At 36.7% G+C, this 144,179-nt stretch overlaps 3 protein-coding genes and 1 non-coding gene across 6 annotated transcripts; 2 read left to right on the top strand and 2 right to left on the bottom strand.

The window, feature by feature from the left end:
• Positions 1–1,742: 1,742 nt before the first annotated feature.
• On the bottom strand, positions 1,743–64,229 carry RBM27 (RNA binding motif protein 27). Of its 2 annotated transcripts, none has more exons than XM_033096437.1 (21): positions 63,995–64,229; positions 52,925–53,043; positions 50,012–50,136; positions 43,753–43,844; positions 42,890–43,083; positions 41,871–42,134; positions 40,133–40,420; positions 38,087–38,221; positions 30,453–30,617; positions 28,692–28,841; positions 25,919–26,063; positions 24,771–24,924; positions 22,217–22,495; positions 20,758–20,898; positions 16,621–16,740; positions 15,650–15,724; positions 15,360–15,524; positions 13,553–13,657; positions 13,235–13,426; positions 6,306–6,416; positions 1,743–5,070 (listed from the first exon to the last, which is right to left on the bottom strand). In XM_033096437.1, exons 1-21 carry the CDS (start codon positions 64,051–64,053, stop codon positions 4,987–4,989), a joined length of 3,162 nt encoding a protein of 1,053 aa, XP_032952328.1. In that variant the 5' UTR covers positions 64,054–64,229; the 3' UTR covers positions 1,743–4,986. The 2 variants fall into 2 exon arrangements, with proteins under 2 accessions (XP_032952328.1, XP_032952329.1); XM_033096438.1 differs by having other exon boundaries at positions 41,871–42,131.
• Positions 64,230–74,970: 10,741 nt separating this feature from the next.
• On the top strand, positions 74,971–127,123 carry LARS1 (leucyl-tRNA synthetase 1). 2 transcript variants are annotated; one of them, XM_033096542.1, is made up of 32 exons: positions 74,971–75,134; positions 85,032–85,150; positions 87,022–87,109; positions 87,520–87,600; positions 89,806–89,940; positions 91,008–91,169; positions 91,751–91,863; positions 92,520–92,583; positions 94,023–94,090; positions 94,196–94,421; positions 95,701–95,788; positions 95,870–95,946; positions 99,096–99,149; positions 100,105–100,245; positions 102,017–102,094; positions 104,243–104,328; positions 104,424–104,489; positions 104,587–104,669; positions 105,109–105,247; positions 105,595–105,807; positions 106,326–106,383; positions 107,530–107,593; positions 109,994–110,177; positions 111,297–111,387; positions 112,256–112,396; positions 113,419–113,559; positions 113,809–113,919; positions 116,819–116,929; positions 119,222–119,326; positions 120,603–120,698; positions 122,156–122,288; positions 126,902–127,123. In XM_033096542.1, the coding sequence occupies exons 1-32, from the start codon at positions 75,129–75,131 to the stop codon at positions 127,105–127,107; spliced, it is 3,528 nt and encodes a 1,175-aa protein (XP_032952433.1). In that variant the 5' UTR covers positions 74,971–75,128; the 3' UTR covers positions 127,108–127,123. The 2 variants fall into 2 exon arrangements, with proteins under 2 accessions (XP_032952433.1, XP_032952434.1); XM_033096543.1 differs by lacking the exon at positions 126,902–127,123 and adding an exon at positions 122,765–122,888.
• Positions 100,764–100,837, bottom strand: TRNAS-GCU (transfer RNA serine (anticodon GCU)). The gene has a single exon. It is a non-coding gene; the product is annotated as a tRNA-Ser (tRNA).
• Positions 127,124–131,133: 4,010 nt separating the features above from the next.
• On the top strand, positions 131,134–143,838 carry PLAC8L1 (PLAC8 like 1). The gene is made up of 4 exons (XM_033096541.1): positions 131,134–131,309; positions 132,847–132,980; positions 142,372–142,508; positions 143,601–143,838. The coding sequence occupies exons 1-4, from the start codon at positions 131,185–131,187 to the stop codon at positions 143,739–143,741; spliced, it is 537 nt and encodes a 178-aa protein (XP_032952432.1). The 5' UTR covers positions 131,134–131,184; the 3' UTR covers positions 143,742–143,838.
• The last annotated feature ends 341 nt before the right edge of the window (positions 143,839–144,179 follow it).

Below are 144,179 nucleotides of genomic sequence, written 5' to 3'. Positions count from 1 at the left end.
AGAACAGAAACAAGGTTAGGCGACTAAAAGGCTTGTTTCCAAACCCCGACTCGCAAAGTATTGAGTGAAGAACAATTTTGATCAAGTACTAAACCAGTATGCTATTCTTTTAAAAACTAATGGACCACTGTATCAAAGTACAACTCTATGACATAGTTAGAAAACTGAAGCAATGTAGAAAATACAAGCTTCTTTTCATCAAAGACAAGCTAATAGGCTATTAGATTAGGGCTTTCTTCCCTTGTTCCTCACAAAAATATAACATGAATACCAAGAAAAAGTAACATTGATGTTTTTCATGCTTAATGACCACCACCACCACCACCAAAAAGAAAAAAAAAAAAAAGTTTGCAGAAACCTAAGGAAAGAGCAGACCAAACTACAAATATCTTGCAAACAATCATCAAACACCATTCTGACCTTAATTTCACCTGTATCAAGTCACCTATCTCAGAATGCTGAGATGGTTAACTTAAGGTCGACTGCAGAAAACGGGTAAGAGGCCAAATGGTAGACAATTCTGTAGAAAGGAGATCACCTGGCAGTAGAATCAATTTAGCATAAATGGTGGTTCATAACACATGCAAAAGCAGTTTTCTGGGTTTTTTTTTTTTTTTGAGTCAGTGTTGGTTGACCCCTCAATTAGCTGACATTAAAAATGATACAAAAATGGGCAGGTTTGCCCTGCAAGACGGTGTTGGTCTACTTGTTTAAAGGAACCCTGTCACCTAAAACAATCCCACATGTTGACATACATGCTTGTATTTTTACTATAACACAGATCCAGACAAGACAGTATACTGGGGCTCACGATTCATAATTTATATCAAACTCAGTAAAACCATAAAACCAGTAATTTCTGTTAATGAGGTGTATTTTAGTAAAATATTTGGACTTAATATTAAACAGATATAACTATGTTCAGAATTATGCTTGTCCCCCCCCCAAAGTCCCAGAACTGTTTATTATAAACATATATAGGATGAATTACCATCTATTCAAAACAAATGGTCACATAACTTATTTGCTATTTACCTAATTCATAAAATACAGATAAAATTTATTTGTAAAGAATGAAAATGAAATTTACTCCCATTCTTTAGTATTTTCCTGTATAAGCTGAGATTTAAAGAATGACTCTTCTTAGACAATACATAATCATGTGAGGGGCGATTTTATAAGAAAAGCAATTTTTAAAACGAGAAAGTAAGAGCCCAAGTGACACACTTGGCTTTCTTATCACCACCCCGTCCTTAGTGGAAGCTCACATCCTTCTCTTGTTATTCCTTACAAGTATCCATCACAATTAGAGGTCATCTCTTCAAGGAGAGATCTTTCCCTTCTCTCTATTCCACTTAAGAAAACCATTCTTTCTATTATTGGCAGGCATACTGAATAGCCTCAAGATAACATTAAAATAATTGCTTTTATAAAATTGTGCTTTACATCTGGGATACCAAGACCCACCCATGAACAAAGAAATGTGGCTAGCAAAGCTTACTTAGAAGTAATAGTTGAATCCACTTCTCTTTCATTTGCAAGACCACCCTGTTGAGGGAGTTATTCTACTGAATATTTAATAGCCAGTGACTTCAGTACCCAAATTCATAGAGTGGCATTCTCTCATGTACATGAACCCAACATAAAACACACATACATATCCACTACTCACTCACTCTCACACACAAGCAAGCATACACATACATTTTCTTTCTTTCCAGAACAAGTCAGAATTACAGCTCTTTTGGTGATTGTTATAATTTTTGGAATGGTTCATAAATTTTCCAAATTCTTTTAAATTCGTAATGCTTTTCTCTTTTTTCTTTTTTTTCCCAATTGTGAACCATTCCATATTGCATCTTTATTGCAAAAGTCAACATGCTTCTTAGAAATTCAGACTGTAATCGATAAAACAAACATTACATATATCAATTTAAATGTATAAACAGTTAGAAATTCAACAGTATCTCCTATTATACTATTACACAAGTTCACAATTTTGTAAAAACTATAATACAGGCATACTATACATCAAGAGGAACCACTATTCCTTTTCACATGATTTTTTTCTTCTTTTTGAAATAATGATCCATCACTATGGACCTTTTTCACTCTAACAAGACTGTTTTCCAATTTATCATATTAGCTAGTGACAATGTTTTCCCACTGTTACAACATGAAGAAATTGAGGGAAATTCTGCATTCCCTGGGGTTACCGTTCTAAGCTTGGGCAGCAGTCCACTAGTAAACCAGGCTGACCTAGCTGGATTGATGGTTACCTCGTAGCTAGTTAGAAAGATGTCATACACATTAAAAAGAACAGAATTTGCCTCAGTTGGTCTATTTTATTTCTGTAAATGAAGATGCCAAGAAAACAAATCATGGTAGTTACTCACTTTTAAGAGAAACTCTAAACGCTTAGGGATATGAGGGTGGGGATAAAAAAATCCTAAAGGAAAACAAACAAAATACATATAATATATATATATATGTATATATTCAACTATTTTATTCTAACATTAACTTAAATTTCCTAATATTTAACCCATATTTTGAATTCATTTTTGAGTCAAACGTGTTTTAAGAATTCTTAGAAAGAACATTTTTAAAGTATTTACTCCTATTTAAGATGTATTAAAAATGAAGTTTTACACAAAGGGCCTCAAATCTTACTGGAAAAAGTAGCTATCTATTCTTTACTTTAACACTCTTCTTTTACCCCCCCCCCAATAACTAAAAAAATCAAACAGATCCTCAACTCTCTCTGTACTGAGTATAATAAGATGTCAATTTTGAGGTTAAAAAATCATATGAAAAGGAATCTCATTCTGTTGAACTGTCAGTCTACTGAAAATTTTCTTACAGCTCCATTAATTTACTGTAATTTTCAGTTTCCAAATACAAAAATACAACAATTCTTATTGAAATCTATACGCTGGTAGTTTTAGTACACAAAAAAAACCAACAAATTATTTACAAAATTATACAGTTTAAGAAAAAACTTTGTACAAAAAATATATAAATCCTTTGTTCCCTCTATCACGTTTAAACTGTCAGGACTCAAAATATTCACCACAATGAATCTTTCAAAATATATACCGACTGAGCCACAGACATCAAGAAAATTTCATTAAGAGATGATGGAGGAAGGAGCAAGATTGCTTATTCTAGGTACCCCATTGTAATGTTTTCCATTCTGTTATAAGCTTATTTTAGTTTCAGTGTTATCAGAAGTATATTAACAACCTAGGAAGAGGAAGTCCTTATTATGATGAAGGGGAAATTACATGAACTTAAAAAAATGATCCTGGTTTGACACATCATTCCAGGAAAATACGTAGAAAAGATAATCAGAACGTGGGATTAAACTTCTTGTAGCTAAGTAAATCTAGAGTCCTGATGGTTTTAAGTTTCTTAGTGAATAGTTGCTATTTTGAGAAATAGTCTTTACCTAAGGAAACAAAATCCTTTATATAGTGATCACCAAGAACCTTTTGAAGCCAACAGGAAGTTTCAAATTTTCACACCACACACATACAAAAACATAGATGTGTATATCCTTGAAAAAGTGACATCCTATGTACATTAATCATTTTATTTCCCCAGGGGTCAATACAGTGTAGTGTTGCTCCTCTGCTTTTCCATCTAACATTCAGAACACAAGGACATAAATTTACATATATATTTTACTTAACAGATACTCTACTCTATACAGTGTACAGTAAAAATGCACACAGTGAAGGAAACTGTCTACTGGAGGATGCATATGTTCATGGATAGCAACAAGCTACAAAATTATCAAAAAATAAGGTCATCTGATCAGTCAAGTTATGACTCCCATTTATTACTAGCATACCCATGCCCCCTACCCTGTCCCACCCCCACCCTACCCCATCACTTCATCATCATGGTTTAAATTTTGGAAACAAATTTAAAAAAAAAAAAATTTTTTTGGACACTTTTTAACTCTTTTGTATAACTATTAACTAAACTGAAGATTTAAAAAAAAAAAAAAAAAGCTGGTGACTGACTCTCCGCCACAAATCCTTCCATTATTCTCTTCAAAACACTTATTTATCAAGGTGCTGGTTTAAACTTTTTATTGGGGGTTGACTTTTGGTGGCCCAAAAGAATCACTTATCTCAATAGTGGGTAAGTCAGGCCTATTAATAAAAAGGCAGGAAAAAGAAAATGGTAAAGAGAAAGGGGTCAAGAGGTAACAGCCTTTTACATTCTGATGTTTTGTTTTGTTTTTTTTAAAAAAGGACCAACTGAACCAATGCTTACTAATTTCAAAGCAAATTAAGGATCAGCAGCAGCAGTCCGAGAGAGTTAATATGATGACAGATGAAAACACCATGGCGCTGCCATTACCTTACAGCATTTAAGAACACAGTTTGTTATGATTTACATTAAAATAGTACTTACTACTGCACATAACCCCCCATCAAAAAATTTTAGATGAAATACAAATTGGGCTCCTCCTCAGTAAAAAAAATTAAAATAAATTTACTTTTCTTCCAAGACAACTCTTGAAAGCAAAAGGCTATTTTAATTACAAATATCTCCTACTGTCTGACAACCCATCCATAATAGCTAAGAGTTAAGAGATTCCAGGCGATTTTGACATTTAATGAAATTTTATCAGATTATAATCCAAAATAAAATTTCTGAAAACCCTGTCATTTACAACATAATCCAACACCAATACCAACAAAAACAGGTGGTGTGGAAAATAAGGCTCTAGAGAATATCCATGTCATTCCTGTGGATCTTCACAACTGTGTAAAAGTCACTAGGCCTTTGGTGCTTTAATATCATGAACAGTTATGAGATGTGTTTAAATAGCAAACTTGCTGTCCTTAAATCTACTGTGTTGAAAAGAAAAATAAAAAAAAATTTTTGGCTCATTGACTTCTTTAAATAATTTTAAAAAGTTGTTCTTCTAAACAATATTCCTAAAAATTATACAGCTCGTATCAGATTTCATCTTCGCCATGAACGAGACTCGTATTCATCTTCATCTTCGTCATCATCATCATGCAAAAACAAATCTGAGGTTTCTGTTTCCTGAAGAAAGAGAGGGTAAAATTTGCTCAGTGGTACAAGAAGGTTAAGTAAAATAACTTTTTAAGCCAAAGGACAAACAGTCAAGTATATAAAGCCCAGGCTGGATTTTTAAGTGATGCACTCAGAGTATCTTTCAGGGCAAAAAAACCCAAAACATTTTTTTAAATGTACATATATTCTCCCCTAATTTTGCTTCATTTTAATAGAAGATTTCTATTCTAATATCATTGAGAAAATAAATATATGAATGTTTAATAGAGAAAATAAAAGAAAAATTACCTATGTAGTGTTTTGATAAAATTAATTTTATTCCATTAACTTAAAAATGAAAAAAGTAAATGACCACTCAAACTCCTCAACCTTTCCTTTAATATAATCCGATTATTGTGAGGGGAGAACATACTAACTTCTCCATGACACTGATATTCCTAATCTTATATAAAAATCTAAAATGGTACACAAAGTAGAAATATCTACAAATATTCCCCAAATACCAAGATTTATCTTTTCTTTCTTGCTTGCTTAATACAGATTTTTCTTTCCTTTCTTTGTTTTTTAACACAGGAAATGTTTCTCCTTTTGTTGTATAAAATTAATCATAAGGTTAGAAAACTCTTGATCGACTGTAAATGCTAGACATCTTTTAAAACCAAAATCGTTATGAACCAGGAATAACTTGCAATGCTGGCTAAGTGTCTGTTTTAATAAACTAATTAGAAATATGGAGTAAAAAAAGCAAAATTAATTCTCAGATATTTTAAGAAGCTGATTATTTAGTACACACAGTACGTGTAAGTCCTTTATTTTCCTATTCTTCCATTTTGTATCCAACTTCCTTACACTCTGATTTTAACCAACTGTACAGAGAAGGAAAATAAGAAACTCAAATCCATTACCTATGGAATTTGAGTGAGCAAAACGCTAAAACAACCTGATAAAATTTAATTTATTCATGTAATCCATGTCCTTACTTACCAGAATAAATAACTAGAGCCCAAATAAAGTCAAAATAAATGCAAATAAAATAAAGTCTTTCCTATACTAGAAAATAATCTCCTAAAGAGCTTTTTATATTTCTGTACCTGTTGGTTAATAAACTTCTAGACTAGCCTTAACTAACTGTATGCATGAAAGAATTCAAGATTTCCTTTTTAATCCTATTTACTGTCAAGAAAAACATATATGTAACTGGGAAACGATCTAATTCAACTCTTATTTTCAGTCATTAAATTTACCTCCTCCTTGACTTCTTCTTCCTCAGTCTCCGTGGATACAGAAGGCACCTTGGATTTGTGCCATGATATTTGTAGCCGACGGTCTTTGAATTTTGACCCTTGGTTTGAAGCCTAAAATAGATTTTAGGAAAGCACAAAAGTTTGTACTCACATTCACTAATGATTTCTTCAAATTCTGTGTTATTTAAAAAGGGTAATGATGGGGAGAAAAGTCTGTCAAAGTGTATCTACAAGAAAATTCCAAAAAGAGCTAGAAAAGGTGAAGTCTTTTTAAATTAGTAAACCATACGTTCTGGTTTGCCCAGGATAGTCCATGATTTATATCTATGTCATGTCAATAGGTTGTGTCTTAGTTTGGATGATAATATCATCATTCTACTTAGAAAAGTCATAATAAGGACAACAAGTAAAATTACTGGCCTTTGGCTTTAATGATCTACATGTTTAGACTGAAACCTTTAAAATGTAAGTATTTTTTAAAAAAACTGTCTATTTATCTCATGTCATCTGGTATAGCCCCACCTATATTTGACAATGCTATTCCCACTTCCTGTTCTGAAATGCTATGTAATAATGACAAGTACTCCCCAGCTCACTTACACATTCAACAAATGTTAAATACCTACCATCCTAACTCAAGATAAAACTGCTCAGTTTCAAATTATTTTTTGGGATAATCGTCTAAACATTTTTTCCTCCCCAGCAAATTTCAGTAAGAGAAAGCAAGTTTAACTTTAAAGACAAAGCAACAGGGACAAAAGAACAGAGACCCAAAGCAGCATAAAAGTGAAAGCTTAGTCATTCCAAAAGCTTTCCTATCAACGGTGCTGGGTTGTAGACTATCCTCAATACTTGTTTGAGAAGCTAGTGAATGGGAGGGAGCTTTTGGGGTGCTGGGAATATTCCATTTCCTGACCTGTGGGACAGGTATATGGGAGTTTATCCTCTAATAAAACACTGAATTGTACACTTCTAATTGGTGTAGTTTGCTTTAATAAACATTTTAAATCGAATATTATCTTTATAATTTTAAGAAAATACCAAAGAGCTATGATATTTATGTTAAAAAAGCAAGGTTTGGAACGAACGTAGTTATAATATCATTCCATTTTAGTAATTTTTTTAAGTGAGAGACTTTATGCATGTATTCTTATATTCATAATTTTTTTCTATAAAGACATCCAAGAATAGTGACTACCTTTTAAGAGTAGGCAAGGATTAAGAGAAGTGGGGTTATATTTACTTTTTACTAACCATATGTTTAATCATTTTGATGTATTAACTTTTTATCAAAAAAAAAAAAGATTTAGGACTGGCTTATTAAAGTATCACATACTTATTAAAATATCTAATTTTTCTATACACACACATATTCTTTCTCACACACATATCTGTAATATGGCTTGAAAAAAACGAAATATTGGGAAAAAGTTAGATGTCCATCAATATGGGACTGTTTAAATCTAGTATGGTACATCTATGCAATGAAATACCATGCAGCTATTAAAAGGAATAAAGCAACACCATATGCTCTAATATAGAATCTCTAATAACATTTTATACATATTAAGTGAAAAGTGCATATGGACAAGAGTGCTGTATAACATGCCACCATTTGTGTAAAACAGATGAAATAATACATATATAAAGAATATCTCTGAGAAAATATGTGAGAAATGGGTAACGGTAATTGCCTATGGGGAGTGAAACTGAGTGACTGGAGGCAGAAGGAAATTTTATTTTTCAATGTATACACTTTGATTTCTTCTACACTTTGTGTATGTGTGTAGCTCCCCAAAATAAAATAATTCAAATGTTAATATATGAATGTATGCATAAATATGAGCAAAGCAATTATGTACCATCAATGAAAAGTTGTATGTAATAACTTAGAGGTACTTGGAACCTTAGATATAGAATTTACTCAGAGAGAAATTCATCTAGCCCAGCCATTTTCCTAGATCAAAAACTGATGCCAAATCTTGTGCCAATCATCATTCATCAATCACCTGACAAACATGAAAAAACAAAACTCAAGTGCTGCTGAGGGTATGGGCAAATACATACTCTCATCCAAGGTATAAATATAAATTAAGTATAAATTAGTACAACATTCTTAGAAGGTTATTGGCAAGCTGTACCAAATTTTAAATACGCATGCTTTTGAGCCAGTCATCTCACTCGTGCAAACTAACCTAAAGCAATGGTTCTCAACTGGGGACAATAACGTTACTCGAGGGGGCATTTGATTGTCACACTGACTGAAGAGCACTTAGTGGCATTTAGCTTGTGGAAGCCAGGGTGCTAAAGGTCTTGCAATGTGGAAGACTGTCCCACATAACAAATTATTAAAAAATGCCAAATCCAGTAAGATGTATGAAACATTGTTCCTAATACAGAGTTTCCCTGAAAATAAGACCTAGCCGGACCATCAGCTCTAATGTGTCTTCTGGAGCAAAAATTAATATAAGACCGGGTCTTAGCTGATGGTCCGGTGAGGTCGTAAGACTGGGTCTTATATTAATGTTTGCTCCAAAAGACGCATTAGACTTGATGGTCTGGCTAGGTCTTATTTTCGGGGAAATACGGTAGTGAGAAAATGGGAAACACCCTACAAGTAACTGGCCATCAAAAGGCAGTAAATATCAGTAGTTCACAAAAGAGGGATTTTTTGGGGAGGGGTCAGGGGAGGGGGATGGGAAGAGGAATACTTTCTGGGTAGGTTTATTTCACTATCTTTAAAAATGTCTTAAGAAAGGTACTCCTGCTTTAAACATTATTAGAGGCCATGATGTTTGTTGTTACAGCCACCCTGACACCATAAAGATAAAGGCCTAAAAACAAAAGCCAACATAATAGGAGAGCAGAGGAAAAATATGAAAACCTGTGTGGCTGAGTTTAAGAATTAATAAATCTGTAAAACATCCCTACCCCGAGACGACTTGAAAATAAAATAAATAAATGTCCCTGTTTTCCAAGTTACATAATTACCTGCAGCCAATGCATCCTGAGAAAGTGTGCATTACTTTCATAATCAGGAAGAAGAAAAATAAAATCAAGATCTACTCCATCACTGAGGATAACAGCTAAATTACATTACCACAGTTCAAGAACTGTGTAGTTAAACTGATGCATATTCCTTCAAAATACAGTCCAAGTATTCCAAACATTTAGCACAAATAACTTTCCCTGTTGAAACCATCCAAAGCTCTCTTTCACCAGGGGTAAAGAAATGAAGCTTAGCTTTCGTCCTCTCTGCCCTTAAGCAAGGTTCTGGGACTTCATATTTTTAGCGCCTGACCTAAACTTTAATATTAATATTAAAATATTCAAAGGAAATTCTTTAGGAAAGTCTTTAATATCCTCAGATCACTGTCAAAAGAAAGATATATAAATAAGGATTATTTTTTTAAAAGTTCTTTCTGGACTCACTGATTTTATCTTTTAAATATAAAAAACCCTATTTGTTATATATCATTCTATATTTTAAACTTTAATATTTAACATATGAAGTAATATAATAATATATACCAGGGGTCTGTAAACTATAGCCTTCAGGCCAAATGTGGCCTGGCACCTTGTTCTCAATAGCCTGTGAGCCAAGAATGGCTTTTACATTTTTAAAAGAAAAACAAAAAGAGAGAGAGAAAGAAAAGGAAGAGGGAAAGGGAGGGATAAGTATAAAGGAAGAGGAGAAGAAAATGTTATAGAGATTGGATAGTCCTCAAAAACCTAACATATTTATTATCTGGTCTTTTATAGAAAAAGTCTGCTGACCTCCGATATACTATTAAAATATTTACATATTACATGCTTTATGCTGTTACACATAGCTTGCACTGTATATTAAATATCTTATGCATTTTAAATTTATGTGCACTTTTACACATATTTTTATATAGGTATCTGGGACCTAAAAGCCCAAGATGAACACATATCCTCAAATTTGGTTTTAAAATATACTGTAAGTGAATATGAGGTTAAAAAGTCTGATTCTAAAAGTAATACATGTTCATTTGGAAACCTAGAAAAATAGAGAAGTGCTTAGACGGAAAAAAAAATGGGTAACTTGAATTCTGCTACCCAGAACTAATTTAATGCACTTTCATTCCTAGTTTTTGTTTAATCTTGCATCCCACTTTTTTTAACTTAAAAGTGAATTCTGAGAATTTTCTCATGTCACTATTCTTTAAAAACATGTTTTTAATAGCAGTAAACTACTAGTGAGCGTTTAGATTGTTTCCATTTTCACTAATATAAAGTGTGCTACACCAAGCATACTTACAGGTATCATTTGCATGCAACCATAACAATTCTCTTATGATAAATTGTTAGAAGCAGATTACTGGATACAAAAATAAACTGAAGGACTCCAAAATTGGGTTCTCACTCTTCAGAATGACTTCACTAAAACCCATCCATCTTTCATATAGATAATGTTCTTCCATGATCCTTTCACAATTAAGGACAGTAAAAGAATACTGAAAATATACATTTTACCTTAGCCTTTACAGGATATAAACAAAGAAACAAAACAAAATAAAACCTTGTGGGGCAGCCAGATGGCTCAGTCGGTTAGAGCGCGAGCTCTGAACAACAGGGTTGCTGGTTCGATTCCCACATGGGTCAGTGAGCTGCGTCCTCCACAACTAGATTGAAGACAACCAGAGCTGCCGGAGGGGCGGTAGGATGGCTCAGTTGGTTAGAACGTGAGCTCTCAACAATAAGGTTGCCGGTTCAATTCCTGCATGGGATGGTGGGCTGCAGCGCCCCCTGCAACTAAGATTGAAGGACAACAACTTGGAGCTGGCGGACCCTGGAAAAACACACTGCCCCCCAATATTCCCCAATAAAAAAATAAAAAAAAAAGAAAAAAACCTCAAAGAAGAGTTATCCTTTAAGCCTGCTAAATATACTTACAACAATATCTAGGCACATGTATTTCTGTATTTCTTTCAAAGGAAGCATACCACACTGCCTAAGTATCTGTTACTAGAGTAAGTCTGTTTCTAGTACTCAAGGCTGTCTGATAGCACTTTATCAAAACAAGTAACAAACACCATTAAAACCAACTTCTTCTTTTAAAAAAAAAAAAAAATTTTTTTTTTTTTTAATTGGGGAATATTGGGGAACAGTATGTTTTTCCAGGGCCCATCAACTCCAAGTAGTTGTTCTTCAATCTAGTTGTGGAGGGTGCAGCTCAGCTCCAAGTCCAATTGCCATTTTCAATGTTTAGTTGCAAGGGGCAGAACCCACAATCCCATGTGGGAATTGAACTAGCAATCATGTTGTTGAGAGCTCGCACTCTAACCAACTGAGCCATCCGGCTGCCCCTCCGGAAGCTCAGTGGCAGCTTGTTGTCTTCAATCTAGTTGTGGAAAGCGCAGCTCACTGGCCCATGGGGGAATCGAACTGGCAACCCTGTTGTTCAGAGATCACGCTCTAACCAACTGAGCCATCTGGCTGCTCCTAAAACCAACTTCTTGAAGTTACCTCACATAAGGTGGCTTTGTTTGCTCCTTCCCCAAATGCCTGGACATGCCCCTTTCCACAAACTGAATGCCATATTTCAGACTTATCAAATGTACGTACGTAAAACTTGGTTATCATTAGATGCTCTAGAATGATTCTACTTATGAGAAGGAAGCTGATCTATTTCAGCATGACTTCTGGGTTAAAACTTAAACATCTACACTACATATAGTCTCCAGTGACCCTCAAGCCAGAGCATGCAGCTTCCTACTTAATAAGATTATCTACTTTTTTGTACAATTGGAATTTTCTGCAAAGTGAAATTTATAAAAATTCTGCTTTACATAACTCAGTATCACCTCACTAGCGTCTAAATAGGCACCTTATTTGGAAAGGAGGTTTTCATTTTATATGCTCAACATTGAAAGATAAAAATCAACATTCATCCAGCCTCCACAAGAAAAGCCTACACGTGCGTAGTGCTCCTCCATGTATTACTACCTTCTTTACTCCTCAAAGAAGTCACTTAAAGCTAGTCTCCCACTTTACAAAAAAGAAAAGAAGGGTTATACTAGCCACAGAATCGGCTCAAGAGTGAATGGCCCAAAGGTTCTAAAATCTGGACACTTCATAACAACCCACCATTCTCCAACAGTCAGGGTGAAACAGGATTAGTGGGCATCAAACTAATAAGAAACTTTGGAATAAAGTCTTGCTCCTTCAGACTTCCCTCACCATCTCTAATACTGAATAAGGCTGAAAAGGTTTTCCTTCAAAGTTGTTTGAGGAATAGGGGTCCTGGATGTTAACAGCCAACTGTGTATTTCTATCTTGGTCCTACCACTTGTTTGACCTTGGTTAACTTACGTTCAAGTGTTAATGTCACCATTGGTGACACACAGGATTTCAGGTGCACTTTCTATAGTTATTTAAGATTAAATGAGATCTTAATGCAAATGCTCTAGCACAAATAACACTCAATAAATAGCGAATGAAGTAACGAGTGGTTGGAAAGAGAATATACTACTTATGTGCAAATACCCTTTACCTGTACAAATCTGTCTGTCTAAAAGTAAATGGTAGCCACTGTACACAGAATATAACTAAACACGTTTCTTATCCTAATGAACTCTTCCTTTGAATTTTGCCTCTGTCCCAGATTATTTTCACTTATTGACTATACACACCTCGTAAAGCATGTAATAACCCTAAAACAAAAATCAAATACAGCTCTGGAACAACTTGTCATTCCAAATGCATTTAAGAGGAGTATCATGGAATTACAGAGCATGAGCTGCTTCTTGACCTTCAAGTATATTAATAAGAATTTGCTAATACGCATGTTTTTTACAACTTATTTTCTAATCTATAAAACATTTGACATTTATACAGAATGCAGCCCGGAAATGCTGAATACAGCATTTTTAGAGTTAGCATTTGCTACTTTAAGAACTTACTGAGAAATGCTGAAGTAAATCATCTTTTTCCTCTTCGGTGAATCCCCCAACTGTCAGTGCTTTGGGGCGATGGTCCACCACCATATGATTCAGTGCGCCCCTTCCTCGACCTCCTCGACCTCGGCCTCTTCCTCGACCTTGGGAGGACATGGTCTTTCCTCGACCCACAGGCAAAATACCTAATCGGGCAGCCTGAATAATAACAACCAAAAGTAGAATACAATACACTGTTAGACTAAACCTTGGAAAATAGAGGAAAAGAAAAGTATTTATTGAGATGTTAAACGGAGAGAGTCAGTATCTCCTTTTAAGTCTCACCTCAACCTGTAACTGACTGAGTTTTTTCCGTAACTCAGTTGTATCTTCTCCTGAGGATAGCTTCTTGTGAAGATCCAGTTCAGTATCTAATAGCTCTTTCTGGGCCTTTGGGAAAATTAAGAGTAAAATGTATTTTTTAGATAACTTCCAAGATTTTACTCAGTATTTAAATAAATACTGTACTTACAGAATGACACACAGCTCTTTTGGGAAAATGGAAGTGAAAGGATGTAACAAATATGAGTATTTTAGAGAAAGTAACTTTACAGATATAATACTGACAATATGTAGAGAGTGTAACAATAAATATAATAAGCAGTATTACTATTTAAGATGGCCTAAAAATCTGTCTTGGAAACAATCATCTGAGATGAGGGAGCTGAGAATAATTTTCACATAATAAAACGTCATAAATGAAACACAACGGGGCAAAATAAATTATATTGTAAAAATTCATTAATGGTACAAACGTAACAGTTATATAACTGCTTTCAGATATGAACCCCATAACTATTGCCACTCTTTTTTGGGGGTAAGAGACAAATAAATTATCAGTCTTCAGGTACGTCACTTTGAGAGTTTCTTTTCCCCCAAAGTCTCTCTCTTTTTTTTTTAAGAATTGACAAGCAGTTATTGTGTGTTTTTTCTTTAATTTTATTGGGGAATATTGGGGAACAGTGTGCTTCTCCAGGGCCCATCAGCTCCAAGTCATTGTCCTTCAATCTAATTGTGAAGAGCGCAGCTCAGCTCCAAGTCCAGTCGCCGTTTTCAATCTTTAGTTGCAGGGGGTGCAGCCCACCATCCCATGTGGGAATTGAACCGGCAACCTTGTTGTTGAGAGCTGGGCTCTAACCAACTGAGACATCCAGCCGCCCCTCCAGAAGCTCAGCGGCAGCTCGTCGTCTTCAATCTAGTTGTGGAGGGTGCAGCTCACTGGCCCATGTGGGAATCGAACCAGCAACTCTGTTATTCAGAGCTCATGCTCTAACCAACTGAGCCATCTGCCCTCTCCCCCCATAGTCTCTTTAATTTTCAAAATGTGCACGACTTTCTATTAAGCTGGTGCAAAAGTAACTGCAGTTTAAAAGGTTAAAAATAATTGCAAAAACCACAATTACTTTTGCACCAATCTAATATAATTGGAGGAAATGTCAATAAAAACATTTTTATTATATTTTTAAAAAGCAATTTTAATAAAACACTTTACATTCCTATACTGAGAACCACAATTTCAAATGTAATATAATATTGTACATAAAAATTTATGTTCTATATATCTGACAAATTCATTTCCACTTCTCAAAGGGCTGGAAATTTATCTAAAATCCCACTACAGAGCTGTGGTATAATGGAACCGCTGTGGAAAGCAAGTATTCTCCTACGATAAGCAAGCAAATGGAAATTAACAAAATTAGACTTAAACAGTCTAGAAATTCTAATTCTTCTTTCCAATCGAATGTCACATTTCTGCCCGTATTGAAGCGAATCATACCTTTTGACTACTAAAAGGAATAGTTTTATTATAGCATTATTACAGAATTACAGAAAAACTGCTGAAACAGGAACTTCTCATCTTCAGTAGAGAACCAAAAATTCAATTAAAAAACACAACTTTGTTCAAACAGGGTATTATCACCTATTTCAAAGAGAGTACACAGCAACTATAGAAATATTTAGAAAACTTGTTACTGTAATTGTCTCCCCATCAGACTATCAGCTACCTAAGGGTTCCACTGTATTTTCAAAGTGCCAAGCACATAACAGATGTTCAATAACCCTATTCTGAATGAAAAAGACAAAAAGATACCTCTGTTTTGGTCTTTACTTTAGATGGTGTGGAGGCTGCAGAAGATGTTTTTAATTCATCTTTTAATTGTGAGATCTTTTCTCCAAGCTCTTTCAAAGTCTTCATTACGTTTGCTCTCTCTTCTGGTTTCATGTTTTTGTTTTTTTCTAGCTTGGATATTAGCATCTACAAAACAAACAAAAAAGTAAAACCATGCTTAGTAAAGTTTAATATAAGTAACCCTTAAAAACTTTACCCATAGTAAAATCTATTCTATACATCAATTCCAACAGGCACATAATGAGTCTTACCTTTTGGCATTCTATTTGTTTTTCTAACACTTCTTGTCTCTTTTTCCTCATATCTTGCTGTAGCTTCATTGCTTCCTACATGAACAGGTAAAGAAAAAATTTCGTAAGGGGTAGCAAAATTTGCCAATGATACATAAGGCTACTTGATTCTAAACTCATTTCTTCTCAGCCATCCCTATATAAGACAGCTTTTCCTCCTAATCAAAAAACAGCTGAAACCAGAGATAAATCTTTAAATGTATTTTCCCCAACACTTTCAAAAGTTTACATTTATAACTGTACTTTTAAATATATTTAAAATACTGAACATTAATTAGTTGCATCTATGAGGTTTATTCACTTGAATGATCTCATTTGCCAGTGTTATAAGCCAAATCCTTATTTTTAAAGTTTAAAAATGTGAGACGCAGTTACAGGTTAGAACCAATAGCAAAATCTATGGGTTTTTGCCAGGAAAATGTTGCCTCCCACCCCTGTGTAATTAAATCTCCACTTTTACTGAGATAATACATACAAATATCTATTTTATTTGAAAAACTCTCTGTGAGCTTAAATCTAAGATGATAGGAAACTCAGAATTGAGTTGTATGAAATAATAACTACATAAATGTTATACTTTATATGAAACCTTATCTAACTTACAAAGCCAGAAAGGAATTAAAAGAGAAAATAATGAAATAAAACGTTTGCTTCTATTCCTTGGAGAATGAAAAAACATGACAGCTCAGTATTATTTACTTTTATACACACACAAGTCTTTCCTTGTGCTTTAAGTAGCCACTGAATGGCAATTGCGAAACATTTTTTTATGTTTGTTCATCTTTTGTTCAAGAGTATACAGCATCAAGCAGCAGCTAAATAAACATTATGATGTAGTTCCATAACATGAACCCTTCAAAGGTGTTAACATAACCACTTAAGAATTCAATGGGTCCTTTCCTCTTTAAGGAAAGAAGAATCAAAGCTGTTACCTGCTTCTTTTTAAGAACTTCTTGAACGTCATGAGATTTAGACCCTGTACAAAGTTTTGAAGGAGTCTTTAAGTTTGAAGAGCTGTAAATCATTTTTGGATGGCCTGGAGATGAAAATATCTATGAAACACAAATATGATTAAATTAAATCTTAGAAATGCTTTATAGCCATTTTTTAAAAAGACTGCATATATTTCTTTTTTTTAGGAGTTAAATTTTTTTACATTTAAAAACTACATTTATAAAACTAGCTCTTTACATTCAATTGTCACTCAAATAAAAAAACATAAATTAATTTTTAGCAACAATGTTCTATTTCTGAATGGAATCACTTATTTTTCTTCTCTTTGTATTTTTTGATTGTGAGACAAAGAACAAGCCCTGACCTCTAGGAGCTCTCCTGCCACTCACAGCTAGGCTTTAGTGTCCTCTTGTTAAACCTAAACAATTTCACAGAATATCAACCCTAGACAAGGCCACTCTTGCAAACGCGATGGATCAAGGTAATAACAAGACCACTCCACAATCATAACTGAATACAGAATACTATCCAAACCATAAAAATGATTAAACATTTCTCTATCCTGGCGGACAGAAATGACTATAACTTCACCAATCACAGCTTTTGCCATTCACTCTAGTCTCCCCTCCCCCTGGGTAAGATTTATTGAGGTATCTGATCACAGAACTACTGTTTCCTTAAACACTCCCCCAAAATCACCAAACACAGTCTATTCCTAAAATAAGTTCTTTCTAACACCCTCTAACTGAAGTGTCCTACGGTTTCATTGTGCACATTCCCTCACTGAACAAACTCGACCTGTTCAACTCCAGGTGTGTTCCTGGTGGTCTCTGGATGGAGGGGACTGTCATAAGTTACTTTCCATATGCACAGTGCCAAATGAGAACACAAGTTTCTAACAACCTTCTGAGAATTAAGGTACTTTATAATCATAATCTTAATATTATATTTAATCAAATGCTCTCTGTCCTAACACACTCCACTATTTTATTTTTAAATTAACTTTCAATACATGATGTAAGGGACACAGGAGATAATATTAAGAAATTCATGGAAAATTCAATAGTGTAAAAAATATATCTAAATACAAAACTACTCTCAACCATACAACACTTAATTGTCTTCAAAATTAAGCTTCTTTACATAGGAAAGTCTCTCAAGAACTGTAGAAACTCTACATAGCTGACGTTCATGTTGTTATGATTATTAATTAAAACAAAAATGAGAACACCTAAATTTACTGAACACCTATTATGTGTTAAGCACTGTGTTATGTTTTATCAATGAAAAATTTAAATCTCCATAGCAACTCAGTTTATTGAAAAGGAAACCAATGCTCACAAGTTATCTAACACAGCTAGTAAGAGGCAGGTCAAGTCAGGGCTGTCTGACTTCAAGGTCTGTAATTATTTTTTTTTCCCTTTCTTTTTATAATAAAATTTTTGAAACAGACAAAAGTATAGTTAAATAAAACACTTGATATATCCATCACCAAGCAGCAACAATTACCAATACATAAAATAATCTTGTTTTATTTAAATCCCCAACTACATCTTTACACCACACACATCATTTTATCTGTAAATGTTTCAATTGTATCTGTAAAAGCTCAGGACTTCTTTCCTTTTTAAACATAACCATAGTATCATCATCACACTTAAAAATTAAGAATTCTTTAAAATCATTAAATATTCACATTTCCAGATTGCATTACCATTTTCTAAATATTTTTCCCATTTGAATTGGGATCTGTTATGGTCCATAAAGTGTAAGTAGTTACATCTCTTTAAAGTCATCTTTAATTCTGCTCCCTCTCTCCTTCTTTACCTTGAAAACTATTTGTTGAATAAACCAGGTCACTCATCCTATAGCATTCACCATAGTATAGTACCCTTGAACTTGTTCCTCTGTCCTCTAAATTTTTAAAAAATTGATGAGTAGATCTAGAGCCTTGACATTTTTTCATTCTTTGACAGGATTCTAGTAATCTTTGACAACATTCTCTTTTTCTGCTTTAACAAAATATTTTAGGCTCATCCAGAACACTGTCAGTCCCAGATCTGTGGACAGCCATTCCCCTGGTGCCTTGAGGTGCTGGGGGATTGCTGGAGGGGTCATTACCATTGGGCTGGTCATTGTTTCTGGACTTCTTCAGTGAGGAGGATCAGGAAATGTTTTGGCGATTTTTTGGTCACTTATTTGATTTTTAAGATAAAATACAATCTGACTTTATACTGACACTTCAATTCAAATGCAGGACCACAGTGTTTTCACTTAACCTTATCTATCTTGTAGCTCTCTTTTCAACCACACTGAATATCTCAGTTGTCAATGACGCCAATGTGATTCCTCATTTGACTTATTCGACAATGCCCACAAGCCAGTTTCAGAAGACCAGCAGAGTCAACAATATGACTGCTGAGCTTTCTTAAATTGCTTTTTGTCCTCAGTGTGTATCTCGTTAAGAATAGTCAAATAACTGTTTTAAAGCACTCTATGCAGACATGCTAGTTTATTTCTTTTTAATTTTTAGGGGTTACTTTTATTTCATTTCACAATTACATATAGCATTTACATGTTTCCAAGACAAATCTGCAAAATAAGACAAAGTCAAAGTTGTCCAGTTTCTTCTATCCTTACTATTACCACCAAGATTTAAATTAATGTGATTTTTTTTTTTAATTGTAAGCAACTGCTTATAGTTGCAGTGTTCATTGCCCCTATTTTCTTATACCAACAATGGTTGACTATTGTTTTTGTTCCATCTTGCCCTTTTCACTTAATATATCCTGATGATCACCCCACGGTATAAAGATATTCCTCATTCTTTGTAACAAATTGCACATACGCTATTGTACACACATACCACACTTGAAGTTACCAGTCTGCTACTGACGCACATTTGGGCTGTTTTCAGTCTTTTGCTATTTTCAAGAGTCTACAATTACTAGCCTTACACATGACTTTTCATAATTTTAACTAGCGTATCTTTGGCATAGATCAGGGTGTCCAAACTTTTTTCAACGTTTTTCACCAAGGGCCATATTCAGTAAAATACACAAACACCCAGGCCACTCACTCGAGGTGAAGTACGAATTGCCTCACCAGGTTTATTTAAGTAAACTAAATATATTTTTGGTATTTGCTGCGGGCCAATAAAGAATGGATCGCGGGCCGCAGTTTGGACACCCCTGGCATAGATACTTAGACGGAAGGTTACTGATTTAGAATAAATGCATACGTAATTTGCCAGATACCGCCAAATTTCCTTTCATGGGGGCTGTACTATTTAGCATTTCCATCAGCATCTAAATTTCAGATCCTTTTGGAAGTTATTCTGGTTTATTATGCAATTTAACAAATGGATCTAAGTTCACAAAGAAAAATTTAGGTTGAACATAGAAAAAAAAAATGGATCTAATTCCATCTTTTCTATATGGCTATCCAATTATCCCAATACCATTTATCATGAAGTCCACATTTCCCCCACTCATCTGAAATAGTGTGTTGGTAAATAATAAATTCCTATTTGCAAGTGAAGTCTATTTCTCGATCTATTCTGTTCCACTGGTTTGTCTTTACATGTGCCAGTATCAAATTGTTTTAATTATACAGACTTCATAGTATTTTTTTAATGTCTAGTAGAGCTAGCTCCCTTCTTGTTCTTTTACAGTTTTCCTAACTCTCTTTGAAATAATCACCATGCTGGACAGTCACTGTTTAGATAATATCCCTAAAAGCAAAACAAACTACTTAAAACACATTTCAAAGTTTGACTTTTGATTATGACAGAATCCCCTTCACTATGTTCTAGATTATAATAAAAGGGAAAAAAATATAAAACATATGAATAAAGATACCTACCTATTAATAAATGGCTAAAATTCGCCAATTCCTATTTAGCTTGGAATAGAAAGAAAAATTTAACTAGCAAATTTCTGGCTGAACTACGGAAATGAGGGAAGTATACCTGCCACACTGATGTTAGCAGTTGTCACACTTATCTTGACCGAGGAGTAAACAAGACATTAGCAATCTGGTTGATAATCAATTTGTTGATTTCTTTGTGCCACTGAACAACTCTAAATATATTTGAGGTTCACAGAAACACATACCTGGCAATCCTCTCCACCACCACTGGACTGATTCAACAAGTGGGCCGTATCACTCTGGTTACCACTGGCATGTCCCAGACGGTGTTTAACAGGAACTTTGTTAAGAACATATGCACCTGGTGTCTGTGGTTTGCTCATCATCTGCATAGACAAAATAAATACATATGTGGGAAGTTTTTTAAATGCCCAGGAATGACACAAATTTAGGATAGTGACTATCCTGGGGAAGAGGATAAGAAAATGGGAAGGGTGCTTCAATTATCTGTAAGGTTATATTTTTTAAGTGAGTGGTAGATACACAAATGATTGTTATTATCCATACTTTGCTGGATGTCTGAAATATGTCACAACAAAATGCATGTATATATGTGTATATACTCAGAGAAAAATTTCCAATAATTTTATCATGTTCCTTTCAATATGTGATGCTTTGAAGACTTGAGGGTTTGAACCAACAGTAGCTTAATATGAACAATGGTGTGCTGTGGCCACCCCCAAAACAAAATGCAATCTTGGACTGCATTAACATAACAGGATCTAATGGATCACAGAGGTGATGGTATCACTCTTACCATTCAGCCAACTTCTAGAGGAAGCATTCACCTTTGGACCTTAACATGAAATGGGACACAGACAAAAGAACTGCAGAGACAGGTGCAAAAAGCAGGATGATGAATGGAATTAAGACTAGGTACTATATGGAATACGTTTTATTTTAAAAATCTGAATGCATTTAATCCAAACAAGAGAACACCTAGCAAGAGATTGTCATCAATATCTAAACAGCTCTAATGCATGGTGGCTTGCTCTTTTCTTCCTTCATCTATTCATTCAAATATGTTTTGAGCAACATGTGCCAGGCCTTGTTTTAGGCAATAGGGATACAATGCATAAAACAGACAAAATCCCTTTCTCTTGAAGCTTCCATTTCAGTTATAAAAGGAACAGAATTTTTCTACATGGGAAAAAGTAGAACAAAAGGATGGGTACAAGGGTGACTGATTCTAAGACAAAAACTAAGAAGTTCTAGATTCAGAGTTGTTCAGTGGTGGGTGGTTATTATACTTTAGTGTTGAGAAGAATCACTGAAGTTATGTCTTAAACATGAAGATTTATGGGCCCTATATCTACAGACTGACTCTGTAGGTTTGGAAAGATAAGGTCCAGGAATTTGCACCCAGGTAAGTGATTCTGATGTAGAATAGCACTTCTCAAACTTTCGAGTACATAAGAATCACCTGGAGAGCTTATTGAAACACAGATTCCTGGGCTCCACTCAGCAATTCTGACTAAGTTAGGATAAGGCCCAAGAAATTGCTCCCAGGAGATCAGACGCTGCTGGTCTGCAAAACAAACTGAATGGCTCCGATGTGGAAGACCAAAGGACCACAAACTGAGAAACACCTATCCAGAGGTGGGGCATAAAGAATCTCTAAGATCCTATGAACCAGCAGATTACCTTCTGGATACCTCCATGTACCGTTGAGGGAGAAGACTGCTGATGAAGGTGCTGTGGCAGGTGATGGTGCTGCTGGGACAGGTGACTAAGTGTTTGCTGTTGTTGCAGGAGCAGCTGTGTTGGGGACTGTAGTGCTGGTTGCTCATTATTTTCTCTATGCCACAGGACTCGAATGAATCGGTTGTTTAGAACTGCTTCAGTGCTGGAAATGGCTTTCCTGGCTTCCTCATTGGTAAGATACTGGATGAGGGCTGCCTCTGGATCTCCCTTAAAAGCAACCTGTAAGAAAAAACAAAAGCAACAACAAAAAAAACACAGATATTAACAAATAGTTAAATGCAAATAAATTATTGATAAAGAATTCAGAAGTAGAAAATAGCCTGCTGAAATCCACTGTGAAACCTTTGTTAAGTTCTCTATCCCCTAAAGGATGATATGCCTATTTCAAAATAATATATGGAAGAAGGTTATATTATTTAGTAAGTAATCCTATTAATGTTACCTAACCACTTGGGAAAGAGTTATTAGAACCCTTCCTGATATCTTACATTCAAATGAATTCCAGAGAGAGAAAATATTTTTACAATAACAAACAAACAAAATACACCATAAAAACCCAGGACAAAGGGGAGTATCTATATAACCTCAGGTTTGAGGAAGCTTTTATATGTAACCTACAAAGGTAGGAGCCACAGAGTCAGGAAGCAGATTTGACCACGTAAAATTGTAAAATCTCTGTTAGTCCAAACATGCCACAAACAAAGTAAATGACAAATGGAAAAAGGAGCTTTAACATATATGATAAGCAAAGGCTTAGAAAAGCATTATGATAAATGCCTTCATAAAAAAGGGATAAAGACAATGGATAGGTATATCCAAAAGAACTGCAAATGCTAGATAAATTACAGTCTACACAGTAATAAAAAAAAGCAAATTACATCAAGTATAACTTTTCACTTATGAACCTTTTCATTTAAAAAAATTGAATGGATCCATATAACAGTGTTGATGAGGTTTCAGACACTGACTTTGGGAGTATCAATTGGCACGCTTTTGGAGAACAATTTGTTAGTTCAAATAAAGTCTTCAATTTTTTTTAATTCAGCAACGCATCATAAAAATTAATTAAATTTATCCACAAGGAGGCTTACCACCGCATTGTTTTTATGTAAAAGAGAAACAACATAAATTCCTAACAACAGAGAATAGTTAAATAAGTCATGGCCTACTGCTATGGAATGAGTTATGTGCCACCCCCCCACATACACCTGAATTCGTATGTTAAAGCCCTAATCCCTAAAGTGACTAGAGATAAGCTTTCAGGATAGGCTTTTAGGAGGTACTTGAGCTTAAACGAGGTCATAAAGGTAGGGCCCTATCAGACAGGATTGGTGGCCTTATAGGAAGAGATATCTCTCCAGCTTTCCTTTTCCCTCTCTCCTTCCACCTGTGAGGACATAGTAAAAAGGAAGCCATCTACAAGCCAGAAACAGTCCTCCCAAGGAACCATTTTGGCCATCACCCTGATCTTGGATTTCTCAAAAATAAATTTTTGTTGTTTAAGCCACCCAATCTATGGGATTTGTTATGGCAATGTTAGCAGACTAATATATCCATCTACACCAAGCCATCTAATTTTTCTAAATGCAATAAAGCATAATGACCTAGGAAAAATTTAAAGGAAAAAAAGGTAGAGATAATGGTATGGTCACATCTTTTGTATTTTTTTAAGTGTACGAAGCATTTTTAAAAAGAGAAAAGGTGTGTGTATATTCTTCCATACAAATAAATATAGTATGTCTTTTCATCAAAAGATTAATAATTGTTATTGCTAAAATTAAACGTGTACTACTTTTGCACTCAGGGAAAAAACTGCTTAAAAAAATCTCTCAAAAAGAATACTTTGGATCAATTCTTTGAAATACCAAGTCCCCCAATACTACCTTCTTAAACTCAGTTACAGAAATTATATTTTGGTTTGATGGAAACACTAAGTATCTGGGGTAACTGACTGAAATTCCAACTTAAAGACACCGTCAAGTACCTCCATTACAGCATAACACCCAACGTAATTTCAAATATCTAACAAGTAGGCAGTAATACAAAAGCTACAATTTCACATTAGATAACATGTTGCACTGCCTAAAAGTCTCAAGATTAGAACCATTTTTAACCAATAACTACTTTACCACAATATAAAAGTCAGGCAGTAGACACAGTTACTATATTAGAAATTACCGAGAATTTTACCTATTTAGAATACTAAAGCAGGTGATAAAATCGCTTGTCCAAAGACAGAACTATAAAAATACAGTAACTAGCCCGGTGTCACTCAGGAAGAGGTTACAGAAAAGAACCAAATCAATTCAAAGAAACAGCTTAACAATTAATTACCCATCATTAATTTGGGTATGCAGACCTATAGCAGAGTTTAAAACTCTTAGCAGTGATGATCAGACTAATCACTGGCTCATTTAAGCAAGGTGAGCTGGTAGGAATGTTTTCAAAAATGCATAAAACACATGGATTTTGTCACCAACACAGCCATATTTACCTGGATGTTAACAATAGTTCCAAATTTGCTGAAGTGTTCATTGAGCTTGGTAATGTTGTTCAATTCCTGAGGGATTTTCTTGACTTCTAATTTGGTATTTGTATACTGATTCTTTCTCAAGAATCCTGGTTTACTCTGATTGTTATTCCCTTGTCTGAAACGAATATTAAGACTTGGTTAATTATCCCACCTATGCCTAGCCAAGAGATATGTAAGCAAAGCGTGTAAGGTTTTATTTATTAATGTGTCTTTAGTAAGCACTTAACATTTTTCAGAAACTAGTAAATAATTTTCTTATCATCCTCATTACATGAGAATAGAACACACTGAGAGAAAAAAAGAAGACTGAATGGCAAATGATCACAAAAAAAAAGGCCCAACTGCGATTAAAAAATCATGCTAAAAAGACCTACCACAATTATCAAGGAATCTAACATGAAAGAATAGAACATCATTTTTTTTATGGTGCACTTTTCAGCTTCTCCAAAAATACAGAATTTTTGGGATGGTCGGATGGCTCAGTTGGTTAGAATGTGAGCTCTTAACAGGGTTGCTGGTTCAATTCCTACATGGGCCACTGAGCTGCGCCCTCCACAACCAGAGTGAACACAATCAGCTGCCGCTGAGCTGCCACAGGGGCAGGATGATGGGCTGTACCCCTGCAACTTGAGCTTAAATATCGAAAACTGCGACTGGACTTGGAGCTGAGCTGCGCCCTCCACAACTATATTGAAGGACAATGACTTCAATAGAGCTGATGAGCCCTGGAAAATGCACTGTTCCCCAATAAAAAAAGAAAAAAATTAATATACATATATATACTTTATATATATATATATATACATATTTTTATAAAATATGTATATATATATATATTTTTTTTCTTTTCTCTTCATTTCCAGGGTCTCAATAATTCTTAATATTGGGTTAGGTTTATAAATAAGTAGGTACAAATTACAGTATCAATTATAAATATTCTGTTAGCTTTGCAATTTTTAAGACATTCTAAGGATGTCTCTGGGAACCCCAACTTTGAGACAGTTTGATAATCACTAATTAATGACAACTCTTAATTTTACAAATTTATTAATGCAAGCAAAAATAACAAAAACACCAATTTGATGTTATTAATTAGCAAATTATCTTACTTTCCCAGCCAAGGTTTCTTTGTGAGTGGTCCTTCCAAACCACCCACAGCTCTTTTTCGGCTATCTGGTTCAAGAACTACTCTGGTTATGTTGCTATTAATTGAAACAGGAACTGGTGGTTCAGTCTGGATGACAATGTTAGCAGCTGTTGGAAACAAAAATTAATGTTACTAATAATGCATTACATTTGGGGAATTTCAAATGATTAAAATATTTAGTCCAAACGCTAAAAAAGCACTGTGGATAGCACCCACTATCACTTCCTTTTCATAAACACCTAAGCAACAAGAAAAACTTACCAACTGCCTCCTTTTTAAAAAATATAATATCCAATATTAAAAAAGTAATAGGCAACACCAATGTAACAAATGATTCAAAGATCATCAATGGATAAAAAATAAGTAAATAAATAAATAATGAATGAATGAAATGTTGTTAGAGAATAAGATATTTATCTGGTATCAAAGTATCACTCCACAAATTATTTACTTTACAATGGAGAGATTGAACAATTATCACCTTAGGTAAGCAATCAAACTTAGTACCATAAGTAGAGTAAAATTACTTGTCTCCTGATGTAATTCAACAAGAAGTTCGCTTGGATAGGATATTATTATGGAATTATGATTTTTCTTATGTGTGGCAATGATATTGTGCTTATTCGGGACTATCTTTACTCTCAGATGTAAAAAAAAGTGTCACAATCTCTACAATTTCAAGTGGTTCAAGAAAAAACTGTGGGAGAACGAAGAGCTTCAAGGGGGCCAAATACATGGAGATTGAAGAAGACTATCAGACTTTGGTTGGTAAGCACACAATGCAATATACAGATTATAGAATTGTACGCTTGAACCATATAACGTATTAACCAACGTCACCCCAGTAAATTTAATTTAAAAAGAAAAAAATGTGAGGGGAGGAGGAACGGAGAGAGAAATGTGCAGGCACACAAGCAAGCATTCATGTCCAAAGGTCACAAACTGTTAACAACTAGTGAATCTAAGTGAAGGCGTTCAGGTGTTTATTGTGCTTCTTTGATTTTCTATAAAATTTTTAAACTTAAAAGTTGAGGGAAAAATCCAAATCCAGTATTATGAATTGACGCATTTCATTCACAAGTTAAGACTAAAATACTGTAAGAAACTGATCTTACAATGGATTACGTGTGGGTGGGAAGAGGGCTGATACACAAAAAGGCAAATAACAACCTAAAAATGTGCCTGTTACGTTCTCAATATCTCCCTAACTTTAGCAATCCCATCAAAAGTAAAATCAGCAGCAAATAATAACATATGTAGAACTGGATGCTGGGGTAAAAACGGGGGTGGGGGTGGTATGTTGCATTTCATCTGTGTGGCAGGAAAATTACACAGATTCATTCATTTAACATGTATTTCTTGAGCATATGCTATAGCCCAACAGCTGTATTAGACCTTGGGTATAATGACTGAATAAAATAAATATGATCCCTGCTCTCATAGGGCTTGTGTTTTCAGAGGATAATGGACAAGAGAGCAACTGTGATGCATAAAGCATTCTAGAATTTATGTCTTCCCCAAAATAGTCACCATTACCACCTGACACTGCCTAATGCTTTTCTTTTATAAAGTGCTTTATAAAACAGAAAAGATATAGCTGGAGGTTAAGTGACTTGCCCAAGATGACAAAGCAAGCCTGTTGTATAAAAAACACATAACTTCTACACTGAGAGAGATTAATGGATTACTATGTATAAATGTACAGACAGACCAGCCTAGTGACAAAAGGAAGACCTCAAATTCTAAGAATATGATCTTCCGACTAATTTCAGGTACTTTGGGGTAACAATATATGTTTTATAGCATAGAAGGTAAGAACATATTCTTTGGAATTAGATAGACCTGAGTTCAAATTCCACTTCTGCCATTACTAGCTGTGTGACTTGGGTAAGTTCTTTAACCTCTCTAAGCCTCAGTGTCTTTATCTGTAAAAAGAGAATAAAAATCATACCTCTTTTAAGAAGTTGTTGGTAAAGAATATGAGAAATAATAATACATATAAGAGCATTTGGTTTAGTCAACACAAACTGTTGGCCTGTAGTGGTAATATTGTTATTAGTGACAGTAAAGAAAAGTTAATAAAATCAGGATAGGAAAGAACAGGAAAATGTTCACCACATAATTAAATTAAAAAAAATATGTCAGGATGGCACATGGCCATTAAAATTAGAAATCTAACTATAATAATAAATTGAAATCTCATCAAATTCTTTCTTTTTTTGAGGAGAGGAGAAAGAAGAGTGTGAACCCACACTGAAAGTAAATGCTTCCATTTAATCTTTTAAGGTTTGTGACTATGCTTTCTAAAGGTCGTAACATATGGCTGTAATCATAAACACCAAAAATGGTCAAACAATTCTATGGTTCTCAATTGTTATTAGTGCAAAGCACAGCTCTTACAATACAAAGTAGGCCCTTAAATGGTCAGTTCTTTGGGGGCTAGGGACCATGTCATTTGATCTTTCTATATCTAGTATCTATCACAGTGCCTAGTACTTAGCTAAAATAGCCTGAAGTCCTACAAAAGGCGATTAAATAACATTAGTATTATTTTTACTTAAAAATACTTTCTAATTACAGCTTTAAAATTTGGAAATAGTTATTCAAAAACATTTGAGATGATTATAATAGCACCCTTCAGAGATAGTGTGTTAAGTACTTTTAGACCTTAGTGACGTCAGAAATGTTACACCTAACTCTTGTATAACACAGCATCACAGAAGAGGTGCTCTCACCTCTTGGATTTGCATCCATATCTCCAGATGTTAGGCCAATCAGGTTTGGACGTTGTGTCTGTGTTCTTGAAAAGAACTGTCTGTACTGAGATCTACCAGAACTGGTAATACTAGGAGCTTCTGGATTATAACCATCTGGTTCATATGCATCTGAGGGAAAATAAAATAACAAAACATATAACAAATCAGAATATTTAAATTTCTCATTACTATAACTGCAAAACTTGAATTTTCTTCAACAAATTTATCAATCCATATACATTTCTCTTTGAGTTTCAGTATGTAGTTACACCTATTGGAAGTGGAAGAAATGAAAATGCTCCATCACAAAATACAAATACACAAATCAATTCTTAAATATTAATATACCCATTTAATTTTTATCATATATATTAATCACCCAATCCAATCTTCAATGCACATTTTTAAGAGAAATTTTCACATACATAGAACACCTTATATAAAGGACTGGTTGAGTTTCCTCTGTTACCATGTCTCACCAATTTTTAAGTACTCTTTTAATTAAAAGGGGAATCAATCTATTAATTAGGTTATCTGCACTTTAAACTGAAGAGATAATAGCTAGGTTCATACATAAAACATACTTCAAATGTTTGATTTCAAACAGCTAAATAAGATAAATTTTGTATTTATCAATATAATTATCTTGCTACCACCCACCTCATCAATGCCACTTTTGTCATGTCCCCTATGTTTTCCCTACAAATAAAATTTGATTTTTAAAATTCTAATGCTAAGTAACTATTCTGTTAGTGTTAACAAAAATTCTGAATGTGCTGATCTCTAAATAGTATATATCCTCTTCATCCTACATAAAATGAAAGGGTTAATACTGAGTGAAGGCACTGATTTTCGCAATTGTGATTTAGAAGTCCTTGCATCTCTTTTTATTTTTTTTCCTTAATGGGAAAATTCTTTACGTCATTCATATTAAATTTCAGCTGCAAGATAAGGTCTTTATTATTGGCCAATCAGTTCTATGATTCAGAGTATAAGATCATCAAATTATGGTTAAAAAAGTTTTAAATTGCCACTTGTTACTCTAGACAGAAAGTGATAGATAGAAAAATCTATCATTAAGGCTGCTAAAAGTTTTAAAAGTTACATAATCAAATGACCTTGTTCTATAATTCCTGGAAATACACAGAACCCAAGAAACTTAAAAGTCCTTTTATTAATTATGAACTGAGATCTAAAGGCAAAGTGATAAATATTAAGGACTTCCCGAGACGTCCACAAAGCACTCCATAGATCTTCCAAATGTGTATGTCAACAGGAGAAGTTTTTTCAAGAAATCAGTAAATCATACAGTCAGTCCATACAACAAGGGGCAGAGAGAAAAAAAGACATGTTTATTCACGATCAGAAAGAAACCAGATGTTTTTGTTTTGAAGAAAAATTAACCTAGTTTTTCTTACAACATATAATTATTAGAAAACACACAAGTAGATATTCTCTTCCCATCTATCAGATTAGAAACTAGTTTAAGGAATGACTTTTGTTACCGCGGCACTGAAAGTAAATACAAAGGACACCAGAGATATCCACACAGGAGGCCTAATCATCTAGCAGCCACTAGAGACAAACCAACAAAGCAGAGGAACAGAAAAAAAACCACAAACTATCTAAGAGCTTTAATCAGGATGTGTGACAGATCAGGATACCAGGTCATTCCATAGGCTGGCCACCTTGTGGTACAAAAGGTCAGAAAAGTGGATGGCCATCTGTAGCAAAGCTTACCTGGGACCAGAGGGGTAGGGCTGGAGACTGAGGTATGGTACCCAATGGAGGATCCCATGAGGTTGCGAGGTGGCACCAAACGAGCTGCCAACAGAGGAGGCGGTGTCCCCAACTGAAGTCGCTCAGATGCAGCAGCACCATGTTCACGAGAGTACATGGGCTGTCCTATAGAGGAAAGAATAGGAGGGCAGCTGGGATTGAGAATCACAAGCTTCTCTTACTTAGGTAATGATGTGCTTCCTGAGACTTGAGCCAAGAACAGAGAAAGTACACCAACAGGAACAGTATTTGAGAAAGATGTTACTGAGATTCTTTCTAACTCAAGAAAAAGACATGCACTGGTTAGGATGCATTGAGGTATAAAAAAGAAGTAAGAATTAAGTAGCATAACTGCATAATCTTCATCTTTTATAAGATTAAGTGAAATAATTATGTGCTAATTTTACTGGAAACTGAACATTCAACCACATCAAGTTATTAGACCAAGGAACTTTGAACTAGTATTCATGTAGAGATTTGCATCCGATGAGGCTGTCACATCCATCGGAAAACAAAAACATTCCTCCTCAAACTCACATAATTTCAGGTTGGCACAAAATACACTCCCATATCTGGGAACAGAAAAAATAACAAAGGAACTTAAAAAAAAAGAAAAATGAAAAGAAAAATATCCCCATAAGCATAACCTCACAGAGAACAGGAAATGTTCAAAAGAAAAAATTAAGACTGAAAATTTGTTATCCCATGAATAGGTGGATAACAAATATAAAGAAAAAAAGGATAAAACCCCAGAAAAACAGACCAGTCACTGTACATATGAAATTATCTCAGATATTAAGAACACTTTTTGAAAGAAAGCACATTTAGGTGCAAGAATGTCAGACACAATGACGCCAAATTTTGTGGAACAAGATTAAAAAAGACTAAAACCTCCCTTTGGTCATGTAATAGTATCTCTTTCACTGACTACACCATCAGAGACCTATTTATAAGATTTATTTAGTATTTTATATCTGAAGTCAGACAGACATTCACTATGTGATACAAGACAAAATAAAGTGAATTTAGAATTTTTTAAAATACCTAATGAAAAGTCCTTGAAAGTTGTAATATTCCAAAGTATTTTTAATACACTTTAATACAACTAGCCACATAGTACCCACTTGATTTCATAGTAAATACAAAGGGGAAATAGATGTGCCAAACTTTCCTACCCTTCTCTTCCCTATATATGGAGGAGGTGACCAATCATACTGTATGACAGACTACATACTGTGCACTCAGCACCAATCCTTTCAAAATTTACTCAGAAAAGGATAATCATTACATTGTAAATAAAATTTAGCATATCTTCAATGATGTGAAAATACATATCCATTTGAGAATGATCTACTGCAGAGAATTCCTTGCAGAATGAAGAAGTGTGCTAAAGAAAAAAGCGGGAAGTGCAATCTCAGTCAGTATGACTAGTTTAAATTTATGACATAGCACTCAATGTACCGAGTATACTTAATTAATACTATCTCAAAGTAAACTGGAAACTAAAAGGCTAGTTGACACAATGTCTTTTTAAAACAAATAAAGAATATGCTTTCAAACCTTTTCAGAAAGATGGCTGTTTAGAAATTCATAGAATTAGAATATGACACTTTTAAAACCTCTAATGAAACGAGATCTCAGCAGTAATCACAATGGCTGCTGAAACCAAGAGCACTTTTAAAATGGATGGATCAGGATGAAAACATTTGTACCTACTGATTAGTATTTATAATACAGAAAGGAAACAACTTGATATTATGTATATGATGTACTGCAATAGGAAGGATATAACCCCATCAATAAAATAATTCATGCCAAAAAAAGAAAAACCCAGATGTGAATTGAATTAAGTCTCCTGATCTAACAATTTACAAGAAATATAGGGGATAGAGGAATGTGTTAAATGACACCAGGAGATGCAATGTGCAAAGTCCAGAATGTGATAAAATACTACAGTACAAATGACCTGTTTCTTCAACAAATAAATATTGAAAGGGAAAAAAAGAGGTAAGGGAAATTGTTACATTTAAAGACTTAAGAAACTAAAAGTAATGTGTAACCTTGTTTGGATCCAGCTTCAAATCAATCAGCTGTAAAAAACCATTTATGATATAGTTGGGAAATACGAACACTGACTGGATATGTGACAACAGTAAACTTACAAACTTTTTGGGGATTGTGATAAAGTAATGTGATTGTGTGTGTTTAATCCTTACCTTTTAGAGATACGTAAGTTTTTACAGATAAAATGTTATGTTTGGGGCTTGTTCTAAAATAATCAAGTCAGGGGTGAGTTACAGATAGATAAAGCAAGATTAACCATTTGTTTATAAACACTGAAGCAGGTAAATGAGTACATGAAGATTTCTATAGTACTTGCTTTCCATTTGTGTATATTTGAAAATTTAATAGTTTTTAAAAATCAAATAGGTTACAATAATGGTGAAGATGAGCCATTCACAACTTATATTCATTCATTCAGTTTAGTTTTGATCAATGCAGAGTGTGACTGGATAATTCCAAATTTCAAAAATACCAAGCTCATGTTCCTATCTTAAGTTGTTCGTATATCTTACATGCCTGATTAGCAACATTTTTATATTCGTATTGTTAACTCTAGTTAGTTGAAGACAGTTTTTATTCAAACTAAAATTTTAGCTACTCTTTGTAAGTTTCCTGATTTAATCTTTATGCACATGGAAAAGAATCCTAAGTTTTAAACTAAAAGCCCAATTAGAAAAAATATAAAGTTACACCTTCCAATTATTGGCCATATTTATGTGTCTCCTCTATCAGAACCCCAGGTCCCTGGCACACCTTCTGAAGTTCCAAGGCCTACACCATGCCTGGGGCACAGTGGGAATTCTTTAAGTCATTTAAAAAAGAGATGAAAGCTTATTTATTAAAAGTATCTCAATGACAAATATTTCTTTGGATGAGTATCTCATGTTGAAATGGACAAAATGACAACTGATGCAACACAAATCCAAGGAAGACACAAGGGGAGAAAAACTCTAGTCAATATACAATGCTTCTGCTGGAGACTGATTCCCTTTTCTAAACATCAAAGTCTATGATTCTGCACAGAGAAATGTTATGCATTCCACAGAAATAAGGAATCTCAAGTTCAGGAATACAGTGTTTTAATAATTTTACATAGTTAAGAGAAAATGTTTTTTCAGAAAGATAATTTATGTAAATTCGTTTGAAGATTGACAACTACCTTTAAACTAAGATTCAGTCTCTAGAATCCAGGATGTTATATAGTCTACTATTACTTTTCCACACACCCAGTACAAGAACTAGGCAGTTACAAAACATTTCTACTATGTCCTCTTCAAAGAAGCAAAAGAAACAGACCAAATTTAAGGCAGAAACAGTATACTTAAAAATGGTCTTATGAAAATCAAAAAAGAAAAAAGAAATCATACACTGAATTGATGACCTCAAATTTGGGTAAAATGTTTAAATACTTCAGATGAACTAGTTGATTTTAATAGGTATATGATATTGATGTCTTACCAGACAATTCCAGTTACATCTCATTATTTAAGTCCTTTTCAGAGTATCTAATATTTTAATAAAAATAACGAAATTTCAGAGTTTTTTCTAAACTATAACCATTTGATATTAACTTTTACATAACATATATCCTACCAATTTTACAGTGGGGTTATTCTCTTTCGTCCTTTAACATTCCATTGACTTCTTCCAAAACAACTGATAATTACAGAGTAGATGAAGTTAATTTTTGGCAGAATTAGTTCCTTTGTCAATTGAGCTTCTGAAGTACTCTGCTCATTTAGTTATAACAGCAAAATACACTGTAATTAGTTTTTGGGTTTTGGGGCTTATTGTTTGTTTGTTTGTTACGTATTTTTTTCCACTATTAGATTTTTCGCTTCTTAGGAGAAATATTATTTCTTAGTCATCTGTGCATTCTTAGTACAGTTCTATTCTTACCTCCAAAAATCCAGACTTCATTTTTCTATTTTTATTTTGGGTTCCCATTGACATAATTTTCACAGCTAAATACCCATTTGATATGCTGTTTTTAATTTATAAACATTCTCTGTGCTGTGAATTTCAATGGTAATTTTAATGACAAAATATCCATAATTTAAACTTTCCCAACTTGTTAAACTTAGAGGATAGCTCAAGTTCTCTATTACAATGCAAACATACTACTATATAGCTTTTTAATTCATCTGAACTGAAGCAAGTTCTAAGGTTTTTGAAATTACCAACGATAGTATTTAAAAAAGTAAACTTGAACAATTTGAGAGATTCAACTTAGATCTGTCTCAAAGGCAATTATAAAAAACATTTTTAAATCAACTGAATAGAAAGATAAAAATGTATGATTGACAAGCTATATATATACTACACCAAAAAAACAACCACCAGAAAACAAAAAAAAAAACATACCTTTTTTTAATGTTTAAATTATCAGGAAATACATAGTAGGTTTTCAAATATCTCTATAAATTTTAGAATCAAATTTTAACTTTCAAGAAAGAAAAATGTAGTTTGTATAGAATTTCAAATTGATATGAATATTCTCTAACTTTCAAAATATTCAGCTGCCAACCAACTAAATCTCTACACTGACACAGCATATAAAATTATCATCTAAAGCAGTAATTCACAAATACCAATGGGAAGTTATTACCTTTCATTGGTCTGAGACAGAAATGGGAAAAAATATAACTAATATTTCATACAATCAAATATAAAAGGATTGTCCTTTATTCTGATATTGTCCTTTTGTGGTGTAAAAGAGTATTTTTAAAATTGAAATATTAGATATTTTCATATACAGCACTTCACGTGGCAAAAGTAGAAGTTGCTAACTATATTGGTCCCCAAAGTTTTCTTAGATATATTACCAGCCTCTGAAAAACAATTTGGAATTTCTGTTCTAAAAGGCCTTTACTGACATGCCACAAGATATCCTTGCTTTTAAAAGTAGTAGAAAAATGGTCTACAAGTAACATGAGCTCAAACATCTTATTCATTTTGGCTCCCTACTGTCTACCATATTTCCCCAAAAATAAGACCTAGCTGGACAATCAGCTCTAATGCATCTTTTGGAGCAAAAATTAATATAAGACCAGGTCTTATACAATATTATTATATTATATAATATTATTAAATTATATAATCTTATGTTATATTAAAATAAGACCCAGTCTTATATCATATCATATCATAATTATAATATGATATTATACTCTATAAGACTGGGTCTTATATGAATTTTTGCTGCAAAAGACTCATTAGAGCTGACTGTCCAGCTAGGTCTTATTTTCGGGGAAACATGGTATCACAAGGCCTGGCACACAGTAGGTCCTCAATATGTATTTGCTGAATTAATGAATATTAAAAGCTGAGTCAATGAAATGGTAACTGTCAAATTTTTAGAAATGAAAACCAAAATGGAATTTTTATAGTTATAATGTTAAATTTAACAATATTAAAATAAATGGTAATTGCCAGATTTTTTTTATATTAAAAAAATGGAATTTTTATCGTGAGTCACAATGCTAAATTTAATAGTATGAAAATGTGCCATCTATAACAGACTCAATTCTCATATAAAGCATCCATTTTTCATATTTGCAAGTCCAACAGCATTAAGAAACACTGTTAAGAGCTGATCTGGGGGTAACAGATGAAAAGGGACTGACAACTATTGAAGCTGAGTGATGGGGAGTTCATCACACTATGATCTATATTTTAATGTATGTTTGAAATGTCCCACAATTAAATAACGAGATGCAGCAAAACAAACATGCACTACAAAAAGACACTATAGTGATTAGAAAACTGAAGTAGTTCAGTGTGGAACAAGAAAATTATTTAAGTATCAGGTATGGTTTCTGTTCTGAAGAAGCTCAGTTGAGGATAAGATTTACATACATGAAAAGAAATCAAACAGAGGTCTATACAATGTGTCATCATATAATAAATGTGTTTTGGTACTGCAGGAGTTTAGAACAGAGACAGAATGTTTCCTGTGTACTCAGAAAATCTGGGCTTTAAAAGAATAGGAGAGCATATTACTAGGAATGAAGACAGGAAAAGAAAGTTGAGTCATGACAGGGGTACAGATGGTATAATTGGCCTGACCAGAGAAGGCGCATGTTGGCAAATAGTGAAAAAACATTACCAAGAAGGGAGGGTAAATTAAAAAGAGTTAGAAGCCACAGAGAGAGGTTCATCTATGGTTTCAAAGGAAACAAGTGGCCGCTAAAGAGTTCTCATGAGGAATTCAGTGTTGGTTTTCTCAGGAAAATTAGCTAAGCCACATTGTGTGGTGTGACGCGGGGGGTCGGGGGGGTGAAACATAATGGAGTCCAGAAAATAGTAGCAATAATCCAAATGTGAGGGGATTCTCAAGTGTGGATGAGGGGAGAAACCACAGCAGGAATAGAGAGAAAGGGATACTTCACAGGAAAAGAGGAAAAATATTTTCATTAATTACATATAAAAAAGAAAACCAATGAGACAGTCATGTCAAGGTTTCAATTCCAGGCGATTAGGTGTTATTTTCATTAACAAATAGGGATGGTGGAGGTAGAAACTTAAGGAGAAGATAACAGTCATTCCTGAGTGGTTCAAATTTAAGGAGGCAATAACAACTGCAATATTATAATAACTAATCCTTATACATAGCTTATTAGGTGGCAGGTACTGTTCTAGATGCTTTGTATGTATGTATTCATTTATTCCTTAAAACAACCTTAAAAAGGTGCATATTATTATTTCCATTTCACAGAACAGAAATTTGAGATAGAGAGGTTACATAACTTGCCCAAGTCATAGTGACAGTAAGTGATGAAACCAGGATTTGAACCTGGGCTTAATCATGTTGCTGAATTGCCTCTTCATAACATGACAGAGATGTAAAAATATTTATGAAAAACAGTTACATAAAAAATAAATGTATCCATAAAGTTACCTGGCTCTGCAGAGAAAATCTCACAATCTAACATTTTTAACAACCAGCTACCTTATTTTTATGTTTTTGGACAAAGGAATTTTTTAAAAAGCCTTAGCAAACTAAAAACAACAAAAAGCACCTGAGAAATACAAAAGAATTAGGATTCAAGAAAAACACTATTACAGTTAAACATAAATGTCACAAATAGCCTAACAACTAAGTATTACAGTGTAAATGATGCTATCTTCACTTCAGCATACAAGTTAAATAATTATTAGGCACATTTTATCCAACCTTTGTATACTTAGGACATAAGCCTTATGCTCTGGGAATTTAGTCAGAGGAATAATTTAATAGAAGCTTCAAAATAAATTCCCTTTAGAAGAGACTAAATGTTGCTACTCTACAGCAGAGTAGGCTTCTCTTGCAACAGAAGGCCTTGCCCTTCTCTCATTATCACACAAAGTTAAGACACGGCTATATAGCATAATCACATAATAAACTGCCTTGTAAATACAAATATAATTTTTACATAGCACTGTCCAGAGGAATAGAAATTAATTGTATTTTTAAAAGTATAACACTGGTATGGGAAAACTTGGTTTTTCTATACCCTAGCAATTTTAAGTCAAAAGAAACATTTACTTACGTTCTGATACTGTATAAAGGAGGTTTTGGGGTAAAGGAGGAGGTAGTCTTGCTCCCACTGGTGCAAGATTGGGCACTGCACTTGTCCCAGGCTGGTCACGATTGTTTATTAAGCTTGACTGTGTTATGGGTGGTCCTACAGATAACAAAAAGTAAAAGATACAGCATTAATATTTCCTAACTAATAAAAATACTCACTGTAAAAGTACTAATTTGGATATTCATACTTAAAATACCTAATTTGGCTTAAACAGAATTAAGGAATTTGATAATATGCAGGCTTAAGCACTGTGAGTTACATAATTAATTAAAATGACATTTTAGTTCTGGAATACACAAAACTAATCTTGAGTGAAAAAAAGCAGAATTGGTTCTTCTACCGGGTGGGAGCAGAAAATGGCTGGGAAGCAACCGCAACAAACTTTCTGGGGTGATGGTAAAGTTCAATGATAAACATGTTTAAGTGTAGTAATGACTGCAATACATTGTAAAATACCATAAAAAATAAAAATGGAGAGATGAAAAGATATGTGATAACACAAGTATAGTAAAATATTAACTGTGGAACCTAGATGGTGAGTATGTGTGGTCAGTTTCTTTCAATTTTTCTGTTTGCTTAAACTTTTTCACAGTAAAATATTGGAGGCAAATGACATTCTTGGATTTAACCTTTAAAAAGGTATGTTCCCATCCTAGGATAACATTTATTACGAGAATTACTATATATATGAAGACACTTTTCCACCTGGAAGTAAACTCTCAACTTGAGCTTTACAATTATACCATTTATCTGACAATATTAAATATTCACAAATGCTAAGTTAAAAGAACCATATTTCTATTGACCAAATATATGCATTAAATGTCTCGAAACCTCTATCAATTTTAATGAAATATGTTCTATAGAGAACATTGCTGCAGGAAAGCTAAATGACAGGTAAACAGGATCATGCAAAACCATTTTTGCGACTTCTTGTGAGTCTACAATAATTTCAAACATAAAAAGTAAAAAAAAAAAAAATTGAAAAAGTACTTTAAACTGAAACTAAATGACAATCATGTTTTAAAATAATAATTTGCAATCCCTTAGCAATATTAAATTTCATCAAGTAGATAATTTTCTTATATATACATGTAAACTGTCCACCCTATAATTTTTTTCAATTACATTTAAAAAATTTAGGAGGCCGGCCCGGTGGCTCAGGCAGTTAGAGCTCCGGGCTCCTAACTCCGAAGGCTGCCGGTTAGATTCCCACATGGGCCAGTGGGCTCTCAACCACAAGGTTGCCAGTTCGATTCCTCGAGTCCCACAAGGGATGGTGGGCAGTGCCCCCTGCAACTAAGATTGAACACGGCACCTTGAACTGAGCTGCCGCTGAGCTCCCGGATGGCTCAGTTGGTTGGAGCTCATCCTCTCAACCACAAGGTTGCCGGTTCAACTCCCGCAAGGGATGGTGGGCTGTGCCCCCTGCAACTAGCAATGGCAACTGGACCTGGAGCTGAGCTGTGCCCTCCACAACTAAGACTGAAAGGACAACAACTTGAAGCTGAACAGCACCCTCCACAACTAAGATTGAGGACAATAACTTGACCTGGAAAAAAGTCCTGGAAGTACACACTGTTCCCCAATAAAGTCCCATTCCCCTTCCCCAATAAAAAATTAAAAAAAAAAAAAATATTTCAATGTTCTTGAAGAAATTTTCTTTCAAGACTGGGAAATTTCATTAAACTACTGACATGTTTTTTTTTCTGACATCTTCAAAACACTGGCTTCCTTAAGATGCTATCAACTATCAAGATTTTGACTCCAGGTCAATATACATTAGGCCACTACTAATAAAATTTACACTTGGAGGTACTACAAATAATGCAATGGAACAATGGATGAGAAAAAAGGAAACAGCATCTTAATTATGGGAATATATTCCAAATTCTATTATTAATTTACTTTTCAAAAACTAAATCTACTGTCAAGTTAGCTAAAAGGGATAGCTTCCAACTATAATTCCCTGCTAAAGAAATAAATACTCAGTGAGCATATACTTACTTGGTATGGGAAGCACAACAGAAGGTGGAGGCTGGCCATGTCCTTGGGGAACAGGAAGTCTCATATTGTGGCCAGGACCTGGACCTGGGCCTGGGCCTGGACCAGGGCCAGGGCCAGGGCCTGGGCCTGGCATCGGAGGCATTAACATTCCAGGAGGTGGTGGAGGAGGAAGCCCAGGAGGTGGTGGAGGGAAAGGAATCATGCTTGGCAGAGCAACTTCATCAACAACCAGGGGATCATTTCCATGATCAAACTGACAAAGGTCACCAAGTACACAAAATCCTCTTTCTGAAAGAATCAAAGAAGAATCTTATTATGATCCACTTAGAGATCAGAAAATAAACAAAACAAGTCGCTGATAAACCCACCAATCTGATTCACAAAATGTTTTTTCTCCAAGGAGTCTAAACTTTTCTAGTGTTACTCTGTTAATCATCACATATCCCTGAGGTCGGGGCAGGTATACCCTACTTTCTACACTACGAGACCACAATTTGTTGAGTTAGCAAATAACGGAGTCAAACAGGCTACTAGCTACTACTCACCCATTTGCTCTGAAGTTTTCATAATAAAAAGTCAGATATTTTAAACAAATACCAATTTAACAAAGGCTGGAGGTGGATGGAAATACGGGACTTGAACTAGATGATATAATTTCCACTATCTATTTTCATATGATTCTAAAGCAACCATTTTTGCTATATCTACAAGTTGAAACTTTATTTTAAAATATTCAAGTGGGCATCATGTACCAGGTTATTCTTTTTTAACAGCAAAATATTAGAGAGTGGGCATCATGTACCAGCATTCTTTGTTCACTAGAGAGTGTATCAATAAGGAATAGGTTAAACATATTTCTGTACTTATACAACACTAAAAAATACCGAGGAAGTTCTTTATGTATTAATGTAAGATGACTGCCAGGAAATATTGCTAAGTGTAAAAAAAAACATTATGCAGAAGAATGTGAGTAGTATACTAACATTTATCTAAAAAAGCAAATGGGGGAGAAAATATTTATTTATGTACATATGCAGAGACCATGTTTGGAAAGACACACAAGAAACTGCTTAACATTAAATTGGCCTTGGGAAGGAGATCTGTGGTTGCGAGGCCAAGGTGAAAGTGAGGAAATGCTTCAATTATGATTTACTTCTATTCCCTACTTAAAAATAAAATGTAAAAACATACACATTCTACGTTTACAGAAAAAATGTTCTAATATCTGCAATTTGCTTCAAATAATACAGGTCAGGGAGAAGTGTTGGGAGTACAGATGAAAACAAGACTGCCCGTGAGTTAATCATTGTTGGTGTGAGGTCATGGATTCATTATATTACCTTTCAATTTTTATAAGTATTGAAATACGGCCACAACAAAAAGTTAAAATACACACATACATACATACTGATTCATTCAGTCATTCAAATGGAAAGTCAGCAAATAACAAATTCCCAGCACTAAACTCCACACAAAGAAATGATAATTCCTAGTGTGTACCAAATTTGGGGTATATGTATAGTGTTTGTAGTAACAAGAACAACAAAAAATAAAGGGTCAAATCCGAACATTCCCTTAACAAGAGCCAAACTAATGAATCAATAAGCATATGCCAAAAGAGATCCACCTACTCCTTCATCCCTTTTAATAAAATCTGAACTACAATCAAAAGATATGCAGTACTAGCCACATCTGCTTTACCAGTACTTCTGGGTACAACATGAAAGAGAATTTTTACCGTCATAATCTCTGCATCGCCTCTTTGGTGGTGGGTTTCGACCAAAAGAATTGGAAGAGCTATGATTGTTATAGTAATTAGACCAACTCTCTGTTGTGTTTTCAGAGTGGTGTGCAGGTGCGATCACAGTCACCGTGCTGGGAATAGACTGTGCCCCCGAGGAGTACTGCTCGGAAGAGTTTGGAGGTGGTGCAGGTGCAGGCACATACGAACTCTCCAAATCATTCCTCTCACTCTTAAACTTGGATCTTTCCCTGTGCTCTGCTTTAGAGACAAAATATAAACAAGAAACAAAGAGGATCAGACATTTATTATTAAACTATGTTTATTTTCTGACTTACAAAATAGGAAAGATGAAAATATTGAAGTAAACTTACTGAGCTATCCATATTTCAAAGTGCTCTCATTATTAACATATCCTAAAAGTAGGAACATCAACAATGTGATATATCTTGACCAATAACTTGTCTAAAATCATCTTTTATAACACCAACATCAATACATAACGAAGAAAGGCCAGCTTCTCCCATGATATTTAATAAAAATACTATCCAAGAATTGACTCCCAAACTAATATCTCAGGAGATCAGTAGTTGGGAACCCAGTAATCTATTTATATTTTTTCTTTTTAATTTTATAAATCCTAGGCAACCTTATTGCCTAGAAAATCAATTCTTTCTCGACTGAGGAGAGAGTGGCAGGCAATCCTCTTCCTCCACTGATAGTTTTGTTGATTAAAGGACAACTGTCTCAATTATACAAATGACTTAAATCTAGACATGCGCATACTATGACACTTATATAGCTTTTTAGTCAAACTCCTTTGACTCTATCCCCAAAATAGAGCCCTGTCTTTGTAACAAGATCAATGTTTTTGGAGACAATTCCAGATTTTACACTGCTCAGACATATTAAAGGTACATGAGCCTTTAAGGGAAGTTCTGGTACTCTTGTGATATAGGCAGATATAGGCAGATAAGCAACTAAGGAGTTTTTAGGGGGAAGCCTCATCTACTCACCAACATTCCTGTTTGGATCCCGGTCTTTGCTGCGTCCCCGGCTCCGGCTTCGACTCCGACTCAGGCCTCGGCTCTTACTCCGGCTCTTACTCCTGCCTCTCCTCCAGTCATACTTCTCCCGGTACAATTCATTCCGCTCATAATACCGGTCATAGTCTCTCCACTTGCCATCTTCTCTTTTCTTCTCACGTGTTCTATAATACACAGATATAAAAGCCATATGTACAGTATAGAAACCAAGTCTGCAAACAAATAGGTAGTATGAAATACCCTTCCTGATTCATCAAAATTCATAATATCTATGCTTTTTTAGAAAGCCATAAGACAACCACATAATTTGTCTAATCCATTATATAAAAAGAAACATTCCCTCAAGTACACTGGGTTGGGAGAATTGAAAAAAAGAGGTGAATCCAAAGTATGGGGAGGCGGAGGGGGAAAAAAATAGATATTTAAAACAAGACAAGAAAAAGACTCAACAAAGTTTTCCTAAACAAAGACTAATTTTTTAACGGTAGGCTGATGGTTCAACATATAAATTGCACTACTTGTAATATAAAATGCTATGGATGATTTTAATACTAAGCACCCCTAACCAAATGGAACATTTCATTATTATTCTCTAAGGAGACTGCTCCCACCCGAGCTCTTGGGGAAAACATAATGATGACTGTTTATGAAAAGAAGAGAAAGTATGACAAAGACAAACAGAGAGAATGGAAGGAAGAAAGGTAATATTCTCTTTCTTTAATCAGTTCAGAGATCATTAATCATTGCATATTTTGAAAATCCCTTTAATGCCCTTGTAAAGTAACTGAAAAGTGAGTTTATCAATGTCTTCATAATTAAAGATAAACACAAACCTTCGTTCACTAGATTCTGAACGAGTCTTCTGGGGACTAGGATATTTCTTTTTTCTGCCATCTCGTTCTTCCTCTGCTGGCTCCTGAAATACCTATATGAAAACATTCATTAGAAACAAAAATAGTCCTTCTATGAACTGTAAAACACATCCACCTGATAATCTTTCTGGCACAAAGAGAGCACAAATAAATAAACAGAAATACTAAAGTCAAATTCCATCAAAAAAAAAAAAAATCAGGGCGACCGGTTGGCTCAGTTGGTTAGAGCGCAGTGCTCATAACACCCAGGTCGCCGGTTCGACTCCCACATGGACCAGCGAACTACACCCTCCACAACTAGATTGAAACGACGACTTGGAGATGAGCTGCGCCCTCCATAACTAGATTGAAAACGATGACTTGACTTGAACCTGATGGTTCCTGGAAAAAAACACTGTTCCCGAAAAAAAAAAAAAAAAAAAAAAAATCACATCCAAATAAGTTTGGCAACAGGGAAAAATTAAAAAAGATGCTGATGATGTTAATTTTTGAATGTTAATTGAAGGTAGAGAATAGCAGTGTAGGTGGAAAACAGCAATTTATACTTTTAATTCAAACAGTAGAAACAACAAATCTCTATTTCTAAGCAACATATAGTAAAATAATTTGTTTTCCTAATTATAAAATATACTCACATATAATTCATTTGAGAAGGACGTTAGATTTCACAGAAAATGTTTCAGGAACAAAAGGTTAAGTTAACGAACACTATAAAACTATTTCATGCGAATTGTGGAAAAATGATATAATTAATAGAAATGTTAAGGCTTCTTTTAAAGCCTAATATAGTCAAGACCAACCAAAAACAGAGAACTAGTGATTTCATTATTGTTTTTAAACAGAAGTTAATCACAAAACAAATATATAGCCTTTATTAAAGACCGGTGAAATAAAGTCATTTGCAAGAACTAAACAAATGCCCATCTAACGGAGAAACTCACTTACTTCAAATCAGGAAATGAGTGAATGGAACAAGAGACAACTATTTAATAAAACTCAGGCAATACAAAATGGCAGCCACAAATGGCAACCATATGGTGCTGGCCCAAACATTATATTATCATTAGATTAGGTTTAAAAATCATTCTCTCTACCAATTTACAGGGAATACAGAGGATATATTACTCCACTGGGAGGTAATCAGCAAAATCCAGACAGCAAAAAACTCTATAGGACAAATGACTACGTTTCTTCAACAAGATAAAATTTAAGGAAAAAGAGGCAGATGAAGAAAAGAATAAAAGAGATACATAGGTAGGTATTAAGGGGGTGGATTTAAAGACTAAGAGACTTAAAAGACATCAACTTGGAGGTCTTTCTCCTTCTTTTTGCCTTTCTGCATTTTCCAAGGATTTTAATTTTTTTAAATACTTTTTTATTTTTTTAAGGAGAGCACAGCTCACAGTGGTCCATGCGGGGATCAAACCGGCTACCTGGATGTTATGAGCACTGTGCTCTAACCAACTGAGCTAAGCGGCCACCCTCCCAAGGATTTTTTTGATGAACTAGTATTAATTCTTAATGGAAAACAACTATTCTTTAAAAGTCAAAGGATCCTAAAGAAATAAAAACATCAGGCCACACAAAAACTTGTGCGTGAAATGTTCACAGCAGTATCATTCCTACCGTGTTTACCCAAAAATGAGACCTAGGCAGACAATCAGTTTTTTTTTTTTTTTTAAAGATTTTATTGGGGGAAGGGGAACAGGACTTTATTGGGGAACAGTGTGTACTTCCAGGACTTTTTTTCCAAGTCAAGTTGTTGTCCTTTCAGTCTTAGTTGTGGAGGGTGTCATTCAGCTTCAAGTTGTTGTCCTTTCCGTTTTAGTTGTAGAGGGCACAGCTCAGCTCCAGGTCCAGTTGCCGTTTTCTAGTTGCAGGGGCACAGCCCACCATCCCTTGTGGGAGTCAAACCGGCAACCTTGTGGTTGAGAGGACGAGCTCCAACCAACTGAGCCATCTGGGAGGCAGCTCAGCTCAAGGTGCCGTGTTCAGTCTTAGTTGCAGGGGCCGCTGCCCACCATCCCTTGCGGGACTCGAGGAATTGAACTGGCAACCTTGTGGTTGAGAGCCTACTGGCCCATGTGGGAATCGAACCGGCAGCCTTCGGAGTTAGGAGCACAGAGCTCTAACTGCCTGAGCCATCGGGCTGGCCCGACAATTAGCTTTAATGTGTCTTTTGGAGGAAAAATTAATATAAGACCAGTCTTATATTATATATTATATATGAGACCCAGTCTCATAGTAAAATAAGACCCGGTATTAAATATTAAATATTATATATTATATATTGCATAAGACCTGGTCTTATATTATAGTAAAATAAGACTGGGTCTTATAGTACTCTTTGTTCCAAAAGATGCATTAGAGCTGATTGTCCAGCTGGGTCTTATTTTTGTGGAAACATGGTGATAGCCAAAAAGTGTTAACCACCTCTCTATCAACCCAAATATCCACCAACTGATGACTGGATAAAGAAAATGTGATATAGTCATACAGTGGAGTATTATTCAGTTATAAAAAATGAACTACAGATACATGCTACAACCTGGATGAACCTTGAAAACATTATGCTAAGTAAAAGATGCTAGTCACAAAAGTCTACATATCTTGTAATTTCATTTATATGAAATGTCCAGAAAAGGCAAATCTATGGAGACACAAAGTAGATGAGTGGTTGCCTAGGGCTGGGGAGGGGAAGTGAAGGGAGTAAGGAGGACTTGGAGGGTAATGGCTAATGGATACAGGATTTCTTTTTTGGGTAATGAAAATGTTCTACAATGAACTACGGTGATGTGATGATTGCACAGCTCTGAATACAATAAAAACCATGGCTATTTGTATTACACTTTAAATAGGAGAACTATATGACTGGCCATGGATGTATAATTATTCAAGCCAAATGACGGGTGCATGGGGGCTCATTATTATTCTGGCTTCTTTCAAACATTTTCATAATAAAAACTTTGTAAGTTAACAAAAGTAATCTGTATTCTTATCTATTTTAAATAAAATTTCTAGAATTTCCCGTGTTGAGGATATGTTTTCCCACAATTATTTTACACTTTTATTCTGAAATGAGTTATAATGGCATTATACTGTCTTATATTTCTTGAATTAGTAATATATACGCAGACTTCATATACCAAAACCTTACCTACTTTGCTCCTTCTAATAATATGAAAAGTACATTTCTTTATAGAATCAGATGACCAGACATACTAATCTTAAGTTTTTCATCTTTGTTGTCCACCTGACTTAAATTTTTCTACCTCACATCTATTAGAAGTCTGATCATTACACATCTGTTTAAGAAGTTTTAATTATTTATTACCTTGGTCTATCATGGCTTCACAAGTGTGACAGCCTCCATTCCCTTGGACCATTTTGGATATAAAAGTATACTAATCGGGGCAGGATTGGCCTTGTGTTAATGGACTGGATTGTTGAGGTGGGGGTGACGAACACATGGGAATTCACTATAATATTCTGTCTCCTTTTGATGGTTGTTGAAAATACTTGATAATAGGTTTTTAAAAAATAAAAATAAAATAAAATATTTTCAGGCAACCCAAAGGAGGGGGAAAGCTAAGCAAGAGGTTTAGTCATAAATCCATACATTGTATCAAAGAAAAACTGCCTTCTAACATTTCAGATGATCATGGTATGAGTGAATAAGGAATTTTAGTACCAAAAATCTATTATCTTCATGGATTGCTCTTTTGCACGTTCATGAACTCAGACAGACAGGGTAAAGGGGTTTAATAAAAGCCAATTATAACTACAGCAAGTTTACAAGTAATTTTCCAACTGTATATAAAAAGCCTCGTGCTTCATAAATCCTGGTACATACATATGAACCAAGTGTTTTTCCAGCACCAGGATGAGTTAGCTGTTCCAATGATCCACATTCTCTTACCTGGTTCTTCCTGTGACCAACAGTCTAACTGTAAAACAACTAACTGATGGTACAATATAGCTTCGAACCAAAGTTGAAAGGTAAAATGGCTAGTCCTTAGATGGATCTGCTCCTCTGTACCCTGCTCAGAGCAACTGCATCAACTGAGCACATACCAAAAATTAGATAATTAGCCAAAGGTATGTACTACCTCAAACCCCTTTCCTTCCACGTTATCTAACAGAATTGCTACAAACTATTATATTTACACACTATTAAATGAGCTATTATTCACATCAGTAACAAAAATTAAGTTAAAGAATCTTAGAAAACAGGAGAAACGCCAGACAGCATCATTTGGGGTAATAATACAAAGCAGATACCCATTTTGCACAATTTTCAAAATTTGGATTTACTACAAAGATATGAAATGAAATAATGCAACAATTTTTGAACTGTTCCTTCAAAACTCCAGATAATGCAGTATTTATTTTATATTCAAACCAGCTATCATTCAAACAGACACTTCTCCCATTTTAAAAAGACTTTCTGAGACAATTAGAAGGCATGAGCCAAAACCAAAAAAGTGATAGTGGTCTCAGTTGATCTCAATCAAGTATAGCCACATTCTGTAATTCAATTAGCCTAGCATTTAAAAACGTTATCACAAATGACAACTAAATGCAGTATGTGATACTTAGAATGAATTCTGTACTGAAAAGGAAAAAAGCAAGCTATAAAAAAAACAAAAACAGCACTGTTGGTCAACGGACAAAATTGGAATACAGAGAGTAAATAATTTTATTGATGTTAAATTTACTGAAACTGAAAATGGAATTATAGCTATTTAAGAGAATATTCTTATGAAATACGCAGAGTATTTAGAACTCAAAGATCATGATGCATCTGACTTACTCCCAAATGATTCAGGAAAAAAACAATTTTGGGTGTGCATATACAGAGAGCAAGTGAGACAAATCTTCAATATGTGAACCTAGGTAGATGGTATATGGGTGTCTAGGATACTATTCTTGTAATTTTTATGTAAGTTTAAAATTGTTTCCAAATAAAAGTTTATTATATAATTATAAAAAAATAAAAGTTGAGCAACATTTCTGTATAATAACCAACATTTATGTGCCAGGCACTGAATTTGGGGGGGGGGGGGGGGTGTGTGTGTGTGTGTGTGTGTGTGTGTGTGTGTGTGTAAAATCTCATTTAATCTTCAATGAGATACATAGTACTATAACCATCATTTTGCTGATGTACAAATAAAAGTTAACTTATTTTAGAGCTACTATTTTTACTCATGCAGCCTGATTTTAGAACCCATATTCATATAATACTATGTTGTCTATACATAAAAAGAATTACAAATGAACTCTAAAATTTCTTCCTTGGTTCAAACGATTACCATCTATAATCACATTTTTATATTTCAACGTTGTAAAATCATTTTTTTTCCCTTTTCTTTCCTATGAGTGATGTTTATAATTACGCTAACTACCAAAAAAAAAAATCTCTGTATGGTTAAAAAAGAGGAAATTGGACAGCCGGATGGCTCTGTTGGTTAGAACATGAGCTCTTAACAAGGTTGCTGGTTCAATTCCCACATAGGATAGTGGGCTATGTTTCCCCCAAAATAAGACCTAGCCAGACAATCAGCTCGAATACATCTTTTAGAGCAAAAATTAATATAAGTAATTATAGTAAAATAAGACCGGGTCTTATATTATAATATAATATAATATAATATAATACAATATAATATATAATACTGGGTCATAAATTGATTTTTGCTCTAAAAGACGCATTAGAGCTGATTGTCTGGCTAGGTCTTATTTTCGGGGAAACAGGGTAGATTGAAGGAGAATGACTTGACTTGGAGCTGATAGGTCCTGGAGAAACACATTGTTCCCCAATATTCCCCAATAAAAATTAAAAAAAAAAAGGGGAAATAATTTCTCAATTTACATGAAAATGTTACCTAATGAGTTCTCCTGAGGTTTCATTAGTACTTTACTTTTAGTCAAGCCTCCATATTTAACCAAGTTTTCTTTTTCTAAAAGTCACTGGGTAAGATTCTGAATTCCTCAGCATTGCTAAAATATTACTTGATTCTAAACAAGCTATCTGAAATTCTCCCAACTCTTCAATTCCAAGGAATTTAGAAGCCCTGATAAAGAATCTGCACCATGCCCAAACCCACAAACTTTAATCAATAGATAATCACTTCTAATCTCAAGATGTCAACGTCCAACTAAGAATGACACTGATAATAGGATCTAAGAGCCCCAAAACCAAAAGAAAACTTTGCTTTACCTCTTCTTTAATTTCTTCTTTTTCTTGGACTGGTGGTTTTGGCTCAGGCTTAACTGGTTCCAAAGGTGGAAGGTAGTTTTTAGTATAGAGACTTTCGAATAGTTTATCCACAAAACCTGAAGTTTCTAAGGAGAAGAAATATTTAAGTGTTACACAAACAAAAACTTGACAACACACACCGCATTGGCAAAGCAGAGGAAAATGCGACATCTCATATACTGTCGGTGGGACTAAAAATGAGTGTAACCTTTATGGGGGAGAATCCCACTTTGGGTTTTTAAGTCTCTCAGGCATCCTTGCACATATACAAAATGATATATATATGCAAGATTATTTGAGTATGTTAATAGTAAGAGACTGGAAACACCCTCATTTCCATGAATAAGAAATCAGTTAAATAAACTATGTGACAAACATGCAACAGAGTACTCAGCAGCTGTAAAAAGAATGAGTACTGATAATATCAGATCTCAAAGATATAAGAATAAATATTTCTATCTGTTTATATTTGCATTAAACAACTCTGAAAGGACAAAAAATAAGTTGTGTACTGGAGGTAGGAAGAGAACAGATGAAAAACAAGTAAGAGAAACTTTTCATGGTATACCTATGTATTGTTGGATTTAATACACTGTCTACTCAAAAATTTAATTTAAAATATTTTTAAATCAGTTGAAAAAACTTTGGCATGAGAATAATACAGAAGTAAGTATCTTCTAGTGTTTTACTTAAAGGCTGTTCTATTTTGTAATTTTTTCAGACTAACTGAATGGGGAGAACCAGATGAATTTGTTAGAAATATAAACATCAAAATATTTGTTATTCAAATCAAATTTAAATAATTTTCATTGGTCCTACCCTAAGGAATAGCTAAATTGCATGTTAAAAGTACAGCACAGACTTCTTACAATGTAATTATTATACATTTTACATAAATAGTTGTTTCTAAAATGTCTAATTTGTTTTCAGAAAAGCATCTTTTCATAAACTTATTAATTTGTGTAATATTTTCCATGATTATAAAACTATCTCTTGTGAACTATTACACATAACTTTAGATAACAAATTAATCAGACCCTTCAAAAGCTTTTATGATCACTTTCTCCATATGCTTGTTTTCTAAAACATTTTTGAAAAATATTACTTTTTTAATTTAAAAGACACATAACCCAATGAAGAAAAAGCATAAACATCTAACAATAATATTCAAGATACACTGTTTTTTTATAAAACATATTACAAGAGTATATTTATTTGAAACCACTTTAATACGTCACATAAACATGTACATAAATGTAGAGCTGAGCACATGTGGCTGTTTAGATTAATTAAAATTAAATTTAAGACTCCGTTCTTAGGTTACAATAGCCACATTTCAAGCGCTCAATAGCCGCTAGAAGCTACTGAATCGTGAAGGGCATATACAGACCATACCCATCATTGCACAAAGTTTTACTGGTCAGTGCTAGTCTGGAAGATATAGACACCATACATAAGTAGACAACAGTGATTTTTCTCTATGGTGGCAAGTTTGTGGCTATTTATTTTCTTCTCCTTTTTAAAATGTTCTTTAAAATTCTTCCTCATGTGTATTGCCTTTGTAATTTTAAAAAGTTACTAAAAATCTTTAAAGCATTTATAACAAGGAATTCTTAGATGTCTGAACACACATTTGCCTCTTACCCAAAAAGTCTTTGCTGTTTTACTTTTTCTTTTTTTTTTTAATGGCTCTACACCTCACATGACTTACCTTTAATGGAAACGAAGTAATATAAATTAATATATTTAAAAAAGGAAATACTCATTTGTACTACAGAGCAATTCTGTATTAGATTTTTTTTAATACAGAAAAACTTTAAAATGCTTCTGAAAAATATGTACTCCTGTGTTTCAGATGGAGAAGTCATATTATCTTCTTTTTCTCAGCAGCTATTTGAGTATCATCTTACCACCAACAGCAAGGTCAACCAATAAGTGTGCATTATCTACATTCCTGTTCATCTATTCAACAAGATTTACTGAGTATCTTCTATGAGTCAGGTACTGTAGGTTCCAGGTCTCCACTCTCAACAAAGGGAAAGGCCAAACAGAGGGTGGGTGGGAGAGACACATATAAACAGGCAAATAAATATATGACAGGGAGTGACAAGTGCCATGAAAAAAAAAACAAATAAAGCAAGGTTAGGAAGAGGAGAGTGACTAGGGGCATGGGTTTACTATACAGATTGGATACAGGTACCCAGAGGAAACTACAGGAAGGTGACATTTGAGAAGAGATGAGAAACCACAAGGAAAGACACCATGTTTCAAGGACATTACAGTGAAGAGAATTCAAAAGCCCCAAGGTGGGAACATGTCTGCCACGTTGGAAAAAACAGCAAGGCAGTCAATGTGGCTCGAATGAACAGTGAGGAGGAAAGGTAGGAGATGAGGTCAGAGAAGCAGCAGGGAGGACTCCAGGGAGCTCTGTGCTCTATGGAAAGGACTGTGCTGAGAAGATGGGAAGTTAAAGGAACAAAGACAAGAGGATCATATCCATCTCCTCTTGGATATCAAGAAGCCCCAGCCAAGAGGGAAAACAACAGATAGCTTCACTGTCCTAATAAACACTGAGAATAAGCAGCTTCCTTATTCTTAAATTGTTACCCCCCCAACCAGCAACTAGGCTCTGCCGCAAGCCGCAAAGGACCCATTCACCTAAAAAGCATCAGTTACACTGCCTCAGTATGGGAAATTAACAGAAAAGGAAAGGGAAAAACAATTCTGCCAAAATACATGATAAACAAGCATATATTCAAGTATTTAAAGGACCCTACCAATTTCTCTCCCTTCCAGATTATGTCTTCAAGATTTTGACAGGACGTTTTAAATTTAAAATCTTTAAATACTTGGTGGAAGGCCCATAATCATTACCTTTTTGTAAAAAGACGTCAAGTTGATCAGCACAAAAGGCTTTCAATTCTTTCTCAGGTTTGTCCTTTTTGACCAGTGCTACAACATAGTTGGCTAAGGCTGAAGGATCAGCATCACATCTAGTTAGAGACAAAACAAAAAGTTTAAAACATTTTTTTCAAATGCTATGTCATTAATAAAGTCACCCCTATTTTGGAAAGCTAAAGGTCAAAAACTTTAAAAGTGACTGCAAACACAAGTGACTATTGTAACAAACAACATACATATAGTGCAAGTAAGATGTTCCTTTTCTGCTTATTTTTATAAAATAGTTTGCATCCTATTTTCGATGTTCTAATTATACCCAGAATTTTGAAACAAATCTACATTCATTTTTTTTTTCAATGGTAATAGGAAGAGTTGGCAATTGAGCCTTAGCTTGCAGCTTGACTCCCAGCCTGTAGAAGCACTGTCAGTATCTTCAGGAACTATCTGTTCCATGGGACCTACGAAGAAGAAAGAGGGGAAGTGATGGGACAATTTCCCCCTTTCCCTGGAAGCCCCGACACCAGCATCCAAAACAGGCGATCAAGTCCACTGCTAATCTGCTCAACAAGTATCTTAAGGATCTTTTCTAAAAAGTGAGGACACAAGAAGGATGGCATCTTAAATATTATTGGCAAACACTTGAGCAAGGAAGAAAAGATGTGGAAATTAGAACAGAAAGGGTAAGGAAAGAGGTGGAAGGGCAGCAGAGATAAAACCCTTATCTACTTCACTTTTTTTTTCTAGTTAGCAGTAACCTCCCTTGGACATTCAAAATCCTATGTCAGCACAGCACACGATCCTTGAGGTGCGAACTCCTGACATATCTGTCAGACTTAACATTTTATCTACATTACATGAAACTGAAAGTTTTTATGTTGTAAATATATATTTATTTTAATATTCTATTTTCCTCATAAATGTACATTTAAGTGACACATATCTTTTGTGTTTTCCTAGGATTATTTTAAGAGGTAAAATGAAAAAATTCCCAATGACAATAAATAAAATCAGTATGCAAGCAAAGTGACTGTATCCCTGTAAAACACTATTCAAATCTAATTAATCTTGTTCTGTTACTATACTCCTTGGCCCTCCACTGTCAACCAGAAAGTTAAAGTTTCAGCTCAAGAGTATCAATCACATTTCCATTCCAACAACTTTATGATTAGCAAATAAAAGAAAAACAAGCACTAGCACCTTTACTTCCTTCTAGTCTATGTATTTAAAGTTCGTAATTCAATAAGATTTTTTTAATTATTGCCAATATTAACATTGTTGTGGGAAAGGCTGGTTTTTGAAATAGCTATGCACATTTATGCATCAAATTCTAAGACAGCAAATTTCAATGACTGTCAATTTTACAAAACTCAGAGCTAATAAAAATAAATTATGGCCAATGATCAAAGTGCACAAGGAGAGAGTATAAGTGCCAAAGATGATGAGCTACATATTAATAAAAACATGCAATTTAAAAGCCTGGATTTTTCTTAAAAATATATACATATAAATTACATTTTGAAGAATTATGAACAGATTACCCTAGTAAATCCAATTGCTAAATTCTAAAATGGATGTATAGCAGTTCTACCTTCAAAAAACGTTACACATGACATGTCCACCTTGGCTAGTCCATGAGTACCTCAAAATAGAGATGTATAGGTAGACTTAATTTCATCTTGAGAATTAGATATTTGATCAGTGTAATTCTAATCAACATTCAAATGGGGTGGGAGTTACATTTCTACCTTTACTTAGAAAGTTCAGATTCTGTATAAAAAAACCAATTCTAAACATGGAAAGAAAGGGATTTTTAAAAATACGTAAGAATGGCATAAAGAGGCAATGTTCTTTTCTCTGGTGTTATGACAACTTTCAAGGAGACTCATGACCTGATAGTACATGGTGGGTAAGGAAAGATACAAAGTTTCTAGTGAGAAACAGGCTAAACATTCAGATTACTGGATAAATGAGGTGGGTTAAACATACCCAAATATCTTACACAGATATTTAGTATTCAGACTCTGAAAAACAAATGCCGAGTTAGGCTGCTTCTAATGAAATACATTTTGATGTGACACTGTTAAACTCAAGATGAATAGTTACGAGAAGATAAAAGAGTAGAGAAAGACTAGACACCAAGAAAAGAGTGACCACAGATTCTAAATATTTATTTAATGTGCACAAACAACTGATTGTTAATATCATCAGAATTCTACACCAAATACAAAAGTGTGTTTACAACCAAAGGAATAGGACCATTTAAATTAAGAGCTAATATGAATCCATAGAGTGTACTCGGAGGGAAACTGCCAGTCTGAAATAGTAAGTTACACCAATTGAATGGTGAAATTTAAATACATTGGGAGTTTTATGTTGTAATTTTCTGTACCTTTATAATTGTTCTTATTTATTCTTTCATCACCCCTTACTATGTAATTTTTAAAAACTGACTATGGTAGCTATGGTAGCAATGCTAATAGTAGCCCAATAAAACATCCAGAAGTATGTCACAAAAATCTGAGCATGACTAAGATCCTTGATAGATTACTAGACAAATGCAGGGCCAGTTCTTACTTCTCTCCCCAAGAAATAATACCCATGAAGAGTAAAACCTTTTAGCTATTTATTTATTTGTAACCTAAGCTTACCGAAAAATCATTTCTGCTTAACTATAGGGACAAGCATTTCATTCATTTTGGAATGAAATAGATTTCCATTTTCAGATCCATGGCAATGTTAAACATACAGGTTTCCAAGCAAAAAGGGGCTCCTGCTATAAAAAAGTTTAAAAAACATAATAATACCCATCTAAAATTACTATCTACTAGTCTTTGAAAGGCCTTAACAGTATAATCAATGAATTATTATTAATTTGATATACTAGATACCTAAATTTGTAAATATTAGACAAATTAAGTGATTCACTCAAGATCAGACAGAGAGCACACCCATGGAACTAAAACTCAGCTGCAATTCCACACGAGTAAAATCTCTTTCAAAGCACATACACTTTTCTAACGTGTATCTACATTATAAATTCATGTATCATTTTGAGATAAGTCTCAACCAATAGTTAACCTTCAGTTAAAATAAAAACCCAACAATAGGGCCGGCCAGGTGGCTCAGACGGTTGGAGCTCCTAACTCCGAAGGCTGCCGGTTCGATTCCCACATGGGCCAGTGGGCTCTCAACCACAAGGTTGCCGGTTCAATCCCTTGAGTCCCGCAAGGGATGGTGGGCAGCAACCCCTGCAACCAAGATTGAACACAGCACCTTGAGCTGAGCTGCCCCGGAGCTCCCGGATGGCTCAGTTGGTTGGAGCGCATCTTCTCAACCACAAGGTTGCCGGTTCAACTCCCGCAAGGGATGGTGGCCTGTGCCCCCTGTGACTAACAACGACAACTGGACCTGGAGCTGAGCTGCGCCCTCCACAACTAAGACTGAAAGGACAACAACTTGAAGCTGAACGGCACCCTCCACAACTAAGATTGAAAGGACAACAACTTGACTTGGAAAAAAGGCCTGGAAGTACACACTGTTCCCCAATAAAGTCCTGTTCCCCTTCCCCAATAAAATCTTAAAAAAAAACAAACAAACACCCCCCAACAACAGAAGTTTCCTCAAGTTTAATGAGATCCTTAAAATTTACACCTTTGCATAGTAATGTTCTAAGAAAATGTTTCAATTATATATCTTTTAAGTTATTTAAAAAGTAAAAATCAAATAGGATGAATTTTTATTAGGGGAAGTTAACAGAAATATCTCCCTAAAAAGGTCTTATCTGTATAAACCTCAAATTTGACTTTTTCGTTCCTAATGAAATCTCCATTGCAGGTGTATGACACATCTGCTGAGCTGGTACATCAGCTTTACAGATTTCAGACATGTACCCAATCTCAAGATCTAAGAGTGAAGGTCCTTCCTTACCTTAGGCCCCAAGCCAAGAAACAATACTAAAAAAACAAAAACAAAAAAAAATTACAGTCTACTTGTTTTAGGAAAAGCCAGGACTATAAACCTTTTCCACTTTCAGAAAAATCTACATATCTCTGAATATTGGCTTAATTTGAAGTTCTACCTTTGTGTGGTTTTTGTTTCAGAGGTGAGACAACTAATGAATTAGGCCACGGGTAAAAAACCTCCTGATCCTAATGTGTATCAACCACCATTAAAAATATTCACATTCTTGGGTGGCTGGTTAGCTCAGTTGGTTAGAGTGTGCTGCTGGTAGCACCAAGGTTACCGGTTCGATCCCCACATGGGCTACTGTGAGCTGTACCCTCCTTTAAAAAAAAAAAAAAAATTCACATTCTTCAACTAATAGCTGTTCTTATGGGAAACTAGCCTCAGGAAATAAAGCCAAATATAGAAAATATTACTGGTACCTAAGAGACAGTAAAAATATATGTTTACTGTATAAAAACAGCATTATTTTTAACAGAAAAACGTAAAGTCAAGGTAACCATTCTTATTGTTGAATGCTTATGAAACCTTAGGCATCCAAAGAGATGGTTATAAAAACACACAAATATGAAAAATGCTTCTGGTGTAATGTCAATTGGAGAAATGAAGATAAAAAAATTTTACATTTGAATCAGATTACAACTACATGGAAATTTATACACAGAAGAAAAACTGGAAAGAAACATACACAAATATTTTTATTCTTTTCTCTCCTTTTTGTATTTTCTGTAATGCAAATAATGCTTTTATTTTTACTTTATAAAAAAGTAAAAAACCAAAAAGTTTGAGTCTGAAATCTGTCTCCCAATTATTCCTTTGATAAGACAGTACTGGAAAAATAAGTAAAATCTCAGCTTATTTTATCAAAGAGTATATAGGTGATTATTAAGTTCCAAGAACCTGTTAACAATATTAAAGATATACAAATATTGGTATTTCTACTTCTTTTCAAATAAAAGCTTTCATCTTCCCCTTAATTAATTAGGGGTTTTCATGAATGAATATGATATAGAATAAAATACTCCTAAATTTATTTTGGGGGAAAAAAAATGCATCTACATACATCTGTTAGCTGCAAACACCATTTTGATATTTGGACTATGGCTCCCTAGAGCAGTAGGTACCAGCTAAGCACACCCAGAAAATTGGACTATTAAAAAAAAAAAAATCATACTTTTCTAACCGTAGACCAACCTAAATATACATATAAGGACACTGATCCATTCCAACATTTACTGAACGTTTACTAAATGCCAAGCATCTTGCTGGTAATGGAATTTACTTTGAGCAAGACAGACCTTACCCTGCAGTCACTGGCCAAGAGATGGGTGTGAAAACAAATAATTACAGTACAAAATAACAAATGGTTAAAAAAGGGATTAATAACGAAACAACACTGTGAGAGGATGAGAAAAGACAGTGGTAGAAAACACAGGGCTATAAAAGCAATTTCTGGCTTCTAGCCTATAGCAGTTGGGCCAGGAAGAATGAAGTCAGACATATTTAGGAGGCAGACCAAAGGACGTAAGAACAAGTATGTTCTTAACTTAGTATGCTAAAACTTGCCAAGGAGTCTTCTGGTCAAAATAAGTCCTTTTCAAAAAAACATTTAAAGGTCTCCTTAAACAAGTCCGATAGCAGTTTAGAGGCAAACTAACTTTTTGAAGCCACTGAAGTACAAAACTGTCAGTACTTTCAATTGTAAGAACATGCCTCCAAAATACTCATTTCACCCTAGTAATTTATTTATCAGGGAGGTCACGTCTAACAGCTAGCTGCAAGGTGATGATTTTTCCTCCTGTTTGAGCAACTGCAGACATCAATAGTCAGAGCTTAACTTGATAAGGGTTGCAAACATATAGCAACATGTAAATTCTAGAGTTCAACCAAAGTATACCCCATGACCAATAAATATGAACCAATAAAATAGTCTCAGTCTGTGAACCTATTGCTGCCTTTCCCATCACACTCAGAGATGACCTGTTCAATCTCCTAGTACACTTTAAAAGACCTTGATATGGCCTGATCTCACAGAAACCGCACATCAAGTCTATGGCTTTCACTAGCAATTCCTATTCCTGCCTATTCAGCCCACAATGAGACTCTAGGTCTGTCATGTACTAGAATTATTTTGTAAGTGGCAGTGATGCTTACCATTAATAAGTAAAATATTTTTGCAGAAACTTTAGTGTATTTTCATATTCCAAAAGCCATGAAATTTCATTTATATTTAATGAGTTGAAGTACACAAAGCACTATAAAGTCTGCATCATTAACATTCAAACCATATGTGTGAAGTAGGCTAAAGGCTAACACAATTAACTATGTTTAATAAAGAAAGGTTAGACAATGTCTCCAAAGTCACACAGTGAATTGGAGATAAAGAACTAGAAACTAAATGCCCTGATTCACATAGCAATGCTACCAGGATGTATGGATGGATGGATGGATGGACGGACGGATGGATGGACGGACGGACAGACAGTAGATGGATGGATGGATGGATGGATGGGTAGATGGGTAGATGGGTGGGTGGGTGGATAGGCGAATGGATGGATGGATGGCTGGGTGGGTAGATGGGTGGATGGGTGGGTGGGTGGGTGGATGGGTGGATGGGTGGGTTGGTGGATGGGTGGATGGATGGGTAGATGGGTAGACGGATGGGTGGGTGGATGGGTAGATGGGTAGACGGATGGGTGGGTGGATGGATGGATGGATGGGTGGGTGGGTGGATAGGCGGATGGATGGATGGATGGATGGATGGATGGATGGATGGATGGCTGGGTGGGTAGATGGGTAGATGGGTGGATGGGTGGATGAGTGGATGGGTGGATGGATGGATGGATGGGTGGGTGGGTAGATAGGTAAGATGGGTGGATGGGTGGATGGGTAGATGGATGGATGGATGGATGGGAGGGTGAACAGGCAGATGAAAGGACGGACAAATAGTAGATGGATGCAACTGTCCAGAAAGTATTACAAACCCCTCTACTCTTTTCAAGACATATACCAAGACTAATTTTTACAATAAGCCAAACAAGCAGTGGTAAACTATATATATTCAATATGTAAATACAACATTTCCCATTAGAGATTTTTTTTGGTAGAAATGCATGTTTGGTATTGAAAAATGCTTGCCTGAACTTTTACTACACTTGTAGAAATTTTTTCAGTGATTCATTTACCACCTAGATATACTTACTTTTAAGGGGTTCACCTACTTAAAATGAGAAGTTATTTTTGATAGAAACCACAACATCTCCTAATTGTGCATAATCCCTACGTAGTCTCTATGACTAGGATATCTAAGATATTTTGAAAGTAAGGCAAGATGAGGACCCCAAACAAAGATCTGTGAGTTCAGTCTGTTCAAGCAGCAGTAGGAAAAGACACAGAGAAACTTCTTGACTGAGATGGTTTTTCTCCCCTTTATGCATTGCCAACAAAAAATGGTCTGGGTTTTCCCCAGCCAATTAAGGAGTCATTTCTTCCAGGCTCCTTCCTTCTCTCTTTCGTCTAGTAAAAGTAAAGATATGTCCCACATCTACGAAAAGGAGAGGAAGGTAACAGATGAGCTCTTAAAAGCACATGATTATTTCCAACTTGTCTACAGGCAATCACCACATGTAAACTGCATTGGTTTGGAAACACCATTACATGCCTTTGTTTCACCAGTGATATAAAGTAACATGTTTAAAACCCCTAAAAAAACAAAAACTTTCAGAAATTTAGTTAACTGTAAATTAAATAAGAAAGTGCAGTGGGAAATCATGTGCACAACCCCAGTATGATTCCAGCATATCCACTGCAAATATACTATCTGAAAGGCTAACAACTGCTCTGAAATGCTATGTTGTAGCAACATGCCAATCTGCCATGAAAATTTTCTTGAATCTGGAATATGCAAAAAGTAAATTTACAAATACAACCCTCTTTAGCATATCATTTATTACATTTTAGGATGTCTAAACAAAACAAAAAATTATCTTCCATGACAACATACTAGAAATGAAAATATATGTGATATCTGCATTTCTATCTGCATTACTATTTCTTATTAACACTTCCATTAAGAACTATTACTTGTGTGAGTTAAACATAAATATTTTTATTTTGTAATTCTAGGAAAGACATATTGTTAAAGTTTACGTTAGTAGTGATTTTACATATTTTTAACCCTAAAAATGTTAACCAAAATTAAAGAGAATAGAAAAAGAAACATGAGTGCTTTGAGTTGAACATGTTTAACTCAAAACAAATGGGCAATGTCACTCCAATAATTTGAATTTTAAAAATAAATTTTAGGGGGCCGGCCCGGTGGCTCAGGAGGTTAGAGCTCCATGCTCCTAATTTCGAAGGCTGTCGGTTCGATTCCGACATGGGCCAGTGGGCTCTCAACCACAAGGTTGCCAGTTCTATTCCTCGAGTCCCGCAAGGGATGGTGGGCAGCGCCCCCTGCAACTAAGATTGAACACGGCACCTTGAGCTGAGCTGCCGCTGAGCTCCCGGATGGCTCAGTTGGTTGGAGGGCATCCTCTCAACCACAAGGTTGCCAGTTCGACTCCTGCAAGGGATGGTGGGCTGTGCCCTTTGCAACTAGAAAACGGCAACTGGACCTGGAGCTGAGCTGCGCCCTCCACAACTAAGACTGAAAGGACAACAACTTGACTTGGAAAAAAGGCCTGGAAGTACACACTAAACTCCTGTTCCCCTTCCCCAATAAAAATCTTAAAAATAAATAAATAAATGAAATAAAATAAATTTTAAAATGGGGAAACTAAAATAATCATTTTGAAAGGTAACTTTTACTCATAAAAACTAAGTACCTATGAACATTTATCAGTATAAATAGCCAAAAAAGCATAGTGAAAACACTAAGGAGGTTTAAGTTCCTACCCAAAATAAATTTTGACATTAAGAACAAAAGCACTACCTAAAGTGAAACATTTTAGGGAGCTTTACAAAACGAAACGAACTACAATGTAAAAACTTGTCACCTTCTACCCAAGACATAAAATATACATTTAATACTTTTAAAATGATGTCTACTAACAAAATCAGAGCTTGTATGAAAAATTGTCATACACACAAAGGCAACAGGAATAGCAGGTGTACAAAAAAAGCAAGAGATACGTTTTTCTGTTTCTTTTTTTTTAATGTTAAATAACACAAGGGTAAAGAATTTTTTTAAACACGTACTTTTTTCAGCCTTTTCCACATATGGTCAATTTCACCAATCAATTTCATTATTTCTCACCTTTATCACAATTCATCTCCATCGTTTTGGAGTTTGCTCTGAAATTTTTTACTTGTAGAAAAGTATGATGCACATTCAAGACTCCCATATTCTACAAAATTTTTCAGTGTGTCCCTAAGTCATTTTCACTTTAACGCAACCATCACTATTGTAAAACTCAGAAGCCCTTATTGTATATTTATTCATACCTGTGCTCTATGCACACACTCCTCATCCTCAGAATGCAAATACCACTTCAGACATCAAATTGCCCTCATGCCGCCTCCCTTACCCATCCTACCCATCACAAGGCAGACACATTGGACTACGGATGACCCTCTTTCCTAGACGTTATCCTCCCACCCCAAGAAACCAAAGTAGCAAAACAACAGAAGTTAAGATTTCTCAGGACCAGAAAAACAGGGAAGTAGCTGTTGTCTCAACAGCCCCAACTTTACCATACCTCCACACCTCCCAAACTACCCCTCACTTTCACTTCTGAAAAACTCAACTTTTCCACTAAAGTGATCTGACCTAATGAATCAAAGCCTGCCCGTCTCCTCCTCTACCCCCTTTCTTTCGGTCAGAAAGCCCTCACCACCAATAGGAAGAAGAAGCAATGAGGAAGGGCCAGGAACTTATCCTTTTCCTTCCCATGCCTTCCTTCCCAAGAAGGTGCAAGAGATCTCTCCCCAACCTTCCTTCCAGCATTCCCTCCAGATGTATTTCAGAGACCAGCTCTACCCCAGTATCCCAAATAAACACTCCACAACCCTACCTGGTTAAAATGGTTATAAAACAAACAAAAAATGGATACCTCTGCTCTCCCTTACACTGTCCCTAATATTACACAAAATATTTTTTTTAAAAACAAGCCCCTCTCTTTCTTTTCAGCCTCCCAACAATAATCCTACACCCCAATATCTTCAGCTGTCCTCTCAATCTTTCAACAATATTTACAAAACTCTTACTTCTTTCCTACCCTTTTACTCCTCCAATACTGGTCTCTAAAAATCCCTAGGTGCTGCAGGTATACCCCCCCCTTCAGCCCCTCCTCCAATAATAATATTAGATATCAGGGTAACCCTTACAACCCACAATCAAACATAAACATCTCAATTTTTCCCAACTCCCAATGGTCTTCAAAAATCGTCAGGTCTCCTAGTACTATCAGTTCCTCAATAATATTTTTAAATCCCTTAATACCCTTGCTATCATACTTATCAGCTCCCCAGTAATCCCTAAAATACTTCAATGCGTACACATCCTCCTTTTCAACTACCTCATATTCTTCAAATACCTTTCTATTCCTGAACCCTTAGAGTTCATCAATAATCGCTATAAAGCCCTCAATGTCCCTACTATCCCTTTCTGCCCTTATGTTTTTAAAAGGCCTCGATACTCTGCTTCTAGATCTCCTAGTCCCGGAGTAACAGTGTTTGTAAAGCCCTCGCTATCCTGCTAGTCCTTTCAAGATCACAATATTCACATTTAAAAATCCCTCGATAGCCCTGCTAGCCCTCTCAGTTCTCAAACAGCAATATTTTAAACTCTCTCACTATTCCTGTTACCCATTATAGCACCCCAATATCTATACTTAACCCTCGCAGTCCTTGCCCCCCCCCCGGGCCCCACAGCCACACCGCCTCTCTGCCCCTTGCTCTCCCTCCCCTCCCCCTCATCCCCCCACAATGGTGATAGTACTACAGAGAAGACGTCGCCGGGACCTCCGGACCGCGGCCCTTCAGCTGCGCCCTTCCTCACGCCGCCTCCCCTCCCCCCACGCCCCCGCGGGCCCCCCAACGCCCACGTTCGCCGGCCCCGGCCCAGCCTGGCTCACTCACATCGGCTCCAATAACTTGGCCAGCCAGGACTTGAGGGCATCCACATCCTCTATGAGCATGGTGCAGGAAAGGCGGGCTCGGCCGCCGCTCTTGTTCAGGCCTGCTGCGGGTCTCCCCTCGCCGCCTCCTCACGCCCTCTTCACAGTTCTCAGTGCCCCAGCCCACCCGGCATCTTAAAAGACTTCAACCTACTCCCCCGGCCGGGGCCTAACAGGAACTAACCCAAGAGCCCTCACTCAACGCGACGGCTCAGGAGGGCGGGAGATAGCACCAAGTGGCGGGCGCGAGAGCCAATAGAAGAGAGAGGGCCGTGAGCACAAAGCCAATGAGAAGACTCACTCGTCCCGCCGGCCAGTCGTACCCAGTTAAGGAGGGATATAGCAAGGTAGGTGGAGAGCTTACGTGAACTCCTGGTGCAAGATGGTATCTTGGGAAAGGTGCTGTGCCTCTTAAAGGGGCCGTGGCGCCTTTTTAACCACGCCGCCGTCCGACGCGGCATACCCGTGCCTGCTGCTGGGAGTGCCTGGGGGAACCCGGAGAGCCCCTCATCCTGGTTCCTTCCTCTCGTTTTTCCTGGAAACACACACTAGTGTCCCGAGATGACTCAGCTGTAGTAAATCTGCAACACAACGTGCAATACGTTCACATTCGATACATTGCATAGAATGCAAAATTTTACTTTTTTTCCTTACACACACATTTTACTCGGCGCACATGCTTGTATTTTTTTTGCCGCTCTGCTTAAATTACGCAGAATGTTTCTGACAACCATGCCTTGGATTCCACTAATCGTCATTTTTAAAACGTGGCGCATGGATGTAAAAGACTGAAGCCATTTCGATTTTACCAGTATTTTTTCATATAAGCTTTATTTAAGCAGAAAAACGATTCCAATAGTTTTTAAATTCTCTTTTGACTGCATATCTAAAATTCAGTGGGGATTTTTTGCAGGGAGATATTTTTGTCAGCAAAAAACTTTTAAAAAAATAATTTTAAGAAAATCGAAATTACCGAAACAGGCAACTTAGTTTGTACTAGATGAGAAATTCCTTTTAGAATTTTGAAATTACTAGCTTGGCACTGGTGTTAAAATGTTTAATCAACAACAAATACTAAGCACCTGCTATATGCCTGCCCTGTGTAAGGCACTAGGATTCTAATTGTGAGCAAAACAATCCCTCTTAGGAAGCTGAACAGTTTATGGGGTTATGCATTATAATAATAACATTTTGAAAATTACCTGATGAGCATACACCTCTCATAAAAGAGATGGGTCAAGCCAAAATAAGCAGGTATATACTATATACACATGGAGCAGATGTAGGCAAACTTTTTCTGTAAATGGGCTTAGATAGTAAATATTTTTGGTTTTGTGGTCCCTGAGGTCTCTGGCAACTACTCAATTCTGCCCTCTTGGCATGAAACTGGCCACAGGTAATATGTAAACGAATGATCGTGGCTGTGTTCCAATAAAACTTATATGAAAATTTCCATTTTAAATAATTTTCACATGTCACAACATACTATTCCCTTGATTTTTTTTCTTCGACCATTTGAAAGTGTAAAAGCCATTGCTACCTCTTTGGTGTACAGAAACAGGTGCTAACAGGGATTGCTGGCTGCAGTTTGTGCACCCCTTACATAGACTAATAAAGGTGAAATGCACTTAGGAATCACCTAATGAACCTCCTTCACTGACACCTCTCCTCAACTTTGCAAATGAGGAAAAAGCAGAGAGACTGAGTGGTTTACCCAGAATCACGTGTGTCTGTAGATGGAGCAAAGTCGCATCAGATCTTCTAACAATAAGCCCAGAGCTTTCTCACATCCAACTGTTGCCTCTTTCTTCTGTCTTCCTCCCTTTCTCTTTCTTTATGCTTATCTACATTTTTCCTTCACTTTTTCCCCCTAAGGAGGTAAAGTGTTACCCGCAAATGACAGAAATTTTAAAAAGAGAAATGTAAAAGTGATTTGATCAGATCTAAGGCTAGGCAGGAACTTGATAGCAGGACAGAAATGTCACAGGAATTGCCTTTATCACAGTAAATCAGTACTCTGCAAGAATTTCAAAGTACTTTTCAAATGTATTTACAGAACACAGTTTGCAGGCCTTATTTCAGAGGTGAGGGTGCTGAGACAATGGCTTCCTAGTGACCAAGGGGCATCATTTAACCCCTTAAGTTACAGGGAGTAGAATTGACATGATTAAATAGTAATATTGGGTTTGGGGACCCAGGATAATCTTTTCTTCCTTTCCTCTATTTTTCAAATTCTGTTATTATATTACTTTTCTAAACTGAATACATTATATACATATTGGGGCTACTGTTCCGGAGACATTGAAACTTAAAACTGTGTCTTGAAAAAAGAGCATCTGTAGAAGAGTTGCTTTTCCCCAAAGTGGAAAGGGGATACGATGTAGTCAGTTCCACTCCCATGCCTGGCTCACTCCATTTGCTAAATAGGTGGTTCAGATTTGGTCAATAGCCATGGCCCAGAATTTTCCACATACTATACTCAGTAGCATTCGTTGTATGCACAGAACTGACTCATTCACAGTCCATGAATGAATGAGGTACTGATTTCAACCATGCAGTGATTAGGCTACACTAAATGCAGTGCATACGTATATGTATGAGTTCGACATATTTTTCTTATATTGAATGCTGGTTACCATGGGCCAAATTCTGCGCTTTGGGCTGGGGCAAAGACAAAAGTTTGAAAAGTTCTATCTATTCACTGACTTTGGGGAGCTTACACTCTGATGGTCTAATAGTCAGGCATTGGAAACAATAATCATAGCCAAAGTTGTTGAGTACATACTCTGAGTGGCCATATGCTACATATTTCAGTGTATTTTTGCCTGGGTAGTAAACAATATTCACAGACAAGAAGATTGCATCCCAGAATGATTGTGAAGCTAATGAATTTCCGGAAAGGCACAGCCATGACGGTGTTTGTTTGACTCCAAAGCCCACATGTATAACCTTCACTTAACCATCTCACTAGCAAACATTGAAATATGAACTTTGTGGTTCATTCAACAAATATGTACTGAGCCCATTACCGTCAATTAGGCACTAGCAAGTAACACTGATTTTATTTTTTTGATTTTAAATAAATGTTCTTTTTTCAGAAGGGGAATGTTAAAATGGATACTTAACAAAGATTGACTTTTCTCTCAGTTTTATCTTTACAGGAGAGAGAGAGGTCAATTTTTCTAAGAAAAGAGAGATTAATATGGGGCATTGAAAAGAGAATGACTACAAGAACAGACCTCTAAACCATCCTTATTCGAGCCAAGTCCCCTTTCTTGGCTTGAGGATTACTGGGCCTCAACCAGAAAGAACTGTCAACGATGCAATTTCACACAAGTGTTGACAGAGGTAGATAAGGCATTCCAGGATCAGAGTAGATCATGCCCACAAATTGTTTTGTTTTGTTGTCCTTATTTTCCACCCTGTGGCTAAGAGCTGTCCCATGTGTACATTAAGAGAGGTTGAGAGTCATTTTCCAGTTTTCTCTGTGAAATTTACAATCACAATGTGCTTCCCTAGCACACAATTAAACTAAGCTTTGGTAGAATTTCAAACTAGTCTCTCTTTGTTATGGAAATGTAAATTTGTTTTCCTAAGAGTACTATGTTATAAGGTTTTTTTCTTGTTTTTTTTTTTTTCAGTTGCTTCACACTACAATCCTGTAAGAATGGCTAGTATCAAAAAAAACCAAAACTGACCATACTGAATGCCGATAAAGATGCAAAGAAACTGGATCATGTACTGTGCTGGTACAACGTAAAATGGTACAGTCACTATGAAAAAGAACATGTTTTTGGTATTTTCTCTAAAAACTAAACATGCAACCATATGACCGCACAATTACACTCCTCCTGGGCATTTATCCCAGAGAAATGAAAACTTATGTTCACACACAAAATCCTGTACACAATGTTTGTAGCAGCTTTATTTATAATTGCCAAAAACTGGCATCAGTCCAGATGACCTTAAACAGGTGAGTGGTTAAACAAACTGTGATACATATGTAGCATAGACTGCTACTCAGCAATAAAAAGGAAGCAACTGTTGATACATGCAACAATTTGGATAAATTATGCTCTGTGAGGAAAAAAGCTAATCCCCAAAGGTTACATATTGTATGTATATATATCCATTTATATAATATTTTGACAATGACATAATTTTAGGAGAGGAGGAAGGGGATGGCCACCAGGGAAGGGAAAGTGGGTGTGGTTATTAATGGGCAACATGAGGGCTCCCTGTGGTGTTGGAACTGTTCTGGGTTTTAACGGTGGTGGTGGATACAGGAGCTACAGGGGTGATGATATTGTGTAACATTTAATTTATATGTACACACACAAACATGCGCAAATGAATACAAGGAAAATTTGTATCAATATCAGCATTCTGACTGTGATATTACACTATAGTTTTGCAAATGTTACCATTGGGAAATTGGGAAGAGTGAAGAAATAATGCAAGAGTTTTCTCTGCATTATTTCTTACAACTGCATATGGCTCCAAGTATGTCAATTAAAAAAAAAAAAGTTGTTTCAACCATTGAGAGCAGTGTCAACAGAAAGGTTAAAAGTGGCATCCATGAGTGTGCACATACCAGAAATAGTCTTTGCCCCATTTGCTGGGTGTTCATGGGTTCTGACTGGACCTGTGTGGGGGGAACCCAGATCTGACATCCTTGTAGATTAGAAAAGCACCCAGGAGAAATGCGTAAAGCTCCACTGCAGTAGCGACATTTTTTATTTGCAGCAGGAAACAGCAACAGTAGTAGATTGACTGACCAGACTCCAGGTCCCTCTGGTTATCCCTCAGATATTAGGAAAAAAACTGTCCTCTCTTCTTTAGATTGAATAAGCTCCTTGGGATTTGGATACATCAAATAATAAGAACTCATACATACTCCTTGTGTATCATACACTCTGCCAAGCAGCTTTGCATGGATTAGCCTCTTTCAGTGCCTGCATTCAGCCTTTCTTTCTTTCAAGAAATATTGATTGAAAACCTATCATCAGAGGCAAAGAACTGTTAATACTCCCTGGGGGAATGGCAGTGAAGAAAATAGGCATTTTCTTGGAGATCTATTTTAGTAGGAGGAGAATGATGACCAATAAATAACCATATAGGATGTAAAGTGGGATACATTCTATAAAGAACAATAAGGCAAAGAGAGGGGATGGTGAGTGATAGGGAAGTTAAAAGGACTTTTTGAGCAGTGGTCTGGAGATTGAAAGTGATAGTTATTGGATATCTGGGAGTAGAGCTTTCCAGGGAAGTGAAAAGACCCTGAGGCACGAACTATCTTGGCATGTTTGAGGAAAGGGGGGAAACAATGGGACTGGAGCAGAGCGAGCCTGGAGGAACGTGATGGTGGAGAGGTTGGAGAGGTAGATCAAGGCCAGATCATAGAGGAAATTGTTGGTCATGGTGAGGACTTTGGATCTTTATTCTGAGTAAGGCTGGAAGACACTGAAGGTTTTAAGCAGAGGAATAAAATTATCTGATTTTGTTTTTAACTCTTGAAACAGGATCACTATGGCTGCCTTATAGTCATCAGACTGGAGGCAACAGAGTGGAGGTAGGGAAACCAGTTAGGAGGCAATAATCCAAGCAAGAGATCATGGTGGTTTGGACTAGACTAGTGGTGAAAGAGATGGTTAAGAAGAAGTTGGATTCTGGTTATATCTTGAAGGTAGAGTCAATGAGTTTTACTGATAGATTAATTGTCAGTCTGAAGCACAAAGAGGAATCAAGGAAGACCTGAGACATTTGGCAATCTGACCCTAGAGCCCACACACTCAGACACTGTATGCAGTAGCAGCTACAGGAAGATACTGACTTCTGGCTATGACGATTTTGGGAACTTGACCAATTCATAGGAAAAAGAAAAAAAGACCATGGTTGTGCCCCAATTGATATCCTTTAAACCAGTCTAATTTCATTGATACTGTAAAAACAGGAACCGTAAACATCATAAATGCGCAAAATAAATTTAGAACATATAGTCACTGAAATTGGAATCTCAATAATACGTGATTGGTTGTCTTTCCGTGTTTGTTTTTTCTCCTCCCTTCCCTCTTTTATTCATTTCCTAAGGAGCCCTTGGATTGCTCCACAGTGGTGATGATACTGGTGGTGACGAGGAGTGTTTTGATGACTCAGCTTCTCATTTCCCACGTGAGCTCATGACAGGGCTGGCAGTGCTCTGTGGAATGGTGATAAGGTGGCCGACTGAGGCTTGTGGATCCTGAGTCTGGAGTGGCATGGCATAAGTGAATGATTGCTAATTCCTGAGAATGACAAATATGGCCACTTTAGAAGAAATCCAGACAACAGGGGTTTGGTGCCTGAGAAGTGCAACTTCCCTAATTTGGTTACATTTGTCTACATATAAAAGTCTCTCTAATTAGCATGGCTACTTGTTCCTAGCTCATGTCAGTCAGATTTAGAATTTCCATTAATTAATTGACTGTTTTAGTCCGTTCAGGATGCTATAACAGACGGGGTGGCTTATACACAACAGAAATTTATTTCTCACAATTCTGGAGGCTGGCAGTCTGCGATCAGGTTGCCAGCATGGCCGGGTGAGGGTCCTCTTCTGAGTCACACACTAGTCTTTGTATTCTCACAAGGAAGAGGTGGGTTCTCTTTTATAAGGCTCTAGTCCCATTCATAAGAGCTCCTGACCTAAGCACCTCCCAAAGGCCCCGCCTCTTAATACCATCACATTTGGCATTAGAATTTCAACATAGGAATTTTGCAGGGACAGAAACATTCAGACTATAGCACTGATCAAACTGGCTTTCCGTATTCTCCACTTTTCTTTTTTCCTTTCTCTTTGGCTTAATATTTCTTGAGCACTTACCATGAAGCAGGCATTGGGCTAATCACCTGGCTTGGTGTAGCTCATTTTATTCTGGCAGCAAGCCTTCGAGGTAGGCATCATCATTACCCACATCTTACACGTGAGGACACAGAGTCCCAAGTTTGAAGGAACAGAGAGTAAACATGGGACAGAGCCTTAATTCAGACCCCGGCATCTTTCTCCAAAACCTCTTAGCACAACCACTGTACACACTCTTCCTCTGGTGCCCATTAACTGTCAGAGGTTGCACACAGAGCAACCATAGGATCAGCTAAGTCCATAAGTCCTAGAAGGATTCTTCTTTCTTCTCTTTATACTCATTCCTTGTATCAGTAAGAACAATTTGTACACTATTCAGGAAGCACAAAAGTAAAGGTAGAACATTAATGGAGGCAAAAAGAAAAACATTTAAAAACAAAAGGTGTCTAATAGGGTAGGGAAGTAACAACCATATTCATTGAGTCTCACATGTGTATGGAACAGAATTATCAAAAGAAATGCCCACAAATTCTTCCTAGACTGTGTCACCTAAGTGTAGGGAAGTTAGGTAAATATGCATAAAAAAACAAATACAAATGTACTCAGAGACAAGCCAAAACTAATTATAACTTTATGGATCTAAATTTAGAAATGCTGACTCAATTGAACTGAGTAGACTGACAGGTGGGGTGGGTTTGGAAAAAAAAAACCAAAGAGGAAGTGAGTGTTGCTGTGGGGTTTTGAAGCATGATTGTGATGTGACCTGACAGTTGGAGAAGGTGTATCACACAATTACATGGTGGGTGGTAACTAGCTCAGTTAGGCTAGGGGAGAGATTAGTATGGGGCGCAGATATGCTTTTCCTGTTTTAATCAGACTAATCTTTATAGACCAATTTTCGTAAGGTAAAAATAGCTCACAGTTTACAATGCGTACTAGGTGCCATATATATGGATATATGTATATGGTTTATGTACATATTATTTCTTTAACCCTCATAGCTATCCTATGAGGTACTTACTATTATTACCCTTATTTTCCAAAGTGGTTAACTGAATTGCCTGAGGTCACCTAGCTAGTAAATGATGAACTTGGTCTGTCTGATTCAGAGCCTGAGCTCTTACCCACTCTATAGCCTTTCCTTTCTAATTTCATTTCTCTAGAGAGGGTATTCCACATGGCATGGCAAAGAATTGACAATCCCCAATTAAAAAGCCATATTACTATAATACATTTCATTTTCCAACTATCTCCTGAATTTGTTCACCTTGCCTGCCACCACCATAGTCTAAACCACCATTACCTCTCACATGGACAATTGCAATAGCCTCCAGCTTCCACTTTTGCTCCCTTCCAATCCCTCTTCAGAATGACCTTTACAAAACACAGATAGGACCATGTTCTTTCCTCGCCTAAAATGCTTTCATGGCCTCCCATCACTCCCATAGCTTCAATGTTTGCCTCTGCCACTAGACTGTAAGTTCTATGAAGGAGGTGACTGCACTTGTCTTATTCAACTGTCACTGTCGTTCTCTGGTATCTAGGACAGTGCCTTGTATATAGAAGCTAAATCATTTTTCTTGAATGAATAGAATCCAAATGACTATTCATTTGTGACAAAAAAAATTAGTCACTTAAGTAGGAAAATTAAAAAGGATGAAGTTGGAGGCATGGAGGTAGGTTTTCAATAATTTTCATAATTTGTAATCACCTAATTACTTGTTTATTTTCTTCTTTAATGTCTCATACCCTTTAGATTGTAAGGTCCATGAGAGCAGGGACCATGTTTGTCTTGTTTCCTACTATATCCTAGCTCTGTCTCAGGTTCCTGGGAGTTGCTCACTAAATATTTGTTGTATGAATAATTTCAATAATCAGTGTGAATTGGAAGCTGATGAATCAAAGATAACAAATAGTACTGGATAGGGCAGAATTGGAAAAGGAAAGTATGACCCTAGTTGTCAGAGCTGTGGAGGATGAGGATTCTTTCATTCATTCAATAAATATTTGTAAGGCATCTACTGTGTGCCAGACACTGTGCTAGGCGGGCTCTGCTGTCATGGAGCTTACAGTCTAATGATAAATAAACAGGCAGTTAAAATTCAGTGAGATAAATTTCCCAAGGGAGGGCAGGAAGGGGTGCTTCAGGGAACATTGAGGAGGGGACATTTAACCCAGACGTGGGCATCTAGGAGGGGACATTTAACCCAGACATGAGTTTCCTGGCAGTAGCTAAAGGAAGTGGGTGTGGAAAGTAATGGAGAGTACTTGTATGTGTAAGAGCGCAGAGACAGGAGTGCTACTGGTAGGTTCTCTACCGCCTAAGGTTCCTTCTTAACTTCCTTTCCCTCTCATCCAACAAATTTTTATTGAGCCTAGACCATGTGCCAGGCATTGTGTTAGGCTATCATTAGATTTGCATTTCAAAACTAGCTATTGGTGTATATATATATATATATATATATATACACACACACATATACATATACACATATATACGTATATATATACGTATATATGTGTATATACATATATGTATATATGTGTGTGTGTGTATATACATATATATATATATATATATATATATATATATATATATATATATATATATAAAATAAAACGAAATCACTATAGTCGAGCTGCTAAATTACTGAAATCAACCAGGCTGAGGCATGAAGACATGATTCTATTCTTCTTTTAACTAGCTTTGGAACTTAAACTTTTGAACTTTCCAGTCCTGTATCAATGCCTGGATATATATATATAAGACATCCAGATAGCCCTCTGTCTGATTACCCCCTGAATAACTAAGGAAAGAATGTTCACATATCCAGACCACCTGACATCCATTATCCAGACCACCGGTCATCTAGAGGATTACCATCTTGGACCAATCCAGAGGCTAAGAATGCAGGACTCATTTTTCTCAAGAATGTACTTTTTCTTCTTCAGACCATTCTGGATATTGCCCAGCTGTGTTTCTGGTCTGCAAATCCTAAGACCTTTCAATAAATTTTTATCCTTTACTTCTAGCCAAAGCCTTCAGTCTCTTTTTGAGTTCATTGGAATGAATATATATATACGTATATATATATACACACATATACGTATATATATATATACACATATATGTATATATATACATATATGTGTATATATATATACGTATATATATGTATATATATATATATACACATTTTATATTTATTTTTATAAAATTCTCATTAAAAAAACTCCCCACCCCCTTAGTCCTTTAGGAAAACACACTTCTGGGGTGCCCTCTCCCACAAAGTGCTTTGTAGATGCTTCATCAATGTTTTCTGAATTAATATTAATAAAAGAACGAATGTGAGAATAATCTGACCACCAGAAAGTAAAAGCCTTGGGTCAGCAGTTTTCAATAGATCTTTCTTCGATTATGGAAATATTCTATTTCTTCACTGTCCAATGAGATGGTAACTATTAACCACATAAACTATAGAACCCTTGTAAAGTGGCTAATGTGACTGAAGAACTTATTTTAAATTTAATTCAATTTTAATTATTAAATTTAAATAGCCACGTGTGGCTAGTGACTACTGCATCAGACAGCTCAGCCTTAAATGATAGAGCAGTTGAAATAGTCTGAGGCTGGCACTGGCACCAGTTAGGTTACCAGCCTCTCTTTTAAAAATGGAGATTGTTAACAACTGGTTATAAAATGTCTAAATTCTGGGCTGTTGCATGCCACCGACAGTAATAAATATCCGTGTGGCAAGCCATAATTAGCACCTAAGTCACTTAAGACTAATAAACCTTGTATTCTGGCATTCTGACAGACACCCAACCAGCTCCACAGGGTGAAAACGTAGAAGGCGGGGTACTGCGCCTTAATCAGAGCGCTGGCCGCAGTCTGCGATCCCGAACTGCATCATGGACTTTGTAGTTCAACGTGCCAGTGACGTCACTACCGGTGTCACCTCTGAGTGGCCTATAGGCTCGACTTCCAGTATCCCGTTGTTTTCTGGGAATTATAGTCAATAGTTGCCTGCTGGACTTGGGCTCTAGTGGCCTGGGAACTACAATTCCCGGCAGGCTACGGGATGCACCCGGCGGTAGTAGTGAGCCGGCTATTGCCTCATCAGACGTGAAGTGTGTGCTTTAGTGTCGTGGGAGGCCTGGGTACCCCGAAAGGGAGGGAAAAGTTGTAACCACTCCTTTTGGGGGGGGAATCGTCGAGGTCACTCTCGTGGGTTTGCACAGTCGGCTTGGGGGCGCCATGGCGGTAAGTTTTGGTGGGAAGAGTCCGCTCGGCCGGACCCTAGAACCGACTGGTCTGAGTGTTTTTACCAGAATCTAGAGGCACCATGTGGTAGCCGCTGCCCTGAAGGGAAAAGTAATTTTCTAAAGAAAGGCGAGGCTTTGCCCGCCCCCCCCACCCTTAGGGGTGGCTGTTGTGAGGATGGATGTGTCTTTTTTTGCTAGCCGATGAGCCAGGAACTGATGTCTTTCACTTTGCAGACTGTTTAACGTCATGTGTGTTACTTAACAGAAGTTTCTAAAACCGATTTGGAGAGAGAAGAATATGTAACAATGACTCCTCCTTTCAACCAAAAATTACGTATCCCGGTAAAACAAGCAAACTCTGCATTCATGGTATTTACGTGTGTGTGGGCTACATACTAAAATACATAGTAAAACATGTCGGGTGCTGATAAGTGCTAAAGAAAAAAATAGAGCAGGAAGGGGGACCAGAGAGTGTTGGGTGGTAGGGTTGCAATGTTAAAAAGTTGATCAAGAAACTTAGTTGAGAAGGTGGCAATGTGGCAAAAAGGTAGGAAGCAAGACATGCAAGTAGATATATGGAGGAAAAGATTTGCGGGCAGAGGCAACAGTGTGAGTGATAAGCAAGGAGGGTTGTATGTCCAAAGGACCGTGATCCAGGGGGCGATGATGGTGATGATGGTGGTGGTGGTGGTGGTGGTTGGTCGTAAGGCCTTGTAGGTTGCTGGTTAAAGAGTAGGTTCAAGGAAGAATGGAAGAGAAGGACTGGAGGTAATGAGCATGGACAACTCTTGAGGAATTCTATAAAGGAAACAGAGGAATGGGATAATAGAGGAAGGTCAATAGAGAGGTTTTTTTTGTTAAAGACGAGAAATTATACAATGCTGTATGCTCATGGGAATTATCCTGTAGAAAGGGGAAATTGATGCACAAGAGCGATGATTGCTGGGGGTGATGTTCCTGAATAGAATACGTGGGATGAGATAAGTGCATCAGTGGTAAGTTAAATAGGACCAGACTCACCTAGAGGAACAGGAAAGAAGGCAGAATATATGGGTACAAATGCATGTAGGTAGGTAGATGTGATGACGGAGGCTGTGGAAATACTCTGTTCACTTCTGTTTTCTCATTGCATTAGGAACGAAGATGATCAGTTAAAAATAATGATGGGAAAGGAAGTGTTGGAGGTTTGAAGAGGGAGGAGAAGGAATGAGAGACAATTGTCTAGGCCATTGCTGTCAGTAGAACTTTCTGTAGTGATGCAAATGTTCTATATTTGTATGGTTTAATTTGGTAACCACTAGTCACACGTGGCTATTGATCATTTGAGGCTAGATCAATTGAAGGACTGAATTTCAATGTAATTTTAAAATGAAATAGTCACATGTGGCTAATGGCTATTGTATTGGACAGTATACATATTGAAATTTGAGAAACACTGGTCTAGAAGGAGTAACTAACTGGATTTCAGAAAATAGTAGTATTGCTGGGCATCACTTGATGGTAGTGATCATGAATTTGCATTCAGATTAGTCAGCATGGTAGAGTGTTTGTCTTCTGCCCCTTTCAGCTGCTGGGGTGAAGGAGCAGAGCAGATGGAAAGGAGAGTTGGAGATTCCCAAGCAAGAATGATGCAGACAAGGGCAAAGGAGTGATTATGCAGATGGACGTAAGGGATAGAAGTAAAGACATGGGGTGGGAAGGGCCTAAGGATTAGTGAAAAGGGGTCAGGATCAATAGGTCTCAATGGGGTTGAAGAATTATTGGATTTGGAATTCTAGCAGAGGTAAGACCCAATAATGTCAATTATTAACATTTCTTATGTTATGCTTTGTGTTTAGTGTTTTATTTTCATTAGCTAATTGAATCCTTACACTAATCTATTTGAGGTAGACACTTAACTATTTGCAGTTTACAAATGAAGAAACCTATGCTTAGGCCCAAGTTCCGAAGCCAATACCTCGTGGAAGTGGATTAGAATAGACTGAATCCTTCCCAGTCACTATGCTGTACTGCCTTCCAGGAAAACCCAGGCCTTCTCATTCTTGGTCCGGTGCTTTTTCCTTTGTTCCAAACTGCTAACTGCCTCGCCACCAACCCCATCCCACTTTTGTGGTATCCATAGCTGGTGTGGAATTTGCAGGTCCTTTTTTTTAGTCGGTGTTGAAGGGCTTTTCAATTTAGAAGACCGTAATACATGTTTCCCCCTTCCTTTTAAGTTATACGCTTCTATAAGAAAACTGGCAATATTTTGATAGATATTTTTGTTTCACTTTATTCACTTCTTGGCTTATGAAAATATTAATTATTACACTGTCATGATGTTAGTTAATTTTATTGGAAGAATCCCATAAGAGATCCCTTTAAGAAAAAACAAGTAACAAGAATAATAATAGCTAAAATATATTGATTGCTTATTCTGTGCCAGGCATTAGTGTTTTACATAATGTTTTATCAGAACAACCATTAAAAGTGGGTACTATTTTTATCCCCATTTTATTGATGGGGAAAATAAGGCATCAGATCTACTAAGAGGTAGAGGTGAAATTTGAGTTCATTTGGTCCCATTCTGGAGCCCATTCTTTTAATCATTATACTATTTCCGGTTGTAAACTAATTGGAGAATTTCTTTTACAAACACCCTCCCACTGGGAAAGTTTTTTTTTCCCAAAGGAAACCTTACCAATATTAAAGTGTGTAAGACAATAAACATGGGATAGTATGGATAGAACATTAGTTTTTAATCTTAGAATTTGTAAAGAGCAAACAATATACTTTTCTTCATATCATAGGCATATTTATTTTACAGAGCTTTGACAGTTTTAATCCCTTTGAGTTATATATCAATCTTTTAGGTGATATAAAAGATGTGAAATAGTAATGATAGTTGCCAACTTAAAAAAAAATGTATGTTTTCAAGTTTTTCATTTGGAAAATTTCAAAATAGTGAACAAAGTAGAGGTAACACTATTATGTACTTCAGTGTACCCATCACTCAACTTCAATAATTGAAGCTCATGGCCAGTCTTGTTTCATGTATACCTCACCTGCACCCTCCCTTTACACCCCTCAGGATTTAAAGCAAATTTCAGGCATTGTATCATTTCACCATCCATAGTTTAGTAAAGGTTTGTTTTTTTTTTTTTTTAAATAGAATGCTAAGTTTTCTTAAAACATAACTGTAGTGCCATTTTCACACCTACTAAAAAGCACATGATGTTTAGTTGTCTCTTTGTGGTAATGGTTAACATTATTGAGCATTTACCATAGGTCCCACACTAGGCTGAGTCCTTCATGTGTATTATATCTTTTAATCCTCATAATAATGCCAGGAATGTATAATTATTATCTTCGTTTCATAGATAGAGAAATGGAGGCTTTAGGAGATTAGGAACTTGTACAGGGTTCTACAACTAGTAAGCGGTGGAACTAAGATATGGCCTAAACACCAAGGGAAAGCAAAAATAAGAGTCAGAAGTTGAGGGTTTTTGTCCAGCTTGACCATTTACTGACATAATGATCTCTGAGCTTTAGATTTATGTCTTTGAAATAATAACCGCTGATCTGCCCGCTTATTAGGATTGTTATTAAGATCAAATAAGTTAATGTTCATAAGTGTGTTAAGAACTGTAGAATGCTATGAATATATGAAAACATTTATTATCAAGTTCAGTGGTTCTTTACTGGGGGTTGTCCCCAGAAAACATTTGGTCTGGAGACTCCTTTGATTGTCACAGTTGGGGGGTGTGCTACTGGCATCTAGCAGCTAGAAGACAGGGATGCCCCTACACATCCTACAGTGCACAGGACAGCCCCTGAAAGCAAAGAATTTGGCCTGAAATGTCAATAGGACCAATATTTAGGAACTCTAATCTAGTTAAAAAACCTCTCATTAGTTTAAATAACCAATTGTCTAGTTGAACAACCAACAAAGAAATTGAGGATCCGGTCAAGTGACTTGCTCAAGGTTATACAACAAGTTGGTGCCAGGGCCAATATCAGATTACATTGCAATCAACCTTTGAGGTTTTGAGGAACAAGCTTTTTCTGAGAAACAAAAACCTCAAGAGCTTTTCTGCTCAGTACAGTGAAAAGAAAGAAACACATTGTTCTAAGTAATTTGTGACAGCGATTGCTTTCATGTTCTTTAAAGTGGGTGACATGGTCATTTTTAAGCAAAAAATATTTGTCATGTAACTTCTGTATCTGTGGCATTGTACTTGGTGCTGAGGTGATGACAACACAATGGGATTTCCTATGTCCCATGTCCCTAGGGTGGGAGATACACGTAGGTGTCATGAGACCCTAGATACTTTTGCCTTCTTGGGCCCCTTCCTCTATAAAAAATATTTAAAAATTACATTTTCCAACTATGTTGGTATAAAGACAAATACATTAACATTATATATTAATTAATTTTTTTCTTCAACCTAAGCGTCTCTTGTTTTGCTTCTGATTTTAAAATAAAATATTTTTGTGAGCCCTTAAAAGTACGTGGGCCCTGGGCACTGTGCCTACTCTACCCGCAAGTAAAGTTGGCTATTAGGAGTTCGTTGTACAGGTTGTTTTGAGGGCCAGGTGGAAGTGACTTACTTTCTTGTGACCAAAAGTTCTTTGCCAGAACCCAGTCACATAGCTCCATTCTAACTGTGAATTCATCTGGAAACATAACCACGTCTGCTACACTACACCACCATAAGTAAGACTGGGCTTTTGTTGCTGGGCAAGAAAGGGAAGGAACAGATATTGCTTTGGCGAGCTGCCTTCTCTTCCATAGCTCATTTTTAAGTGGTAGGTAGTCCTTGTCGACTAGAATTGACGTCAGGGGTCAGCATATATTGGAACAGAGAGACTGGAGGCAGGTTACTTGCTACGAAGAGGGTTTCGCAGTCAGAAGGGGCAAAGGAGCTGAGGGTCTAAATGAAGGTGGTTGGTAGCAGGAATGCAAAGGAGTAAACAGATGCAGAGCCTTATTCTTTTTTGGAAAAGGAAATGCCTTATGCAAGCACACTAGTTTTATGGAAATTCTTGGGAAAGAGGCCAAATTGCTTAGCTCCTTGATTGAAATATGCAACCCAGTTCCTAGTCCATGTTATTCTTTTTAAGCCACAGTGTACAAAAGCAGGCATTGTGTTTATCGCTTCTCTTTTAAAATCTGTAACTATTCAAGTATTTGAGGAGAGCCTGCTGTAAGATAGATGTTTGAGGATACAATGAGAAGCAAGGCTGAGTCCCCACCAGGAACACACAGTCCTGTGGGGAAGATGGATAGATAGTGCCATCACTACGTGATGAGGGCTTTCATAGGGGAAATACTGACAGGAACAGAGGAAGAGTGGTGTCTCGTGAACTCTTGAGGAATCAAGGCAGGTGATTCGCTGAGACCTGAAGGATGAGCTAGCCCGTTAAAGAGATTGGTGGGGTATGAGGGCAGAGAGAACAGTCTGAACACAGGCTCAGTGGTGAGAGAGGGACCTTGGCATGGAGGAGGGAGGGAGGGGCCTGGCGACGGGAAATGAGAAGGGCCTTGAATGCCAGATTGAAGAGTGTGGACTTTATTCTGAGAGCAGTAGAGAACCTCTGAAATGGGTCGCCTTCATCAGATTTGTGTTTTGATATGATTTCTACTGGCAGCAATTATGATCTGTTCAGGATTTCTAGAAATGAAAAAACATGTTTTTCCCCAGTGTCCTTTGGTTCATAGGGAAACTTGTTATAGCCATGACTTTTGAAATGATTGAGTTTTTTCTCATTTCCTTTTTGCCTTTGTGACAAAGTTCTTTTAATCCATCATTTTATCTCCTGTTTGTAACCTGACATTTCATAGAACTTTCTGTTGCTTGTCTTTTCTTATACTTGGTTAAAAAAATAAAATAGAATAGTAAACTATTCTTTGATTTAAAATATTAAAAATTGAAAATAGTAAAACAGTTGACAAATTTATGGTAGATTTGTACTGAATCTTACCCAATTTTAATACTATTAGTTTTTATTATTGCATATTGCACAAGATACCCTTAAGGGATAGTTAATGGAGTTTTTTTTTTTTTTTTTCTATTGCACAGAATTCTGGTTTGTATAATACTACAAATTTGTGTAACCATTTAAAAAAAAATAGCTAAGAATTCTGTGTATCTGTGATGTGAATAGAAAGCGTTTTTTTTTTTTTAAAGTATTGAGTAGAAGGGGCAGAGAAAGGCACAATTAAAGGAGATTGAGATCCAGAGGTTAAGTGATTTGGCCCGGTCACCTGTCTGGTAGGTTATACAAATAAGAGTAGAACCCAGGTATTTTCTCATTTGAAAATGCTGCAGACTCTGGAAATGTTAGCTGGTAAGAAGGGGAGGAAGTCTAATTTTGGTTCAGATAGTTTTATACCAGAAAATAAAATTCTAGAAACTAATAATTAAGTTTTCAAAACAATTAGACTCGTGCATGGTCCAGTGGTATCCTGCTTCACACTTGCCTTTTCCTGAAGTGCTGTGTTCCCTTCCACTTTCAGCGCACTTGCTATTAGCATCTCATTTTTTTCCCACAGAGTCACACACTGAGAATGAGGCTCTAACCCTTCTTTTTCCAGTTAGAGTGATCATGCATGTTTTTGGCTTTCATCCAAGGGTGGCTTAAGGGATGACAAGAATGTTGCCAGGTAGATCCAATATACTAGAGACATGCTTGCCATTCTATTTCATTTTAATTTCATATTAATAGTCTGTTAACCATTTTGAAGATGTTCTTTATTAGCATCCTTGAAAAAAAAAGCACACAGACTCTACTGCTGAATGTCCCCCTTAAGGTAGTTTGGCAAGCAGACACTGCTCCATCTTATTCTTTACTAAGTACTGATGGATTTTTAACTAAATAGGAACATTTGACCACATTGTTACATTGTAGTATCTAATTTAAAAAAATATTACAAAGCTTTTTATACCTTGTTTCCTGGAAATAAGACCTAGCCGGACAATCAGCTCTAATGTGTCTTTTGGACCAAAAATTAATGTAAGACCCAGTCTTATTTTACTATAAGATCGGGTCTAAAACCTTCAAAGAGGATCTAATACCAGTCCTGCTCAAACTCTTCCAAAAAATTGAAGAAGAGACGGTACTCCCTAAGTCATTTTATGAGGCCAACATTACCCTGATATCAAAACCTGGTACGGATAACACAAAAAAAGAAAACTACAGACCAGTATCTCTGATGAATACAGATGCAAAAATCCTAAACAAAATTCTAGCAAATCGAATGCAGCAATACATTAAAAAGATTATTCATCACGACCAAGTGGGGTTTATCCCAGGGGCACAAGGATGGTTCAACATACGCAAATCCATCAATGTGATACATTCACGTAAACAAAATAAAGGACAAAAATCACATGATTATATCAATTGATGCAGAAAAAATGTTTGACAAGATACAACATCCATTTATGATTAAAACACTTAATAAAATAGGTATAGAAGGAAAATACCTTAACATAATAAAGGCCATATATGACAAACCCTCAGCTAATCTCATAATTAACGGTGAAAAACTGAAGCCCTTTTCTCTATGTTCAGGAACACAACAGGGCTGTCCCCTATCACCTCTGCTTTTCAACATAGTGTTGGAAGTCCTCACCAGAGCAATCAGGCAAGAGAAAGAAAAGGCATCCAAATTGGGAATGGAGAAGTTAAATTGTCACTCTTTGCAGATGACATGATGCTATACATAGAAAACTCTATTAAAGACTCCACCAAAAAGCGATTAGAAACAGTCATTGAATACAGTAATGTTGCCGGCTACAAAATCAACATACAAAAGTCCATTGCATTCCTATATACTAACAATGAAATCTCAGAAAAAGAAATAAAAGAAAACAATTCCTTTTGCAATCGCAGCAAAAAGAATAAAATACCTGGGGATAAGCTTAACCAAGGATGTGAAAGACCTATATGCTGAACACTATAAGACATTTTTAAAAGAAATTGAAGAAGATACAAAGAAATGGAAAGACATTCCATGCTCATGGATTGGAAGAATCAACATAGTTAAAAAGGCCAATATTACCCAAAGCAATATACAGATTTAATGCGATCCCCATCAAAATCCCAATGGCATTTTTTAAAGAAATAGAACAAAAAAAACATCAGATTTGTTTGGAACCACAAAAGACCCCGAATAGCCAAAGCAATCTTAAGAAAAAAGAACACTGCTGGAGGTATCACACTCCCTGACTTTAGCTTGTACTACAGGGCAGCAATAATCAACACAGCATGGTATTGGCAGAAAAACAGACACATAGACCAATGGAATAGAATTGAGAACCCAGAAATAAAACCACATAAATATGGACAGATAATTTTTGACAAAGAAGCAAAAAACATACAATGGAGAAAAGACAGCCTCTTTAATAAATGGTGCTGGCAGAATTGGAAAGCCACGTGCAAAAGAATGAAACTGGACTGCTATCTGTCACCATGTACCAAAATTAATTCAAAATGGACCAAAGACATAAGCATAAGACCTAAAACAATAAACTGCATAGAAGAAAACATAGGTACTAAACTTAGGGACCTTGGGTTCAAAGAGCATTTTATGAATTTGACTCCAAAGGCAAGGGAACTAAAAGCTAAAATAAATGAATGGGACTATATCAAACTTAAAAGCTTCTACACAGCCAAAGAAACCATCAACAAAATAAAGAGGCAACCAACTGAATGGGAGAAGATTTTTGCAAATGGTGCCTCTGTTAAGGGGTTAATATCCAAAATATGCAAGGAACTCATGCAACTCAACAACAAAAAAATAATCCAATTGAAAAATGGGCAGAGGATCTGAAGAGACATTTCTCCAAAGAGGACATACAAATGGCAAATAGACATGAAAAAATGCTCAACATCACTAATCATAGAGAAGTGCAAATAAAAACCACAATGAGATATGACCTCACCCCAGTCAGAATGGCTATCATCAACAAGACAAAAAGTAACAAGTGTTGGAGAGGCTGTGGAACAAAAGGAACCCTCATACACTGTTGGTGGAGGCAGTGTGGAGGTTCCTCAAAAAATTAAGAATAGAATTACCATATGACTCAGGAATTCCTCTCCTGGGTATCAACCCCCAAAAATCTGAAAACATCCATAAAGACAAGTGTGCTCCAATGTTCATTGCAGCTTTATTTGCGTTGGCCAAGACATGGAAACAATCAAAATGTCCTTTGATGGATGAATGGATAAAGAAGTTGTGGTATATATACACAATGGAATACTATTTGGGGGTAAGAAAAGATGAAATAGGACCATTTGTGACAACATGGATGGATCTTGAGATTATAATGCTAAGCGAAGTAAGTCAGACTGAAAAAGCAGAGAACCATCTGATTTCACTGATATGTGGTGTATAAACCAAAAACAACAAAAGAACAAGACAAACAAATGAGAAACAAAAACTCATAGATACAGGCAATAGTTTAGTGGTTATCAGAGGGTAAGGGGTCGGGGGGTGGTAGCTGAAGGTAAAGGGGATCAAATATATGGTGATGGAAGGAGAATTGACTCTGGGTAGTGAACACAATGTGATTTATAGATGATGTAATGCAGAATGTATACCTGAAATGTATGTAACATTACTAACAATTGTCACCCCAATAAACTTTAAAAAAGATTGGGTCTAATATAATACCGGGTCTTGCATTAATTTTTGCTCCCAAAGATGCATTGGAGCTGATTGTCCGACTAGGTCTTATTTTTGGGGAAACATAGTTAAATAATTCGTTAACCATCTCTTTGAGGTTTGAAGTGTACAGGTAGTGACAACCCTGATGTTTAATCTTGTTCATTTAAATTTCAAGATAACCATGGAAAAAATTGATCAGTAAACTGCTCACTTCTGTGTGAACTTTTTTGTGTCTAATAGGAAAGAAAAGGAACAGCCAAAGTGGACTTTTTGAAGAAGATTGAGAGAGAAATCCAACAGAAATGGGATACTGAGAAAGTGTTTGAGGTCAATGCATCTGATTTAGAGAAGCAGACCAGGTGGGTAATAGTTTGTGAAGTTCTCGTATACATTGTGTTTCTAAAATGATTTCGCTTTTACAGAAACTGCATTGTACAGAAAGTACAGAAACTGCATTGTGGAAAAGATAAGGCAGAGTGTGTTTAGAATATCTGAAATGGGCTGAAAGAGGTGACTTCCATTTTCTGCATTTACAATTAGAATCTTATTTCTTACGGCATTCTGAAAGGATTTTTTCTACATAAAGATTTTTTTAAAAACTAGTATTTTTCATATTCAGGCAAAAGAGGATGTTTTGAAGTTTTATCTTTGCTGACTGATAAAAAGAAATCCTTCTATTAGAGAGATTCATATTGTAGTGATAATTATTTTCACAGATACAAAATATAAATTTTGAAGGGTTTCTGTATTTGAAGATCTTATTTCATAAATACTATATTGCCTAGATGTTATGAATCATCGATTAAAAGACAAACCCTAGACAGTGATACGATGTTGGGGAAAAACAAAAACAAAATAAGTGCTTCAAAACAGTACCACAATAAATATATGCATCAATTATAAGATGCATCTCAGATGTGTTGCAATGTAGAAAACTGTGCTTTTTAGAATTGAGAAAATATGTCGATAACAATAACAGTAACTAACACTGAACTTACTGTTCAGTATGCCAAAGCAGTAGGAGACATGCCATTTTCTACTGCATATTCTCATTTAATCTTCTTAATAACCCTTTGAAGTTAGCAATAGTTTTATCCTTATTTATAGATGACGCTACTGAGACACAGAGAGGCCTAGTAACCGACTCAGGGTTGCATAGTTAGGAAACAACAGGCCTGGAATTCTTTTCAAGACTTTCAGATTCCAAAGTCTATCCTCCTTGCTACTAACCTACACTTGGACGTTTTTCTTTTTAAAGAAAAAAAGAGTTTGCTGTAATATAAAGTCTCTGGTGTTATACTTTATAATTTGAAGCTTCTATTTGGTTCTAGAATGTTGGTCCACTTTCAGGTAATTTAAAGTAATCCAGAGTGAACTGAAACATCTTCTTTGTTCAGTGAAAGAAAATGAAGTACAGCTATGTGCAGCAATGCTGAAGAAACTTAGAAATATTGGGTGGAAAAAAGCAATTGCAGAAGTCTGTGAAATAACACCATTTTTTATACAGCTCACAAGTGAGGAAACCTAAATGATACGTTGTTTAAGTGACATAGGCGTCACTTGTTCAAAAACCTGGAATGACAAAAGTAAATTTCAGGATAATGGTTATCTCCGGTGGGAGAGTGGGGAGGATCACACAGGTGATCCTTCAGTGGGTTCAGTGGGTTTACAGGTGTTCATTTTATTCTGTGTCTTAACTTATGTGTGTCTGTTAGACACACTTGATTAAAAGAAGAATATAACATCAACTGCTTTAAAGGTGCTTTTTAAATGAATGTACAACATATCGTGTAATACTGAGGATGTTTTATTTTACCTGAGGAACTTTGAATTGCTTTATATATATAAATATATATATCTAGTGAAAACATATCTCATTTAATCAGTAAAACATTAAAGTTATTCAGATCCTTAAGAGTTTAAAAAATTTAGTTTCTAGTATATTAGTTTTAAATGTTTTATTTAAAGTTAATTTAAATATTTTAGCTTACGTTGAACAAGTGAATTTATTTTTTAATAACCACCTATAAATGTCTTACTCTTTCAAAAGTTTCAATTTTAGAAAGCTTTTAATTTCTGGATTTATAAATTTTATTTTAAATGTCTTTTAAATAACTAAAGTTAAACCAGTTATTTATAGAAAGTGTTCCCTTCAGCCTATCTCCTCACTGTAAAAGGAATTTTAACGTTTTCTTTTCTGCACTTTCTTTTTCACATGATTATTTTGCAGCAAGAGCAAATACTTTGTAACTTTCCCATATCCGTATATGAATGGGCGCCTTCATTTGGGACACACATATTCTTTATCCAAATGTGAGGTAAAGCTTCCTTTATATTTAATATGATGGGATAGAGGGTCTTTAATAAATACTATTTTGAAGAAAAATAATGGTATCTAATGTAGTTCCTGTTAAAGGAACTTGGAATTCCTAAAATTATAATTTTAAGCATAATTTTTATATTTAAGTAATTTAATTTTTATATTTTTTATTTGCTGTGTGTTTATACATGCAGGGATCTAGGTATGTATGTTCATAAGTAATTCCTAGGTTGGTGAAAAGACAACAAAAAAAGGATAGCAGATTAGAATTTTGCAATGACTGTAAAACCTAGCTGGTGTTTTAAAGGAGGACGTGAAGAGGCATACTGATGTTTTTTGTCAAAAGTAAGCAATTTCTGTTTGCGTAGCATTTACATTTGTAATTTAAACTTAATTTTCTTTCTGTAGTTTGCAGTAGGGTATCAGAGATTGAAAGGAAAAATTTGTCTGTTTCCCTTTGGTTTACACTGTACTGGAATGCCTATTAAGGTAAGATTGCTTTTGGGATTAGTTTCTACTCTTTTTAGCTTAGAACAAATAGAAATATCTCGTTCAAGAGCTTAAAATGGGATTTTCAAATACTGAAGTGTTTTTGAAATGACTTGAATTTATATCAGTGAAAATTAAATTTAACAAAATTCGAAGAGGTGCTTAAATAAAGGGCACACATTGAGGTTTAAGTGATTCGTAAGTAGTTTTGATATCTTTTGGTTATCTTATATATTCATATTTCTGTTTTAGAATTAGATAATATCTACTAACAAGTAAAAAGTGCAGTGTTTTGAGCATTCATGACATATATGGGATGTTGGCATAAAGGAGTAAAAAAACCACTTGTACCCTGTTTTGATCTTTTTTGCAAATATCTTCATTTAGCATAAATTTGTATTAGAAATAATTCTCAATAAAGAATGGGCCAGAAAACTAGCATTGAAAGGAGTCCCTAAATGTTATAGTGTTGGGAAATTTAACTCACATTTCTTTTTATTCTTCAACCTTTTATTTTGAAAAATGTCAAATTTAAGAAAAGGTGAAAGGATAGTACAGTGAACACCCATTACACCTGTCACTTACAGTTACCAAGCATGAACACTTGCCATGATTGCTTTAGTTGCGTCTCTCAACACACATACAATATATGCACGCTTTTTTTCTTGCTTTTTGTATGAATTTTTTGAAAGTAAGTTGCAAACATCAGGACATGTCACCCCTAAATACTTCAGCATGTATCTTCTGAGAATAAGGGCATTCTACATCGTCACACTATCATTATCCCCTCTAAGAATTTTAACGTTGATGTGGTATCATCTTGATCTAGTAGTCTATAGTTGAATGTCTCTAGTTGTCTCAAAATGTCCTTTCTGGCTGTTTTTTTACTTTTATTTTGTGGATCACGCATTGCATTTCATTATCAATGCTCTTTAGTTTGTCACGGCATCAGTATCTTTGAAGAATCTAGGCCTGTTATTTTATAGAACATTCCATAATCTGAATTATCTGATTGGTTCTTCGTGATTAGATTTGGGTTAAACGTTTTGACAAGAATACTACATCAGTAAGGTGTGCAGTCCTTGTATCACCTCAGAAGGCATATAATAGCAATTTTTCCTACTTTGGTGATATTAAGTTCATACCTGTCAGATTTTTTTCATTCTAAAGGTGATTTTCCCCTTTTTTAATTAAAAAATAATCTGTGGGATGATACTTCAAGGGCCTCTGAATATCCGGTTACCCAATAATACAGTAATTGCAGCATCATTTTTTTTTTTAAATTTAAAAAATTTTTTTTAATTGGGGAATATTGGGGAACAGTGTGTTTTTCCAGGGCCCATCAGCTCCAAGTCATTGTCCTTCAATCTAGTTGTGGAGGGCACAACTCAACTCCAAGTCCAGTTGCCATTTTCAATCTTTAGTTGCAGGGGGCTCAGCCCACCATCCCATGGGGAATTGAACCAGCAACCTTGTTGTTGAGAGCTCGGGCTCTAACCAACTGAGCCATCCTGCCGCCCAAATGGTGTCATTCTTTTCCTCATTTATTAACTGAAATTCTTCTAGAAGAGTCTACTCCCTTTTTAAATTTCACAATTCTTTATTTGTATTTTTCTCATAACTTTATACTGCCTACTTGGTGTCATCCTTTGTTTTTGACAGTGTACTCATTATGGCATAATTGAGAAGAGTTGGGTTGGCAAGCCCAGGTTCATGTGTTAGTTTTGCAGCTTACTAGTGTTATAAACTTGGATAAATCACTGTATCTCTGTGTCTGTTTTCTAACTTAGTACCTGTCCTATCTACCTAGTAGGCTTGTGATGATAACTAATAGAGTATATGTGACATTAATCATTAAATTGAGAAATGCTATTTAAATGTTGTTATTGAAAATGATAACACATTGTATCTTATATATTTTTATAGTTCTAATGCCTAACATCCAATATGCTGCATTGAATCCTCTGGGTGTTAAATAAATGCTTACTGAGTAAATGAAGTAAAATACTAATTTATAAACTAGTGAATTTTGGGGTACATGATTTGTATCATTTAGGTTTTCTATAATGATCCACTTATGTGTATAGATGTAGTGCAAAAATTTCAAGAGTCAATTTTGGTTGGTCATAGAAGCAATAAAAAAACTCAGATTGCTTCTACCTTGAGTTTTGAACTTCACTGTCTCTAATGTTGTGCTTGTTATAGGCATGTGCTGATAAGTTGAAAAGAGAAATAGAGCTATATGGTTGCCCCCCTGATTTTCCAGATGAAGAGGAAGAGGAAGAAGTGAATGTTAAAATAGAAGATATAATCATTAAGGATAAAGCCAAAGGAAAAAAGGTTTGGTGGTTGATGATACTTATTTTGGTTGAAATTTTATATTTATGTTTTTCTGATTTATATGTGCATTCCAAGTCTAGCATAGTATATATATATTTTTTTTTTCAAAAGTTCATGACATCCCTGGCTCCATTTTAGCACCATGGGACTCATTGTTGCATTCTCCCTTTGCTTATTTGTGACTTTTTTCTCCAACAGGGAGATACCTGACTCTCATTATTTATAGTATATTTATGTTTTTGTTCAGACCTAGTGTGCTAGTAGTTTCAGAATTGCTAACCTATACCCCTGTAAGAAACAATTTTACTAACTAAAAGACAGTGTTTGTATATAGCTCTTTTTGTCTTTTAGTCAATACACTGTTTTCCAAAGTTACTTCCAAAGCTCCTTTCTTGCCCACTCCCTTCAGTGTGGTTATGTCATACTTACATATTTATAATGCAGTTAGATACATTTCTCATGCTCTGTGTTCCATCTTGGGTTCCTCCAACATACTGGTTGATTTCTTTTTTAAAATTCACTCTTTGTGGTGTATAGTTGTGTTGGTTTGACAAATACATGGAGTCATGTTTCTGCCACAGTTCCATTCGGATAGTTCCATCACCTCCAAAATTTCTTTTCCTGCCTTTTATAGTTTAACCCCTTTGCCTGCCTCCAACCCCTGGCATTTGGTTGCCTTATTGATATTGGTAAAGAACGGAAAATGAGGCACCTTATGAGATGAGAGAAGCTATCATAACTAAAAAAGATTCATGTGATATTGGGAGTAAGGAAATAGGGAAGGTTTGGTGCTGAGATCTTTTATCTTTGTGATGCTGGTTCTGCATGCTTCTCCCCATTTAGTAGTTATCCTTGGCAGGAGAGTCCTGGTTAGTATTAAACTGTACAGTTCGGCAGGCAAAATAGTCCATCTGAATCCTGCAGTGTTCTGACATACCAACAGCATTGTTTTGGAATTTAAAAAAATCACCAAATGGGATTATTCACTTAGTCATTGTGGTCCTGGCATTTGTTAACAAGTTGTGGGTTATGCTTTGATGGAGTTTGTTTTTGCCGGTTATTTTCAGAGTAAAGCTGCTGCTAAAGCTGCGTCTTCTAAATACCAGTGGGGCATTATGGAATCGCTTGGTATGTCTGATGAAGAGATAGTCAAATTTTCTGAAGCAGAACATTGGCTCGATTATTTCCCACCACTGGCTGTTCAGGATCTGAAGAGAATGGGCTTGAAGGTATGCCCATTATTCCCATAGTTTAAGAAAATATGCAGAATGCATTTCTATATTCATGTGATTACATGAGATTTGGACCACCCCTTAATTTAGAATCATATATTCCACTTGAATTCTACTAATGAATTGGTGCTGTTATTGTCAGGGTAGAACCTATGGGCCTCGATGTAAGCAATGAAGTACTTAAATATTTATTCTGTTGGAATGTATATCAATACCTTAGCAATTAATAGAAGGGAATTCTATTCAAAGAATATGGAGAAACCAAAGTTTAACTTGAATATTTAGAAATAAATAAAGGTATTATATAAGTGTTCCTTTTAAATTTATTACAATTCCTGTATGTCCAATATATAAATGTGTATACTTAAAACACATAGTAAACACAAAATAATGAAATAATTGTGATTACATATTTAATAGGTGGAACTTGAAAAATTTTGTTTTTCTTTTAATATTTGTCATAATTCTTAGTTGTAAAATAAAGAGTAGAAGAGGAAACAATTGATTCATGGGAACTTTTATTATTCGTAGAGACTCCAGAATTCTCAAAAATTACCTTTTCCTTTCTTTTTCTATAGGTAGACTGGCGTCGTTCCTTCATCACCACTGATGTTAATCCTTACTATGATTCGTTTGTCAGGTGGCAGTTTTTAACATTAAGAGAAAGAAACAGAATTAAATTTGGGAAGCGGTGAGTTTGTTGTCCCTCAATATAAAATAGCAAAAATGATGTAATACCTGCATTGTAATTCAGTGCCCCATAGCCTACTTTTTTCTATTATCTTTTTACTCTTTTTAGTTTTTCCTTTTTGTTCTCTGTATCCTTTGCTTTCCTGTTGGTCTTGCCAGTGTCTTAATTTCTCTGAGCTGCTTAGTGCTTATGACAAATAGAGCCAAGGAGAATAGGAGTGTTGTCTTTTATGATCTCACTAAAGATTCTCTTTGGTATTCCAGCCAAGTAGAAAAACAATCATTCTATTTGTGCTTTAGTTTATTCTTTTGTTCTATAAATTGTTGAAGATTCCTCCTTGATTATGTGGATTAATTAAAAGCTATTTGCATTTCATGAATGAATTTATATTTTATAATCTTTTTGTTTTATACCACAAAGCCAAGATCAGTGCATATTTTTCAGTAGTAATCACCTTTGATGAAGGCAGGAGGCTTTCATGAAATAACTAGGTTGGCAACAGAACTGCCTATAAAAGCATAAATAATGGATGTACACATTTGCTCAGTTAGAAGTTTAATTAGAAGAAATATTATAAGATGTTAGGAACAACACTGGCAAATATATTAGGTTAAAACTTGTATATTACAATAATATTTGTCGCATTTATCTTTTAGGTATACCATTTATTCTCCCAAAGATGGACAGCCTTGCATGGATCATGACAGACAAACTGGAGAGGTAATTATTTGTGACATACAGTAGCTGTTGTTAATATTCTTTGTGTGTCCATAGAGTTTAAGAAATAGATCAGAGCCTAAAAAATAACGTTATTCCAGTGCTGAGGTGTGTAGTTGTGATACTCTGTGGCTCTGAAGAAGGAGGCAGAAAGTTAGTATAGGGCCCTATACCTTGTCTAGGATCTTGCTATTCCAAAAGTGGTCCTAGACCAGCTGCAACAGCTTGTGATAGAAAGCCCAGTTTTGAGCCTCACCCCAAAATTGCTGAATGAGAAGCTCTGGGGGTGGGGCCCAGGAATCTGTCCTTTAACAAGCTCTCAGCGTGAGTCACATACATGCTAATGTTTGAGAGGAACTGCCTGGAAAATGCATTACTCGAACAAGATAGCGTGGGAAAGGTAACTAGATACGTGGCTAACGATATATGCAGATCCATTTATACTTGCTTCGATTATGTGCCTACTTGCTTATTTCCAAGGTACTTTTAGCCATGCTTGACATCAGTTCACTCTACCTTCCTGTAGGACATGTTAGGGACATTATTCCTTGTGATACTTAAGGGAGGCAGGGGTAAGTGATTTGCTTAAGCCTTGGCACATAAACCAACAACAACGCCAGGATCTGAATTTAGGAGTCCCAATGAGTGTGTCATTCTTTACTACCACCTCTGAATACATTTGTAGTCTAGTGACTACTTTTCAAAATCAGCTTTCAATTATGATGTAACTTATCTGAAAGAAGTGAGAGTTAATCAAAATTTTGAAAAATTTGAGAGACTTCAGAAGGCCCCATTTACTGATTACATTAAATTTTAATAGAGTCAATGGTAGCAATACCCTAAATTTCAATAGTATATTATAGTTTTTCAAAGCATTTTCCTACACATTATCTTATGTGTTTCTCAGGACGGTCCTGTGTGAGGCACAGCACAGGTATTTTACAGACGAGGAAATGAAGACTCAAAGAGATTCTGATTCCCTTGGGTCAAGTCATTAGTAAGGGTCCATTCTAGGTTTTGAATGCACATCATCTGCCCCTGGTCCAGTGAGTGTCTCATGACTGCTCTGCGGCATTAGTATCTTCTAACTCTCATTTTGGCCAAAAAATGGTTTATCTGATTACTCCAAGTCACGTTTGTTTTTCTGTCCTCCCTTCTCAAGGGAGCTCTTGGCAAACCATCCTTACTCAGTAGAGTCTGGGCCTCCTTTCCTAGTTCTGGTGTGGCGTAGGCAGAAGGGTCGTCTCCCAGGTGTCTTCTCACACATTAGACGTCCCTGTGGACATGATCAGTACCCCACCGGAAGTCTCCATTGGAAGGAAGGTGATTTTAACAGTGCAAGAACTCATCTTAGAAATTTGAATCAGATCTCTCACATAGATTAGTAGGTTTAATCCAAATCCTTTTTCTCCCTCAAATTTTTGTTTTGTTTATTTCTTTAGGGTGTTGGACCTCAGGAATATACTTTAATCAAGCTGAAAGTACTTGAGCCATACCCATCCAAATTAAGGTAGATTTGCCAAAGAGTCACTGCATCATCTTTTTGAATGTCAGAGAGTTGTGATAGAACCTACAGCATTTTTTTTTCATAAATATATCATTTTTTTCTTCTTAGTGGCCTGAAAGGGAAAAATATCTTCTTGGTAGCTGCTACTCTCAGACCTGAGACCATGTTCGGACAGACAAACTGTTGGGTTCGCCCTGATATGAAGTACATCGGGTTTGAGACGGCGAATGGTGATATATTCATCTGCACCCAAAGAGCTGCCAGGAATATGTCATACCAGGGCTTTACCAAAGACAATGGTGTCGTGCCTGTTGTTAAGGAATTAATGGGAGAGGTAAGTTGGGAGCAGACTTTATTTTAGTGCATAAATTTAGGAGAGAAATTTCATCAGTGAAGCTTGGAAGGAGAGCATTTCAAAAACCTTTTTATTGAAGCATGCACACAGTCAGATGTGTAAATCATAAGTGTATTCTGTGCATTTTCATATGTGTATACACTCATGAAAGCACCACTCAAATTGAGATAAAGAACAGTTCCAAGGACTCCAGAAGGCGCTCTTATGCCATTTCACGGTCAGTACTCACCATCCTGTAAAGGTATTCCATTGCAACATATTGAACCATTCTCTGTAATGGGTATTTGAACTGTTTCCTGTTTTTCTCCATTATAAGCAGTCCTTATATCTTACTGGTTTCTGATGTTGGAGTTCTGTCTGAGAAGTTTTTGGGAACAGTATTAATGACACACATTTTTAATTGTTCTTAATACAGCTTCTTTCCAATCCAGAATCTGCTCAAATTATTAAATTTATTAAATTATTAAAATTATGAATTACTAAAATTTGAGCAGATTGTAGAATAAGGAAAATGGGTAATGTAAATTAAAAAATAGCTCTAAGAGTGTTATAATATTTAACTGCCACTCATACGACTATAAATTCCATAAAAGCAGCTTATCTATATGAATAAAGTGGGATGGGCAGGAACTGTGTGGAATTGAAAAGTGCGTTCCTGAGTTAAACAAGCCAGCTGCAATCTGTTGCATATGAAAACATGGGTCCAGTATTGTTGGATCTTGTGATTTTTTTTTTTTAAAGAAACCACATGTATCTTTTTAATTCAATTTGTCTTTCTAATTATTTAAAGAGGATGTAGAGCATTCTATCTTGTTGAAGTCTCATTTATTAAATAATTTTTCTATTATGTAAAGTTTTAACTATTTCCAGGTTTTGCTCATATAGTTAACACAGCACTGGGCAGACTTCTTAAATAAGAAATAATTTATTTCCTTTGAGATAAATTCCTAGGACTGGATGGCTGGGTCCAAGTTGTGTGAACGTTTTCGTGGCTCTTGCCAGGGATTCCTATGTTGTTTTTCCTCAAGGAGTACAATGTCACCAGCAGCCTATTAATGTACTAATATCCTTACAAACTTATTAGATTTGGGTATTACAATCATTTACGATTATTTTTGGTTTAGTTGGTATAAAAGAATGAGTTTTGTTCTACTTCATATATTTTTGATTATCTTCATGAGGCTTAAAAATTAACATTTAAATAAGTTTTAATGGTTAAAATTTCTTCACCTTTTATTCTGCTCTTTCTCTTATTCAGGAAATTCTTTGTGCTTCACTTTCTGCACCTTTGACATCTTATAAGGTCATTTATGTTCTCCCAATGCTCACCATTAAGGAGGATAAAGGTAAAAGAGTTTATTTCTTTATAGAAATACTATGGTAATCCCATTCTGGCTGTATATTAACTCCACACTTTCTTTTATAAGGTACTGGTGTGGTCACAAGTGTCCCTTCTGACTCCCCTGATGATTTTGCTGCCCTCAGAGACTTGAAGAAAAAGCAAGTGAGTGTCTGAGTTTCATGTTCTTATTTCCTCTTCATCATCTACTTGTTTAGGTACCGCTGAGCTACATTATGGGATTAGGCTCAAAAGCTATCCATGTGTCTTTGAACTGCAGTCTCTAACCTGTTTCTTGATGTTTATATATTTTCCTGTGGTTTGATTTTTGAATATAATGTGTCATAGAATGTTTCTTTTTAAAGACTTTATTTGTTAGAGCAGTTTTAGGTTTACAGTAAAATTGAGAGTAAGGCACAGAGATTTCCCATGTACCCCCCTCCCCCAACACATGTAACTTTTCCATTATCAACTAGATATGGTACATTATTCACCAGAATGGTACTTTTTTCTTTTTTTAAAAAAATCAAGGATGAACCTACACTGACACGTCATAATCACCCAAAGTCCATAGTTTACCTCAGGATTACTGTTGGTGTTGTACATTCTGTGGGTTTGGACAAATGTGTAATGACATGTATCCATCGTTGTAATATCATACAGAGTATTTTCACTGCCCTAAAAATCCTCTGTACTCTTCCTGTTCTTCTCCCCCTTCCCTGCAACCCCTGATCTTCTTGTCTTTATAGGGTTACCTTTTCCAGAATGCCATATGGGTGGAATCATACAGTATGTAGCCTTCAGATTGATTTCTTTCATTTAGTAACATGCGTGTAAGGTATTTCTATGTTTTTTCATAGCTTGATAGCTCATTTCCTTTTAGTGCTGAAAAATATTCTATTGTCTGGATGGACCATGGTTTATTTATCCATTCACCTACTGAAGGACATCCTGGTTGCTGACAAGTTCGTTGGCAATTATGAATAAAGCTGCTGTAAACATTTGTGGGGAGGTTTTTGTATGGACATAACTTTTTGGCTCTTTTCATTAAATACCAAGGAGTGTGATTGCTGGATCATATGGTAAGAATATGTTTGGTTGTGTAAGAAACTGCCAAACTGTCTTCCAAAGTGGCCGCTCCCACCAGCATTCCCACCAGCAGTGAATGAGAGCTCCTGTTGCTCCACCTCCTCACCAGCTTGTGGTGGTGTCAGTGTTTGGGATTTTGGCCGTTCTAATAGGTGTGTAGTGGTAGCTCATTGTTCTTTCAATTTGGGTTTCTCTGATGACATATAATGTGGAGCATCATTTCGTATGCTTATTTGCCATCTGTATCTCATCTTTGGTGAAATGTCTTTGAGGTCTTTGGCTCATTTTTTTAATCAGGTTGTTTGTTTTCTTATTGTTGAGTTTAAAGAGTTCTTTGTATATTCTGGATAACAGTCCTTTATCAGATGCATCTTTTATAAATATTTTTTTCCAATCTATGGCTTGTCTTGTAATTCTCTTAATACTGTTTACTGCAAAACAGAAGTTTTTAATTTTAATGAAGTCCAGCTTATCAATTATTTATTTCTTGGATTATTTCTTTGGTGTATCTAAAAAGGCATCACCATACCCAAGGTCATTTAGGTTTTCTCTATGTTATCTTCTAGGAGTTTATAGTTTTGGGTTTTAGGTCTGTGATCCATTTTGAGCTAATTTTTGTGAAGGGTGTAGAGTCTATGTTTAGCTTCATATTTTGCATGTCTATATCCAGTTGTTCCAGCAACATTTGTTGAAGAGACTGTCTTTGTTCTATTGCATTGCCTTTGCTCCTTTGTCAAACATCTGTTGACTGTATTTATGTTGACTATGGTCTATTTCTGGGCTCTCTATTCTGTTCCATTGATCTACGTAGCATCTGTTCCTTCACCAGCACCACAATGTCTTGAATACTGTGCTTTTAGAAGTCTTGAAGTTGAATAGCGTAGGTCATGCCGCTTTGTTCTCCTTCAGTGTATAGTTGTCTATTCTGGGTCTCTTGCTCCTCTATGTAAATTTTAGAATTGGTTTGTTGATAGCCATAAAATAAATAACTTGCTGGGATTTTGACTGAGATTGCATTAAATGTGTAGGCCAAGTTGGGAATAAGTGACATCTTGAAAATATTGAGTCTTCCAATATTTTGGAACATGGGATATTTCTCCATTTTTTTTAGCTCTTTGATTTTGTTCATTAGAGTTTTGTAGTTTTCCTCATATAGATCTTACATATATTTTGTTATTTTTTTAACCTAAGTATTTAATTTTTTTGAGTGCTAATGTATTGTGTTTTTAATGTTAAGTTCACCTGTTCTTTATTAGTGTATAGGAACACAATTGACTTTTGTCTATTAACCTTGTATCCTGCAACCTTGGTATAATTGCTTATAAGTTTTAGGAGTTGTATTCCCTTCCCTTCCCTTCCCTTCCTTCCCCTCTTTCGTTCTCCTCCCCTCCCTACCCTTCCCCTCCCTTCCATTCCCCTCCTTTTTCTTGCCTTACTGCATTAGCAAGAACATCCAGTGTGATGTTGAAAAGGACTGGTGAGAGGGAACATCCTTGCCTTGTACCTGATCTTAGTGGGAAACCTTCAAGTTTCTCATCATTAAGTGTGATATTAGCTATAAGTTTTTTCGTAGATAGTCTTTATGAAGTTGAGAAAGTACCCCTCTATTATAGTGTACTGAGGTGGTTTTGTGTGTGTGTGTGTGCGTGTGTGTGTGTGTGTGTGTGATTTAAACAACAAACATTTATTTCTCACGGTTTCGGGGGCTGGGAAGTCCAAGACGTGGTGTCTGGTGAGCACTCTCTTCCTGTGTGTCTTCACATGGCTGACAGCACAGAGAGCAAGTTTAAAAAAAAATTTTTTTTTTTAATCATGAATGGGTGTTGGATTTTGTCAAATGCTTTTTTTTTTATTGCTTCTGTTGATCACATGGGTTTTCACTTTAATTTGTTGATATGTTGGATTTCATTAAACTTTTGCAAAACTTTTCTCATATTCACATTTTCATTGTCACCTAGAATATGAGCCTCACTTTAAGTGTTATATGTGTGTGAATTTTTGCTTTTGGCTGTACAATTGCATTATTTAAGCCATTCATTGTAACTTAAATTGTTGATTTTTTAAAAGTCATAGATCCCTTCTTGAGATATTTGGTAAAGTTAAAAAATTGCTTTGTATGGAGAGGAGAAGAAATAATAGTTTAAAAAACATTGGAAGTTTATTCTGTCAATGATTCTTCCAGTAAAGTGTTGATCATCAATGTTAACTTGCAAATTTTTTTGTAGGCCTTACGAGCAAAGTATGGAATCAGAGATGACATGGTCTTGCCATTTGAGCCGGTGAGTCCTTAGATGATTCAGTATATTTATATCCATATCTTTATCAAAGAAAAAAGAGCTAACATTTTCCTTGTAACAAAATCAAATAATTAGTGGAGTATGGAAATAAGAGGGAGGTTGCTGAAGCGTTTACTTTCACTTGATAGATGCTGTGGCAGATAAGAGTGAGAGAAAAACCAACAATAAGCAATTTCTTAACACCTGGCACTTTTTAAAATTTGCTTCTTAATGATTGAAAAATATGCAGATAATTCAATATAGTTTCAGCCATATACTGATCTAAGACAGGTTAATGAAATTAATGAGAGATTGTATTCTTCTATTTCCAAACTTCTTAAAAATCTCTTTTTGGCTAAGGTGTTAAAAAGTTCTAGAACAAACCAATAGCTTTTTAGCATCACCAGTTTTATAGTAGTTTATTTTGCCAGTTTGGCCAACTCCAGGCTTCTAAAGACAATATTTTGCCGTATTTCAAATGTTTGTTTGTGTTTTGATACTAGTGTCTGCAGAAGAAAAAAAAAATTACTAGCAACTTCCATGAAAAATCCAAAAGACTTATTAGAAACCAAAACCAAGATCCTAAATTTAGTTGTTTACATTATTTTGCTAGTTTTAATGTTAATTATTTAGTTAATTGTATGCCACTGGAGGGTTGAGAGCTGGGGAGTGTCTGTGTGTGTGTGTGTGTGTGTGTGTGTGTGTGTGTGTGATCAGGGAGGGACAGTGCGGGGGTTGGTGCACAGAATTTGGGTAGTTCCTATGGAGAGGAGGAAGACAAATCCACATTTGGATGTTAGTCACTCTGTGATTACCTAATACGTGGTACTGCTGTACTATATTGATATATAAAATCTAAAATGACTTCACTGGACAGAGGCAAAAGGACTATGCCCCATGGGGCTGTTTTTGTGTTTATTCAGGGTGAACAAGTTCCTGACATTGTTGTTCTTTGCAGGTGCCAGTCATTGAAATCCCAGATTTTGGAAATCTTTCTGCTGTGACCCTTTGTGAGGAGTTGAAAGTTCAGAGCCAGAATGACCGAGAAAAACTTGCCGAAGCAAAGGAGAAATTATATCTAAAAGGGTTTTATGATGGTGTAAGTGATAATTTGTTATTGTTTTTATTTGATTGACTCTGTGCTCTGTGATTTGCTTCTTAATGATTGAAAAATATACAGATAATTCAATATAGTTTCAGCCATATACTGATCTAAGACAGGTTAATGAGATGAATGAAATTGTATTCTTCTATTCCAAACTTCTTAAAAATCTCTTTGGCTAATAGCATTTACAGACGTTACATTTTTGTGCCCTCTAGGAACCTCTTAAGGAATTAATTTCTTGAGAAGATATTTAAAGTTGGGTCACATTATGTGATAAACTCCAAAGGTTTATTGCTTGGTTCCTTCTTTTGTTCTTTAAATTAAGAAGTTCATATTTTAAATAAGCAGTTTTATTCAGTTTATTAATTTACTTTTTAATGTCTGTTCAGTGCCAGGTGAACACAACAAACATGTTGTGAACCTATTTTTTCCTTTATTTTTATTTTATTTTTTTAAGGAGGGCACAGCTCACAGCTCATTTTTTTAAGGAGGGCATGAGCCACAGCTCAAAGTGGCTCATGCGGGGATCGAACCGGCAACCTTGGTCTTAGCAGCACCACGTTCTAACCAACTGAGCTAACAGGCCACCCCTCTTTTTTCCTTAATTGTGCATAGACTAATGTGGGTTATTACAGTTCCATGGAAAGAAGACTAGGCTAGAGAAAGTAAAAGTTCAACCTAGTTCTTAGTGGCTGGAGGTTAAAAATGAAGATTTTTTTTTTTTAAGGACATAAATGAGAATGCTGTTTACTTTTACCTTTACTCTCATTTTTCTAAATAACCAAGATTTGGTTATGGCTTTTTTAAGTGACTTGTACGTTTTGGTTAATGATAACAGCCAACACCTATGTAGTACTTACATATTAACTTACTTGAATCTCAAAATAACCTGATGAAGTAGGCGCTATTATTCCCATTTTGTAAATGAGGAAATTCAGGCACTAAGAGATCAAGTAATTTACCCAAGAGTAGCCAGATAGCCAGCCAGTGACAGAATTGGGATTCAAACTAGGCAACTTGCCTGTAGGATTTGTGCTTTTAACCACTGCACCAAAATGATCAAGAAATATAATGTCATAATGATGAATTACATAGATATGAAGTATTTTGATATGTTAGAGGATTAGAAGGTCAAAAGAGAACATGTGTCTTTCACTTAAGATAGAAACGACTTGAGAGATGCACAGGAGGGGAGCAGATGGAGGTCAATATCAGCTGGAAAGGGGATTGTGGCTTAGAGCTGTGACAACAGGGCAAGCTAATACTTTGCTTTAGAATTAAATTTCCCCACTAAGTAACAGGCAGAGTTGAAAAATAGGCGGCCTTCTTCTAAGAGCCAAACTTAACACGTGGCCAACCAAAGGAGAATGCTTGCTGGTAACAGGCGGATTTGGAAAGAGAAGCCTAAATGGAAATGAGCTGAATATGCTCAGTTTCTTCTCCCAAAGCCTTGAAGAATGAGATGAGTTAATGTAGTGGAATTCTGTCCACATGGAAACCTGAGATGTGGGAAGGAAGTGAGTTTCTTCCTAATCATGTTCATGATAGCTATCCTACTTATACTAAAAGAAAAAAAATTGTGTGGTAAATATTAGTTGTCCAAGCTATGTCAAAATAAAAAGTTATGGTTATAAATGTGATAAATTTCACCCTAAAATATCTTGGGTTGGTGGGTAGAAGTAAATTTAGTTAGGGAAAAGTCTGGGGGGCAACTCAAAACAAATTTTAATTATATGTTTTTTACCCCCACTTCTCATCCTTTTAGGTAATGTTGGTGGATGGATTTAAAGGACAGAAGGTCCAAGATGTAAAGAAGACTATCCAGAAAAAGATGATTGATGCTGTATGTGATAAGTTATCCTCTGAAGGCTGTTTTAGGAGAAAAGCTTTTTGTTAATAGATGGACTTTACAGTGTTAATTAGCAGTGAGTCTGTAGTAGAACCTGGAGCTATATTAAAGATAGCATATAGGTTTGTGGCAGAAAATAGGAGACTTATTTAGCAATTCATTTAAGTTGAACTTTCCACCTATAACACTGATGAAAGTAGTGTTCTAAAGTTGGCATGTACAAGGCACATACAGAGAACTTTAATATGCTTTCTGCCAGAGGCCATTTGAGATACTAGTAGTTATAATTCTCTCTTCCTGTAGTGCTTTACTTTTTACTTTCATCCTTTTCCCCCTTCTAGCTTCATTTTTGTTGTAAGTTTCTTCTTATGTTAGAACAACAGTCAGTGTTTACATTTTTGAGACATACCTCATCTATAGTGTATACACTGAGAACTTTTCTTCTCCAGCTTTTGGTTTTTCCTGGAGTTAATAACTGTCTTTTTTTTTTTTTTTTTAATTTCCTAACTTTTAAATATACTTGTCAATACACTGTCCAGAACTCTGTCCTAGCTATCTTTCTCCTCTCAGTATCTTCAAATACATCAATATCCTCTTCATTCCATCTTAGATAGAGACAGCTCTCAGAGAGCCTTCTGGCCTGTTCTAGTTTAGTCTGTGCTGATTGTTTACTGTCCTGGTGACAGATGTCATCTGCGATGTTCCTCCATCATCACTAAATATTTCCTTTGCTTCCCTTGAGTTGGATCTCCTGTTTCCTTGATTCCCTAGTTTCTTTGTTATTTACTCTCATTTTGGTACTCTGCCTCTCGTATCTTTCCTGAGGAAGGGTTCTTGGAAAGTAAATTTTTGCAGCCTTCCATGTCTGGAATGTTAGATTCCCCATAGAGGATTCTTCCTGTCTCTGGCTTAAAGGGTCTAATCTAACTGAACATTCTGGGAGCTGAGTGGGAGAAGATTGCTAGCATGGATACCAATGCCCAGTAGGCTGACTTAAGCCCTGTTTTCACAAGGATACCCATCCTTAAATTTGTTTTCTGGGTGAGAGACACTTTTATCTTCTCCAGAGAATAAACCCTCATTGTTCTGTTGGCATAGGAAGAGCAGTTGCCTCTCTGTATAGTGTGGGGTTAGGGTGTCTGGGGTTCTAACCTCTTTTAAAATTTCAGCTAGTCCTCCTCTTTTCAGCCTCACCTTTCCTCTTTCAGAACTATCTTGTGCCATCAATTCCTGAGTTTTCTGGAGGTTTTGTAGTGCAAACTGGATTGCTTATCAGCTTTCTCTATGGCTGGCTAAGAATTCAGCCAGCTTTCTTCAGTCTGCTACTACATTTATCACTCATCCTGCTTTTCAGTTTCCACAATTTGGCGGATATTGTTTCTTCTCCCATTCTTCTTGTCTCTATAGGTTCTTGCCATTAAAAAACCCTTCTTTATGCCCTTTTATTGGAATTTTGAAAGGGAGCAGAATTAAATGTCTGTTTTTAATTCACTACCTTTAAGCAAAAGTTGCAACTGTTTAAGTTCATCATGAGGAATTGCATTAAGAACACAGCAATGAATTCATTTTATGAATCATAATGGTGAATATTATTTTAAAAAACTTATCCTTGGTTAATAAGTTTGGGACCATAATACATTAAGAGATACTTATATTTGGTAAAAAGTAAGTTTCATGCTCAGTTTTCTAGTGGGACCTGTTCACGACACTATGTATGTCTTTAGTAACAATATTTTCCATGTTTAATTTTTGTGCATCTGTTTTTTTAAAAAAGTTTTATGCATTTAATTGTCTATTTTCTTTATATTGTTATTATAACAAGGATAAGAGGATGTCATAGGTAGCCTAACCTCCAACCCTAGGATTAGAAATGATTAAACATTTTTCTTTTTTCACTGAAGAGGAATAATCTGTACTTAGGGAAGGTGATCCATTTGATAAAGATGCATGCCTTTTCAAAAGCAAGTGTTGTATAGAAAATAAGGGAGATAACTTGACTCTGGGAAGAAGGAAGATTGAATGAGAATGTGGAGTTTTGATTATTGGTGGTACAGCATTTTTAAAAAGTTATTTTTATTATCCTTAAGAAATAGAGATTGACTTGATACAATATCTGACCTATTTTTATATACTTTCATTTAGGGAGATGCATTTATTTACATGGAACCAGAGAAACAAGTCATGTCCAGGTCTTCAGATGAATGTGTCGTGGCCCTGTGTGACCAGTGGTTAGTCACTCTTACAGCAAGAAGAAATTTCATTCAGTCACTTTGCATATCCCTTTGACTTTTGTTTTTTTCTAATCAATTGTACACTCCCCCAGGTACTTGGATTATGGAGAAGAGAGCTGGAAAAAACAAACATCCCAGTGCTTGAAGAACCTGGAAACGTAAGATGGGAGAAAGTGATGAGGGAAGGGAAAGGAGATGAGAAATGTGGAAGACAATAAAGGTAAAGCAGAACACTTTATTTTTCATTCTTTCCAGATTCTGTGAGGAGACCAGGAGGAATTTTGAGGCTACCTTAGATTGGCTGCAAGAGCATGCTTGCTCAAGAACTTACGGTTTAGGTAAGCAAACTTCAAATTTTTCTGTTTGAATGATTTTGCCAATTACAGAGCTAATTGGCGCTTTCAACTTTTCCCCCTCTCTTCTAGAGTTTTTCTGAATTGGAAGTGAGAGGTTTCGGTTAGAGGGTGAGGGAAACTAGGATGTGGTCCCCTACCATCTACCTGGTGGTAGAGGTATGCCCTCCGTAACCCGCATAACTTTTATGGTGTGATCTTTCTATGGAAAGTTTCCAGTGCTTCAGCCATTTTCCTCTTTATTTACCATTTTATTTTTATTAATTATTTCAGTAAATTAAAGCGCTTCCTAAATAACACTTTTGTACAACTTTATATACCACTTTTGTAAGTGGTACAGACCTACCTGTTCTTGCAAATGTGGATTCTATAGATGAGGTGTCTCTAGGTCCCTCATGTATTCATTTTCTTTTTTATCTTGTAGGTACTCGTCTGCCTTGGGATGAGCAGTGGCTGATTGAATCACTCTCTGATTCCACTATTTACATGGCGTTTTACACAGTGGCACACCTGTTGCAGGGGGGTAACTTGCGTGGACAGGCAGAGTCTCCACTGGGCATCAGGTTGGTAAATGGATAAGGGAAAGAAGTCTAGTTTGTCGGCAAAAGATGCAATCTTTTGATTTATGTATTGAAGCTTCTTTTAAAAAATATTTAGTTTTCACAAGAATTCACTTACCAGAATTTTGTCTGATGTTTTTGCTTTTTTGCTATTGAACTGAGAAAAAGTAATAAATAGCCCCCTTTCTATCATTGTTATCCAGTCTGCACTCTTATGAGGGAGTCTGTTGCCCTCATTTGTTACTGTAACTACATTAAGATTCCTAGTTCACGATTAGATTAAAATCCTGATTCTTGCAAAGAAATTTTATATATATTTTTGCTGCTTGTTTGTTTCATTTTTAATCTAGACCACAGCAGATGACCAAAGAAGTTTGGGACTATGTTTTCTTCAAGGAGGCTCCATATCCTAAGACTCAGATCCCAAAGGAAAAATTAGATCAGTTAAAGCGGGAGTTTGAGTTCTGGTATCCTGTGGATCTTCGAGTCTCTGGCAAGGATCTTGTTCCAAATCATCTTTCATATTACCTTTATAATCACGTGGCTATGTGGCCAGAACAAAGGTGAGGGCTAAAAAAAGATGTGAACTCAATTTATTGCTTGTTGACAAGGGAGTCCTGTGGCTTGTCAACATATAGAATATATTGTCAATATATACAATAATATATAGAGATTATTGTGTGGGATCTGTCAATTACACCAGCATCCGATATCTATCCTTATTTATTTTCTAATTTATATAACGATACTATGTTGTAAACACTATTCTGTCTCATGTTTTTTATGTAATAACATATTTCCAAAAACTTTTTATGTCCATGTATATAGCCCTGCCTGTATTTTTAAAATACTCACATGGTATTTCTCTGTATGCCTGTACCATAGTTTATATACCTAGTCCTTTACTAATAGACACTTTCATTGTTTTTATTTGTTTTCTGTTACGAACAGGACTTAGTAAATATTCTTGTACATTTGTCTTAGCAAACTTTTACTAATCTTCTAGCATTTTTCTCAGAATTTAAGCCTAAACCATAATCTTTAAGTTTTATTTTCTGTCTTTAAACATTTACCTGCATAGTGACAAATGGCCTGTAGCTGTGAGAGCAAATGGACATCTTCTCCTCAACTCAGAGAAGGTAAGGCTCTTTGCCTCTTGAAAGTTATAATTCTGTGGAAAACTTCGGATTTAGGAAGCTGCACTTTTTTTTAAAAAAAAATAGAAAGCAGTAATACGAAAGAGAGTTAAAAATCTTCCATTAAAAATGTTTAAGAATAACATCATAAAGTTTTATCTTTAGAATTGAGTGAGTAGAGCAGATAGTATTATTTGAGGGGAGGGACTTACCTATTATGTCATTACCTATTACAACGTTTGTATATAGAGTGACAGAAGGTGCCATGAATTGTGACTCAAGGGGAGAAAGAGCGACACAGAAACAGAACGAGTCAGAGACAGATGGAAATGTAAAGATCCTAGCTGCTGAGACCTTAGACGATCTCTCTCATAAAGTTGAGAAAATAGTTCGGTGGTTTTTGTTTTTTTCTTTTATAGTGTGACGACTGGCCATTAAATTAGGATCAAAGAATTTTGTAGTTTGTTATAACACGACATCTTCTTTGGTCTCAACGTTGTTGTATTATACACTGTACTAATTTTATTAGTATGAGATACTTTATTGCCATATAGTGGGAACTTGACGTAATTATCACCTCTCTTTGGTATCAGCAAAGTTATGAGAAAGACATAAAACAATTTTAAAATAATAACGATTGCTGGGCTGTGTACAGCGCCTCCTGAGCTGTGCTGCCCTCAGGCAGAGCACAGTTTGAACAACCAGTTATGGTGGCCCTAATGACAGGACGTTGCCTAAAACCCTAACTCGAACCTCCTCAGCGAGTGCATTTATTTCTGAATAACTGACTGCTACTATAACCAACTGCTCTATGACCAGCTAAAGCGTTCCAGAATTGTCAAGGAATAATCCCACATGTCTAAAGCAGTAGCACAGGCTAATGGAAAGCGCAGTGGCTGGGCATCAGACTAGACACCCTACCCTCACTCTGCCACTGACCAGCTGAATGACCCATATAGGTCACTTTATCGACTGGACTTCCTTTTCCCCCTCTATAAAATTAGTTCAAGGTTTCTTTTTCACATTTCTTGCCCTTTTTGTCTTTATCTGCTCACGGCCAACCCATTTAATTTGATTTAGCTGATTAGGTTTATCCTACGCATATGTATGTATGCTTGCTAATGCCTACTCATTGGCTTTCTATTCCAGATGTCAAAATCCACAGGCAACTTCCTCACTCTAACCCAAGCTATAGACAAATTTTCAGCTGATGGTGAGTATACTGTTTTTATTAGTGCTGTTGCATAGGGTCCTATTAGATTATAGAAGGCAATTTAAAATGGTTGTAATTTCATTGCTTTTTCTCTTTTGCTTTTACCAACACCTTATAAAGTATTTGTGTTTTCTTTGTGTACAAGTGCTGTAATACCTGAAACAAGAATTGCTGACGTATTCTTTAGGAACAAACTCAAGCTAAGGTTATGAGAGGCTTCTTTTAAAAGAAACTCACTATAATTTCTACTTTGCTTCTAATTTCTCATTAATTCTAAGATTACATTGGTTTGTAGAAATGTTGAGTGTATCCTGGGAGGCAGCTTTTCCAAAGTATTTCCTCCATATTTGGTATAAATATGGGTGACTTCAGCCTGGGAGCATTCATTTTCCAGAAGAGTATTTTTTCCCTGGCCTCAGGACTGTTCCATTTGACCATGACTTTGTCAAGAGAAGAAATGCACTGTCTAACCTGAAGGACTCGTGCATTTCTTATGTCAGTTGGTCTGTGGTCATCATGGCACTTCTTTTTACTGATCATGGCTCCACAGTTTAGACCATACTCAAGGGGGGATGGGAAAGACTAACCTAAGTGACTTGAAAAGCAGTATTTTGAGTGGATACTGTAATGCAAAACGAACAGTACTGTACACTACTGTAGTTAGTCAATATATTTCCTATATGTGGCATTGATTAGCAATTCTGAAACTACTTTATCTGTGTACTGTGATTGAATAAATATACTGTAGATGAGAGCTCACTGTCAGAGAAAGAAGCTCTAAATAAGTAAAAGGGGAATAAACTTTGGGTTGGATTGGAATTGGCTCTATCAGGATGAACTCATGGTTTTTATGTTATACACAGACAGATATAAAAATAAACAGATGTATGTGTGGGTTGGTCTATATACAGGCATCCCTGCTTTATTAAGCTTCGTGGATAGTGTGCTCTTTACAAATTGAAGATTTGTGGCAACCATGTATCGAGCAAGTCTATTGCTGCCATTTTTCCAGTACCGTTTGCTCACTTCCTGTCTGTGTCACATTTTGGGATTATTGCAATGTTTCAAACTTTTCCATTATTTTATTTCTTTATGGTGGTCTGTGATTAGTGATCTTTGATGTTACTATTGTAATTTTTTGGGGGCACCACGAGTTGCATGTTCTGTAAACTTAATCGATAAATGAGTGTGTTCTGACTGTTCCACGGACTGACTGTTTCCCTGTCTTTCTCCCCCTTTGGGCCTCCTTATTCCCTGAGACACAGCAATATTGAAATTAGACCAGTTAATAACCTTACAGTGGCCTGTAAGTGTTCAGGTGGAAGGAAGTGTCGCATGTCTTTCACTGTAAATCAAAAGCTAGGAATGGTTAAGCTTAGTAAGGAAACCATGTTGGAAGCCGAGATAGGCTGAGAGTTAGGCCTCCTGTACCATACACTTAGCCAAGTTGTGAATGCAAAGGAAAAGTTCTTGAAGGAAATTAAAAGTGCTACTCCCGTGAGTGCACCAATGATAAGAAAGCGAAACAGCCTTATTACTGATGCGAAGAAAGTTTTAGTGGTCTGAATAGAAGATCAAACCAGCCACAGCATTCCCTTAAGGCAAATCCTAAGGCCCTAACTCTCTGTAGTTCTATGAAGCCTGATAGAGGTGAGGAAGCTGTAGCAGAAAAGTTTGAAGCTAGCATGAGGTTTAAGCAAAGAAGCCGTCTCCATAACACAATACAGTTTCCTCACTCTTTTTGGCAGCAATATAGTGTTCCCTTGCAAGGATGTCCTATAATTTATTTAATTGGGCTCTCATTGATGTTTTTCTCCAATGTTTTAGTTGGTTGAAAAGAAAAATTTTGTTAGTGGAAAACTTAGAAGAATCTACTTTTAGGACTAAGAAATAAAATATGTATTAGGTTGGTGCAAAAGTAATTGCGGTTTAAAAGGTTAAAAATAAGGCAAAAACTGCAATTACTTTTGCAACAACCTAATATTTGTACACATAAAGCACCAATGTGTGTTCTCCTGCATTAAAATAGAACATTTTGCTACCTCTAACTGAGGCTGAGAAGTTATAGGGATATCTATACCCAGTTTATCGTTTTTTTTCCTTTGCCTCATTAAAGATCACTTTATCTCATTAACTCAACATGCCTGAGAAGAAACACATATTGATGCTAAGTGTATGCAAATCAATACAGATGGTTCAAATATTTTAACAACATTGTTAGGAATTCTACTTTTGGTGATTTTTATTTTTGCTGTTGATCCATGGCAGTCGTTTAAAGCATTTGTTATGTCTTAAAATATATGTAGGCTTGGCATAGTACCCGTTGGACTCATAGTTGATATTCAGTAACCACGTTTTTCAATCACCAATTGTTTTTTTTTTTTTTTTTTCTTCTTCCAGGAATGCGCTTGGCTCTGGCTGATGCTGGGGACACTGTTGAAGATGCTAATTTTGTGGAAGCCATGGCAGACGCTGGTATTCTCCGTCTGTACACCTGGGTGGAGTGGGTGAAAGAAATGGTTGCCAACTGGGACAGCCTAAGAAGTGGGCCTGCTACCACCTTCAATGATAGAGTTTTTGCCAGGTAATCTGTGGACCCCACCCACTTTGTACTTTAGAGTTGCTTAGTCCGGATGCATGTTTAAGTTTTCTTTTTTCCCCTAAAATAAATTAGATGACAATAGTAACTACTAGTTATTGAAAGCTTTCTTGTGCTGGGTACCATGCTAAGTACTTTGAATCTATTATCTTACTTTCGCCTCATAGTAACCTTATGATAAAGATATTTTTGGCTCTATTTTATAAAGAAATTGAGGCTTGGAAAAATTAAGTGTTCATTCAATGCCTCAAAGCTAGTAATTCCAAACTTGGGATATGAATTTGCTCCTGTTTTTCTCCAAAGCCCGTTCTCAACCATTTTACCATACTGTCTTGCATTAAAGTAGGGTGAATAGTTCAAGGAAAAGTAGATTAAAAGAAATGGAGAATTACCATTTTTTTCCCCTTCAAAAGATAATTTATCAACCTCTACGTATCAGGAAACATCCTATGCACTGGTCTTACAAAGATAGATAGGACTGGATCCTTGTTGTCTAGCAGGACAGAAAAACACTTATCCCACCAATTGTAAGTGAGGGAATTCAGATGATGTGTGAGTTCTGGGTTTCTTGGAAAATAAACAGGATTTCTGCAGGGAGAGGCAAAAGCCACTCAAAGAGTATGGTATTTATTTGAAGTGCAGTATGTGAAGGGCAGACATAGGAGATGAGACAATTTGAGGCCATATTAGTCCATATTATGAAGGGCCTGAGGCAGCATGAGAAAATTTTTCTTAAATATCTAATATCAGTTGTTTAAAATGCCCCAATTAAACCTGACTACAACTTTAGGTAAGCTATTTTCACATTGTAGTTTGGGCTTCCTAACAGTTCCTATCAAGGAATTTTTGAATAAGCGCATGGTAACAGTGTTGTCACAAATAGGAGTTGGAAGCAGTGTCGGGACAATATGTGCTTCAAAGTGGATAGACGGTGGGGAGGCTACAATCGGCAGGTTTAAAGAACACAGAGATGGTTTCGTGATGGAGCAGTCTTGAACATTTCAGGCATTGTTCTCATTTTGCTGTTTATTAGTAGATGCAGCAGGTTTTCATACTATCTGTACTTGCCTTTAAACTCAGTAACCTTTTTTTCCTATTCAATAGTGAAATGAATGCAGGAATTATGAAAACAGATCAAAACTATGAAAAGATGATGTTTAAAGAAGCTTTGAAAACAGGGTTTTTTGAGTTTCAGGTAGGCTGTTAATTCTTTCAGTAGCTATAAAATGTCAGTGTGACTGTGATGTATTTTTGCCCATTTTCCCTCCTGTAATACCATAATAACTCATGGAAAGTGGAGACTGAAACTCTTGCAAAGAAAGTTTTAAATTCTTCAATAAATTGTGATTGTAAAGTTGCCTTTGGTACTTTTCCTATTCTGTTAATTTAATATAAGTAATGCTGTCCCTAGTTGAGCTATGAGCTTTAATAAAGAGATTAAATCTAAAATCAGTCATACTTTCCAGGAAAACATTTTTAAGTTGATAAAAAAATAAAGGCATAATTGTAACTAATTGTTAATAGTTGGAAAACAAACATTTTCTGAGGTTTTCCACATGGTGTCAGTATTTCCTCAAGTTTGGGAGTTCACGTGCTTAAAGTAAAAATGTAGCTTTACTCAATCAGTTTTGTAAAATAGCACATTGGGATTTATGTAACTTGGTTTTCATAGATGTAGTTAAATAAAGATAAGTGCTGACCATAGCAGTGTGTTGTATTTATAGCCTTTTTCGAACTTAATATCTTTCCTATATGCTGCTCAGAGCATTATGCCCTTAGTATACGGTTTAAATTGTTCAACTTTTATGTCAGTGACACGATGTCTTTAAAAATGTTTTTCTTGAGACTCATAATACTGAAGTATCCTGTGGACAAGAATTAGTATACATTTACTTGTAAATCATGTACCTTGTTAAAAGTAAAACCTTTATAAAAATTCATTATGGACTTTTAAAAGACTAAAAACTTAAAAATGCATTAAAACAGAGATACTGAATTTTTTTCCTTTTAATTTTATTTTGTAGTATGGGGGGAGAAATGGTAAATAATTTCAAATTTTATAGGCTGCAAAAGATAAGTACCGTGAGTTGGCCATAGAAGGGATGCACAGAGACCTTGTGTTCCGGTTCATTGAGGTTCAGACACTTCTCTTGGCTCCATTCTGTCCACATTTGTGTGAGCACATCTGGACGCTGCTGGGAAAGGTATCGTTATGTATATAAGATGTGGGTGGTTTTGATTTTGGTCGTATTAAATAAATGTTGTGGTAATGTTGTTACTTCAGAGAAAAAAGATTGAAAGTGAGTATTTCAAGAATAATGCTGGACTCATCATAATTATTGTAAAAAATAATTATTTACAGGTTAAACTGAAGCTACCTCCTGTTTAGACAGATCCATCATGTATGTGCCTTTATATACTCACAGTGTAAATATTTGAAAAACACGTGACTATGTGCTTGTGGTTTATCACCTAGTTCCTGTTAGGAAGTGTTATAATACATTTAAATGTATTCAGATATACATTTGAATACATGCATAACTAATACTGTTTTTCCACGTGTTTATTAAAAAGGCGAAAATATTGAGAAATATAACGTTATGAACTGCTTATAAACAAAGATAGAAGTATATATTTGCATAAATATTCTTGTTTTATATAAAATTCCTGGCATATATAGGGCTGCATATTCAACGATATTATATTAGCATTCTTACTGTGAGGATAAATTCAATTATTTCTCCCTGGCTTGCAGATAAACAGATTGACTGGTTTAAGAAGTCCTTTCCAACCTTATTAGCCAGACTCTTGTATTCTGCAGTGCATGAACAATACAAAAATGCGCTCATGATGTATATCCCGAATAGCCATACTTTAAATACTGGATATATTAATAGGATAAAAACTGAGAGCGTGCATAATTTATATAACAATGATTAAGTTTAGGCAAATTAGCATTACATAATTTTCTTTGAAAGTGAGCATATGTGTGTGGGTATTAATGTGCTTGTACAATTGAATGCTAATTAAGAATGTAGAGTCAGACTTCACAGCTTGAATTCTGGGGAACATTAGATCAGGGGCTGTGGAAGTGTGCTCTGTGGAGTCAGGGTTTGAACCGTGAGCACAGTTACAGATGGTAGCTTTGCTATGAAATTGTAATCAAGAATCATAAAATAGTCGTGTTGTCTAATCTCCTGGAACTTTTGTTTTTTTAATTTAAAAGCCTGGCTCAATTATGACTGCCTCCTGGCCTGTCGTGGGTCATGTGGATGAAGCCTTGATACGTTCCTCACAGTATCTCATGGAAGTAGCACATGATCTCAGACTGCGACTGAAGAGCTATATGATGCCGGCTAAAGGGAAGGTGAAGCCGGTTTTTTTTTTTTTTTTTAAAGGTCATTCCTGAAAAGTTATTGGTCAAATAACATTTAACTGTAATGAAAATTAAGACAATTTTCATTAAAATGTGTAGGGCTATCTTCATTGCTAATGTAGTTCTGTACTATCCATATTTTTTAATATTAAAGACAGTGCTATATACCGGGGAAGGGTTCTTTTCATTTTTGGTTTAGTGAAAGTGATAGATGTGCTTTCCTTTTCTTCTCCCCTGTAGAAGACTGACAGGCAGCCACCTCAGAAGCCTTCGCACTGCACCATCTATGTGGCGAAGAACTACCCATCTTGGCAACATACCACCCTGTCAGTTCTCCGTAATCACTTCGAGGTGATGCCCTCAGCAAACTTTTCTCTAAACATTGTTGTGTCCTGCCTATGGCACTTCTGTCTTTAGGGTGTTGGGGATGTTTGTAGGGTGTTGGCACAGACCAGCAGCATTGTTTCATTATGTCTAGGAGCGTTTTTTGTTATCCTTGATGGCTCATAAATGGATGCCAAGGGAAAAACTGCTGCTTTTTCATCACTTTTGAAACTTTCATACAAAAATTCACTGAATCTAGGTGTATATAATTAAAGGGTGTGGGACTTTTTCATACGTGTGGTTAAAATTATGAAGCAAAAGGACTGAGTTTGCCGTTTGGATTTGTTTAGACCCAAACACAGATTCATGCAGCCTTAACCTTATTATGTTTGAAAAAAATTGAAGCTTGGCTCTTGAGTAATTTAAAGAAAATGTTTAGGTGAATAATTACCTGTAGAAATGGAGAGGCTGATGTTGTTTTTGGCTCTGTCAGGTAAATAGCTATTAAATACGATAGTTCTATTTAAAGGAAACTCAATATTTGAACTTAGTTCTAGGTTATCCTAAAGAGAAAAATTCACAATTCACCTACTTTTATCCTTTCATATTGAAAATATGGCAACAAAGTGTATGTTGTAGAATTTTTGCTCCGGTTATTAATAACAATTATTGGTAGACACAAACTATTAAGATGCACCTTAAAAAAGAGAAAGAGACAAAATAGAGATTATGGCCAAAGCCTAAAAAGTGATAACATAAAGGAAAAATCCTAAGCTTTGATTTTAGAGACTTGTATTAGAATTTTGCCTCAATAATTTTCATAGTTAATTAAGAAATACTCAGAAAAACTTTTACATTGGCAAAATTTGACGGAGAGAGAAGAGCAAGCAGTTTTTATTCCTTATGGACCTATTTTTGTGGAGAACTACTTCCTCTTCTGTGTGTAATAGAAAAAGAAGGTAGCCTTTAGAATCTGCTTGCAGATTTTAACTTATGGTAGGTAAAAGAGTACAAGCTCCTTTGGTGGGTAGAAAAATGAAACTGCATTTCATACTAGCATTTTCAAGGAAGCAGTAGAGGAACCAGGTATAGTATGTAATGTCCCAGGTATTAAAACATAAATGCATCACCATTGTTCTTTTTAGAGCTTATATTTTCTCTGAGTGTTCCTTGACTAGTTATTATATAGTTTCAAAACAACATCATCTTTTAGCATTATTGGGAATGATTAGCTTCCTTTAAAACTTTTGTTTTCATCCAAAAGAACTAAAAGAATGTTAGTTTGTAATCAAGAAGAATATTATGTTGAACATGGGCACCTTTTTTGTGACATAAGGAGAAGGACTGTTTCTTACCCTCTTCTTTTCTCTTTCATTTGCATTTCAAAGCAACATATTGGCAGTAGAGAAAATTTTTTTCCCCATGTACCTTATTAAAGGTTAGAAATAAAAGTAAATGGATTATTGGAAATCTTACCATATATTGCTTTTATTTAGACTCATTCCCAACCCTTGGCTTTGATGCTATGTTTCTATAATAAGGAGAAAGTAAGTCACCCCAAACTCTGAAAAGGTCGTTAGCTTTATTTCTCACTTTATTAAAGTGGACATTGGATGTTTGCAGAAATGAATTTACATTCAGGCAGCACATTTGGGACTTACACCTATTAGTGATAGATGGTGCGGGCATTTGTTTTTGAGTAGATGGCAATGATACAACTCGTATTTTTCACAGGTTGATAACTAGAGGTTCCTTTTTTGCACGTTTGTGGTAACAGTTTATAACAAAGAATGTTCCAAAGCAGACATTCTATAAATCTTGTTTGATGGTTGTGTAGTTTTCCATTTCGATATAACCAATAAAATGCTTCTAGAAGTTTGAAGACAAACAAGATCTTTATAAGACCATTTCATTTTCTCACCAGATAAGATCTAATATTGCAATCCCAGAGGTGCCATGGGTGTACGGAAAAAGTTGGTGTTTAGCATGACACACTTGTTTTTCTCCTGTGTCCCCCAAATCATGTATTCTCTCCTGTGTCCCCCAAATCATGTCTTCTCTCCTGTGTCCCCCAAATCATGTCTTCTCTCCTCTGTCCCCCAAATCATGTCTTCTCTCCTCTGTCCCCCAAATCATGTCTTCTCTCCTCTGTCCCCCAAATCATGTCTTCTCTCCTCTGTCCCCCAAATCATGTATTCTCTCCTCTGTCCCCCAAATCATGTATTCTCTCCTCTGTCCCCCAAATCATGTATTCTCTCCTCTGTCCCCCAAATCATGTATTCTCTCCTCTGTCCCCCAAATCATGTATTCTCTCCTCTGTCCCCCAAATCATGTATTCTCTCCTGTGTCCCCCAAATCATGTATTCTCTCCTGTGTCCCCCAAATCATGTATTCTCTCCTCTGTCCCCCAAATCATGTATTCTCTCCTGTGTCCCCCAAATCATGTATTCTCTCCTCTGTCCCCCAAATCATGTATTCTCTCCTCTGTCCCCCAAATCATGTATTCTCTCCTGTGTCCCCCAAATCATGTATTCTCTCCTCTGTCCCCCAAATCATGTATTCTCTCCTCTGTCCCCCAAATCATGTATTCTCTCCTCTGTCCCCCAAATCATGTATTCTCTCCTCTGTCCCCCAAATCATGTATTCTCTCCTCTGTCCCCCAAATCATGTATTCTCTCCTCTGTCCCCCAAATCATGTATTCTCTGAACTTAGAGGGGATAGGAGACATCCTTGTGGATTAGTCACTCCCCTTGTCACTTCCTCATGATGCCGGGGACTGCACTTGCCTCTGTTGTTCTCCAGAAGCCTGGCGCAGACCAGACCTCCATGCTGTGGCTGGCCAACATCCTACAAGCACCTCTGTCCTGCAGCGTCTTTAAAATATTTTTTTCTGCATTCCTACCCCACTCTCTCTCTCTTTTTTAGAACAACAATGGAAAATTGCCTGATAACAAAGTCATTGCTAGTGAACTGGGCGGTTTGCCAGAATTGAAAAAATATATGAAGAGAGTGATGCCGTTTGTCGCCATGATTAAGGTAAGCTGTGGACCTTGTGCAGCTGTGACCACGTGAGTAACGGTTAGATAGGACAGTAGAAGGAAGGGGAAAAGCTTTGGACACAGTTTTCCCCAAGAAATCTGCTAAGTAAAACAGCTCTTTTTGATCAATGGTTGTAGGAAATGAGAGATCAGATTTGGGGTGTACCTGTGGAATTGCTGAGTGTGTGAAAATATGTAATGTGGATGAAAAACTGTTTTAGAATTGCTGTACAAAATGATTCTCTTCATGTTCTACCTTTTCTTCTTTTCATTGTGGGGAAGAAGCATATTCTTTTGGCTTACATCAGGGTGTGTTTACTCGATCCTGTTACTGTAACCAAGAGTCTACATTTGTATAGGTTTAGCTTAACAGGATAAACATTGTTTATAGACAATAGCTCTTGATATTTTGGGCCAGATTGTTTTTTGCTGTGGGAGGCTGTCCTGTGCATTGTAGTATGTTTAGCAATATCCTTGGCTTCTACTCACTAGATGCCACTAGACCTTCCCCCTCACCCCCTTCAAGTTGTGACAACCAAAAATGTCTTCCAACATTGCTAAATGTCTCCTGGGGCAAAATCATCACCCTTCCCTCCTGCACCTCCCCCATGAAGAATCACTGGGTTAGACTCTTAATTGTCTACATACACGTAACTGATCTATGGGTTTTCTTGACAAGGAAAGAGAAAGAGGCCTGTATGTTGCTTAAGATCTCAGGCTCTGGGGTCAAGCAAATCTTGGCCTAAATCCTGTTTGCCTGTTACTACTTAGTTTGAGGCCTTAGACAGATAACTTAAATTCTTTGGGCAGTAAGGTTTTTCATCTATAAAATGAGGAAATTAATAGAACCTATCTTTTAAGAGTGCTGTGAGGAGTAAATTAAATAATATAATTAACACATATACTACCTGTCAAGAGCAGGCTCAGTAAATGTTTTTTTTTAAAATGTAAATCAGTGTCTTCCTGCTTGCTAGGCACACAGTGGTTTTTCTCATACTTTAGATTAATTCTCAGATCTGCTAGGCTACGGATGCTTGCCTGATGGACAAAATTCTTAGCTTGTCCTATATTGGAGTAGATTGTATTCTTAGGAAAGCCTTTTAATTCTCTTAGACCAGAGTCAACCATTGAGCCTTATGAAGTTTCAGAAATAATTTAAAATCGTAGGTTGACCTGTACCAATCAAGTTGTAATATGTCTGCTGGTATGCCCCTAATTCATTGGTTCCGTACTCAGTGAATGCCGTTGGTCAGAATGCTAGATCCATTGTCAACATATGGATTCAATAAAATATCCCATTATTGGTTGCAAAGACATTGAATTTTGATGACATACATTAAAAGAATCCAGAGAAACTGATTTGAAAAGTTATATGATATTAGATTCTAGAGTTGGCTTTTTGAAAAACCAGTGTTAGACTATTCGAGTTGTAATATATTTTTTTCAGTAATATTGGTGATTTTCTGAGCATATTTGCTAATGGTTTGAAACTTTGAAAAATATTTAATAAACCTGGGAATAAGAAAAATAGCTTTTTAGCACTTTTTTCATGGGAAAAGAAATAGAAGTTGGATGGTGAATGAAATCATGTTAGGTTACTTTCATGTAAGTTCAACATGTTGTACGCAATTAGCTATATTTGTACATGTGAACTTGGAACTCGAAGGTTCCATTTTGAGTGGCAAATATTTTATTTCATGTTCAACAAAATTAAAAATACTTTTTCTATGCCACTGTTTTATAAAACTTTTATGTGCCAGGATCATCTGGGTATCCATATAGTATGACTTTTCTGTTTTTATTTTAACATTTGGAGGAATAGCTTTGAGAATTTTTTGTTTGGTTATTATTATTAATTCACTGTTCTCTGAAATAGCTTTAAAGACTTGCCATCTTGGGGAAAAAATCTTTTGTTTTGGTTACCTGAACAGATATTTTCACACATTTGTTTGATTCCTGTCAAAGCAAATTCTTTGGGTTTGCCTGTTAAGTTAGTCTAAATAAACAGTGATAAAATGATGTTTATTTTATGAATCTGAAAACCTTGTCCTTCCAATCTTTTCATTCCTGCCTTAATCTTGATCATACTTTAAATGATATTTACTGAGCTAGTAATTTCATTAACAAGCAAACACAGAAGGGAAACCATGAGACCAAGGCCTTTCCTTTAAAATTGTTCAAACTTGAAGATTTTATCAATTGAGAGGAGAATGACTGTATAGGAGGAAATATATTCTTTTCAACATATTCTCAGTGTGATTTTGTTTTTCAAAACCATTTTGGCTGTTAGGAAAATCTGGAGAAGCTGGGACCTCGTGTTCTGGATTTGCAATTAGAATTTGATGAACAGGCAGTGCTCATGGAGAATATAGTCTACCTGACCAATTCCCTTGAGGTAAGAGGGGCTAAGGATTGTAAGAACTAGTTAACTATAGTAAACATGATCCAGTTCTTTTGTTTTATAATAAACCTTTTTATAAACTTCATTTTCTGTGTTTTGCAACTTTGCCAAATGTATCAGTCAAAAAAATTTTGGAGGGAAGGAGAATGGGTGGATATAGAAATTGCAGGAAGAAAAAATGATCTGTTGTCTTATTTTACTTATCAGTTATTCTGTACAGAAAATACTAGCGGTGTATGTCTGGATTTCTCCCCCAAAATTTATCTTTAAAAAAAATGAGAAGACCTTATATTCGAATACTTTAAAAATCTCTTATTATGGGGTACTCTGAATTGCTTCTCCTCTCTTACCCCCCTTTAGACCTTAGATTCACAGCATTGGATTAATTAAAAACCTGGGTTCGTGCGTGACCTCTCCTTTTTTTATATTAATAATGTAATGAACTTTCACGAATCTACTACCCAACTCAAGAACTAGAACATTACCAATAGCTTTTACATATTCTCCCTGTTCCTGTGCCAGTCGTACTTCATATATAGATCCTAAAAATGCTGTCTCTCAGACAACTTAGGCAAAAGGAAAGATAATTTGCTCTAGAAAAATTGTCAGAAGACTCAAAGTGGTGTTAGTGGTAATGAAGACACTGAAGTAAAAAATATGCAGGTTTAGAGTTTGAATAAAATTTCATGAAATATTAGAAGGGAAGATATTTATTTCTAAATAAGTATTTTATATCATGTAATTATAAATGAGTTAATAATTACATTAATAAATATTAGCAGACATTTATTTTAAAGATATTTCTAAATATTCATATATATTTCTGGAGGTCAAAAAACTTCTTGGTTCTTTGGAACAATGGAGACACTTATATTTAAGATCATCTTATATTCAGGTATATGCAATATGTTAGATTTCCGAGTTTTTCTATTTAGGTGGGAGCCTTTTATTCTCAACTGCTAAATTTCTGAACTTTATTTAAGTGGATACCTTTTATGCTGATTTTTCTTTTCCTCTTATACATCAGTTAGATAGATGCCAGATTCCATTATATAAAATGGTAAACATGACTATATAAATAGCCATACTATGAGACATCTAAGATCAGTGTTTAATAATTGATTACAGATTTCATTTAATGTTTATATGGAAAATAATAAAATTGCACGGACCATTTTATGTTAAGTGGAGAACCTTTGGTGAAATGAGATGATGATTAATTTCAATTATATGAAGTGTTACTAGTGACTTCCATTTTTCCCTCTATTAGCTAGAACACATAGAAGTCAAGTTTGCCTCTGAAGCAGAAGATAAAGTCAGGGAAGAATGCTGTCCTGGAAAACCACTTAATGTTTTTAGAACAGAAGTAAGTTGAAAGAAATCTCACTGAATAATTTCATTGCATTTTAGAGCTAGAAGAGACCTTAGAGATCATTACATCTAAACCCATCATTTTAAAGAGAGAAGGAAGAGAGGTCCAGAGAAGTTAAATGATTGGTTTGGTCCAGGTCGCATAGTTTGTTAGGAATGTGGGTGGATTTGAGGTCTCTTAATTCACTGGTTGGTGTAATACTCACTTTTCCTTTGTCTACTATAGTGGATGGCATCGGATGTTATTTGTGGGTTTAAAAAATAAAAATATGGTTTTCAAAACCTGGTTTTTATTTAAAAATACAGTGGAAATTGAAACGTAAGACCTTTTTAAACAGTGACAATGTGCTTTCATTCTTCAGATGGGTCTTGGTTTGATAATGTTATTCAAGATTTTTTGGTTTCTGGCATAAATGAGATTGATGCATTATCTTAAGTTATGCTGGAATTTCCTTTTTCTCCTTTATTTTTTGGCCATTACTGGTAAAGATAAATATGTTTTGGAGTTTTGGGAGATTCTCTATATTTACTCTTAAAGAATCCATTCAGAGTCGCAGTATTTGGCGAAGTCCAATGGACTGCAGTTGTAAGAGTCCATAATATGCCCGACTTTTCTACATAAGCAGAGGACTTAGATATATCCTGTTTCTTTTACCACATTTAATTGAAAACCCAGCAAACAGAAAAATCCTATTTTCAAATAATGAGGTAATCATGATCATGGAGACTTCCTGAATTTATTATTGTGTAATGAATACTCTTATTATATTAAGATACAGTGCCTTTTAAAGGTGCAGTCATTTGGGCCAGGCAGATAGGTACTTGAAATAGTGTTCCCTTACAAATATGTTTATTTCAAGCCACTTTAAAGCATTCCGTTAAGCTGTTACATATTTAAGTCTTTCACAAGACTCAGTTGACTTTTTTCCATTTAAAATAACAAACAGGGTCTTTGACTGTACAGTTTATATAATGTGGGAGGTATTATGGCCTAGAGCTGGTTCAATCCTGGCTCTGCCTCTTATTGATCATATGACCTCGGCCTACTTTGTTAATCTTTCTGGTTCTCAGTTTCTCCTCTGTGAAAAGGGGTCTTACAGAGCTACTTTTCAGGATACAGGAATAACGTCTATAAAGTGCTGAGCACAAGGCCAAGTACATAGCAGTAATTCAATAAATGATGGTAATTGTAGAAGAGAAAATATAATTGTTATTATCCATCATCAGTATTGATATATGTAGTCATAGTCTTTCTTGTCTAGGCATTTGGTTGTAAGCATGAGCTGTGTACATATTTTGTTTTGTATTTGAGTATCCCTTTGTCATGATTTTAGAATACCAGAATTAAATCTGTCTCTCATTGGACATTGAAAATGTAGCAGAGATTCCTTCTCCCTCAGCAGTATTCAAGTTTGTTTCCCTATAACAATGATTTTCTCTTTGTTTTCCTAGCCTGGTGTGTCAGTTTCCCTAGTGAATCCCCAGCCATCCAATGGCCACTTCTCAACCAAAATTGAAATTAGGCAAGGAGATAACCGTGACGCTATAATCAGACGTTTAATGAAAATGGACCGAGGAATCAAAGGTAAATGGTTTCCCTGAAATGCACATTGGGCAGTAGCATGTGGATTTGATGAGTTCTAAGCAGAGGCGAGAAAGAAGAGTAAACTAGCTGCTTAGGGACAGCTGTGTAATGTTGTTCAAAGAATATTGGACCTGGAATCAGAAAACTCTATGGGACATAGTAGGTAGCTTGGTGACTTGGCCATGTCACATAAACTCTCAACTGATCTCTCTTTTAGTAAAATGAGGACAATGGATTAGACATTTTTCCAAGACTCCATTGAGCTTTCATACTGTAACAAGCCATTTCTCTGAGAGGTTTTCAGAATTAAGGAACACACACTGTTGATATTCCAAACTTAACAGCCCACTGGGTCTGTTTCTGGGGAAGGAAGAGAAACAGAGTAAAGGTTACGAAGTGTGTATCATGTATTAGTCATTTAATTCTTTTGCGACACTGTAATGTAGAGGGTACTCTTATTATTCCCCTTTTTGCAGATGATGAAGTGAAGGACAGAAAGGCTCTGTAACTTGCACAGTTGAATTCCTGGAGCTGGAGTTCAAACTTGGGTCTATTTGACTCCAAAGCTCATATTCTTTCTTATAAATATCGTGCCTCCAGGTAAAAATATATAAATAACCTTAATTCCTTATTAAGTCTAGATCTCCTATGATTAGATTTAATGTAATATGTTACAGTTTTTTCTCTCATCTCCCAGCCAGGTCTTGGGCTGAGCGAAGTGTGAAGTTAGTGTGTGTCTGTTTGATTTTTCTTTCCAATTATGATGACGAATTAATATTGAGATTCTCTCTTTTATGTTCTCTCTCTCCTCTTCTTGATGGCAATCAAGAGTTGATTGGGCCACGTTCCATTAGTGTAAAATTTTTCTGAAGGGATTTGCAAATCCCAGACTGACCTAATTTATGGAACTATATTCAGGGTAACAATATTCCATGAACAGAGGAATATTGTAGCCCTTTGGAATTCATTCTATCTTGGATTTTTTTGTTCTCTTTAAGTCACTCATCTACCTTCTGTGGATATTTCTTGAGAGACTGTCATGTGCAGTGCATGTAGAGATAAGTGTATTTGTAGGGCTCCACGTGTGGACTGGGGGCTTGGGGGACCCACAAAGTCCTGTCATCAAGTGAAGGAATAGGGACTAAGCTATTGACGTCCATGATTGGATTTCTAAGGAGAAACTGCTGAGTGCAGTAAGAACGGTATAGATAATACAGAGGGTGCCAAAAAAATGTGTACACATGTTAGGAAAGGAAAACTGTATTAAAATTGTAATACTCAATATATACCAATAACAGAAGATGACTACAAGTCATGTTTGACTTCTGCACTTATAAGAGGTGCTCAAAGTGGTTACCATCAGCGTGCAGACACTTCTGATTATGGCGAACTAACTCCTGCTTGAGCAACGTTGACCAAAGTGTCCACTTGTATAAACATTTTTCTGGCATCCCCGGTATTTACAGCACAGAAAAGGATGAGATTATTTCCAGCTGTGGTGATCAGGGTGCATTTACGGAGAAGACATTGTTTAGATGTGGGGTCTTGAAAATGCTACCTGTGAGGGTAAGGAGAAAGGGTGTCCTAGCAGGAGGGAAACACTAATACTCGTTTCACTGTGTATCAGCAGTATATTAGTGCTAGGGATTTTATTGTCTGTAGACGTTTTTAAAAATTATGGTAAAATATACATAACCTAAAATTGACCATTTTGGTAGTTTTAAGTGTACAGTTCAGTGACATTGAACATTCACATTGTTGTGCAACCGTCGCACTACCCATCTGTAGAACTTTTCCATCATCCCAAACTGACCCTGTACCCATTAAATATTAACTCCCCGTAATGCTACCTCCATCTAGTCCCTAGTAACCACTGTTCTGCTGGCTGCCTTTATGTATTTGACTGTTCTAGGTACCGTAGATAAGTGGAACTATACAACATTTGTCCTTTTGTGTCTGGCTTATTTCACTTAGCAAAATGTCTTCACAGTTCATCCATGTTGTTGCTGGCATTTCTCATGTTCCCTCAGTGAACCAGGTACTGTGGAATGATAGTGCCATCCTTAGAACTTATAGGCCACAGAAAGCAGAACTTGAAAAATTTGAAATACGAACATATAGGAAGCCTTCCATTTGGCTGTTTTATATTGCATATATCCAATCATGAGATTTTTATAATAGGAAGAACTCTTAGCCATGAAAAACAATATGGTAGCTTTTAAAGAAAAAGGTGTTTGTGTGAACCCACTGAATAGGATTATTATGAGGTTGTAGCACATGAGAAGATGTATTCCTGTATTGAAAATGGTATTGTACAGTGTTAAACCTGCCTCCCTTGAAAATTTACAGAGATACAGCACTGACTAGTTTCTTCAAATTGTCCTGAAATGTGTTTTCTATATCTTGTTTTTTCTCACTGAGCCTCTGGCATAATTTGTACATCCTTTGTCATACTAGCTGTGAGTAATATTATCATAAAGTGCTTTAAGTTTGGTGTTAGTAGCTGCTGTGGATTTTAGAAAATAGAAATGTTAGGGGAGTTTGAAATTGATATTCTTCCAAATATCTACAGAAGAGCTGTAACTGTGAGGCTTTTCCAAAAGCCCTCAGGACACTTTGATATCTCAGAGGGACAGAGTATGTGAAATGGGAGAGGAGTGAAATTCAATAACATATTTCTTGGTCTGTCTGTTGCAATAGCAGCAAGGCATCCAATTAGTGCCAGTTGTATTGAGGGTGATTATAATCTAGGTCCAGGAGGAACTGAGCTAAAACCATCATTTTACTCCACAAAGACCACTGAGCAACTATTTGATGATAATGACTTTAAATCATTCACAACCCATGCCACATATGAACTAATAACTTGGAGGTGAAAGGCTCCATTTCCCATTTTCAATCCCTAGGGACTTTCAATCACTCTCATCTCTTCCCTAAGTGCCTTAAATCTTCTGTAGCTGCAGACTCAAATTTCAACATTTTCAATGATAAGAGTGGTCTGGGATAAGAAAAGATAGTAAAACCACTAAGAAAGCTCCAAGAATTATTGGTGGTAATGAACTACAGGGGAAACATCAAAGCAAATGTGTTTTGTCACTTAGAAGCCTCATTGTGTATTAAGGCTTCTTTGAAATAGTTCGATTCAGAATTGCTTGGAATGACGAGGGAGGTCTGTTTTAGAGACAGAGAGAGAGAGAGAGAGAGAGAGAGGCAGATTCATAGTAAAAGGCCTTGTGCATAAAATCTGCTGGCAGGACTTGTCACTGCTTCCATAGCAAAATAATTTGGTGTCACTGACTTGCATGTTGAATTGTAATACCTGTTCAAATGAATTGTGTTCTTCCTCCACAATAAGACCGTGGCTGTCATACAGGCTGTATCTGCTCTTTTCCTGTTTTAATTTTCAGGGCTTGTGCTATATCTGGGAATAGATTATATAGCCTCTGCAAAGGCTCTCCGAAGACTCTCAGGCAGGGTTTGCCTTCATGGTAGTTGCAGGTAATTGCGCTGTAAGCCCCAAGATCCCTACTCTAAACTTGCAGTCCTTCAGCCTTTGTTTCCCTGAGGAGAATAGAATGCCTAGATAACTTGTACTCCTGGCATAGCCACCAGCTGCTTTAGTGTTTCCTTTTATCTTTTATCCCTCTCTTGCTAAGCTTCATACTCTCAAAGCAACATAAGGGAATGTAACTCATGGACCACCCAGAAATCTGCTTTAGAGAGGGGTGGGAAGTAATTCGGAAAATATCTTCTGTTTCTGTAAATCAGGTTAAGCAGAACTAGCCACGCTACATTTAGATTGAGATATAAACCCAGAGACGGCATTTGCAGTCATTATGGTGTTTTCCCACCATATAAAATAAAACCATGTGATGTTGGGAAGTCGCAGAATTGCTGAAATAAATAAATTTCTTTCAGGCTCAGTTGTTGGCAGTATTGTTGGCTCATAAATTTGTTTAAGGGACAAGTGCTTTCTTTGCCAGGAGCCATCTTATCAGCTTGCACAAGAGCAGATCAGGAAAATCTCAAGCAAGGGAGGGTTGGAGCTGATCCAAAAGCTTAAAGTGCTGAAATCTGTGTCCTTCCCCTTCTCATCAGCTTGTTAATACAAACACTTTCATCCTTTGAACAGAACAAGAAACTGCTAATGCTATTTATTAGAATAGCAATTCTTTTTTCTAAAGGTATCTCCCAATAAAAGCTACAACTCTTCGTTTTAACATATTCCAGGAAGCAAGACAAGAAAGAGAAATAGGTTCTAGACTTCTTGATATTCTGGGAAACGGTTAATTGAAGTATATAAAAAGTGATTTGAGAGCCCGTGTAGGATAATGCTCAAAATTGCACTGAACCCTTCCCCTTGGTTTGTAATTCCAGGGCATGTTCTATACAGAATCTCTGACAATCTTTGATCCGGGCAAAAGCTGACAGAGGATGAAGATTTGTTAGATTTAGCTTTGCTTTCTGAGACTGGGTCTTGTTTAATAATCTGATGAAAATATTTTTTAGTTATAACAACCAGTGTGTTTAAAATGTGAATTATCAGACTCAGGCATGGGTTTGAATCGTGACTATAATGAAATGTTCATGTTGATGATCTCTTTTGCCTGTAGATCTTTCCAAAGTGAAACTGATGAGATTTGATGATCCACTGTTGGGGCCTCGGCGAGTTCCCGTCCTGGGGAAAGAGCACACTGAGAAGACCCCCATTTCTGAGCATGCTGTTTTCCACGTGGACCTCGTGAGCAAGAAAATTCATCTTACTGAAAATGGGCTCCAGGCCGACATTGGTGATACTATTGTCTATCTGGTTCATTAAACTCAATCACATTGGAGACTTATCCTGTTTTGAGGTGATACTACTACTTGTGCCTACGGATGGGCTAAAAGGACCTTAGGCTGGACCTCAACAGATGTCATTTCTAACTGTCAAATTCTGCATGTAATCATAGTTATACCAAGTCATCTTAGATTCCTGGACCTAATAAATTTTTGTTTTTCCTTCTTGGGGCCTCTAAGAAAAACAGTTTATACCATACTTTGTTTTCGTTTTTTTAAACAAATTATTGCTTAGTTCCCGGAGGCTTCTAGTCTTTGAGATTAACACAACAGTGTCAGTATGTTTCTTCTGTGCGGTATACTTCATACTATTTATGAAGGCTAAGGTCTTTCTACCAACTTTTTATATTATATCCTTTATGGACTTAGGTGTATTTCTTCTTTAAAAACAAACAAACAAAAAATAAAATAGATAGCTAATTTTACTTTTTATTTATTTTATTTATTGAATTTACTGGGGAGTAACATTTGTTAACATACAATTCTATAATACATCATCTGTATATTGCATTCTATGTTCACCCAAAGTCAAATCTCCTTCCGTCACCATGTTTTTTACCCCTTCACCTTTTTCTACTTCCCCTCCTCCCCACTTCCCTATGGCAACGTTTCACTAAACTGTTGTCTGTGTCTGTGAGTTTTTGTTTGTCTTGTTCATTTGTTGCTTTCAATTTTATATCCCACATATGAGTGACATCATAAAAAAAGAGCTCTCATCACCATTTAAAAGAACAAATGAGAGTATTTTGACTTGACTGTGATCACCAAGTATTTTGTATAAAGAAGAAATAGATCTTGTATTTATAAGAATTTTTTTAGCTTTAATATATTCAGTTAACCACCAATATATTTTTCCAAGAATAATATCAATAGTTTATAAGCAGTTTATTTCATCTACACTAAATTTAGGTATTTTAAAAGATAGAATTTTTTCCCCCCAGAAATCAGCATTTATCAAATTTGTCTTCAGTTTTATTGTGTTTAAAGACCATGCTGACTGTATTGCCAATTTATTCTTTTATTCTTGCTGGAATTTCTTGATATTGTCTGTGCCGTCTGTCTTCATTTGAGGAGAAACTATTAGGTATTGACTGGCAGGAGAAAAAAATTTCCATTTCTTGAAGGGTTCAACATGGGGAAAGACCCTAAGGAGACTGAATTCTTTCATGTCATATAAAGAGATTTTTATTGAGCTTCTTTATTTTGCTCTCTACAATTTGAGATTTCTAGGCCTAGTTGAATGCTTTATCATGGACTCATTAAAGCAAATCATAAAATGTTAGAGCTGAAAGACCCCGTAGAAATCATCAAGTGCAAATGATTGATCTTCTGGGGAAGGCAACATAGCATCGTATGTATCAGGCATTGAAGTCAGACCAGCCAGGTTAGATTTCTGTTTCTTCCCTTTGCTGCTTGGGTGATCTTGGCCAATTACTCAGCCTGTTTCTCCATCTATAAAATGGAACTAATAATGGACCTATATGCTAGGCTTATTGTGAGATTGTTTAGATGCAACAGTCTAGGAAAACCAAAATCGTCGTGTCCGGCAAGTGGTAATGTTACTTCAGAAATGTTACTGATGATGATAATGAGCCTTCAGTAAATGTTAGTGATGAATAATAATAATCATAATAAAACCCAACCAGGATGTATTGGCTTACGATTGGTATAGGCTAGCTATAATCATACCATCTGTGTTGATTCCTTTGGGGCGACTGTTTCATTGTTTGCCCTCCTTTAGATTCTTTTTCTGCTCCCTCGATGTGCTTAGCCATAGCTGTTCCCACCTTGTGTAATACCATTGTAACGATGTACCATAATTTATTCAGCCATTCTCCTAGGGATGGGTATTTAGGGTGTTTCTAAGTTTTTGATATTTAAGAGAATCTGTATACAATTATATAGCAAGTAACTTTGTGAATATGTGGTTTTATATTTGTGGAGGTGTATCTTAAGAGTAAGTTTCTAGAAATGTGTTTGTAGGTCCAAGGATAAATGCATATGTAGTTTTGTTGTGAGCAAGAAAGCATTTTAGGCAGAGGGTACAGCAGTATAAAGGCTCTGAGGTGGGGTCATATAGCTGGTGTGCTAAAGGAGTGAAGGAGACCTTGAAGGAACAGGCCCAGGGATGGACAGTGACCTGCCCAAGACCCTATACACTAGTGGTAGAACTGAATAGAACCCTGGCCTCCGTATTTCCGGTCCATTGTTACACTTATAAACAAGGAAGGCATGCATGGAAAATGAGCTTTTCTGATCAAGGCCAGTGTTCTCAGGGCTATTCAGTCAGAGGAGAGAGAAGTTTCTATGGACCAGATAAGACTTCACACATGAGGTGGGACGTGGAGGGTGATTAGGGCTAGAGTAGACATTATTTCCTTTGTAGTGAGATGTCTGTGGAGTGATGTTTTGGCACCTTGAGAATGTTCTGTTCCCAATTTTTTACCTTATGGTTTTAGTACCCCTTGAAAATCCTTTCCTGAATAAATTATGTTGGGGGCTCTGCAAAATAGTGATTTTTTTTTTAGTACAATCATTTCTTTTCCATAAATAATTGTCATTCTTTTTAAAGAAGATCATTCCTTTTTTTTTCCCCCTTTCTCTTTTTCATTTATTTTTAGGAGCTGTGTACCATGTAGTTTATAGTCAGTTCATACAATAGATATTTGATTAGAAAAGTTGGGTACAAATGAAATTTTAAAATACAGAATCAGCTTTCATGTACAATGGTTGTTCACTCTTCAAAGGAATCTTATTGTAAATCTTTTTTGCAAAGTGAGTAATCACCTCTTAATTTTTGCTGTTTTTATAAACTTGAATTTGCATATATAGCACATTTATTCAACACATTATTGAGTGCTTATTGTGTTTCAAACACTGTGTTAAGAACTTGGAAAAGAATGGTAAGCCAAAGAAGCATGGCTGTCCTTCATGTAGGATGCGTTCTTACAGTTAAGAAGACAGTGAGAGTTGCCCAGAACCCAGTGAGCGAAGGCAATTATGAATTTATATGCAAGGAGTCTTGATTTGGGAGGTATTACATCGGCTTTTGCTAACGACCCTGCTCAAGAAAATGCTTTGAAGTTCAGAACCCTAAACAATCATTCTCTAAGGGTCTGATGAGCAGAATATGTAGTGTATTTGGCAGTTTCCTCCTGTTGTCTTTTTAATGTAACGTTGAATTATGATTGCAGACCCTTCCCCTTATCCCCTCCCTCATTGTGCAATTTTGTCTAATATTTTTTCCTATAAGGACACTTTTCCGGTGTTTCTGGGGTCCACACATCCATAAGGCATGTCCTAAGATGCGTAATTCAGAGGCTCCTAAGACCCTGAAGATTCAGAGCCGTAGGCAGACACTCAGCAGCCTCGCCCTGCTTCGTTCACCAGGTTCATCTGGGCTAAGCAGCAGCACCAGTTTCCTGGCGTGATCAGTGAAGTCCACGGGAGAAGAGGAGATTTCTGTAAGCTCTGAACAGCCTTAGAGGCTCGAGACAGCCCAGCATAGCTCAAAATTTAGGAGACCGAGCTTTCATGAGATGGATTCAAGTATGGTATCTGGGCTGAAAGACGTCCCAGTCCTTGCTTTCAGGTTAGTTATAAGAGACTCAGTCTTCTTGCTGAATTGGACCAGCCGTCCTGGGCATGACGTGAAGCCCTGGCTGCTTCTCAGCTGCACTGCCTGGCAGAAATCTGTAGGCTATTGAGTCTCCTAAGGGAAGGTTGAGTGGCATTTAGCTAGATAAATGTTTACCAAAGGGATCTCTGAGCAAAGGCGTTTTCCACCACAGAGAAGTCGTTTTCTTACACTTACACTCTATCTTCAGCAGTGTCTCCCTTCCGATTAGTAAGATGGACATGCCCACAGTTAGGTGTGTACCTGTCTTTAAAGAAATAAGTTGTCTGTCAGTTACACTGCTGTGATGTCAGATTCCAGAATATCAGGAACATTCCTTAGAAGAGCTGTTTCACTTTGGATTGAACCCAAGTTTAGAATCAGCCATCTTCTTGTCAAAGGGAAAGAGATAGCTCAGGTGACAAGAAAACACCTGTCGCTATGAATTGTTTTGTAAATGACGTCTCTAAGGTTCCTGAGGATGTTTCCTTATTCAGTATACACTCTCCTCTGTTGCTTTCACTCATGTCATCTGAAGATGAACAGCATTTTATTTCCAACTGGAGGTACGCAGTAGGGTGATTTCTTGTCCCCCGCCCCTAGCTTCTGCTCTTTGGTTGGAATATCAAATCAATTTCGTCTTACAAGGAGCTGGGGCAAAGAAAGATGGGCTTGGGAAGGAAGTAGTTGCTGTCATTTCCCACGTGTACTCCAACAGGGGACAACTCCTGAGTTCCTTCTGGCCTGCCTTGGATCCTGGAAAGGGAAGGGCTGGCTTGGGTGAAAGGGTGTCCCTTTATTCTTAACTTAAAACGTTGAACCCTGACCAAGTGAAACTATTTCTGGTGGCTGCCAATAACTTCCACGCTTTTGAAATAAAAACTCAAGGGTTTCGGTTTCAGTTTAGAGTTTGAAGTAATCAAGGAGGTGGGAGTGGAAAGCAGAAGGAGCTCTCAGTACGTAAGTTTCAGTGAGGAGGAGAGTGACATGACACTCCCCCTCCTGCACCGAAGCACAAGGCATGTGGGGGTATGCAGTGGGGGGATGTGCTTCGCTGCGAGGAGAAGGACAGTGAGTCAAACGGCGGAAGGGCGAGCATCATCAATCTCCTAACACTGTTACTCGTAGGGGCAGATGGCGACAGGATTGGTGTCGGCCTCTCGCCTCCCACCAGTTGTCAATCAAGGTGGCCAACCCTCTTGGCTTGCCCGAGACTCTCCCGATTTTAGCACTGAAACTTCTCCATCTGGGGAAAACCTGTAGTCCTGGGCAGACTAGGATGGTTAGTTACCCTGATTGAATTTTAGGATATTTGGGGATCGCACATGACAACTGAGAAGCTGCCCCAGATCTCGGTCCTCTATTTGTTTCTCAGAAAAGCATATGGAATGCCCTATGGTGTGTGCACGATCCTTCAGTTACAACAACAACAATGGCTGCCGTGGGCTGCATGCCTACTGTGTGCCAAGTATATGATCTTGTTTAGACTTTCCTGGCAACGGCGGAGGTAGAATATTTTAAATCCAGTTTTATGGAAGAGGAGACCAGACTCGAGGTCTGTGACATGGATAAAAGGGCTGGGCATATTTCGTAGCTGTACTTCACACTTCTAGAAGGTAGCTCCCAATCCCTGCCTCTCTTCTAAGGTCTAGTGCAGCATTTCCAGCTGTTTGCTTGGCGTCCTCCTGATGTCTCACTGGCACTTTAGACTGGCTGTATTCTAAGCATTTTCTTCCTTTCCAGGAGGTGGCTCCTATTCCAGAAATTTGAACTGAGATTTGCTGGGATTTGAACTGAGGCCTCTTGCTTCCAAATTTGTGAATTTAACTAGTATGAAACACTGAGAAACACTGAGGAAGTAAACGGGACATTGAGTTTGAGTGACAGGATTTGGAATAATAATGCCATTAATAGAGATGGGGCAAAAAGAGAAGGTGTGATGGAGGAGGGAGGGGGATGGTAAAGTCAGCTTGATCTCTGAATTAAGAGCCGCTTGGCATCATTGGGTCCCTATCTCCTCTTTATCAGTCGTCTTGGCTTAATGATTGGCCTTCGGAACCATCTTCTTTGTTTCTAAGTTAATCACCATCCTTGACTCTCCAGGAGCCATGCACCAGCCCAGGCTGTGGTGAAGCAGCCTGTCCGGGGAGCCAGTGGCAGGACCACAATCACGATTGTCCACACTGGAGGGGACTGGAGCACCGGCCTCTTCAGCGTCTGCAGAGATAGGAGAATTTGTATGTTTTCCCTCTTCATTTAAGTTCTCCTTCACTATCTTCTTTCCCAAGACATCAGTGGGTGGAAAAGCTGTATCGGGCACAAGGACAGAAAGTAAATGGACTAATCCTCTAGTGACTCAAATGTACTCAACAGCGGGGAAAACCTTGCTTTTCAGAGATGTGGCTGCTTTTATAGAATAAGTGGTGACATAAAGATTGTTTTTAAATGGCAGAGGCAGTGTTGGGAGAGACTCCCCAAAAGGGCTCCCTTTCCTGCTGCTGGTGGGAGTGTGAATTGTACAACCTTCACAGTGGGTGGTTTAGTATTATGTGTAAGAAGAACCTCAAGTATTGCACAGCATTTGACCCAGGAATTACATTGCCAGGCGTTTACTCTAAGGAAATAAATCATGTGCAAAGATTCAGCAGCAACGTCACGTTGTGCAGCGTTGGTTATTGTAGCAACAATGTGCACCAACCTCAGTTCAATGGGGGCATCCCTGCAATGAATTACTACACAGCCATCCAGAGTCACGTTGTAGAATAACATTTGCTGGTGTGAAAAGACACTTTGGATGCATTTTTAAATGAAAGATGCAGATGGTAAAACTATGCACCTTCGACACCAATTTGGGAGGGAATATTTAGAGAACTATCTGGAAGGATACAAATACAGATGCTTCCAGCAGGTGTCTCCAGATGGTAAGCTAATGAATGATTTTTGTTTTAGTTTTCCTTATCTCTTTCTACTATTTCTATGAGGAATGTGTTGTACTCTTAGAACAATAGGAATTAGCACAAAGTGAAACCCCCTTTGTAGACTGATGTCTTTGCAGACAGTGCGTCAGCTACAAAGAAGGACCAACAGCACTGTTCTCTAGCTGGACGATTTCCCCCTGGGTTAGAAGGTCAAAGCACATTGATTCTATTTTTACCTCAGGACATTCTGACCCATCTCTGGTGCCACATGTCAGTGTCCCTTTCCAGGACCTGATGCGCTTGCCCTAGGGAGCAACCCAGTCACACAGTCTTTCTTGGAGGGGGGTTGGGGCGGGTTCCCATTGATGGTCGAGGGACAGTCTCTTTAGTTCAAAACCCAACAGACCCCAGATCTAGTATTTTTTGAAGACTATGACTCTCCCTGCCCGTCACAGGCTTATGGGAAGATCTGAATTTGTCCCAAAGTCTCGCAGGCTGGGTCCGTCCGAGAGCTCTGAACTGTTACATGACCCCAGTCCCTGTTTGGCCGAGAGTCTTGCTGAGGGAGAAGCTCTAACGTTTTTTGCTGCTCTCATCACCCAGGCTTGCCTGGGCCTCCAGGGGAGGAGCCTGGCCAGCACCAAACCCTGCGTTCTGTGCCTGTTCCTTTGCCCGTCTGACCCAGCACTCAGCACTCTTCTTCCTGCCACTGCTACCCATGTGGACTTCTGACCAGACAGTTTCGGCACTTGTTCTCTGGTTCTCAAGGATTCTCTCTAGTGCTCTTCCAGGTTCTCTGACTTCGGTTGTCACCCACTATTGAGGTACAGAGAAGGCAGGTTAGCCATGTGGGGATGTGGAGACTTAACCCCACATTGCGAAGTGGACCATTTCCCTTTCATAGCATGTAGGTGGGGGTTGGGGAGCCATCCATGTATTTCCAAGTAGGGCAAAGCCTGGAATATAATGCAGTGATGAGGGGAACACATTTGTATCAGATTTAGCACTGGCTTTAAATCTTAACTCTGCCTCTTACTGGTCATTTGACCTCTTAACAAATTCTCTGCACCTTCATTTTCCTTCCTCTAAAATGGGGATAATAATGGTGCCCACCTCAAGGGTGGTTGTCAGGATTAAAGCAGGTAATATATAGCATACACTCTTGCCACTGCTTTGGAACATAACCAGATCAGAGTTTTGTTGGTTGCATGCTGTACTGGGGTAAATAGTGTCCTCTAAAAATGCACGTCCACCTGGAACCTCTGGATGTGATCTTATTTTGAAATAGGGGTTTTGCAATGTAGTCAAATTAAAAAGAGATTGTACTGGATTAGCGAGGGACCTGATGCAATGGCGGGTGTTTTTGTAAGAAGAGAGAAGTTTGGGTACAAACACACTGAGAAGGCCACGGGACAGCGGAGGCAGAGAGACGGGAGTAATGCACCTATAAGCCCAGAAATGCTAAAGCTTGCTAGCAACCACCAACAGCTTGGAGAGAGGCACAGAACAGACTCTTCCCTTAGAGCTTCCAGAAAGAACCAACCCTGCCAGCACATTGATTTCAGACTTCTCCAGTGAGAATAATTTCTCTTGTTTTAAGATGCCCAGTTTGTGGTATTTTGTTCTGGCTACCCTGGGAAACTAATACACAAACAAGCATTGGATTTCGTTAGAAGGCTATGCGCTAGCTAGCTCACAGAATTAAACAATCAACTAAAAACTAAGCTCAGAAGGGATAAGATGCATTATCAAGAGCTAGCTGACAGTCTGGTCAACCCCAAACATTTTTATCTGTTGTTTTCCTGTTTCAGCAGATGGAGCCCAGTTTGTCTAGCTTCGGTCACATGCCTGATGCTTGGCCAGACCCGGGGCATTTTGAATGGCAGGTCTATCAATATTGCCAACAATAGTGAAGGGATAATTGCCTAAAATTTTCTACTGGGGTGCAGGTGACCAGGAATACCCTAGCAAACATAAAACAATGCACTTAGTGACTCTTAGGTATTAATATTATTGTTACTATACATTTTTATTATTCTCCAGCATGTGGAGAGCAAAGGGTGGAGACAGGAGACTTAGACTGACTGCTGCAGAGGGATTTCCACCCAATCCCAGAGAATCTAAAAAGTGGTCAAAGAAAGGTCCACCCCCCACCACCCTCTCTGCCTTAGACATTGCTTCATTGCCTAGCTCTGCTCCCGCCCTCATCAGTGGTCAACAGACCAACCACACCAGGTCTCCCGTTCTAGGGGCAAGGGGGGAAGGAAGGGAGTGGGGAAATATGTACAGTATTCTTTACAATTGAGTATGACCCATGGAGAACAGGGCAGTGATCTCGAATGTTCCGTGTTTTAATTGTTGTTCCCTGGGAACGCTTTCATTTGGTGACTGCTCATGGTGTCTCTGAGCTAATTGTCCTAGAAGAAAATGCAAAGGCAATGTCCCTTTCTACACTCGTCTGTACCGTAATTCCCAGGACGGAGCTGGAGTATGCGTGCTATGAACCCTGGGTTTCTTTCCTTTCCTGTTTCAAAGGGCTACTTCATCCACAAAATTTCATTTCCAGCAAATCACTGTGAAAATGGTTGTGACTAACGGGGGAACAAAAAGGAGAACTTCTTGCTATGACTTTGTTCCATGCCAGATTCCTATCCTGGGACAGTTTTCCATTAAATGTCGAGAATTATTGCTCCAGTTTGTCATCCATTAAGCAAAGGGTACATTATGAACAGTGATGATTTCCATTTCTTTTTGACATTTTGCTGCTTCATCTTCTATTATAATTATATATTTTTTGAACTGCCTCCCTCTTCCCACCTCTGTGCTTTTACCTGAATTCGCACTGCACTCAGATTAGCAAGCAAGTGCTTCTGTGTCCTTTGGAGATGTGACTGATGTGAAGATGAAGCAGAGGTGAAATCAGGGGCTGTTAAGTGGCATCGTGGGTAAAAGGCTGGGTCGTCCAGCTCCAGGTATGTTTGTGATGTTGCCCCAGAGAAGGATTATGTGGAAGGTGTAATCAACATTGGTTTGTAATCCAACTAATATTTACTGAGTGCCTACCTATGTGTAGACCTGCGTATAGGTGTTACAGACATAACAGTGAATGAGACAGATGGTTTCTTAGAGGAGGCAGACGATAAGCCCATAAGTCAATAAACTAATTGCAGTTGTGATAAGTGCACCGAAGGAGATAAACAGGCCGTTATGAATGGAAATTATAGGGGACTGGGGAAAAGGATGGCCTCTCTGAGGCACGCACTTAAGCCAAAACGTGAGACGGGTCAGTCAGCCACTCAAATGACCTTCCCCGTGGAGGGCAGCACAGGCACAAGGCAGTAAAGAGCTCAGTGGACTAGGAACCATCAGACGCCCAAGGTGGGTAGAATGAAGTGGGCCAGGAGTCTGTCTGGGTTTCCGGAAGCGGAAGGAGGCAGGGCAAGACCTCGGATTGGGAGTCCTGTCCCCAAACTGCAGCCTGGGTAAACTGTCCACGCTCTGAAGCAGGGCCCACTGTTGTCTTGCTCACTGCTCTGGTTTCCGGCAGGTCACTTGGTCCATAGGAGGTGCTTTGAAATATTTCCCGAATGAGTCGTCACTGTATGAATTTCAATCTGTATTCTCACTCGCTTCTTTCTTTCTCGCACTCCATTAAAAGAACCATAAGGCCTCAGAGTTAGGGACATGGGGGGCAGCTGGTCTGGCCCCTCAACTGCTTATGTACACCCCTTCTGCAGCATGCCTGGCAAGGACCTGGACGCCTTGGCTTCCTGAACATTTCCAGGGAGGAGGGCTTCTGCCCTTTGGAACCAGCTCAGTGCTTAAAAAAAGAAAAAATGATTTTGAATAGGTTACCATGCTTATGATGCAAAATTCAAAAGTACCTACCCCTTTGGTGTATGAAAATCAGGTATTCCATCATTTCTTTTTACCCATTCTTCTCCCCAGGGCAACCACTCTTACCTGAATCCAGATATAGTCTATCTGTTTGTAAAGGTATAAAAATTTTTTAAATGAAAATAGATTTTCTTTATTATAGAAGTATCAATAATCATTGTAACAAAGAAAAATGCAAAAGGCTATAAAAGAAAAAAGCAGTATACTATCATCTCAGCTGGCAGAGATCACCATTGTTAATATTTTGGTATCCTTCCAGAGGTTTTCACTGTGTGTGTGTGTGTGTGTGTATAATTTACACAAATACAATTGTAAACACTCTATTCAGCACATTTGTTTTAATATAACAATATATGTAGGTGATCAGACCATGTCAGCACTTCTGGAGATAGTATTTTAAATTGCTGCACAGATTCCATTTATTTATCCAAAAATTCCCGTTGTGGACCTTATGTGATTTCCAGACGTCAAACCAATGCTCTGTGAATATACCCTACAGATGTCATTTTGCATGTGTGTGCCTCTATCTGTTGGCTAATTGTTGGGGAATAAACCTGCTGGTCAACTAGCATGTACCCTTTTAAATTTCCATAGATGTTGCCACATGGCTCTCCATTTGGAAGTTGTACTAATTTACACTCCCACCCACAACGTGTGAGTGTGCCCCATTCCTATTTTGAGCATTTCTTATTGTTAGATGGTTCTGCCTTTTTGCAATAATTGATCTGAAATGTGCCTTGCTGCAATTTCCACCCACCTTTTCTACTTTTGCTCTCTGGGACTCCGCACTCTTGTTTTTGTGTGGGCTGCTTCTTTTTATTTCAGCTCCCCTATGAGTTAGAACGATGAATAATGAAGCACATTCCATGCATGAGGGTGGAGCCCATCTCAGAGAAGGAGCCAGGAATATTTAGGCTGCGGGTGCTTATATAACCACCAGGCCTGTGAGTAAAAGGAAGAGGCTGAACTTACGGCTCAAATCCCTCTGGAGCTTAAACACCTTCCCTCTTTAAACAAAGCATCGATGATATTATGCTGTACATCTCATCATGCCATTTTATTTTTTAACTCAGAATGTGTCTTCAAGCTTTCACTCTGTCGGTACTTAATTGATCTTCCAGTGCATTCTTAATTATTCCACAGTGTGATTTACATCGTTATAGTTTGCTTACACTTTCATCTGTTTGTGTACATTTGTTTTAAATTTTAAGCGACAAACAATGCTGCAGTGGATACCTTTGTACCTGCCCCTTTGTGTGCACGCGTCAGCATCACGCTAGGGTAGCTACTGATAAGTGGAATTGCTAGGTCCTGGAGGGTTTTAAAGTTTACTGGATTCAGCCACGTTGCTTGCCAGAGTGGCTGTGCCAGTTTTCACTTCCATCAGTGCCTGGAGCACCTATGTCCCATGGTCCCCCACAACGTTTGGTACAAAAACTTGGAAAACTTAGCCCTTCTTATGGGTAATACATGATTTCTGATGGTCTTAATATGCATTTCCCGGATTACTGACAGCATCGAGCAACTTTTCAGGTGTGTCGTGGGCCCTTTGCGTTTCCTCTTTGGTGAATTACCTGCTCGTGTCTTATGCCCATTTTATTCTTTTGTTTAATCCCTCCTATATTGATTTGTAGGAGTTCCTGTATATTCTGGATACTTCCCCTTGGCCTGTGATAGATGTTACAAAATTGTCTTCTAGACAAAGGAGCCCATCACGCTGCTCTTGGGCATTCTTGAGGTGTGAGCCCGTAGTGTTTATCCCACTGCACTCGTTCACAGCGTGGACCACTGACACCTGCACAACGGCTCTTTCCTAAAGAAGGTTCATGAGCTAAGACTGTCCCACAGGAATAGATACAAAGTAGTGGTGGTGAGCATACAAACCCACAGCCTTTGTGGCATATAGATAAATACGTAAAACATGAGGACACATGGACAGATGTGCTACGTGTAGGAGGTAAGACTTTGGGGCCAGACTACCGGAGTTCCGATCTGGCCTCTGCCACTTTCTACTAAATGTATGAACTTGGGGGAATTACTTGAATCCTCTGGGCATCAGTTTGCTCATCTGTAAAATCGGCATAGTAAGAATAATTTTATAGGATTATTGTGAGAATTAAATGCAAAGGATTTTTTGCAGAGCTTGGCAAAGAAAGGGTTAAATTTGTATGAGTATTAGCTGTTATATAATAAAAGTTTGGCTTCCATAGTGTTTTTCTTTTTTTTTTTAAATCATATCTGATTTCTCTCCCAAGGTAATTGAATTTGGGTGTGTTTCCTTCTGCATCTAGTACCACCTCTTAATGCACACTTAGGTAACATGGTTATATGATGAAAAAACTAAATAAAAAAACAGCATGTGTTTTCTAAAAAAGCATACAAGTCACAAAAATAAGGCCCAGGAGTTCCACTGTACAAAACAATAACTTCTTTACAATATACTTACTGAGGATGGTGGGCATTTCTCTTTGCCAGGTAAAGTGTTGCTTTTGATTGATTTTTTATTTGCAAGGATTTTTACACTATTTTGTAATGCACGCGCAAAATGAGACTTGGTTGATTTTCACGTGCCAGGATTTCAAAGTCCCCTAACTCAAGGTGGCATGCAGTGTGACCACTCTGAGCTCGCTGTAAGTTTCCTGGGCCCGTTGTCAGCACTGGGTGGAGCCTGTTGATTTCACTGGGGGTAACAATTTTTTAAAAAATGGAGTGAAACATCCCAGACTTACTCAAGGCTGAATTCAGAGTTTGTTTTCAGCCACGTGTTGCCTCCCGTACATGACTCAGTGATTATCTTCAGACTTTTGAATGGATGAAATAGAGGTTATGCTCCTTGGAGATAGGCCGCTCCGTGGAGCCCATCCCCCCGCCCCCGCCCCATTCCTCAGGCCCTTGGCGCACGAGTGCTGCCTCACCCCCATGCCACCTTGAAGGAGTTCAGACTCCTGGAACATTCCTTGGAGGTTCTGAGATAAAGGCTCATTCCTAGCTCTTTGCTTCTTGGTCATTGAATTTGGGAGTGGGCTTTGCATTCTCTCTTGTTGGGCACGGTGGGAGGGACCGGTAGGCAGAGACAGGCTTTGGACGAGAAGTCTTGTGCTGGTGACAGGGTCTGTGTGTCTGGTGCACTAAAAGCTGTGATCACTACCGTTTCACATTCGTTAGAATGGCTAAGATAAGAAACTGACAACAGCACATGTTGGTGAGGATGTGGAACAACGAACTCGCTCATACATTGCTGGTGAAGTGTTAAATTGTACACCTAACCTGGAGAACTGTTTGTTAGTTTCTTGTAAAGCTAAACATAAATCTACCCTATGCCCTAGCAATTCCATTTTCAGGAATCCACCCAAGTGAAGTGAAAATGTATGTCCACGTAAAGACTCGTATATGAATGTTCATAGTACTTATTCATAAGATTAATAGCAAAAATTGGAGTAATCTGTGGCAAAATGGATAAACAATTTGTGGAATATTCATACATTTCAATACTATTCGACAGCAAAAAGAACAAACTATAGATTCCCATAACAGCATAGATGAATCTCAAGAAACATGGCATTGAACAAAAGACTGTTACAAAAGTAAACAGGATTCCATTTATATGAAGTCCAAGGAGAGGTAAAAACTCACCTATGGGAACAGAAATCAGAAATGTGGTTTCCTATGGACTGGGATAGGGGTGGGGGTGGGGAGATTGGGACCCTCTGGGAAGAGACACAAAGGAATTCCCCGGGGTGAGGGCAGCATTCCACACTTTGGTTACGTGAGTGAATATCGTTGTCAACATTTATGATTTCTGCATTTTCTTGTATTTAATTATGCCTCAATAACATTTATTGAATGCATTTTTCAAAGGTTATGATTAGCTTTTTTTTTTTTTTTTTGCTGTTATATAGTCCTAATTATTTGTATTTATCCAGGTTGTCACCTTTCTCAATGCTAGATGACAACATAGTACTGTATATCAGGGGTTCTTAACCTGCGGTCCATTGATAGTTTTCAATGGATCCTTGAACCCCGTGAAATTGAATGCACAATTTTGCATGTCTGTGTGCATGTCTTTTTCTTTTCCCTTGAGGAGCAAGTTCATAGCTATCATCATATTCCCCAAAGGGTCTGTGACCCAAAACATATTTAAAACAGAACCTCTGTGTTAGATGGTTCATGCAGAATGTGTAGGAAACAGGATCAGTAGTTATGAGTGGATGAATAAATGACAAACTGTTTCCAGTTGATGTTCAAGGAACCAAGCCTCTAATAGTTTACAGATTAAAACTGGCAGATGTCAGTGGCTGGCACTAAACTAGCAGAAATTAGCATAACCTTCTGGCCTGAGAAATAGAATAAAGTCCTGATAAGAATAGCAGGCAGAATCAGTGTACCATAAGAGGGCTTTCAATCACAATCATAGCAAAAGATGCCTGTTATTGAAAAGTATCATATAATGTGTCTATTTTAAATATTGAAATTAGATGAACATAATAGAAGCAACAGTTAGATTCAACTGTAAAAAAATTATTTAACGCTTTCTCTTGACTGGAGAAAACAATTACCGCAGTGAATGCTAACAGAATTGTATCAGGTTCAGCTTTGCCGGTGTTTAACAAAAGAAGACAATTTTGATATGGCTCACTTATGGCAATTTTCCTACACTGAGTTTTGAGAATTGGTTATTCATTCACAGTTCCCGATCACAGGGAGACAATGCAGCATCAAACTGATGGCAGAAGGCAGTAAATGCTCCTTGAGTTGGGGAGTTGCTCCGAGCTCACCTGAGAACTTTGGCTTTCTTTTATGTGGTTATTGACAGGTTTCTGTGGTCTGTGTTGTCCGATGTGTCTTGAGTGTGACATCGCCAGGCATTATGGAGAGTGTTTTTGTTGGCCGTTGTTACCTGGGTCCACCTCTGCCCTGCGAGTTGGCACCAGAGAGAGACATAAAATACGGGTAAGTGTGTTTGGATGTATATGTGAACCTGGATCCATTTGAGAACCTGGAAGTGCTTTTCCAAAAAGAAAAAAGAGAGGTCTGAGCGAGGAAGCTTAAAAACACCACACTTAGTGGAAGACTTTAGGAAAGGAAGGGCAAGACATTTCTGTGGTCATTCATTGCTAGCATGTATGTTAACCAAAACGTCACATCGTGAAGGGTATTTCCAAGGGGCACCTATTATAATACAGATTATTGGTCAACGGGCCACTTCTGTTTCTCTCATTGCATCAAGAGAAAATGACAGAATTATATCAAATTTGGAGGATATATTTGGGATGGCCTGAGTTAAAATATAATCTATGTGGCGTATGCAGAATTCACTTTAGGAGTCCCCTGGGGACCCTTCAAAGAGCCAGACAATTTCCAGGGCAGCTGAGACTGAGGTAAAATGAGAGATCGAGGACAGACATCATATATATTAAGATGTGGGTGGTAAAAAAGAAAAGAAAAAAGAGGCATCTCTTTATAATTCATATAAAATGAATCCCTAATATCCCTAATATATATTTTTAAGTGAAAAAAAGAGTAAGGCATAGAGGTATGAAACTATTTACATTAAAAGACTATATGTGTATATACCTGCGTAGACATAGAATTTATCGGGAAGTGTAGATAAGAAACTGCCAAGAATGGTGCCCCTGAACAGGTGGCTGGGTGGCTGGGGACATCAACAGAAGGGGGAATTTATTTCCTGTCCCTTCTTACTGTGGGAATTTTAGATCATGTGCACCCCATTTCAAAGAAATAAATACTTAAAAATATTAAATCCTAAGAGGAAAAAAAAAGATGTCGATAGAGAAATCATTGGTTTCAAGTATCAACATCCCAAAGGGCAGGCCCCTGAATTGCAAAGGTTGGTCAACAGATGGTCAGCTTGTCCTCTGGGTGACCCAGGGGAGCTGTGGGCCTGGGCGTTGACTTAGGGGGGTTGGTGGATTTTGGAAGCAGTTCATGGGATGGGCCAGCAGGAGGTGCTGTGGAGGCCCCTGGGGAATGGACCTGCGCCTGTGGATGGTACCGGAACGGACACTGGGTCTCTCCCCCTAGGGCACACTGTGTGAGGACTGGCTTGCCGTGCACTGCTGTTGGCCTTGTTCCATCTGCCAGGTGGCCCGGGAACTCAAAATGAGGACCTCCCAACTCTATGAAATCTCAGCAGCCCCTTCAACTAAGGACACCTGTATTTGACAGAGCACAAAAACTCCTCCTCACTCCCCCTTAACCCTCCTCTTAATAGAGAGATGGTTCTTAAGTTTGCACCGAAGTAGTATGAAAATAAACGACTCCCCCCCTCCACTTCTTTATTGTTGTTCTTTCTTTACATGTCCCCCGATGAAGCCTCTGTTATTTGTCTGGATTTGTTCTGCCAGCCCAGCCACACCAGGCAGATTCTAGAGGCAAGTTCTGTGCCCTCCACCCCCCTGCCTGGAGTTTTGGATGCATTTTTCACCATTTTCCTACTGCCATCCTTTCATGAGGGACGTCCAGGAAGCTGGAAGAACTGTGGCATGGCTTTCTTACGCTAAGGAAGCCACGTTTCCCAAAGTACCACTGATGGTTAATTTTAGTTAGCACCTGGCCAGCGCACGAAATGTCACCAACTTACAGAAGCACTGTCCTTCCCTT

Source organism: Rhinolophus ferrumequinum, chromosome 24 (genome assembly GCF_004115265.2).
Source record: "Rhinolophus ferrumequinum isolate MPI-CBG mRhiFer1 chromosome 24, mRhiFer1_v1.p, whole genome shotgun sequence".
In the NCBI taxonomy this organism is placed as follows: Eukaryota; Metazoa; Chordata; class Mammalia; order Chiroptera; family Rhinolophidae; genus Rhinolophus; species Rhinolophus ferrumequinum.
This window is presented reverse-complemented; position numbering and strand designations above follow the sequence as displayed.

Excerpts from the sequence above, each read along its gene's own strand:
- RBM27 (XM_033096437.1), bottom strand. The coding sequence starts at position 64,053 with ATGCTCATAGAGGATGTGGATGCCCTCAAGTCCTGGCTGGCCAAGTTA. Across the intron at positions 40,421-41,870 it reads GCGATGCAGAGATTATGACG|AAAGAGGATTTTGTGTACTT; the intron begins GTAAAAATTCTC and ends TGATTCTTTCAG. Across the intron at positions 6,417-13,234 it reads ATTTACTTCAGCATTTCTCA|GCTTCAAACCAAGGGTCAAA; the intron begins GTAAGTTCTTAA and ends AATCTATTTTAG.
- LARS1 (XM_033096542.1), top strand. Across the intron at positions 95,789-95,869 it reads CACCATTAAGGAGGATAAAG|GTACTGGTGTGGTCACAAGT; the intron begins GTAAAAGAGTTT and ends TTCTTTTATAAG. Across the intron at positions 104,670-105,108 it reads CTCAAGAACTTACGGTTTAG|GTACTCGTCTGCCTTGGGAT; the intron begins GTAAGCAAACTT and ends TTTATCTTGTAG.
- PLAC8L1 (XM_033096541.1), top strand. The coding sequence starts at position 131,185 with ATGAATTGTTTTGTAAATGACGTCTCTAAGGTTCCTGAGGATGTTTCC. Across the intron at positions 132,981-142,371 it reads CTGCAGAGATAGGAGAATTT|GTTTCTGTGGTCTGTGTTGT; the intron begins GTATGTTTTCCC and ends GGTTATTGACAG. Across the intron at positions 142,509-143,600 it reads GAGAGAGACATAAAATACGG|GGCACACTGTGTGAGGACTG; the intron begins GTAAGTGTGTTT and ends CTCTCCCCCTAG.